Source organism: Coenobita brevimanus, chromosome 30, assembly GCF_032717465.1.
Source record: "Coenobita brevimanus isolate Jiangsu-jjx chromosome 30, ASM3271746v2, whole genome shotgun sequence".
NCBI lineage: Eukaryota > Metazoa > Arthropoda > Malacostraca > Decapoda > Coenobitidae > Coenobita > Coenobita brevimanus.
Window position 1 is genome coordinate 2,132,276 of NC_136983.1, and position 141,259 is coordinate 2,273,534.

The window sequence follows — 141,259 nt, forward strand, 5'->3', positions numbered from 1 at the left end:
TCCAATATAAACCCTTACATTTTCAATCTGGATAGAGAATCTTAATCTATGAAACCATCAGGCATCATTTGGTTATATGTTTACCACCCAACACAGTACAGTAAATACTGTATTTTCATGGCTTACAGGAAACCATTGGGCTTTTCACTCAGCATAAAGTCACCCAAAGACAACACTTCATTGAGTGAGTGGATGGGGGTACTCCTAAAATTACAGGTGCCAGAAAGTAAAGTCTGGTAAATTTTTACTTTTGTACAACCATTGATTTTCTAATAACCAATTCATTTTTCCAATGTTCCACGTATTCTGAACAACTGTCTTCATTGCCAACAGAAATAATAAATCTTTGCATTATCACCACTCCCAGGAATCTCATATCCTCCCACTGAACTGTTGATGAAAAAAATTTAAAATGCTCTGAAGAAAATAATATAATCTTAACCCAACCTATTGGGTATCTTACCCTAATCCAGTCCTACTATGGCATTCTTCTATTGTAAGCCATCTTGGAACTACAGGATACCTGTAATTCAAATTTACCCTTAAGTCCTGTGTCCTGTGATTGGCTGACACCCAACCAATGTCAGCTTGGATGGGTAGAAATGCTGGTAAATTTGCAGCTTGAGACAGTCACACCCCTCAGATTTTTTATTGTTTATCTTATATTGTCTAATAGAGTCAGAGGGACCTTTTCTAGGACTACCGGTACTATCACAAATGCTTTATTCTGTATATATACAGTAAACAATGGGAGAAAGAGGATTCTCTAGTTCCAAGTGCCTTCCGCTATCACATCCATGTTAAATGCTAAAATGAGCTAACCTGGCCATTCCTTATATCACTTAACCTAACTTTGATGTTCATGCAATAACTGACACAGCTATAAGCTAAAGAATCCTCCTCCCCATTGTCTGCTAAGTACAATGTGAAGCAATTGCAACAGAAAACCCATAAGATAGACCCCTCTATTTTGGTTTAAAAAAATAATAATAAAATAAATGGGGTGTGACTGTCCAAAACTGAAAGTACAATTACTGTAAATGACAGCCACTATGCAAAGCTGCAAGCTGTTCTCTTCCATTGTCACATTGTTAAGGTAAACAATTTGATTACTAAATACAGCACAGATAGTTAATATATACTTGATCTTTGGGGGGGGGGGGAACAATACTGTATACAGTATTCCTATTTTGGGATATTAAATAAAGCTGCATGAATGCCTGTAACAGTATCTTTATGACCCATTCTGCTTGCTGGATGCATCAGTGCTACTCAAATGTATTTACTGTATTTAAAAAAAAAAAAAAAAAATACTGGTAAACTAACTGGGGGAACAAAGCTCCCCCCTCCCCCATGACTATAACCGATCTCACAGACTAAAATGTGCAGTAGGTAAACTTTGTGTCAAAACAGAATCATACGTTACAAGTGTTTAGAAATAATGGGAGGTTCAGTGGTAACCAAGCAATGGTGAAGGTAACTGTGACTATATCGCAACTATTCATGTATTCCAGACAGGAGAAATCCATACAAGAAAAACAGATTTGTCAAATAACGCGGTTATTACGGTAAAAACACTGACCATTCCATACAATAAAGGTACTACACATTACACAATATCAGGGGCAATAATGTATATAACCCCCAATTTAAAAAAAAAAAAGAAAAAAGAAAAAAAAAAGTGTACTGGTACCGTATATACCTGCAAAAAATGATAAACATTTCTCTATACTATGAAACATGCAAGTACCGTGCTGTTCACAAATCTGAATATGAGGAAGTGCATATAATACAAGAAGAGATTCTCAGAATGAATAAATCAATATATGGAGGTGTATAAGCTATAAGGTAAGTTTCTCAAAATAAAAGACTTGGCTAAATTTCCTCAGCATTAATAAATCTCTCAGCTGCACATTCTTACTTCAAAATTCCATGGCTATACAAAATATCTACAGTTTTAAAAGCCTGGGCAGTTATCAGCTTCAACTGCAGGAAAAAAATAAAAATAAAAATGATTATCTGGGAGACGTGCGGAGGAACTCGAAAAATCAAAATCATTGCAATACCAGTTATAAATGTTACAATTTGTGTATTAGCGAAGTGGTTAAATGGTTGCTTATATCACCTTATCTGGCCACTGGGAGTTGCTGGTGATGGCCCTGGTGAACACAGAAGCCAGGCACTGATTCTTCCCAACACCATTTCTCTCTGACTTGGTTCTCGTAGATGCCATGTTATTACGTCTCTTTGGGTCTCACGTCATCAGCACATCACCTTCTCGCCTCCCTGTCTTGCCCGCGGCTCCTCTCTTGTCGTCCTTTATCTCTGCGTTTGGAGCTAGGGAAACGCAATTAGAAAATTTCCACTTGACACGACCTACACCACTCAGGCCAACATGTCCCCCATGAAGTTCTAACCTGTTATTGGTACTTCATTAGTAACGGCAACTTCTTACGATTCTGCAGAGTATTTTCTTTCTTCAATAAGTATTCAACTCTAAAATTAACCAGCTATTTTAATTTGCCATATTCGTCTATGTTTATTTGGTATTTTCATTAACTCTAAGACTATCTCAATCATGAGATCGTCCAATGTCAACTGCTAGCGATTGCTGGATTCCAACCTAGAAGTTCCAAGTTTGACAGAATATAGGCCGGTATCAGTCACCACTTACCAACAACGCTTGTTTTTCGACGTTTCTGTGGATAGTGTCTGAAAAGAAACAAATTCAACATTAATTTATAGATGAATAATTTAAAATACGGAGCACTCTGAGGTTGCAACACTCACGCTTACAACCGGTCTTAAGTTGAATATTTGGCTGTCCTGTGCCTTTCTCATGGGTAACACAGCGTAATTTATGCAGCCGCCGCCAGAGCAGCGCTGGTGTAGCGGCAGCCATGTTACACCACACCTGATGCCCGCGTTTTTGTACTGAGCTGCTCTGTGGGTTTTTGAAAACAGGCGATTATTCCGGAAATTATAGTGCCATGGTCCACTGCGCAGTATACGGATACAAAAATAGGCACAGGAATTCATCGAAGACAGATGGCGTTACATTTCTCAAGTAAGAAATATATCTTGTTGCTAATTCTATAATATTACTGCCCACTGGGGTGGGGCAAGAAGATTCTTCCCCAGTATCCCTGTTTTATACTTTTTGGCTAAATGTACCCGATATAATTCGTTGAATTAGGCAGAAAAATAAACATAATCCATATGTTTTTGTATTATAAGCGACGAGTGTATCTTTATTAATAACCACTGCTTAGTGGAAACAAAGTATTTGAATTTGAATTAGAGTGCTGGTGTTCCAATATGGTGGCCAAAATCATACGCTCGCGGCGCCTCTCCATACTATACTGTAGAGCTCAGTGCCTGTGACTCTTTGACTTTCGAACAATTTTTCTCAACCTTTCCGTAAGTCTGATCCAAACTGGATCGAAACTATTTGAGCTGACCTTTTTGATCCTGACGTTTGACCTATTATCCTCAAAACAGAACCTCTTCATCCTTGGTAATCGACTCTAAAGCCTTCCGCCAAGCTTGGTCCAAACTGAATAAAGGTGAGTTGTAGGGTCCAACATTTGACCTTGCCCTGTGACCTTGACCTTTGACGGATTGTTCTCAAAATCGAATGCCTTCATCCGGTCGGTCTAAATCAGATAATATTTGTAAGTCGATCTTGCCATGTGACCCTGACTTGTGATATATTATTATTGAAAAAGAGGAAAAAAAGTCAACCTTCGTATCAAATCAGATCAACACATTTTTTGTACTTTTGCTCACACACACACACACACACACACACACACACACACACACACACACACTGGTGGACGGGAGTTCGCGCCTCGCTCAGGTTGCGAAAAGTTTCACTGACGAAGTGAAATGGTTACTGTCCCAAAACAATTCAGCAAATTTAAGGATGTGTGCGATAAATATGGTCTTAGACACGGGACTATATGAGCTCTCAGCTCCCTTCCGGGAGGGTAAAGATCACAATCAAGTAATCCTGAACAATTAGGTGAACACACACGCACGCACAGAGAGAGAGAGAGAAATGCCAGGTTAAGGTAATTGGCTAATAGGAACCGGTTTTATTTTCCATTTTATTCTTTTAATGTGTCTAACTCTGGGCATAAGTTTCACAGCCTGTTCCCAAGGCCCAGTAGTCCTCCCACGTGCGATACACCTCCACATGTCACCACTTCGGCGCTAACACCCACTCTCCATATCGATTACATGCTAAGGCTGTCTCACACAGGACTGGTGTATTGGCATGAGTATTGGTATTTGATTCAGACAAACTACTGAACTTTCATCATCATCATCATTATCACCTTCACCATCATCATAACCACCACCGCCATCACAACCACCACCACCACCACCATCACCACCATCGTTTTCATCATGATCATCATCACAACATCACCACGACGACCACCACCATCATCATCATCAGCTGCAGCAGTATCACCACCACCACCCCACGACCACCACCATCGTCGTCATGATCATCATCGTCATCATCATCATCATCACCATCATCATCACCACCACCACAACCATTACCACCATCATCATTATCACCACCACCACCACCACCACTACCACCATCATCATCATTATCATCATCACCATCACCACCACCACCACCACCACCATCAAGTGTAGTCAGATTAGTGAGTCATTTGGAGTAGTAACCAAGGAGACTTATCCCTATACCTCCTAACTAAAGCTTATTCAATATCACTGCAAGCATTATATTCAGTGCAGTCGGCCACGCAATCCTTCACGAGTAAAGAGAGAGAGAGAGAGAGAACATAACTTTAAAGAAAGAGAAAAAATCTGTCTAGATAATTTCTTTTCTTTTATGGGTTTCACACACACACACACACACACACACACACACACACACACACACACACACACACTGACCAAAACGTTACTCTCTGTCTGTCTGTCTGTCTGTCTGTCTGTCTGTCTGTCTCTCTCTCTCTCTCTCACTCTCTTAAAAAAGGATGCAGCCCTTCAATGTGCATCTATACGTAAGCCAGCCTACTTCATCCACGCATTTTCTTCCCTCTTGAATGCCACTCCTCGCTTTCTGTACTCACTTCCTGCATCCATCCTTCCTCTTGCCGTGTCACACCTCCTTCCGCCTTCAAATTCACTCTTATACCCTCTTCTAACTCACATCTACCTTTTCCTAGCTCAGATACTCTTTTTCTAACGTTACAAACTATCATCATCATCATTATCATCAGTTGAGGAATACGTCGTCTGCATAAACCTGATTTAACATACTCCACTCTTCATTATCCAGTACGTCCTTGACTCTCTCTCTCCATCTCTAGCTTTGACTTGAGAGAGAGAGAGAGAGAGAGAGAGAGATTCATTGTCTCTACAAATACACGCTTCCACGATACACTCTCGCCCACACCCACACTGTCTGTTAATAATTATAGTTCTGAACAATTGTGGCATTGCTTGTCCTCTGCGGGTGGTTGCGTGTGTGTGTGTGTGTGTGTGTGTGTGTGTGTGTGTGTGTGTGTGTGTGTGTGTGTGTGTGTGTGTGATGAAAGCACATACACCGACACACATACACACATAGAAACAGACAGGCATGCACGCACACATAAATAACCAGATGATGACAGCCTTGAACACACACACACACACACACACACACACACACACACACACACACACACACACACACAGGGGTAAAGCCACCAAGATTAGGATGACAATCTTTTTTCTTCGTTGTTTTACTTTATTGATGACGCAATAATTATCTGATGGTATATGTGAAGTGTATCAGTAATGTAGTAGTAGTAGCAGTAGTAGTATTAGTACGTACTGCTGCTGTTGTTGTTACTGTAGTAGTAGTAGTAGCAGTAGTAGTAGTAGCAGCAACAGCAGCAGCAGTAGTAGCAGCAGTAGTAGTAGTAGTAGTAACAGTATCACTAAACAAAGCGCTCGATTGCATCACACTACATCACAACTACGCATCACACATCATCTGCTGCAACACCAACACACACACTGTATCTACTGTACACCACACCACTCTCATCCCTGCACCATAACGCCTAAACACCCACTATGATATCACTAAACAAGGCTTCATTGCACCACAGCACACCACAGCCACATATTACACATCATCTGCTGCAACACACACACACACACACACACACACACACACACACACACACACACACACACACACACACACACACACACACACACACACACACACACACACACACACACACACACTGCTGCTACACCACACACCACACCATTCTCATCCCTATACCGTAACTCCTGAAGGCCCAGTATTACTAAACAAGGCTCTACAGTATGGCACCGCACCCACTGACCACCTATTTTATTCTTAAATCAAAAAGCTTTGTTTCAAAACTTTAAATACACAGCAGTATCTATTCAGTTAATTATTAGTAAAAGACTGACTATTTAGATGTTAAATTATATGCAAAAATAAATCAGTTAAATATTAGTAAAAGACTGACTATTTAGATGTTAAATTATATGCAAAAATAAATAAAAACGAGCAAATTACTTCATAACATCGTCATATTATATGCAGAAACAGAAGTAAAACAAGCAAATTTGTCCATTTATAACAAATTTAAATTTAAAAGGCAAATAGTAATACAGTAGTTATAATAACATTTGATTTAATTTCTCTTTAAAACTACTACAAAAAGATGCCATAATAATATATAATTAGCACTGTACTACAGTGTATAAGCTTTAAAACACCATGGGCATGCCGCAGTATTGTTGACAGTGCTCCAGTAGGCAGCATAGCCTAAGTGTATCAGGTGCTCGCTTAGTGCAGCAAACTTGTCACCGTGTACGTATTGTAGGCTGGGACCTCTCTGTAGGAATGTGTTACGGAATCACAGCCCACCAGAAGCGGTACTTAGCCGTTTCCAACATGGCAGGCGACAGAATGGTGACATGGAAGTTAATGAGACAGTCACTGACAATATTCATGATCATAATGACAGCCGTGGTAATGAAAGACCCCATGGTGAAGTGAGGGATAGGGATATCGTCAAGATGCGACAGATATGGAAGTATGGGGTGGGTTAAATCACCACGGGGAAGTGAATAGTAATGATGTTGAGGATGAAGAATATCATGAAGGTTATGGCAGAAATGATGCTCAGGATGAAGACCACCATAGAGGAGTGCATGAAAGAAGGAATCATCCTGGTATTATACGTCCCCAGAACAGCCATGACACAACAACGAGGAAGCAGGACAGCCTCACAGGCCTGGGCTGGAAGGTCATCCCACATACTGGATGGACAAATCCAGAGAAAATGCAGTAACCTGGGTAAGCACAACAAATAATGAAAATGTTGGATGGTCGTCAAGTAACGTTTTCGAACCTCCCAAATGCAATGGTATGATCAAGGAAATCACCCGCCTAATAACAAATTACAATAATAACTCACCCATTGCCTAATTCTCTCTTGAGGCTCTTGCACTGGTACCACATCTCTTCCTTAACAAGACTCGCCCAAGAGCAAACAGTGCTGAAACATAGAAAAGAGGTGAAACTTATAACCTACTTGAGGAAACAAGGGCCCTGCAGATGAGATTAAACAACCGAGGTAGAAGAAACCAGAACACCAAAGATGTGGCAAGGATTTTTGGCAGCAAGAAGAGACAGGGGAAGGTCTCGATGGCAACAAGATCTCTGTCAGCTGAATCACCAAACGGAGTACTTGTCCTGACAGAAGAAATAATGCAACAATTAAAGAAAAGACACCCGACTGCACGACAAGCAAGTGCCCTGTCAAAGCTTGGCGGGAACTACACTCCATTCAAACCTATCATATATGACAGGATAACTGGAGATATGGTGTGAAGGAAGGCATTGTATACAAGAGAAGGGGCAGGACCGTCAGACCTGGATGCAAATTCTTGACGAGCAATCCTCAGTAACAATAAGTTCGGGGAGACAGCAACAGACCTTTGTAACACCATTGCCTCACTGGCGAGGGAGCTGGCTTCAAGTCTGTGCAACAACATTAAAGCACTGACAGCTTGCAGACTAATCCCCCTTGATAAGAATCCTGGATGTAGACCCATCGGGGTGGTCTTCAGACGGATTATAGGAAAATGCATTATGGAGGTGGGGAAAGATTATATTAAGCAGGCAGTTAGCAATCTCCAAGTGTGTGCAGGCCAGCAGGCAGGAGGTAAGGCAGCAGTTCAATCCATGAAGAAAATATATGAGGAAGAGGACTGTCAGGCAGTATTATTAGCTGATGCCACAAACGCATTTAATTCTATCAACCGGGAGGCAATGCTGCGCAACATCAAAGTTAAATGCCCAGCATTTGCCCAATGTGAAAAACACCTACGAAGAACCAGCAGACTACGTTGTGGGTAAAACAGCTGCTCACGATGCCGGTGTAATCCAGTCCACAGAAGGAACTATCCAGGGGGACCCCGTTGCCATGGCTATGTGCGCCCTGGCTATGACAGAGTTACAACAACAGATCAAATACGAGGCCACCAATGTAAAACAGGTGCCCTATGCAGATGATCTCACAGGGGTTGGCAAGGTGGAAGATGTGAGGAAATGATGGGAGCTTGTAACATCTCATGGTCCTAAAAGGTTACCACCTATTAAGCCCATCTTGATCGTGAAACCAGCTCACTATCAAGATGCACAGGAGGCCTTTACTGTAGAGACACAAACGTGATTTGACTAAGAAAGTCAGAGGTATCTAGGTGCTGTGACTGGAACTAAAGGAATTCAAAGACCAATATGTGAGTGATAAAGCAATGACATGGGTAGAAGAAGTACATATACTATCCAGCCACGCAAAAACAGAACCCCATGCAGCATACACCGCATTTACGTATGGTATAAAGCACAAATGGACCTTCGTGATGCAGATCATTCGCGACATCGAGTTGCTGCTACAACCACTGGAGGATGCTATCAGGTGATCACTCCTGCCATCACTGACCAATGACCACATCCCCACACCAGAAGACAGGGATCTTCTAGCACTACCACCCAGGATAGGAGGCCTTGGCATTATAAATCCGGGAGCCGTGGCAAGCTACGAACATAGAAATTTACGGAGGCTCACCGAATCCCTGTCACAGATTTGCGCCCGGGTTGGGAGGAGTGAAAGTGACCAACAACGGCAGAAAGATATAAAGACACAGATAAGCAAAGAGCGAGGAGCAGGACAAAAGGATCATGCAGCTCCAGCACACAACCGAACATCTCACATCAGTGCAGAAGAGTTGAAATGATACAGGAAACTGGGGCATCGAATTGGCTGACAACCCTGCCTGTCAAGGCAAATGACTTCCATTTTAACAAGAATTTATTGACTCCATGGCCTTGAGATATGGGTGGCCTAAAGAGAACCTACATCAACACCGTGCCTGTGGCAGTCTTTGATGCAAACCATACTGCCCTCGTCACTTGATACTTGAGTGGTGGTCGAAACGGTCTTTCCCACGGTCTGTCCGGCTGTTAACCCTCACCCTGCGTCACTGTCAAACCACTTCACCTCACCTTTGATCAACGTGGCTGTTTATTTCCTCTTAGACAGGGTGTGATGGGGTCTTGCACGGGGTCGGCGGATGTTCTTTTCTGGCACCCTCACTGACGACAGTGATGGGGATGCAGGAGAGAAGAACACCCGTTGGCTATGAGGTACCGTATATAAACACCTCGAAACTCTGTAGGAGGGGAAATCAAAGAAAGAATGAGCACGAACCATTCTCTCAGTAGCAACGGTAGAACTCTCCGCTCTTCCAGATACATTTCAGGCGATTTGACTCTCCTTTGGCCAGCTCCTGATCCTCCTCACAGGCATCAGACCTCGTCAAGGATGCAATGATTGCGGTATACCTACCGCCTGACTGAAGTTAGGCAGTGAGTCTTGTCGCGTACATGTGCAATCCCCTCGCTTGAGCTTCGTTTGAATTTTGCTGACGAGGCCATTGATGTCAAAGCCAGATAAAGTGGTCACTCAGATAATTTTTTTCCCGATATACCCTGGTAACTTATACACTTGAGACAGGAGCTATATATTTTTTTTTTTTTTTTTTTTTTAATGAGGTGAAGATGCACTTGACGGGTTGGTGATGATTGGCTAAATGCAGCATGTCCAAATATGATTTACTAACCCAAATTTCCCCCTCAGATATTTGTTGTCAATTATTAATGTTAAAGAGTAGAGATTATGAAGTAGCCTAATGTTGCATTTAGCAGCCACCACCAACCTGTCAAGTGCATCTTCGCCTCGGGGAAAAAATATATATATAGTTATGTCCAGCAGGTAAAAACTGGGTTTGACTAGGCACAGCTGAAATAGGACCTAGTTATGTTCACCAGGTGCAGGTAATAACTGATTTGTCTAAGCACTCCTTAGATAGGATCTCATACTCGTTTCAACTTAATTTGACCCAGATTTTCTTCCTTACCGCATGACTCACATAGCTGGATGGTAAAAAAGGACGATGCTACTGCTCTACATCCTTTACTTAACACTTCGTACCTAACATTATATACTTGCGTTAATCTTTTGGGTAAAGCTGCTACATGGGCGCGGCAAATTCATCTGTCTTCTCACATTCTCAGGTTTGGAAAGTACCTTTAGTACAGCATGCATCACAGATAACTGCTTGTTGATTTTAGACTACAAAACATATATGGAACTTTTTTTTTTTTTTTTTTTCGGTAAGAGGTGAGGCGTTGCCCCTGGGTAGAGGACTTACGGCCGTATTCTTAAAATTTTCCTTCCCTTTTAGACGCATGGGAAGACATCTTTCTCAGTTTGGAGCGTGTAGCACATTAAGACCGGATGCCCTTCCTAATGTCTACCAGTAACCCTTGGGTGGATTTTAATCTCCAACCCTTCGGCCAGAGCGAAGAGTCCTAAGTCACTGCCTGGACGCTCGCGGTAACTTGTTTACTGACAATAACCCAATGACGGTGAATCCCTCGAAATAGGACCAATATGGACCATATTGCTCTCCAGGGCACAGTGTTTTGAGTCTCAACACTGTGCTCCAGGGTCAGGAGAGACCACCATAAAACTCAGGGCCTCTGCTCCACAGATTCCCTATGATTTTAACCACCTAGGATTGAAACTAAACCTAACGTCAGACCAAAACTTCTCACCTGTCCTATTGGGTCTATCCTAGAACCCAATAGCCTATCCTACTCAGCCTATGAAAGAACGAACTTGTTCCTAGAATCTTAGAAGCAAGATTTTTATCACCGATTTATCATTAAATCAATAAAAATAAATAAAAATATACTAGGACATGCTCTTGCCTGCAGGGATGGTTTCTTCGAGCAAAAATTCCAGTGATCATTTCGTAGTTTATTTGCACAGCATCATAATATTTTGGGGGTATTACGTACAGGGTCATTTTTACTGTACGAGATCCACATCGGAGGTTTTCATCCTTCTTAACATGTTATTTTTATCCTATGTGACGTGATCTGATGCTGCAGGTTTTCGGAAACATGTTTTTAACCATAGTTTTAACTAACCTGATCTCCCTGTATATGAGGACGGTGAAGGCTGGGCGCCGTTCGTTGCGCATGGCGACCTACTGAATGAGCTATTATCCCGTTTGGTTTGATTAGATGAGGTTAGTTCAATATCTTAAAACATGTTTCCGACAACCTTCAACACCAGACTAACACACACAGGTCAAAAACAAGCTGGAAGCTAATTATGTGGAAGAAAAACGTGGCTAGAGAAAACCGCCGAAATAAAGCTCTTAAACATTGACCGGTTAAGAGTTAATTTTCACAAAGCATGCTTACAACATCATCATAATTCATGAAGAGGCTTTATCTTCGGAAAAAAAAAAATACAACCGGTAACTTTATATGTTAGCACGGGGATCAGTGGGTACAAAAGATAAGTGGGGGATATGTACATTTCGTAACGGTATTGATATAAAAACTTTAAATGCGTCAAGATATAATTCCAACCCATTTTATGGACATACGGCACTATATTACCGCCCTCATTATTTTACAGTAAACGCATTATGTGAATTAGTAGCCGAATCTAGTATATCAAAACAGTAAACATTACACCGGACAAAAACATCAACTGCCAACCTCGGCGTCACTGGCAACCCGACCATGAGTATATAGTGGGGCAGAGGCACACGCTCGCCCCTGTCTTGCTTCACTTTCTGCGGTACCAGCGTGAGACTCAAGCCCGGCACCATGAGCTCTAAGCCGCCCTATAAAGTCGGTAAGTGACGTGGTATATGAGGAGGTTAGGAGTACTAGTGGTGGCGGGACGAGTGTCAAGGCGGGTGTGAGTGCGTCAGTGTCATATGTCAAGAGTGTCATGCGGCTCATGCCTTTGTGTCAGCCCCGCACATGGACGCCACATTGCATAATAACCCCCGGCCTGTTTGGTATGCGGTCCCATGCACCGGGACCCTAGGGGATCAGTTGTGTCAAAATTAAATACTGTATTATGCGACTCATGCTCCAGCAGCACATCTCGAGACCCAATATGTATGGTAAATTGACTGAATCATTATGACAAATGTTCCCTTGGATTTATGAATCATTGAATTTAAAAATCGCCTGGAAATGTGTTCTTATTTGTATAGCAGTTGTCTTATATTTCAGACTTTGACACGAAGCAAATTGAATTAAAACTTTGTTAGGCAGTTATGTAGGTTCTGGACATAATGATAAACAAAGGCATAATTTTAAACAAGTGGAATAGTCAGCCCGAACATGTAGTGAGCAGCCCAAGTGTTAATGCATGCGAGAATAGGTATGGCCACTACATGAAAAAATCCCTGAGAAGAGGCAGTTCTTGTGCATCTAGCTCCGTATCCCCTTGACCATCACTAAGGGAAGCAGTGGTATTAGCATGATGAAAGTACCAGTAGTTACCTTGCTGTGTCCTTAACTGTATGAATATTTTGATTTTTTTATCTTTATTTACAAGAGGATTAGTAGTTTCTATTTCCAATACACCTAGGATGCTGGCCAGTACATAGAAAAGGTCCACCATTGGGATCTTCTCGTGTTGGGGTTGGTTTTGCTCACCCAGTACTTTTACTAAACTTGGGAGGTAATTATCAGATTGAAGCTGTTTGATAAATACTATCATACAGTCTTCACTCCTACCTATAGTAAGAAGTCTGAGTGCGATAATCTGGTAGGAGTACTGCATAAGTAAATGAAATACTGGATGTCCTTTTGTTTAATCTATCTGTCTATTGCCAGACGCCATAATCCCTTTATTTGTATTACGGGGAGAGGCACTAACCCTCCACCAACCCACTTGCTGACACGTAGGGAGCACTTATGATTTGGTTATATGGTTACCACCCAGCGTTGTAAATGGTTTCTTGGCTTACAGGAAACCATATGGCTTGTCACTCAATGTAAAGCCACCTGTAAAGGAAGGAAAAGCAATAAGAAATGACAGGAATGATGGGAGAAATAGGAAGAGAGGAGGACAGGCACAGAAAAAGAATGATAAAGGCTAAGGAAGAAGTAGGCAGCACTACATCAAGTGAGTGGATGATGGTCGCCACCACCTACCACCAAAAACTTAGAAAAAATGCTGCTTATATAAGTTACAGTACCACATACAGTATAAAGTTGAAACTAGTTCATTGTAGAGTTGTATGGAAAAGATTAAACCTACACTAGCTACCAGTACTTGATGTGATGAGTACAGCTTATGTGCTTAGCCTGTTGACCCTGATAGCAGCCATTATCTTAAGTACATCCACTTCAGGTCGACTTAAGTAGTCTTAAGTTACTGAAGGGCCTTGAGAAGATGATATGCCCTCTTCAGCTCTTCAAAATGGTCTATTCTTGCTTAATTTTTCTGTTCTGCATCCTCCTTCACCTTTATCATTATTTTTCTGTGTTTGCCCTCCTGTCTTCCTATGTCTCCCATCTTTCCAGGATGATCTTTCCATCCATTGCCTGATCTTTTCTTTCCCAATTAAGAACATTGGTGTGTGGGGCTAGGTTACTTGTCGTTGTATTTAAACCTCTTATACGACAGTCACTTGCAACACTTTAACCTGTTGGGAGTACCAGGTGTCTGTTTTCTCGTTTATAGTACAGTATCCTGATCGTTTACTTTTATTATTATTATTATTATTATTATTTTTCTAACCTGACACACCATACGCTTCAACTGCATCAAAGACTCAGTTTTTGCATCTATCAACCCGACAGAATCTTCCACAGGTATACCCACTTATGTTTAATAATACTCAACTTAATCCTGCATCATCGTTGAACATGCTTGGGGTTTCATTTGCTCGGGTCTTGTCTTGGAAAGATCATATTACATCTCTTGTAAAATCTGCTTCCAAGCGATTGGGTATGCTAAGCCGGCTCCATTCCTTCTTTACCCCTGCACGATTGTTGACTCTATACAGAGGTTTTATCCGCCCCTGTGTGGAGTACAACTCTCATGTATGGGGAGGCTCCCCACATACAGCTCTTCTCAATAGGGTGGAGTCAAAGGCTTTTCGTCTCATTAACTCTCCCCCTCTTACTGACTCCCTTCAACCTCTATCTCTTCGCCGCAGTGTTGCATCTTTATCTCTTTTCTATCGCTACTTCAACGGTCACTGTTCCTTTGAACAGTCTGCATGCATTCCTCCAATTCTGTGACGGGTGCGTAGCACCCGTCTAGCAGCAAACTCTCACCCCTTTTCTGCCCAACTCTCTAATGCAAGAGTCAACCGTTACTCCCAGTCCTTCATTTATGCAACAGGTCAACTCTGGAACTGTCTCCCTCTGTCTGTATTTTCTGCTTTCTATGATCTCCAGTCTTTCAAACGCAGTGTGTCCAGGCATCTCGAAATGAATGGATCTTGAATTTGGCTCTCTCTTGTATTTGTTTTTCTCTTGGAGGGAACAGTGTTGTGGGCTTATTGCCTTTGGTTCCTTCTTCCTCACATTAAAAAAAAAAAAAAAAAAAAAAAAAAAAAAATGATGGTCAGGAATAGTCAGATTGGGGGTTGATTTGACTAGCAGCCAGATACGTTCCTACATAATAAGTAAGGTTAGTCAAATTTCATGCAATAGTGACTGGGAATGTCCTAGTTCCGATGGATGGGAAAAATCCAGTATATAACAACCAGTATTTATCATTTTCAGCTGACATCAACCTTGCTGACTTCGGTCGGAAGGAGATAGTTTTGGCGGAGAAGGAGATGCCGGGGCTGATGAGTCTGCGCAGGAAGTACGGGGCCGAGAAGCCACTGAAGGGTGCGCGTATTGCCGGCTGCCTCCACATGACCATCCAGACAGCAGTGCTGATTGAGACGCTGGTTAGTTAACTTGTTACCTGTGCTGTAAGGCGAGGGAGATGAGCAACAGGAGGTCATCTTGTCACTGGGGATAACTCATGAGGTTATCTTGTTAGAAAAAAAATTATTATCCTCTCTGCACACTAAACATTAATCTTAAAATGCCCATTTTCACAGATATGCTCTTGTGCCCTACCCCACACCCCATCACAAATCCACCTGATCTCACCATTTCCTTGTTGCTCCACCCATTTCTTTGTCTCCCTGACACTTCCTTTCCTGGAGGATATTTGAATTGAGCATTGACTGCACTCTGTCAATACAACATCCTTTTTTTCAGTGAAAGGAAGTGAATTTAACAAGGACTAATGTATGTTTTCTTCTAAGGCTATGTAGATATGCAATGAATAGGACTTACGATAAAAATTAGTGTCTGAAAATGTGATGTATTGAGAACTAATTCATATTTTCCCATCAGACTGAGCTTGGTGCCGAGGTACAGTGGTCATCATGTAACATCTTCAGCACACAGGACCACGCCGCCGCAGCCATTGCCAAGACAGGGGTGCCGGTGTACGCGTGGAAGGGCGAGACTGACGAGGAGTATATCTGGTGCATTGAGCAGACCATTTACTTCCCCGATGGTCAGGTGAGGCACACGACCTTAGATCTTAGCTATTTTATTCTTGCTACCTCCAGATGGCTTTATTCAGCAAAGGAATATACGCTTGCGGACAAACCCAGTGACTACGGTACACTTGGTTTGACTATGCCCACTTGAAATGGCATCTTTCTTTCAGACAGGTTACAGTTTGGGAGGGAGTAGAGGGTGATGGTATGGGGGAGGCAGTGTTGGACGTTGGGGGTAAGGAAAGGGGAAATGAGGGAGGTAGGGATATAGGAAGGGGAGAGATGGGGGAGTGGGCTTAATGTGCCACATTGACTTACTCGTGTGGATTATTTAGGACAGGCTCATGAAATCTGGCCTTAGAATGCCTTACAGCTCATTGTCTAACTGCAGTTGTGAAAGATAATGACAGTTTGGTCTAGTTTATTATCTGGATGGTCATATGGGAAACATCTGTGAAGTAGATCTGACTGTGCCGCATCAGCAAGTATTTCAGTAACATCCTAAATATGTTGGGTAAGTAAAGCAACACCATTGGCAAATAATGTAATTATTATTATTATTATTATTATTTTTTTTTTTTAGATCCAACCTCACCCCATATTTCAGTGTAAAGAGGAATGACTGTGATGGTGATGCAGCAAATAGTGTTTGAGTAATGTTTCCTCAGATAAGGGTAAGATGATGTGATAAACATTTTTGTTGTTGTCCCATGCTCATTTGGATGTGAATCTGTTTGACTACAAGAAACTGGACGTTCATCCAGTTGCTCAAAGAGGTCATTTTTTGAGGTTTTGTTGAAGGATTGTCTGTTGTGAAAGTGAGCTGCATGAGACGTGTTATGGGATGGGGTTACATTAGGGTGAGATATTGTGGACTGATTGAGTTGTATTTTGTGTTGTATGAGGTGAGTTAGTGGTAGGTGGAGGTGCTCACCATCCACTCACTTGATGTACTGCTGCTCTCGGGCATCTGCCCTTTCCTCTCCTCCATCCTTCTTTCCTTCCACCTCTCCTGTATTTCTTTCCTTGTGCTTGTGCCTACGGGTGACTTTACACTTCCTCTTCTGTTTTTTTTCCCTTCATTCTTTCCTGTTCCTTCTGCCTGTGGGTGACTGTACACCAAATGGTTTCCTATACACCAGGAAACCATTTACTATGCTTGGTGGTAACCATATAACCAAATTTTGGCACTTGGTGGTTTAGTGAGTAATTACGGTGCTCCAATCGGATTGAGTTGGTGAAGGTTTATATCCAAGGGGTGGTTGGGGTATATTGCTCACAAAATGTCACTCAGGGATGAGTGAGGCTGGTCACTCTCATCTTAAATGTCAGGACCAACTTGCCTAACCCCGGGCTCATACGCTCCTCATGGGTTGGTGTAGGATTGGATGATAATAATGATGATGTGTGTTGTGAAGGGATACATTAAAGCAAGAGTGTAGGGGATTGTGAGTTATATTTTGTGTTGTAATTACTAGCAGTGAGTTCTGTTGTGGTCAGGAATGCATCATGGAAAGAGTGTAGTGGATTGTTCTGGAGTTATTTTGTATTGAACATTGCAGCCGCTGAACATGATCCTTGACGATGGTGGTGACCTGACGAACCTGGTGCATGAGAAGTACTCCCAGCTGCTGCCAGGCATCAAGGGGCTGTCTGAGGAGACCACCACTGGGGTACACAACCTGGTTAAGATGCTGCGTGAGGGCAAACTTAAGGTGCCAGCCTTCAATGTCAATGATTCTGTCACAAAGGTACGAATTCAGCCTTACCTCAGTGTTGATTGTTGTAGGATGTGCAATTTTGTTTACATGTACAGACAGTCTTTGATATGTCAGAGATGTGTTCTTGAATATAATTTTTTGTGTAATTCAGAGTTTGTCAGGTTTGGGTGTCTGGCTATAAGTGGATGGATTTCAAGCCTTTCGTCTGTACAAAACGATTCTGTGATCATACATTTCAGATCTTTAATTTATGTAAACCTTTCTATGATCAGAGTAAGTTTGACAACTTGTATGGATGCCGGGAGTCCCTGACAGACGGTATCAAGCGTGCCACCCACATCATGTTGGCGGGCAAGACCTGTGTGGTGGCTGGCTATGGTGACGTTGGCAAAGGATCTGCTCAGTCACTACGGGCATTTGGTTCTCGTGTTATTATCACAGAAATTGACCCTATTAATGCACTCCAGGCTGCTTGTGAAGGCTACCAGGTAAGGCCATGTGGAACAGGTTGCTGCCAAAATAATTCTTGTACAGCTGTAAGTGTAGTTCATTCATCATACCCTGGAGATTTTTGTCCTTTTGTACGGTAACTGATTTCTTAAGTACTGGGTTACTTCATCCTTCCTGTTCACCTCTTTCTGACTGTTGCAGTTTTGGTGTTAGGGTTTTAGTTCAGTATTCAAGTTGGAGGTATGGCAGTTTTAAGCAAAGTGATAGTGGACAGGGTATAGTGCATTGCTTGACTTTTTAATGTACAGTATAGAGATTTTCAGAGCATACATTAGTCTTTTAATATATCAACTCAGTGCATTTACTTCGTTTCGTTTAGTTTTTAAAGGCTCCAACATGCTTGCATGTGTCGGCCTTGGTCACCTAATGGCGGCTCTCCACGCTGCACGATCCATTGCAGCCTCCCTGTTCAGTCCCTTAACCCTAAGGTCACACTTAATGACCTCGTCCCATGTCTTTCTCGGTCTACCCCTCATAACCCCACCCCCAATATTAACACTTCTCACCCAGTTATCATCCCCCATCCTCTCCACATGTCCAAACCACCTCAATCTACCTCTCCTCATCACAACACCAATACACTCCAGTCCCATCCTACCTCTCAACTCTTCCATAGTAAACCCAGCCCCTCCAGGCCTTGGACGCAGGGACGCATTGCACATCCACCTAATCATTGTCATTTCTGTACGTCTGAGCTGGCGAATGTCTTCCTCCTTCACTGCCCAGGTCTCACTGCCATACAGCATTACACTCCTAACACATGCTGCATACAAAGACCCCTTAGCACATAGGGAGAGCCCTCTCAATGTCAGGAGAGGCAAGAGCTCCCTGAACTTCTTCCAACCACTTCTCACCCTAGCCACAGAGCTAGCTCCAGCCCCACCTCCAGCACACAACATGTCTCCCTAATAACAAAACTCTTCCACACACTCAAGAGATTCACCAGCAAGTTCAATCCTTTCACGTCTGACGATCTCCACCTGCTCACCCCGGCACGCTGTACACATAAAATCAGCATTATCTCGCAGTCTACCTCTGATACCACTACATCTCTTATGCACCCATTTATCACACACACCGCACAAGATGGAATTACTTCCCACGCCCTTGTGGCAAACTGCACATGGCCACTCTCCCTCGTCTTTGACAGTACCGCCACCAACCCTAGATATCATCACTTTTGTTTTATCTGCATTTACCCTTAAACCCTTTTGCCCCATACCATCTCTCCACTTCCTAAACCTTTCCTCTGCCTCCCTTTCATTCTCTGCAATCAACACCAAATCATCAGCATACAACAACTCCCACGGGAGTCCGTTTCTAAAGTCACGTGAAAGGGCTTCAAGTACCATGATAAACAACATGGGACTCAAGACTGACCCCTGATGCACACCAACATTCACGGAAAACTCATCACTCAAATCTCCATTCACTCTCACCTGGGTGTGAGCACCCACATACATGGCCATAACTACCCTAACCAGCCACTCCTCCAAGCCAAGCTTTCTCATTGCCCACTTAACCACCTCTCTAGGGACTCTGTCAAAGGCCTTTTCCAAATCAACAAAAACAAATTTTTCATTTCAGTAGAGTAAGTGCTCAGTTATCTGTTGTAATTCAGCCAAGCCCTACGCTGGTTAGAGCAGAACGCCGGATATTGCATAGTGTTTTTTCATTGGCTCAACATTCAGCGTCGAGCAGGATATCATGTGAATCCTAGCTCTATCGGATACACCTAAAACATTCACCACGTTGTGTAGCATCACATAAACATATCCGATACAAGTCAGTGGCAGTTGTTTTCCATGAGTAAAAGATGAAAATTAAACAAAATACAATACAGTATTGATACAGTAGATTAATACAGTATATACATAGTGTACTATGTACTCACCTATTGTTGGTATCAGTGGAGGGTATTGTATACCATGCAGTACAGTTCAGTGCATTTAATCCTGTGTGGTCTTGTGGAAATAATTATGTGTACAGTACAGTAATTCCAGAATCACAATAGAGCACTAGGACGTGAAGCACTGAGAGGCCACAAGTTTTGCAACAACAACAAGCAAGGCATGGGGGGCCACAGAGTAAGTCACAGCACCAGGGTTCGCATGGTCACAAGAACAGAGTGCATAGATACATCCGTTGAATGAGATCCATGAGAGGCAGAGTAGGCTTGGCATGCCGGGGGCTGCTTGCGCAACGAATTCTGAATTGCTGGTGCATTGTGGGGTTTTCTTGGGCCCTGGTTGGTTTACCGCGTTTGAGCAGTTGACATGCCTCGCATCCTGATATTGCATAGGATGGTTGGTTCTCATTTCGGCGCTGGATGTTGCATAATTTTGCTGGATACTGCTATAATATTGCTGAGCCAACAGCACCGGATTTTGTGTTGGCCCGGATATTGACAGATAACGGAGAGCTTACAGTGCCTGAGAATTCTTAACTGGAGGGATTAGATATAACTCATTCACTTCACTGACATAGGTCATTCCCAGACAGATTAAGTCTGGTGATTGCTTGAATAAAACAGAAAGTATGATATTGGATATAAGTGATGAAACTGTTTAGTATATTTTCCATCCATCCATCATCCAATCCTACATTGCCCCATGAGGAGCGTAGGAGCCCGGGGCTAGGCAGTTGGTCCCGACATTTAAGATGAGAGTGAATACTGTACATAATACTATATAGTCTTCTTGCTCCATTATGTTGATTTTGTTAACTTTCAAAAAAATATTTTGCAGAGATGGAGTTTGATATCCATTAACCCTTCAGACCTGATTTCTTTCCCTTAGTTGAATAAAATTGTAAATCCTTAATCAAACTGAAGTGGTCAATGCTGTATGTGATGTTTGATCCAAGTTCCCTGTTCTGATCCACAAGATTTAGTATGTGGTTTTTTCCATGAATTTTTTGCCAGAAAGCTAAAAGGAAAATCTGGAGGATGCAGATCCTGGCCAAACCAACTCCTTTAGCTTGCACTTGCTGGGAATACAGGGTTGTATGGTTACCACCCAGCATAGTAAATGGTTCCCTGGTTTATAGGAATTTGGCTAGTCACTCAATGTAGTCATCTGTAGGGAGGACTACACTGAGTGTGTGAATAGTGGGTGCCCCATCTATCACAAGATCATGCTTTTTCAGGTGACAACTATGGATGAGGCCATCAAGCAAGGTGCATCCATCTTTGTAACTACCACTGGCTGCCGGGACATCATCTCTGGTGACCACTTCATGGCCATGCGTGACGACTCCATTGTTTGTAACATTGGCCACTTTGACATTGAGATTGATGTCAAATGGTTGGAGGACAACTGTGTGGAGAAGGTGAACATTAAGCCACAGGTGGATCGCTACCTTCTCAAAAATGGTAACCACATCATCCTTCTGGCAGAGGGTCGTCTGGTCAACCTGGGCTGTGCCATGGGACACCCATCCTTCGTAATGTCAAACTCCTTCAGTAACCAGGTTCTGGCACAGATTGAACTGTGGACTAAGCCTGGCCAGTACCCAGTTGGTGTTCACTTCCTACCAAAGAAACTTGATGAAGAGGTTGCTGCCCTCCACCTGGAGCACCTTGGTGTAAAGTTGACCAAGCTGACACAAGTTCAGTCAGAGTACCTTGGCCTTCCTGTTGTTGGGCCGTACAAACCTGACCATTACCGGTATTAAGTACAACACCCTTAATAATTCCACATTACTGTACTGCTATTGCACAATGCCCACCAGTAGTACCCACATTGTAACTATCAGCACTGTGCATGTGATAATTACTGGCATGCATAATATTTTGCTGGTTAATAACTGGGCATTACTGGTGCTTGATTCCAGTTGAGGCTAATTTTGGTACTGGTCTCACACTTGGTCTCTAGTCGTTAGTTACAGTTCAGTCCAGCTGTTTTTGTTCATGAATGCAATTCGTGTTTCTTAGTGTGGAATTGGTCAGTAGTGTATGAAAGAGAAGTCTGGTGACTATAGTTGCATTTCTTTAATAAAGAAGTTTGTAAAATCTTGTTTTGCTATCCATCATTAAATCTAGTACTGTATTGCCTTGTCAGGAAAGTAGGGTCCTGGGGCCAGACTACTCAGTCCAGGCATTTAAAGAAAGAATGACCATCTACTCACCCCTTTGCAGAATTACATTAAAAACACAACCACCTATCTGTCTTAGAAACTGCTAGGCCACATCCATTTTGAGTGCCAACTCACTGCACAATCAGGCACTTTAAAAACTGAAGGCAACACGTGTACGTCAGCAAGTACTGAATTTACCACTAATTAAATAAATTTCAAACAGCCCAAAGCTCATTTACAAAAGGTACTCAAACACCATGCCAGTCTTCAAAATGTATTAATTATGTAAAATCACAGACTCAAAGTGCTAATACCCTAACCTCCCAGTCTCTGCTAATGAATATATAAATAGGAAATTTTACACGAAGCAAAACTCATCCTCATCAAAAGATATCATAATAGTCACTCTGCGTGACTGGTACAAAGTACAGTATAGATATTTGTAAATAGGTCTAAAATTTGGTGTAATCACCTATCATGAGATGCAGCACTCTCGTTTCTAAAAGCCATGAATATTCACACACTATATACAAGCTTATGAAAGTACAAATAAAGACTTTTGATATAAGAAATGAGTTTGAATATATATACATAATCATGTACTGGCTGCTTTAGGAAAATGAATTTTCTTTTAGTGTCAAAGATTACATGACTCCATAGAAGAAAAACGGACCATCACAATTTTCTTTGAAACTGGCCTAAAGGACGGTAGTATTGTGATGGCAATGTGCCTTGATGGCTTGCTACAACAGCAAGGCCTCCAATGCACTTTTATTATATTGTACCGAACAAATACCGGCATTCAAGTGCTACCAGGTCATTGAAACTGTGTACTTTCATGTTTTCTGCAAAATCCCACTATGAATAATCTGACAATAAATAAATTTCTCAATCTTCCTGACATACTATAGGTGGATTTCTTAATATAAATAGTGTAACTATATACTATCCTTGGTAGCCATACTGACTGGGAACTCACTCTTTCTCACTGAGGAAACCAGAACTCACAAGATGTCTGGTGTAAATTGTGGGCTGATACAGAGACAACCTGGAATCTCACTCCAGCCCACAAGGAAATTACTGCCTGACCCTGCTGTGTCACACTATACTTCGTCCACTTTAACTTGGTACAGATTGCTGTCATTGTACAACTTACTGGACATACTTCAGTGGTATAATACAGTACAACCTCCCAAATTCAAACATCCAATTTCCAAAAACCTCCACTTTCCTTTTTTTTTTTTTTATAAATGCAATGAGGTGTTGATACCATCTGTCTGCAATCAATATACATTCAAGGACAAAATTTATCCACGGACAAGTAGCCCATAACAGTAAATGCTAAATTACTAATACAAGATACTTCACTGCATTTACTGCTCATGGTACTGCAGGCTATTTTTTTACTTGATTATCTCATAGTTACAATTACAATTCTACTTTCCAAAGTACTGCACATTCCACAATGCCTTTGGACCCAGGCATTTCATATTTGAGAGTCTGCACTATGCTATGGCAGTACATCCTTTCCATACCACTGCATGACTAGCACCACATTCTAGTGTAAATCTCTTGTTACAGCTTAGTGTTCACAGTGGATAGATGGCAATTTTAGCCAAGTTAAAGCAGACAGTACAATACAGTACAGCAGATGGTAAGGAAGCATTGGTCTGGTGGCAGTTTACCAGTCTCACACCATACTATACAATGCTATAAAATTTCTTGATTATAAATTCTATATTGTACACACATTGGCTCCTAACCCACAAGATGGCCACTGCAATTCAATCACATACACCCATTAACCCCTTCAATCTGATGATGTAATTTTAATTTCTTCCTGCCTCCTGTTGAATTTGTGGTGTGGCAAAGCTGCCTGCAGTGAGGAAAATATATAAGGGTATGCCTAACTTATACCTAACTTCTGCAGGTTGAACTAATACCTAATCTGAATAATTTATAATCAACAAGAATCAAGTGCAGCAATACATCATTAGACTGAAGGGGTTAACCACACAGCAACCTTATGTACAGGATAGGCTGCTGAAAATCCTTCTCTGTACAGCAAAGCAAAATGAAGTTGGATGAACTTTATAATGTGGCAGTCCATGTACAATTATACAATGCTATAAAACACATTCATGACATACAAAAACACTCAGTAACAAATAAATATTTCACCATTTACAAACAGTAACAAAAATATACAACTGAACTGTGCATGACTTACAATATTTACATACACACACACAATGACAAACAACAGAAATTCTCACATTCACACAGACTTGTTTCCAATGCCCTTCACACTGTAAGATCTCAGATAATAAAATGCAGTCTATACTTCATCCATCTTAACTTGGAGGAGATTTTCATGCATTTGCAGTTATATTCTGTGGTTCAATAGCTGAATAAAACAATACTATGGTTCTGAATCCCTTCCACATCACTTCTTCATGACCAGTACCATATTCAACTGTTAATCTCTTGTTACAGCTCAGTATTCAAGATGGAAAGATGTCAATATGTAGCCAAATTAAAGACAATACCATAATAACTTTTGGCAACTCACTGCAGGGAATCAATTTCCCGACAGATCACACCTAGCACATGAGGAAGAGAAATGATGGGAAAACTGCACCACATAAATGACCATCAACTGTTATTTTGATTGGAAATTTGGCTTACTATTGCATCCAGGTGAAGTGTGGTGCAGGAGGGGGATGTCTGTCTGCAGTGGCAGTCATATAGCTCCACTGTCTGCTCATACAAATGTCCCTCACCTCCCTCCCTATCCCCCAAGAGGAGAAGGATGGATTGCAGGATGGGAGTAACTTCTGCCTGCAGTCCACTCGGTTCAACAGATGAGCATAGGCCCACAACAACAGATTCAGTGTAGATATACTGGTATTGCTCATTCAAAGTATTGTATGTGCATGCATTTGGCTATGGATAGATGGATGGAATATGTGCTTTGCACAATAGTTAAACTTTAGGGGTCATCATCAAAATTCCTGGTAAAAAATGGGGTGGATACAATCCACAAACAAGGAAAATATGGATTACATTCCTATCGAACTGATTCATTACAATATCTGCAATGGTGATGGTGACTTTCCTTGTCTCTAGTTCTTACTGCAAAAACAAATCATAACTCATCATCGCCATTATCACAGTCATCATCATCAATATCACCACTGTCAATATCATCATAATCATCCGTACCTCTTCTCCCAACCTTGGATGATTTAAGGTAGGGTTCAGCAAGCCAGAAAAAAATAAATAAATAAATAAATAAATAAATAAACAGCTATCACTGGAAAATTAATGTACGCTATTTTTTGATCTTACAATTTCCTATTGTAATTCACCACTTCACTGCAATGGTATCTGTATCACCATTACCACCACAATATCATTCGGCTTTTGATAGATTTTCCAAACGAAAGTGGATAGAGCAACTTTTATTATTATTATTATTATTTTTTTAAGGCTTGCAGTCTTTGCTGATTTTGTTCTTGCATTAAAAAAAAATAATAATACCTTCACCCTTTATTTTTTTTTTTTATCATTAATTTTTAAATTCTTGTTTCCAAACAATTCTATTCCCCTCAGATCAACAACTAGTAACGAAGGGGTTAATGAAGGTTGTATTTAATCTTTCCAGTCTGAAAGGTCACATGTAAGAGAATAGTTGCCTGAAATCAGCAAGAATAAGATTTAAAATACATCATCAGATTGAAGGTCTTATGTATGAAACATCTTTTCCAAGTGAATAACATCATCTATCTATCTATTTGTGGCAGAACACTCTCACCATGGAGGGTGAGGCTGCAAGTTAATCACCTCCAGGTTGCCCTGTCCTCCATCAGACAGATTACCCTCCCTCTAATTCCACACCCATCACTCAATATACCTCTCCACCCAATCCCTTCACCTCTTCGTCAATGTCCCCTTCCCCCTCTCTCCTTCTGCCTCACTCACATATTTTACACTTTCCTAGTAATCTCTCATTCTCCATTCACTGTTGGCCTCTGCTGTTCTTGTTGATCAACCCCAGTCTGTCTGATAAAGCAGAAACATCAACCACAGGCAAGTAATCACTCCTGCATCAGACCAGTGTTTCGTTGTGACTGACAGCACCTCGTCACAGTGAGGCGCAAGGAAAAGTGTAAAGGTTTGGTTCCTGGGAGGATGCTGCATTTGTGTCTTCTCCCATTAACAGGGGCACCAAAGTAGGTTCCACATTACCCCATGATCTGGTTATCTGGTCACCGCCCAGCATTGTACAGTAAATGGCATCCTGGGTTACAGAAAACCATTACACTTTTCACTCAGTGTGGAGCCACCCCTGAAGTGGAAAGAGGAGTAATAAATTGAGAAAGGAAGGATAAGGAGAGGTAGGAAGAGAGGAGGTCAGACACAAAAACTGAATAATAAAGGTGATGGAAGAAGTAGGCAGTACTACATCAAGTGAGTGGACGATGGTCACCACCACCTACCACCTGGACTCCCTGTTATCACTGTAAACTATGTAATGTACGATGCATGCTAATTAAACCTATTAACCACAAAACATTCCATAATTATCTTTCAAAATTTCTCTTTCACATGTTTCAACACCTTCAATCCCATGGCAAACATATTTCTATTTTATTCTTGCTCATTATAGTCCTTTTAACTTAACCTGGCCAAGATTTTTGTCCTGCTGCAACTTACTTCACGCAACAGTGGTAGAATAAGACAATACTATGACTCTGCATCCTTTCCATTGCACTCCCTTTGTGATTAGCATTATGTTATTAGTGTTAATCTCAACAACTCAGCATTTAAGATGGAGAGATGACAATTTTAGGCCAAGCTGGAGTAAAAATGTGTAGCTAGTTTCAAATGCTCAATGGCAAATAAGACAATGATGACACTACATCCTTTCCACAGCACTTCTTTGTGACCAGCATCATAGCAGTGTTAATCAATTAGTCTGTTGTTACAACTCGGCATTCAAGATGAAGAGATGGCAGTTTTAAGCCAAGTTGGAGTAAAATGGATACAGGATTATTTTATTCAACTCTGGAAGTATCTCTATTGTGTAAGGGGTTGATGAAGGCTGTGTCTAACTCCTCCAGTTTGAAAAGAACCTCCTTGGCAGAAGAAAATCATCTGAAGGAAGCAAGAACACAGTGAAAATATGCCACATATATTGCTGTTGTTGCTTAACCCCAATCTGTCTGGCCAAGCAGACGCGCTCACAGGTACAGTACGGTACATACATTGTGTAGGGGTCCAGAACCCCCTTGTGGGAGAATGCATCTCACCAGGGTCAGACCAGGGGTCTCTCTATGCAGATGGAAGGCAATATAAAAAGGTTTGGCTCCTGGGTGGACACCACAGCTGCTCCACCCAGGGTGCACAATGCAATCACATCTAGGCTCATTAGCTTCTGTCACTGGAGTGAAGTAGTTAAGCATTTTTTCTCTCTCTTTCTCTCTCAAGTACTTATACTCTGTCTGCCTGTCTGTCTCTGTCTCTCTCTCCCTCAAGTATTAATCATAGTTTCTACCTCTCTCAATTATTTATAGTTTTTTTTTCTCTCTCTCTCTCAGGTATTTATCCTTCTCTCTCTCTCTCTCTCAAGTGTTTATCATTCTTTCTCTCTCTCTCAAGTGTTTATCATTCTTTCTCTCTCTCAAACAGTAAGCTATTTCCTGAACCTGATCCACCAGCATACTCCTGATAATCGATGTGAAGGGCTGTCAGGGTTTTGCTTCAGGCAGGGATGTTTTGCTTCACTGCTGAAGCAGCTCATCAATCTGGAACACCAAAGGATAATAATATATCAGTTATATACTACTACACTGATGGTGCTGAAAAGAGGCACCTTCATAAGGTAGCACTGACAGAGCTGGTGGCTCTGCTGCCTGGTTATACAGTACAAATGTCCCTCAACTCCCTATTTCCTATTAGAGGCAATGCAGGAAAGGGCAACTTCAACCTGCGGCGGTCCACTAGATAAACATTCCTGATATGCAACATACTACACTGAAACAATACACACTGCTTCATTACATTACAGAGCACACGTACTCTGTCGCCCCCACGTCGTCATATTTCAATACATCCAAAGAAGACAGCAGAGGGGTTCTTTTATAGTGCTAAGGTCTTTCATATTAGGTAGTAAATGTTACTTCGTTTCGTTTCGTTTTTCGTTTCGTTTTTAAAGGCTCCAACATGCTTGCATGTGTCAGCCTTGGTCACCTAATAGTTACTGAGGATAAAATATGCTGCACACACTTTTTTCAGCCAATTCCAATATACGTGGGAGGTCACGTGATTGCTGGCGTACTGGATAGCAGCACTACATGCTGCCATGATTAGTCTTGGTTGTGAATCATGGGAGAATGTTTTGTTGCTCCCTCCACACTGAATTATGGCTAAATCACACACTGGCGGTATTCTGGAGGAATCTCGCAATTTCTTGAGTGATGAGAATCAGCTGTCAGTGCAAGACTCACATACTGATGACTCGTCCAGTGAAGAACTAAAGTGATGAATCTGACAATATTCAAAAGAAAGAAGTCAACAGCAACTGACGTCTGGTAAGTGACATATTTGGTGACACATCCCAACCATGTGCCTGAATTTACGAGTGATTTTTTCGGGCTGAACCCAGCAAGTAGTACAGTAAATCTGAAATTGTGTCACCTTTGGACTCTTTCGAACTAATTTTTGATGCTGATGTGGTGAAGAAAATAGGTCAGTGGCACAGACAAGATATGCCACAGCCTGGGAACAGCAGGGGTCAAAAAGCCAAGAAAACGTAGGCCTAGATGTGAGTTCAGAGGCAACGTTCCTAGTAAGTACGTACAGCACACTGAACTAATTTGTATTTATATAATCTTTCACCGCACTGTATTATTTAAGATAAACCTACTAAAAAAAATATTTTGAATTATATTATTTTTATTATAAACACAAGCAGTGGCTGATTCAGTCTTCCACATATAGGCCTATAGTACATACACACATATATACAAACATACGAAACACCAAAGCTATTTTCGCAAGACAGTAACTTTTCCCTGGAAAAGCAGTGTTGGGGAACGTGGACGGAAAGCCTTGTACGGGGTACTGCATGAGATTAGTCACCCTCGCGGCGAAGGGGTTAAACCCCTTCACCACACTTGCCAATGACTAATTCCAAACAATTTTTTTAGCTCATACTACCACTGGATATTATTCAACTGGTGCCACCAAAAAGTATATGACGAATCCTGGGGAGGTTTGTTCTTTCTAGCATCTCATATGGGTCCCCTGGTATAGTATGCATTATTTACTCTACTACCTGTGACAACGGCAAGACATTAATCTTGATTTACTGTGCAATATATTTCTTTTCTCTAGTAAACTGTATTTCTCTTTCCATAGACATATCACAACTTCTGTTATACAGAAATGTTAGTGCATTTCCTCTTCTACTAGACTGGTACTGAAAGCTATCATTCTGATGACACAATGGCCAGCTACAGTAAAAGTCCTCTAATCTGACCACCAAAAATCCAAATGTCCTAATATGCTGAAATATTCAAGGTGAAATTTTTCTTCTTTTTCTGGTCTTTTTCAACATTTTCTGGGCTTTATCTAAAGATTTATCTGGCTTGGACTTGCACTTGGACTTGGATGTACCTACCTGCAACTATGCAGCTACACTTCTATGCATTTCCAGTATCTAAAACAATAATCCTATCATTTTATGTGTTAGTTTAATGATCATGTACCTCCTTCTGAAGTTTTCAAAGGTCCCTCCCAATAGTAAAAAAAAAAAAAAAAAAAAAAAAAAAAAAAAAAAAAAACTGTAATCTGGAAGACCTTTGATCCCCTGCCATTCAGATTACAGGACATTTACTGTATTTGCATAACTTGGGGGGGGGAAAAAACAGCATGGAAAATTCACACCAAAGCACATTCACTGCCATAAACAGTCAGCTCAATTTTATTTTACCTCCATCCATCCATCACCCAATCCTACATTGCCCCGTGAGGAACGTAGGAGCCCGGGGCTAGGCAGTTGGTCCCGACATTTAAGATGAAAGTGACCAGCCACACTCATCCCTGAGTGGCATTACATGAGCAATAAACCCCAACTACCCCTTGGATATAAACCTTCACCAGGTGCCAAAATTTGGTTATATGGCTACCACCCAGCATAGTAAATGGTTTCCTGGTGTACAGGAAACTATTTGGCTTGTCACTCAGTGTAGAGTCACGCACAGGCAGAAGGAAGAGGAAAGAATGAAGGAAAGACTCCTATTCTATATATTTTCAGCAGATCTTAACATGTACTGTATAAACAGCCAAAAAAAAGGTTTTCCAAAAACATGTACTGTATGGCATATGTCTCCCATACACATCAACCAGGCATCTTACCAATAACTTCAACAGCCTATACTAATCCATGCAGGTGTGCCAGACCCCAACCAAAGACGTCAAAACTGATCTACTGAAAAACTGATGACAATGAGCCATGGTGGAAAACGTACATGACAGAGTGTGCACCAATGATGGGGTTAACAGGGCAGTAATCTTGTGCTGACTGAATCCTTCAGTATGATCTGAATATCCATCAAAATACTATACAGTAATTGACACTGGTCATATACTACCCATCACTGTAATCTGAATAAGCTATCCATTACCATAGTACTCTAGTTAAGGCCTGTACAGTATAGTATACATATCTAACTAAGTATTTATCTATCTTATTTTGTGTGTGCATGCATACATGCATGTGTGTATATGTGAGTGTGTGCATATGTGCACATTACCTGAGCCTTGTACATCTCTTTCACATCTGCCAGATCCAGTCGCAGTTCCTCAACCTCCTCAACTTTCTCTCCGTGCATCTGAAGAACACAAATGGAATCAGTTTCTTCGTGAAGCCAACCTACCTCTTCCTCCTTACCTCCCTCTGTTATTTCAGTTCATTTCACAACAATGATGTTAAGGAAAAGGTGCTAGGAGTCTCCAGGGTTAACCAAGAGAAAAAGCGCTACTGTACAGCCTAAGAGCTGGAAAAATTCATCATACCTGTAGCAGAGCATTATATCGCTGCTCCATCTCAGCATACTGCTCTTGTAGGTCACCCAGCTGGCCTGCTAATGCCCGCTGCTCCTCCAGCTGTGTTGTCACGGCAACCAGCTCCTGTGACAGTGACTCACGCTGCGCCTCGTACCGGGAGATTTCAGAGTGTAGGTGTTGGATCTCCCCTGAACTCAGAAAAGGTCAAAATAAAGTGAGATGCATACACTACCAGTGTTTGTAGTTTTGTATTCTGTAATTCAAGAAGCCATTTATATGAACTATGTTAAGTGGTAACCAGTAAATATATATATATATATATATATATATATATATATATATATATATCTATATATATATATATATATATACTGTATAAGTAAAGCTCTATTGTTATCTATAAATATGTATGTGTACTCAGACAGAATGAAAAAAAAAAATAATGAAAATGACACAAGGGAGTATAGTTTGAAGGGGAAGGAGGTGACAGGCAAAAGAAAAAGGTGGCTGCATATGATAAATGAATGCTTAAGAGTGTGAGGTGTGGAAACAAAAGAACTGATGAACAGAAATGAATGAACAACATACTTATGTATGGCGATTACCACTGCATCCCAACCCTAATTTTCACCTAAGAAATAGGATTATGCAGGATCCAAAAGCACAGAAAGGGAAAGCACTTCTGTACGGATATTATACACCACACACAGTGAAATGAGCCTCACAATCATTCCATATGTCATCCAAGTCATCAAACTCTTGCCAACATCTCAAAACAAACTCTGTTCACGCATATTACTGTGTTTTAATTTCTTAAATTTTAGATATAATTCATATACACCAATGACAGTCATTCCATCAACTACCAAATTTAAAAAATCAATATCATCATCATTATCATCACCATTCGGACTTCCTTTCCCACCCAAGGGCAGGATGAGGAGTAGCAATGTCCAGACAGCCCAAATTTGCCCAATTCAACGGGCCACGCTTCCATTCACTCATCATTCAAGCCCCCGGAATCCTGGCTCCATCGGATACGCCAAAAACATACACCATGCTCTGCAGCTTCACACAAAAGTATCCGATTGAGTCAATCCGGACGCTGCCACGTTAAAAAGGGGTGCCAAAATCCCTGATCATGCACTTCTCACAACATTCATCCAGCTTGCTCAATCTCTTGTCAGTTCCCATGCCTCACCAACTTCCAAACCTCTCTTCCTCACACACTCATCCACCATATCTCTCCACCTTCTCCTTGGCCTACCTTGCCTCCTCCCTCCTTCAAATTCGCTCAGGTATACCTTTACCACCATTCTATTGTTATCCATTCTCTCCATATGACCATACCATCTCAGTACACTCTCTTCGACTCTGGTGTCCACTGACTTCCTCACTTCACACCTTTCACGAATCACATTATTTCATATCCTATCCATCCTCTGCAGTCCCATCTCCACTGCTCTTACTCTTGACTTTTCATTTTCATGCCACACCATAGTCTCACATCCATATGTTAAAGCTGGCACTAACACTCCCTCATGTAAGCCTCGTGCAGCTGCAACACTCAAGCCTCTGTTTCTTATCAAGGCCTTCATTGCACCACCTACTTTTCTTCCTTATGACACTCTACTTTCAACTTCTGCACATTTTCCTCTCTTTTCTATCACTGTACCCAGGTATTTGAACTCTCTCACCAGTTCCAGTCTCTCTCCATTCACTGTAACATCACACTGGGAGTCACCTTCTCTCTCAGTAACTATCACTTTACTCTTTTCCACATTTACTCTCAAGGCATGATGCTCACAGACATCAGCAAAACTCTGCACTATCCTACCAAGTTCTTGTCCGGTAGTTGCAAGCAGTACTGCATCATCAGCATACAACAAATTTGAGATATTCCATCCATCACCATTCATTACCAATGCCATCCCTATCTCCATTACTCGTGTTTTTACTTCTCTCAGCACCCCATCCATATATATATTGAACAATCATGGGGACATCACAAAACCTTGTCACACGCCCAAAGCAATCATGAACCATTCATTTAGCTTTCCATTAACCCTTACACATGCTTCGCTACCATCATAAAAATTCTTGACAGCAAGTAGCAGCTTACCGTCTACACTGTACAAGTGCAAAACTTTCCACAATCCCTCTCTTTTGTCAAATGCTTTTTCCATAAACACCTTATGGTCCTTCTCACAAGCCTTCTTTGCTATCTGTCTCACTGCAAATATTTGATCCATACATCCTCTGCCACTCCTAAAGCCATCCTGTTCATCACTCACTAGGACTTCTGACATCTCTCTTACTTTCTCTATAATAATTCTTCCATATACCTTCCCTACCGTACCACACTCAATAAACTTATGCCACAATAATTCTTGCACTCACTTCGCTCACTTTTACTTTTGTAGAGGAGTACAATCACAGCCTTATTCCACTCTGTAGGCACAGTTTCACTCATCCATGCCTTCTTACATATCTTCAACAAGCACCTCATTGCACTCTCTCCACTGCACTTAAGCATCTCTGCATACACCTCATCAACCCCAGCTGCTTTCCCATTTTTCAGCCGCTTCACAGCACACTCCACCTGTGAGAGTGTCATATCCCCAGGCACTGCATTCCTTCTCTGCACACCCCCAAAACCAATTGTGTTTACAGCCGCTCTGCTCTCTATTCCCATTCATCAGGCTTTCAAAATATTCTTTCCCTCTGGTCCTTACTTCATCTCCATGGGTTAACTCCTATAACAGAAAGAATATCAGGTACCCCATACTGACCTTCCCTCTGACGTAGTGTTGACGTGAGTGCCTCAACAGTTGCGGTGGAGCCGGCACGCACAGAATCATACAGGGACGTCCCTCGTGCCCAACCAGACTCAAACACTTCATCCTGTGGGCCCGAACACACCTGCATTACCGTCAACAAAGTATCTTATTCTGCAATGCTTGGAAAGCGTTATGATGCATATCTCCTAAACCAATAATACTGTAGTAGTAAAGTAATAACTGCAGCCTCAGGTTCATATGCAATGTGCACCCAGTGGACTGTGGGTTTAAGCTGTCCTCCTCCTACAGTCCACCATCTTCTTCTGAGGGGATAGGGAGGAAACTGATTTACATTGTACTACCAGGCAGTGAAGGAACCCAGCTATATTGGTGCCACCATATGACGGCATCCCTCTCCTGCACCAAGCTGATATGAATATGGCACAATCACACTCCCCAGCATCTTTATACAATTAAGTTGTTGTGGTGCTGAAGAGGGATGCCTTCATGTGGTGGCACTGATATAACTGGGTAATGGAGATACCTGGTTAAGCAAACATCACTCAACCCTCTCCCTATCTCCCAAAAGGAGGATAGTGGGCTGCTGGAGAAGGGCAGTTACAGCCGACAGTATACGAAGTTCATGCTTCAGATGAACCTGCTGCTGCTACTACCACCACCACCACCACCACCACCACCACCACCACCGATGCTACTACTACTATTACTACTACTAAGTTCTTGCTATACAAGGGGCTCTAAAGGATAACATCAAACGTGGAAAAATTTAAATCAAGAAAATGGAGGACTGAACAATGAATTTTGGACATATGGTGACACTGAAGTTCTTCCATGAAGTGCCTCACATTATTATTTCTAGAACGATTCTCTGTGGGGGTAACTCTGAAGGCCATCTATCTATTCTCTATAGCCACATACCTTAATCCCACAGGGGTTAGCCACAAACAATTTGCCTCCATGTCACATTACCTTCTGCCATTTGGCTGCCCTCTCCCAGCTAACACCGCCCCCCTTGTAAATCTCTTCACTCCATCCCTCCAACATATCCCTGGCCTCCCCTTCCCCTTATCTCCTTTTGTGCCACCATGAATAAAATATATTCCACTATTTAACCTCCATTTTCTTTGTTTATCAATTATGGAATGTTTGGCATTACTTCAAGGACATTTCTCATATGCCTGACATTGTAAACTGGATGAAATATACAAAAGAACTTTATAGGTAGTAATACAGCTTGACAAGGAAATTCTGTTCTGTACTTAACCCCTTAAAGCACTATTCCCCAGACAATTTTATTCAGCTTTGAGGAGACTTTCTGAACAAGAGGGTTACATATACCCATCATAAGACCCTTAACTGTGAAAGGCTCTTCTTAACTTGAATACTGTAAATAAGTCAGTAGTGGCCTGAGTACAGTGCAAAAACATCAATTTAGTACAAGGGTTGGAAACAAAAAAGAATGTCAAACGAACAAAAAGTAAAAAACAAAAAGAATGATATAGAATGCCAAAAATAAAAAACAGGTAAAAAAAATGGGGAAAGAAAAAATAACAAAAAATAAGTTAAAAAAAAGGGGGGGGGGGGGAAAGGAAGGGGGGGAGGGACATACAACAAGGTTTTTCTGTAATACTCACCCCCCACTGTGATCCGCAGAAGGACTCAGAGAGGGAGCCAGAGATGGATATCCTTGACAGTGACGGCGTTGGTGATGACCGCGGAGTGCTGGTGTGACTGCTCTCCGCCACCACTAGTCCTCCTGCAGGCCCCTGGCTCCCTGAGGTTCCTGATGGTCCCTGTGGTCCTCCCCCGGCCAGCAGGTGGGCCAGTTTGCGGTCTCGGTCCCTCACTTGGTCCTGGAGTGCAGCGGTGCGCTTCTTCTCGGCAGCTAATGCGGTGCGTTCCATGTCCAGCTGTTGTCGTAAGCTGTCCCTCTCTCGACGCGCCTCACTGGCTTCCTCTGCTAGGGATGCTCGTAGGGAGGCTGTCTGGCTGTTCTCCCTGTTGTATACATCATCAATCATCAACATCAACAAACATCAACATCATCACCATCATAATCAATATCATCATATTAAGCCTGCTTCATCACCACCATCAAAACTATTTTATTATCATAATCCTCATCATCTTTCATTATTTCACTACCCTCCTAATCTGTCTTCATCATCATCATCATCATCATCATCATCATCATCATCATCACCACCACCACCACCACCACCACCACCACAATTGTTGCTGCCACTCTTCCCATGAGAAGACGACACAAGGTAACATCCCAAATCATGGAAAGAGAGAGTTCGAATGTGGGAGATCTATCAACAACATTCCCAATGCAATGGGTCACACAATCATCAAGACATCGTTCAAGCCCCGGAACCCTGTGTCCACCTTCCTGGCCTAACCATTTGCACATATATGATCATTTTTCACAGTTTTCTTTATAGATGAGTTTCACATGACACCTGGCAGAAAGTAATATTCAAACCCTTCCATCCAGTGACATTCATTACACTGTACTCGAAATTTTTCTTGTTAATTCAAGTATGATTTTCTTTAGCTTTGGGAAGATGACTACAAGTGATGGGGTTGGGATACAAATTTAAGTTATCTCCCTTAAACTGAATATAATCATCTGGAGGTAGTTTGCCCATTGAATTGGGCAATCTTAGGCTGTCTGGACATTGCTACTCCTCACCCTGCCCTAGGGTGGGAAAGGAGGTCCGGGTAATGATGGTATATGTATATATGTGGCATGATTAACAATGTCATTAGCCCACTCAAACATTCTGAACATGTACCATCAAATCTTCAAGCTATACAGTACTGAATTTATGACAAGGCTTACAATGCTTTCAGGTCCTTTTTTTTTCCCTGTATCAAATCAAACTTAACAGCCCTTTCCCTGAGGCTCAACAGTCCTCCTAAGTAAGACATGCCTTCACATGTAACCACTATGGCACTACTAATCACCATCCATACTGAATAAATGATGGAGCTGCCTCATTTAGGACTTGTATGATGGTATTAGTGAACTTGTTTTATACAATGGTGGGTCTTGTGGAAAATCAATAGTTTTTCTTAACAAGATTCACATCATCAGACTGTTCCCTGAGCCTACATTCTTCGTGGGGTAAAAATGGATTAAATAGATAGATAAATACAAAGATAAATAGCAGATGGATAGACAAATTCATATACACAAACAGGTTATATGAACATGTGCAGTCATACTTAGTGCGAGATTCCTTGAGTGCCTCCAGGTCGGTGGTGATGAGGTCCAGTTGGGTGGTGAGGTTCGAATTCTCTGCACGCAATTTAGTAACCTGGAGAAAGATAGATATATACTGTACTGAGTGTTTATCAATGTACAGTATATGAATATTAGGAAAAGAAATATTACCACACATTACGATAATATTTAGCTGTCATTGTTATCCTCATCCAGCCTCTTTTCCCACTTATGGCTAAGTTATATTTCAATTTTCTTCTAATACTGTTATTTCCATTTTGATCCTTCTGTGCCTTGCCTCCTCCCCTCCATCCCACCTTCCCTGCATTGTCTGACCTCTCTCCCCTTCCCCTCTCCCTCTATGTCACACCTTCCTTCCCCCCTCCCCTCTCCCTCTCTGCCTCATCTTCCCTCCCCTTCTCCCCCTCTGCATCACTTTCCCTCCCCCCCTCCCTCATCTTCCCTCCCCTTCTCCCTCTTTGCCTCACCTACCCTCCCTCTCTACCTCACCATCCCTCCTCCTCCCCCCTGCCTGACACTCCCTGCCATTGCAGACATAGTGTATTTTATAGCATATACTGTACAGTATATATATCATCCCAATTTTGAGAGGCATATACAGTTCTTAAAAAAAAAAAAAAATGTTGTACTTACTACAGGAAGTTGATTGTGACCTAGGTAAATGATAAGCTTAACAGACAGATAGGTATAGACAAACGAGAGAGAGAGAGAGAGAGAGAGAGAGAGAGAGAGAGAGAGAGAGAGAGAGAGAGAGAAAATTTTACTGACCACTTAAAACATGTACATATACACGATATAAATTAGTTTTGTGTGTCCATTTTAGGAGCTTTAATACTCTGGAATGGGGAAGTTCAGCAACCAGTGAAGCATAATAGTAATTTATCTTGGCCAAATATTTACCTTATGACAGAGAGACAACACAAGACGCTATCTTCCCCTAAATAAACAAACCCTCAATTGGTGGTGGTAGCTAAGAGAGGGGTAACTGTCATGCTGTGCGTAAATTGAATTGATAAATACGTTGATGATTTTCTTTATTAATCTATCATAATGACTTTCCTGTTTTTATTTAAATATCAATGGATAGTTTTATTTTTCTACAGCTCTATTACTACAATAAACTCTGTCCCTGTCATTTGCTAAGTTACACAACTACCAATCTCCCAAACAAACAGGAATATAGGCAGCTACAGCCTTTGTTTGTCTATCGATCTATCGCTAGACACCTTAATCCCATAAAGGGGGGCTACAAACAAATCGACTCCATGTTGCCCTGTCCCCCACCATTTCACTGCCCTGCTCCCAGGTCACACCCCTCTCCCATACACCTCTCCACTCCATCCCTCCATCTCATCCTTGGCCTCCCCCTCCCCCCCTTCACCTTACTCACATACACTCTCCTCGTCAGCCTCCCACTCTCCATTCTCCCCACATGGCCAAACCACCTCAGTGAGTTTCTCCTAATGCTTCTTATCACATCCACATCCACACCACAATGATCTTTCACTTCCTCATTTGTCAGTCTTTCTCTCCATGTGACTCCACATGTTCCTCTCAAATAATTCATTTCCACTGCTCTCACTCTTGACTTGTGTCCCTCCAACTAGGTCCAAGCTTCACTTCTATATGTTAGAATTGGTATCACAATACTGTCATGTAGTAACTTTTCACTTCTGTGCTCACTTCCCTGTTTCTTATCAATGCTTTCAAGGAGCCAGCCTTTGTTTGTGTTTATTATAAATGAGCTGCTGTTGTTGTTGCTTAGCCCCAGTCTGTCTGGCTGAGCAGACCTGTCAGCCACAGGTATGTAAATGCATCTGTGGGGCCATCCTACAAGTACAACAGAGTACATACATTATGCAGGGAACCAGTGTCCCCTTGTGATAGACAGTGCCTTGTCAGGGTCAGACCAAGGTCCTTCGCTATGGCGAGGTGCAGGGAAATAATGAAGTTTGACTCCTGGGTGGACACCACAGCTGATTAGCTCCACTCACAGCACACAGCATCACCACGTGAAGGCTCCTCATCAGTGCCAGTTAAGTAAGTAAAATTTATAAGTTATCAGTTAAAAATCATTTCAGAGGAATCAGGCCAATAGTTTTACATGGACGGTGTTCAGTTCATCACTGATGTGAATAAAAAGGAAGCAGCAAGAGACCCAAGAAACATCCAGCCACACCGACATCACATTTTTTTTTTTTTTTTTTTTTTTTTTTTTTAAACAGAATGGAGGAAGGAAAAACAAATGGAGAAAAAAAATAATCCATACACCAGATTACTGGTGTCCTCCGTTCATAAAATATCTGTAACAGTTAGACTTGAACAGTTGTAGGTTGAAATTTGGAGGAAAACAACTCTGGGGATGCGAGTTCCAGGGAGATGCAGTTTGGGGAATGAAAGAATTCTGATAGGCAGAAGTTCTGCAATATGGTTGAGTGACATTCCAGTCATGAGCGCTACCAGATGCCCGTGTAGCACGAGGGAAGGCATGGAGAGGTGGCACCATGGACGCAACTTCGTCTGAGCATTTGCCAAAAAAATATCTGTAAAATAATGCAAGGGAGGCAACATTCCTTCTTACTTGCAGGGGAGGTAGTTTATATGTAATGGCAGGGTTGTTAATGATTCTAACAGCTTTATTCTGAATTTTGTCTAGTTGTCTTAATGCAACCTCCCCACAACCATTCCACAAGGGTGAGCAATATTCAAGCTGAGAGCGCACATGACTCTTATAAATTATAGCTAACTGCTCATCGGCGAAGAAGTTACGGACTCTGTACAATAATCCAAGTTTCTTTGAGGCGGTTTTAGCAAGTGATCTGACATGAGAGGTCCAGCTGAGGGCACTGTTAAGTGAGACACCAAGAATTTCAATACTTTTGGAGATGGGAATATTAGTAGCATTGAAGGTAATGTACGAATCTGGCAATATCTGTCTATTAGTAAACTGTATATATTTAGTTTTACTAGCATTAAAAGAGACAAGGTTGTTTTGTCCCCATTCACTGATTGCTTTAAACCTCTTTAATGGCACTGTCTTATGTCTGCTTTACCTCCATACAGCAGGCTATGCCCTTGGGAAGCATATCTCTAGTCAAGTTAGGGTCATACAGGGTTTTTAGGAAGCAAGTTATTACCTGTCATGGCAAGATTTTCCCCAAATATCTATAGCCTCAAGCCTCAATAATGCCATTCTTATGTTTGCTTTATACTATGCCCTTAGGAAACACATCTGTAGTCTAGCTAGAGTCATAGAAGATTTTTAGTATGGAGCTTAGGGTGTCCAGGGGGTTGGTTAAGATCATCACCATCATCAGTCCCATTTTGCTCCAAATAAACAGGAATGTGGTTAACACATTAACTGTATTAAATGGTCTGGTGCTGGAGAGAGGTGCCTCCCTGTGGTGGCAGCCTTAGGTTAAACCGTACGTTAACACTTTATCCGTGCATACGGGGAGTCACTCTATCTGCCTGACTTTCAGTGATTCTCCTCCCCCATCCCTGAGCCTTGTCCTAACCTGTGCCTGTAATGCAGCAGAGTTGGCAGCAACCTCAGCATACTGCTCCCTCATACTGCGCTCCTTCTCCATGCTGCTGGCTGCTGCTGACTGTGCCTCACCTGTCAACAACATATCCATCATCATCATCATCACCTCTATTTCCTACCAAAAGATGGGGTGAAGTACTTGGTAGGGTCAAAAAAAAAAAAAAAAAAAAAAAAAAAGAGAAAACACCCAATACAGGGAGAACTACTCAACAACATGTTTATCGAAGTGGGCAGGGCGGACACCGCTTGTTGTATGGTGGGTGGATGCAAGGTGGCATTGCATGCACCCTTTGTTTGTTAGTGTGCCAAGTGGCATTGTGCAGGGTGAATGCATTCGCTACTTGTGTGTATTTGTTTTTTGTTGTGTTTGGGTTAGTTTGTGAATTCTGTGATCTCAAAAATGGAGGATGTGGAAGACCAACATGTGTGCATCAAGTGTTGTGTGAAACTCAGAATGTGGCAGAAACTCATAAAATGCTAAAAAAAAAGCATTTAGTGACAATGCTTTGGGGGTTACACAAACCTACAACTGCCTCCCCCTTTCCTTGGGGGAAGCAGCCTAGGTATATAGATAGATAGATAGAAAAATGGGAATGTCAACAGATGACAATGCATGTTCTGGTCGCCCTTCCACCAGTTCAGCTCCTGATAACATGGCCAAAGTTCATGCAACCAACCTCGAGTACCACAGGACATTCCACGATGTTTGTGACATTGTTAGCCTATCGTAAGGAACTTGCCAATACATTTTTTGTGGTGACCTTGACATGAGACGAACCATGCCGACCCAAGGCTCCTGACTGATAAACAAAAGCAGCATCACGTGGAAGTCTGCAGAGCTCAAGGAAATGGCCAGAAATGACCCTAACTTCTCTCACATGTCATTACTGGTGCTGAAAGCTGGGTTTACTGGTACAACCCAGAAACCAAACAACAATCATTGCAGTGGAAGAGCCCAGGTTTGCCCCGACCGAAGAAGGCACATCAGATCAAATGCAACATGAAGTCAGTGCTCATGATTTTCTTCAACATGAAGGGCACTGTTCACAAGGAATTCATTCCTCAAGGACAAACCATCAATGTAAAGTTCTTTTGTGACATTTAGAGGTGCCTCCAGGAGGACATGAGGGGAAAATGTCCAGACAAGTGGTGCAAAAACAAATGGGTGCTTCACCATGACACTGCACACACAGCCTTTGTTGTTCAGCAGTTTTTGGCATAAAAAAAATATGCCAGTTGTTTCCCACCCTGTCTTCACCAAGTTTGGCCCCTCTTGATTTCTTCCTCTTTCCAAACATGAAAATCCAGCTGAAAGGTCTAATATTTGACACCACTGAGGAGATCCAGGAGGAACTGCAGAAGGTACTGAACAAGCTGATGCTTAAGGACTTCCAGAATGTGTTCTGAATCTGGGAGAAATGCTGGGATCGATGTCTGAACGTACAAGGAGACTACTTTGAAGGGGGACAATGGTGATTAGGACCTGATGTAAGGTTTTTCCTTCTTTAGTCAAATTTTGTGAACTTTTGGGAGGCACATCGTAAATAAAAAGACTGACAAACAAAATATACTAACTAAGCTTTGTGGTCAGTTCAGCCTCCAGTGCTTCCCATGATGCCGACTGTGCAGCATGTGCGGCTCGCTGACTCTCCATTTGTTGCAGCAATGGCCGTGTGGCAGCGCTCACAGCACCAGCAACTTCCTCAGCCCTTCCCTCACCCTCCTCCACGCGACGCTGCAGCTCCAGCATCTCCTGGCGTAACTGACTCTCCCTCCTGTTGGAAAATGAATGAAGCTGAGTGAAAACAGATGGAAAGCAACACAAAGACAAGTAATAACAGGATGTATATACGGAAGGAAGAGCAACAAGGTCTGTCTACACCACACTATGCTACTGTAATTGGTTCTCACTCCTAATGCAAAATGAAGGGTGTTGAGCAATAACAGCAGAAAAGTAACAAAAAGATATGTAATAACATGATAAAACATGATGATGGAAGAAAAGTGTCCCCCTCTGCCCTGTCCTCACTCAACTCCATATGATGCTGCAATGCTAACCTGCAATTGGCTCTCCCTCTAGATGGAAAATGAAGAGTGATGAGACAGCAAATGAAAGAGCAACAGGATTAACAACTGGAAAAAAAAAAAAAAATGACTGATGGTAATGAGATGGGAATTGATCACAACAAGCTCTCTCTCTTCTACTGGAAAATGAAGGATGATAGTGAGTTATAACAGAGAAACGGTAATATGATAAATGATAACAAGATGCGGAATCACAGAAGTGGTCTGCTGTCTGAATGGCTATCAGTTCAATCCCAGGCAGGGACAGGGAACAGTTCGATGGCTTAAATCTCGCTAAAACAAACTTTGCTGATCTTCCGTAAGATTCACAAACATGTCAAAAAACACCCCTTTTAATATCATCACACCAATCCTAAATGAGACAGCCCTAGCATACAATCAATGAGGACAGAGGGCATTAGTGCTCATATGGTAACATATGAGTGCTCATATGGTGTGTGGTGTGCAGGTGACAGTTGGACCTCATGGAATGGAATATCAATTCAATGCCCACAGTGAGACACTCGCTGAAAAAACTATGAGAAGGAAAATGAGATAATAACTGAGAAATCATGACAACTGATCATCATTTATTTATCATTCATCCATTATCTAATCCTGTGTTGCCCTATGAGGAGCGTAGGTGCCCGGGGCTAGGCTAGTTGATCCTGACATTTAAAATGAGAGTCACCAGCCTCACTCATCCCTGAGTGGCATTATGTGAGCAATAAACCCCAAACACCCCTTGGATATAAACCTGCACCAGCTCAATCCGACTGAAGTGCAATAATTACTCACTAAACCACCAGGTGCCATAATATGGTTATATGGTTACCACCCAGCATAGTAAATGGATCCTGGTGCCCAGGAAACCATTTGGCTCGTCACTGAGTGTAGAGTCACCCGTAGACAGAAGGAAGAGGCAAGAAGGAAGGAAAGAAAGACAGAAAAGGAAGGAAGGATAGAAGAAGGAAGGACGAGAGGAAAGGGTAGGCACCCAAGAGCAGAACTACATCGAGTGAGTGGATGATGAGCGTCCCTACCTACCACAAAGACAACTGATAATGAAAGAAAAGAAATGTGAGAACTGATAACTACATGACAATTGTGAAAACACCAAGGATACTGCTAACACTGAAAACTGGTCACAACATGACAAATGATCACAACACAAATACTGAATACTGTATGAAAGCTGATAACAGCAAGAAAACTTATCACAGCATTATACATGATTACAGCAAAAAAATGACATCGAATGAGGGGAAAAAATCAGATGATGATAAAGTGACAACAAAATTACAAATGACAGCAGGATGACAACGACAATGATGATGATGTAATAAAACAATGATGAAGCAATAAAAACCTGTGTAAGAGTACTAACGCATCAGCCTGAGCATGTGTCTGTGCGATGGCGTGCTGCAACTCTGCCACCTGCGCTGCTAAAGCTTGTTGTTGTCGGCTGGCCTGTTCCTCCGCCTCCGTCAATGCCGCCTCCAGTTGTTTACGTGCCCCTACCTCAGCACTCAGTGCCTGTTCCTGTGCCTCAGCATCCCGGGCTGCTGCTGTACGCTGCAGGTCAGCCACCTCCCTGAGGATATACACAAACACAGAGACAATAACATGATATATAGACATGTCTCTTCCTTACTCTCAACACACACACAAACAATACACTGATACATTAATGAGTCTCCCTATGTATCTATCTATTTATTGCCACATGCCTTAATTATGTAAAAAATGGCCACCAAAATAATTACTCTGCTATTTGGTTGCTCTCCCTCCAACTCACTCCCCTCCCCCCCCACCTCTCATATATGTCTCCATCTCATCCTTGGTCTCCCCCTCCCCCTCTCCCCCACCACCTCATTCAAATGTACTCTCCAAGTCAAACACTCACTCTGAATCCTCTCAACATGGCCAAACCATCTCAGAGTATTTCTCTGAACACTTTCAGCCACATTTCCCTCCAAACTATTATAAAATAACAACAAATAACACACAAGAGAATGTCATGCAGTAATATGTACAATATAATGCTTAAAAGAGGTGGCATATAGCTCCCCAAGCCACTGATAATAATTTTACGTATAATGAGGAATTCTGGTGTTCAGATAGAATACTGATCCCCCTGGAAAAGTACCTAAATTTACCTAACCTAACCTAACTTCAGGTTTTAAATATTTACAGGAGATGTCAGTTTTCCATTGAGTTAGTTAGTTTTCCATACTAGAAGAGTGACTCGCTGGGTGATTTCCATGGAGTGATACCTATAATACACTGATAAACTCACCTGTATGCAGCATCGAGAGCATCCTTGAGTGCCTCCATCTTGCCAGTGAGTTCTGCATTGTCCTGTGTCACTCTCTTCACCTCGGCCTCTAGTCTCTGCCGTGATGCGTCAAGCTGACCCACTGCCTCCACCTGTCGACGCTCCACCTCCTCCTTGGCACCCAGCTGACGACGCAACCGCTCAAGTTCTCGTGACTGTTCCTCAAGCTTCTCTCTGGGGTACATTATAATAATGCAGTTTGGGTAAGCTTAGGCTCTTCTTCTTCATCATCATCATCCAATCCTGTGCTGCCCCATGAGGAGCACTGAAGCCTGGGGCTAGGCAAGTTGGTCCCGACATATAAGATAAGACTGACCACCTTCACTCATCCCTAAGTGGAATTTCATGGGCAATAAACCCCAACCACCCCTTGGATGTAAACCTGCACTGGCTCAATCTGACTGGAGCACCTTAATTGCCCACTAAACCACCAGGTGCCACCCAGCGTAGTAAATGGTTTCCTGGTGTACAGGAAACCATTTGGCTTGTCACTCAATGCAGAATCACCGGGAGATAAAAGGGAAGAGGAAAGAATGAAGGAATGAAAGACAGTAGAGAAAAGATGGAATGATGGAAGGAAGAGAGGAAAGGCCAGGCACCCAACAGCAGCACTACACTGAGTGAGTGGTTGGTGAGCACCCCCAACAACCATGAATTATTATTATCAATACTATATTTTTAATGCTATATGATCAAAATTTATGAGACATGTCATTATGAGTCATTTTACAAGAGTACGTGGGGTTACATGGAGAGACAAACAAACGAGGAGGTGAAGGAGTTGGTTTGGTCATGTGGAGAGGATGGAGAATAAGAGACTAACTAGAAGAGTGAATGAGAGTGAGGTGGAGGGGAGACTCATGAAGAGATGGAGGGATGGAGTGGAGAGATTTATGCAAGAGAGGATGTAAGTCTGAGAGAGGGTTGCCAAATGGCAGAGGACACAGAGACATGGAGGTGATTTGTTTATAGCTACCTCTTACAAGATTAAGGCATCTGGCTATGAAGATAAATAGGTTACTTATTACTAAGTTCTCCCACTATTAGGTTATTGCTTGCTTCCTGGACATTACCTCAACATATCCTTGGAAAAAAAAAAAAGTTAGGATGATGATGCTAAGCAGAGGGCCAAATCTATATAAATTATTGTTAGCCAGATGAACTATTTATAAACTGTTTTCAATTATTTCTTCAGTGGTCAAATCGTAATGTCCATGACTGTTCTTCAAGGCACTGAGCCAAGCGGCCTTGACACTGATGCTGCTTATGTGCTGGGCAAATTCCAAGCATATTTCTTCTGTAAGGGAAACAATTTTGGGCGGTCTTTCAGAGAGAAGTAACTGGTTAAGGAGGAGGATGAAATGGGAGTGTGCTTTCACCTGACAGAATTGGGCTACTCTCACAACATGAATGATGAGTTGCGATTGCATGAAATTTGATGAGCCTTACATGTGAGACAGCAATGAGTCTCCTTGGCTACTATGGTTTGTTTTTCACCTGGTGGAACTAGGCCACTCCCACAACGCGAATACAGTACTATATCATGACTGTATGAAGTGTAATGAACATTAATCACGAAGTACAAATAAGTCCCCTTGGTTACTACTCAAATTGGCCCTTCAATTTAAGCTGAGAGGAATTAGTTTTTTAGTCAGGTTACAAAAATCACATTACAAGATGCTTAACCTTGTGCTGCAATGGTGGCCTCCCCAGCCTTCTCTTTAATGTGCAAGGAGTATATCAGCTGCTGAATGATGATGAATATGGGAATGTGGATGAATGATGATGAATACAGATGAATGTGGATTATGATGATTATAGATGAAATGTAAAGGAAGATGAATGTGAATTAATGTAGATAAATATAGATGATGATAAATGAATGACTGAAAATGAATATGGGTGATTTGGATGAATATGCATGAATGTGGATGATGATGAATATGTTGAATGTGAATGTGGATGATAATGATGATGAAAACAGCTGAATGTGAATGAATATGGATGAAAGTAGATTATGTTTGTAAGACCCCCAACCCCACACTACCACACTGAGATCCTTACTTCTGAGCAGCAATGGTAGCCTCCCCGTCCTTCTCCTTGACACGCAGTTTCTTCAGCATGGTGGAGTAGGTCAGTTGTTGCCGGCTCAGCTTCTCTCCCTCCTCCCGCAGCTCCCGAATCACAGTCTCCCGCTCCTCTCGCTCCCGCGCTGCCTCCACCAAGCTCAATCTGGTTGCTGCTTCTGCTCTCACCTCCTGATGTGAACATGGAAACATGATAAGTTCAGTTGTGGTTATCTTGGGAAGGGCAATCTCTTCACTATGATGATGTCTCTTACACTATGTCCTTGTTGTTGTTGGTGGTGGTGGTGGTGGTGGTGATGATGCACCAGGTTCATTTTAGCTGTGAACCTGGTGAACTGCAGACTGAAGTTGCCCTTGTCCTGCAGGCCACCATCCTCTTTTCAAAGGATAGAGAGGTGAGAGATATTTATATTACTGGGCTGTGGAGCTGTCCTGTCACATCAGTGCCACTGCAAGAAGACATCCCTCTCCATCACCACACAACATTCCTGATTTCTCCACACATCCATCCAACCATCATCCAATCCTATGTTGCCCCATGAGAAGCATAGGAGCCTGGGGCTAGGCAAGTTGGTCCTGACATTTAAGATAAAAGTGACCAGCCTCACTCATCCCTGAATGGCATTATGTAAGCAATAAACCCCAACCACCCCTTGGATAAAAACCTTTACCGGCTCAATCCGATTGGAGGGCCATAATTACCCACTAAACAAGCAGGCACCAAAGTTTGGTTATACGGTTATCACCCAACGTAGTAAATGGTTTCCTGGTGTACTGGAAACCATTTGGCTTGTCACTCAGTGTAGTCACCTACAGGCAAAAGGAAGAGGAAAGAATGAAGGAAAGAAAGACAGAAGAGGGAGTGTAAAGTCACCTGTAAGCAGAAGGATGAGGAAAAAATGAAGGAAAGAAAGACAGAAGAGGATGGAAAGAAAGAAGGATGTAGAAGAGGAAAGGGAAGACACCCAAGAGCAGCACTACACCAAGTGAGTGGATGGCGAACCCCCCCACCTACCACACAATTTTATTTATTTATTTATTTATTTCTTAAAAGTGGGGTGACCATCATACACCCACTCAATGTAGTGGTGCCTTGAGGTGACTTTATCGAGTGACAACTCTAATGGTCTACTGTAACCCTGGAAACTATTTACTATGCTGGGAGGTAAACATATAACCACATGATGCCTGGTGACCTCATGGGTTATGGCACCCCAACCACAAGAGCCTCTTCCACCAGAAACATGGTCTGGAACAGCTTTAATGAGGGTCCATGTGATGTCACCCTTAGCTTAAGCTGAGATTTTTTTTTTTTTTTTTTTAAAGCCGTGTCACATTTTTTCGATAAGGGCTAAGGTGTTGCCCCAGGGTAGAGGACTTTAGTTTCAGAGCGTGTAGCACTTTATGATTGGATGCCCTTCCTGATGCCTACCAATGACCCATAGGTGGACTTGAACCTCCAACCCTTCAGTCAGAGCACTCCAACCCACTGAGCCAAGGAGGCTACAACCAGCTAGGTGACAGGAGAGAACTACCTCTCCCGGCACGGCAGCTTACCCAGGTGCGGCGCGAACTCAAGACTCTTCAGTCTCAAGTCAGGCACTCTATCACTGAGCCACCATGCCCCAAGAGCCAAGGTGAACTAAGGTGGAGCGGCCTGAGATTCTGAGAATGCGTAACATAAAAAAAAAGACAGAAAGAAAGATGAAAAACTGAGACAACTATTGCTATTACCTCAAGTAGTTTCTTAGTTGCCTCCTTTTCTCTCAAAGCCTGCTGGAACTTTCTCTCCATGGTGAGAAGACGCTGTGTGAACTCCTCTCTCAGGCTCTCCTCACCCGCCCCACCTCTCCCTCCCTCATACTCTTCAACTTGACTGCAATGGAGGAAAAATAAAGGATGAGAGGAGACAAAAATAAAGAGGTGAGGTGATGAAGGGAGAGGAGAGGAGAATAGATGACAGGAGAAGAGAGGAGAAAAGATGAAAAATGTGACAAGGAAAGATCCTCATCCTCATCATCATCACCATCGTAATCAACTGAGACACAAAGAAAACAGGGTGAAAGCAAAACTAACGAAGTTAAGTACTGATGCCTCTGGATTTTATTACTCATACTGTACTGAAAAAAAAAAAAAAAAAAAAAAAAAAAAAAAACTCCCTTTGTGCTTTGTATTTTGACCCTCAAAACAAAGAGCTTACGAAGAATAATGTCCAGTATCAATAACTGTCCAAAATACTGTATTCTATTACTGGTACTGCATATTACTCAATGAAGAAAACTATCTATCCATCCATCTATAGCCAGATGCCTTAATCCCATACGGGGTGGCTGCAAACAAATTGCTTCCATGTCACCCCGTCCTCTGCCATTTCATTGTACTCCCCTCAGCTCGCACACCCCTTTCTCATATACCTCTCCCCTCCATCCCTCCATCTCATCCTCAGTCTCTCCTTCCCTCTGCCCCCCTCCACCTCACTCACATACTCTCTTTCTCACTCTCCATCAATAACTGTAATTTATTTGGCAAGAGCCAAGAATTTTATTTCTATACTCAATTACCAGACAGCCAAGAATTTTATTTCTATACTCAATTACCAGACAGCCAAGAATTTTATTTCTATACTCAATTACCAGACATATCAACAGACACTGAAAAATATAATTCAGGTTCAAGTTCATTAAACATACAGGTTTGAAAGATTATTTAGTTGATTGTACATTACATACGGGTAAGACAAGAAAACAGAATACAGAAAATGTACGTGTGTGTATGCACGTGTGTGTCTGTGTGTGAGCCATTATTCAATGGTTAAGGGAGCTCCCCTTGCACCTCTCTTGCCATTTTGTTTCTGAAATCTGGAACATTTTACATCCTTGTAGGTCATTTATGCACTTTATGTCAACAGGATACAAGACAACAAAGGCTATAGTATGAAAGAATGGGATGTAGATCGAACAGAAGGCTGCCTGATGGAGGAGGACAGCAATTCATCTGTGGCCACTCCTTATGCAACTAAGGATTTAAGATGCATGGATATATAAATAGATAGGTGATGGATGGATGGATGGATGGATGGATGGACGGATACTGATAGTGAAATTGATACAATACGAAAAATAAATTGGTAAGGAAAGGGTTGTAGAAAGCTTATTAAGGCGACAAAAATATAGTTCTGTATGAGATGCCTAACCTCTTAAGACGTAGGTTGGTGTCCTGTAGCGCTGCATTGACCTGACTCAGCTCCAGTACCTTGGCCTCACGCGCCTCTAACACCTCCGACAGTTGTGCCACACGCTGGTACACACACAAGAATTGAACATACACCATTAACACATTTGCTGTTTTTATTTCATCAAAACAAGACCATACAATGTTAGCCTGAAAAATTAGACTTGCATCTCCAATTATTATAAATACTGTATCTGCCACCCATAATAACAACTTGTTAGTTTAATATGACAATCTGCTATTTCAAAGGAAGAGTTGTAACACAGAGATGACAATATAAATCGGAAACAATACCTGCTATTTCAAAGGAAGAGTTGTAACACAGAGATGACAATATAAATCGGAAACAATACCTGCTATTTCAAAGGAAGAGTTGTAACACAGAGATGACAATATAAATCGGAAACAATACCTGCTATTTCAAAGGAAGAGTTGTAACACAGAGATGACAATACCTGAATAAACAGCATTCTTTGTGACATTCCACACAGTGAAATACTGAAGAGTACCACTATATAACTGCACAATTATCACCAAAACATGAATACTGTACTACAAGAACTCATCTGGTCAATGTTACAGATGCCTTCAAACTGATAAGAGTCAGTTCTAACTGTTCACAAATGCAACAGTTTCTTTTAAATTTCCTGTTAAAGATGCACTGCCCTTCCTTGCAGATGACTGGTTGATTAAATTATGGAAAATGTATTAATATAGCTACTGCTTATTATAAACGGTCCTCTGCTGGACCCAACCTCCCCGGAGGAAGTAATAGCCAGAATTAACCCTTTCCCATAGTGGTGAAGTTTAAACAAGGAGGATGTGTCTGTGTGAAGTGATGCATATGAAAGGCAGTGTGCTGTAATGGGTATTTATATGCGTGCCTCAGAGTCTATGTCACTAGCAGAACCAACATGATGCAAATATATACAAGCATATAAAAGAGCACACTATCAATACCTACTTTACATGTGTCCCATTGCTTGGGTTTTGAATCCAAGACAGAATTTAATTTCAATGACATAAAACACTCTAGTGTTAGCTGGAACAGAATATTGCAGCAGAGTTGTGCCACCTATAACAGCGTTAACGATACCAGTATTAACACTCAGGCTCCTGTGATTCACTCTTTTCTCCCAACCACGAGACAGCTAATGCCATCAACATTAACACTCTCACACTCCTACGATTCCTCTCAGCTGAATAAACTTATCTTGTGTTAACTAGAGGGTTCATGGTACCAGTATTAACATCCTGAGGTTCATCTGACTTACTCTCAGTTGAATAAAATCATCTGACAACATCAAGAATACAACAGTAGAGTTGTTCTAGCCATGACAGAGTTAACTGTACCAGTATTAACACTCTCTCATGACTCACTCACAGCAGAATAATATAATCAGGTAAGATGGAATAAATTTACCGTATACAGTACAGTATTTGTCTTACCCATGACAGGGTTAACTAACTCTATGACTAAATCATCTCCTACTACTCATATGTAAAATGATCTGGGGTTAACTGAAACTTTTTTTTTTTCCATGACAGGGCTAATTAAAGCCATCTAGCATTAGCTGAAATATAATACAAAAGGGAACTAACCCCTTTCTCCCACTGATGTCACTGCTATTTTACTCTTGTTGCTTTCAGATGGTTTAACTGAACTGAGGTAAGACCTCTAATACTGACGGGGGATATACCATCCCCCTGCAGTTCCTTCCTAAGCTGAGTGAAATCGTCAGGTGATAAGAAAAACAAAGAACAAAATATATCATTACATGAAGGGGCTGTTGTTGTTGATCTTGTGGCTCCTGGCTAATCTGAAACAAAAACCCCATGAACTACTGGCTTAAGGTCCCCTTCCCCTGCAGTTCATCATCCTCCATTCATGGGATAAGAAAGTAGTTGTGAGATGCTTGTATTACCAAACAGCTGAGCAGGCCAGTTATATCAGTGCCACCTTATGAAGGCAATCCAAAGATATATGAGAAATCCATGTGCAATTACCTTAACAAGCTTCTCCACTTCATTGGAGCTGTGTGCCTCGCAGGAACTCTCACTGGTCTCGGACATATTGGACTGGTTCCTGCGATGACCTGGGGAGCAGCAGAGGCAATATGGAATAATTAACCCCTTGCTCTTACCATATACTTTCATTGCACACAAAAAGGTATCTTGTTCTGAAGGTGTCTGTTAATGCTAAATCTATCCCATCCAGATTGAAAAGTTTATCCTTGGCCAAATAAAAAAATCCGGAGATGAGAAGAATAAATGGAAATATGACAGTGATTGGTTGATTAACACAAAAAGATCATGGCAGCATACCAATGTACGTCACTGCTGCCGTAAAGTCAGTACATGCAGCACAAGGATAAAACATATACACCTGTGCATATAACAGTGCATCAACACTTATGTCTTTAGGCCCAAGGCTTAATCCCTTGAAGATGAATGACATCTTTTTAGTTTATTCTGGCTGCTACTAGATGATTTTGTTCAATTTAGGAAAGGTCTTTCATAGGGTATAGGAAGTGTTAGGAGGAATACACTGAGGTGGTTTGGCCTTGTGGAGAGGCTGGAGGGTGAAAGACTGACGAAGAGAGTGTATGTGAGTGAGGTGGAGGGGGGAAGAGGGAGGGGGAGGCTGAGAATGAGATGGAGGGATGGGGTGGAAAGGTATATGAGAGAAAGGGGTGTGAGTTGTGAGCGGGGCAGTGAAATGGCGGGGGACAGGGCGACGTGGAGGCGATTTGTTTGTGGCCACCCCGAACGGGATTGAGGCGCCTGGCAATAGATAGACAGACTTTCAAAGTGTGGGGCTAATGAAGGCTATATCTAACCCCACAAGTTTCTGAAGCAGCAAGAACAAACAAAAACAAATGTCACTTAAAAAAAAAAAGGTCATGCACATTAAAGTGGTTAACCCTTTGACTGGGTGAGTTTCTGTGACCTGGATAAACTCATCTGTCATTTGAATACGAGTACAACTTGAAGTTCTTTATTCTTTACCAAAATGATAATCATGGTAGTTTCTGAATATTTGGTGTCCTAGTCTTCTCCACCAAGGTATACAGAATTCATCCATCATTAAAAGTAGTAATATGCAAAGAAGATATTTCTTACCCAGAGAGTAAAACACATGGAAAGTGAGGAGAAATTCACATTAATAATAATAACAATAATAATAATAATAATAATAATAATAACCAATGCAAGTGGATAATGCAAATTATCTTGTCCACTCCAGGTAAATCTGACCCCAACCAATAATTTTAGATCAAAAGCATCAAAACGACTGAATCAATGACACTGTAGGGTCACGTGGGGGAAGTTATATAATGACTAATGAAATGCCACGCATATCTTCTGCTTCACTGAAATTGGTATTAGGACTGTATGGTGGTTTTGTATGATGTAAGATGCCTTGTAGTCAAAAGGATTAAGGTGCTCCAACCAGAAGTGGCCTACATGGGGTTTAAATCTAAGGTGTGTTTGAGGTTTATATCCTCCTCTGTCTGTCTTTACTTCATTCTTTCCTCATCCTTCTGTCTAGAGATGACTTTACACTCCCTCTTTTGTCTTTCTTTCCTTCATTCTTTCCTTTTCCTTCTGCCTATGGGTGACATACACTGAGTAACAAGCCAAATGGTTTCCTGTACACCACGAAACCATTCACTACGCTGGGTGATAACCATTTAACCAAATTATGGCGCTTGGAGGTTTAGTGGGCAATAAAAGTGCTCCAATCAGATTGGGCCTGTGTAAGTTTATATCCAAGGGGTGGTTGGGGTTTATTGCTCACGTATTGCTACTCAGGGATGAGTGAGGCCAGTCACTCTCATCTTTAATGTCAGAACCAGCTTGCCTAGCCCCAGGCTCCTATGCTCCTCATGGGGCAAGGGTAGGATTGGATGATGGATGGATGGATAGAAAAACAAAATGAAAGCGCTACACATACACACATAACAACCTCAGTCTTGCAAAAGATTAAAAAAATATCTTTTTAATGTGGATTTTTTCAGTGTGTTCCTACCTTCCCACTACCTATATACTACACTCCCCTCGAACCCATTAGCAGTACTAAAGCTCCCTCCTACAGTGGCAATATATGAACAATGAATGTCAATCACCCCCTGGACTTAGGAATTATTGTAGAGCTGTAACATTCTCATAGGCCTTTATGATATACAAATGCATCACCAATACTATCACCACCACCACCACCACCACAAATACATACAAGCAGCAATATTATGACTCACCAGCAATAACATACATCACCATGACCACCAATATATATCATGCCTACCACCAATACCACACCACAATTACCACCATCACCACCACCACACCATCATTACTATCACCAGCACCACACCATCATTATCACCACCACCACCACACCAGCAATACCACCATCACCATCACACCACAAACTAGCACCAGATATGACTGCTTCATCAGCTACCTCTAAACATGTCAGTCAGTAGTCCTTGAGCGATGTGGTTGGGGTCAAGGGTGGCCAGACTGCCGGGCCGGAGGAAGTGTGGCTCACCCTCTGATTCACTGATGCTCGTGAAGCTGGCGGTCATGGATGATGGCAATGCGGGTTCACCTTTGGAGTCAGTACCGACAAAGGCTTAATTGTAACATAAACAAGGTGGGCAAAATGAGGAAATATAGGTGAGACACGGGGAAAAAAAAAAAAGAAGGTAGGAGTAAAGCTGGTAGTACTGGTATAAACTGGTACTGACAAGAAGCATACTGGTATGTATGGTGGCACTGTCACCGTGAGTGGAGCAGTTTTGGCATCCACCTAGAAGCCAAACCACCTCATATTTCCCTGCACCATGCCATGGGGAAGGACCCTGGTTTGCCCTTGTTGAAGTGCTGTCTACCACAAGGGGGCAGTGGATCTCTACACAGTGTATGTACAAGTACTATACTAAACCTGTAGGACAACCCCACAGAAGCGGTTGTTTTCCTGTGGTTGACAGGTCTGCTCAGCAAGACAAACTGGGGTAAAGCAACAACAACAACCACCAGTATAAACTTATATTAAAAACATAAACATGGTAGCAGTGAAGTTAGCAATCACAAACAAGGGAACACTCACTCACCATTGGAGTCAGTTTCGGTAGAGGCTTATTAACTAACATATACACAATACAGAGTAGAAAGTATACGATGTGGGAGTTGGTGGGCGATGAAAAGAGAACAGGTTTGTGTAAAGCTAACTATCATGGACAATGGATGAAACTGTTGCCTTGGAATGGACTCTAAACTGTTACCTTGGAATGGACTCTAAACTGTAACCTTGGAATGGACTCTAAACTGTTACCCTGGAATGGACTATACACTGTTACCTTGGAATGGACTATACACTGTTACCCAGGAACGGACTCTAAACTGTTAACCTAAAATGGACTATACACTGTTACCTTGGAATGGACTATACACTGTTACCCTGAAATGGACTATAAATGGACTATACACTGTTACCCTGAAATGGCTAGTTGTAGCCATGGTTGACCAAAAAAGACCTGGGATGAGATCACTGAGTGTGACCTCAGGGATAAGGGACTGAATAGGGAAGTTTCCAGAGATCAAGCAGCAAGAAAAGCCACCATTAGGTGACAAAGGCTGACGCATGCATGAATGTTGGAGCCTTCAAAATGTGAAACAAAACGAAACGAACCTTGAAGTAGACTATAAATTGCTATCCTGGACTGAACTATGAACTGCTACCTTAAAATGAAGTATAAACTGCTACCTTGAAGTGGACTAAACCCAATTACCTTTCTCATTAGTGGGCCTCCTGCCATTGTTAGCTGAAGAGTCTGATGCGGGTGACTCAGAGCGGTCGTTGAGGAATGACCTGAGTCCACGCTGTGCCGAGGCCCACACCCTGGAGGCAGCGGTGGCAGTGGTGGTGGTAGTGCTTCGTATGCCACCACCCGCTACACTCCCATCAAGGCTCGGGCTGCAACATCAACACAAACTAATCTCTTCACTTCAGGTATGTATTTTTTAGTAACAGGTCATCCCCACTATAATGATGAGATGCGTTTGGGAAAACCCATCACTGAGCCGGGGTAATGTTAAATGGGGACGTTATAACATAGAGAGTACATGGATGTGTTTGTAAGCCTTGGGATTACCCCCCAACCAAGTCCAAAACCCACCCAAATGAGTCCAAAAACAAGTTTCTAGCTAACCTGAACCCCCAACAAGTTTAAAACTAGCTAACCAAGCCTAAAAGCAGTTTATAACTCACCTAAACCCAAAAATAAAATTTGAAAATCATCAAAAATGTCTGGAAAAAATCAAACATAGTAAACTGTACCTAAAAATGACAGTGTTCACCCAACCTGACTAAGACACTTAAATCTAAGTCTAGAAACAGTTTATAAATCAACCCAAACACAAAATTTAAGTCTAAAATATCATCAAAATTGGTTAAAAAACAAAACAAAATCCATCAGATAACCAGGGACTGGCCATCGACAGGAGGGGCAGGGCGTTAATTTTTTCACATCACTAAGGCAGGGTATCATACAGCAGGGAATGACTGTTCCGTGTTTCACTTTGCCTAGTACAGCTGACTGCTTTCTTGTATGCTGGTGACAGTGTTGCTCCTTATTTTAGATCACATACCAAAACAAAACTGTCAGCATCCCTACACAAATGCATGATTATCTCCACGCAGCTACAGGACATTGACATGCTTCTGTACAAGCTGCTATGATTATTAACGCACATACAAAACAGACGGTCTCATATGCTGCATATTATAAGGCTTGTTGTATGACTCCAGGGATCCCTTTAAAAAGACTTAATTGAAAAAAATATATATGGACAGGATGTCTGGGATTATTGACCCAAGGAACAGTTTTGCCAAGATTGAAGCAAGTTGGTGAAGAAATAAAGGAACAGAAGCAAGCTGAAACAGTATTTGAAAGAATGAAGAACTAGAGAAAACACAGACGATCTAAGTACTTTGGTGTGGAGACCTAATTATAAATTATAATGAAGACTCACTGTAGAGCTCTTCCATTACTGATAATTTACTGACTCAAGATAGGTATGTGTGTAGGAATTACTGACTAAAACTGTACGAGATGCAGTCAAGTTTCATAAAGTTCAAGTTCTGACCTCTTTCTCCCACCTACGGACAAGGAACCCCTGAATGGCTATGGGTTCAGAAATTTGCATGCACCCCTGGCTGGCCCCAGAACAATTTTTTAAAAGTTCTAAAATCAATTTATTTTTCTTAAAGATGTGAAAAGAATCATCTGGCATGCCTAGCAGTGCGTTTTATAACTTCCTAAACCCATCCTGTAATTAGGTGTGATCCATGAAATTACAGTGCATGTACCATATGGGCGAAAACATCTGAGATTCAGTGACCGCCGGACTGCTTGGGATGGTAACAAAGAGTCGTGTAAACATATCAGTGACCTTCATTCCTTTCCCATGATTGTTCACAGTCTTCTATGGCTCGCGCAACCTCGACATCATCGACACCAGTACTGTATTGTTTAACGCTGGAGGTTATTAAGGGGTTGATGGAATACTTTACTGTTTGCATCAATACTCTCTCTTTCGCATATACACACAAAAATGAACAAAAGAATGGGCGCTAAATGTATGTTTACCTTTTGGCAGAAAGACCTTACCATTTCAATTCATATTTGTCCAGCTTATTTTCTGTATTTCTTGTACTACCTTTTTTTTTTTTTTTTTTTTTAAGAAATTGCTAATTAGTGAAGTTGTTAATTATGAGTTTGGCAATTGTGGGGTTCTACTGTATACAGTAGTCTCTCCAAAAACATTTGTAATAAGTAGTGATGAAGTGTTCACCAACACACAGAAGATGCTGAGTGGGTAGGTAATATTCCGAATCATCTTGGCAGGGGGTAGGGGGGTTTTCAAGAATACTCCCCCAGTATCCCTGCTTGTCGTAAAAGGCGACTAAAAGGGTTGGCGGAGGGTTAGTGCCCCTCCCCGGAAAACAACTAACTAAAAAAACAAACAAGAAGCCTCGGACAAGGACTGACCAAACGTTGACGACCCAGGACCGGACAAAGGACTTGGTAATGTGTACATGGAATGTAAGAGGAGCGAATGATGAGGTGAAAGAGAGAGAGATTGTCCAGGTGCTTGAGGATGCGAAAGTGGATGTATGTGGAATAACTGAAACAAAATGGAGAGGAGAAAGTGTGAGAGAATGGGAGTATGGATGGGGTATATGTGCAGGAGTAGATGAGAATGAGAGGGCAAAGGAAGGAGTGTGTATAGTTGTGAGTAAAAGATGGAAGAAGAGCATAAGACAGTATGGATCAGTTGGGTCAAGGATTGTGTGGGTAAAGTTGAAAGTTGGAATACAAATGCAGGCGATTGTGTGTGTGTATGCGCCAACGCAAGATCGTGCTAGAAGAGTGAGAGAAGAGTTCTGGACAACTGTGGAAGTGTGCCTGGAAAAGTTTGGAAGGAATGAGAGAGTGTTTTTGATCGGTGATATGAATGGGAAAGTTGGGAATGTGAAGGGGGATGGAATAGTTGGTGAGTGGGGTGTGCCTGCTGAGATAGATGAGAATGGGTGTGGGTTAGTGTACATCTGTGCTGGGAGGGGGTTGGTAATAGCCAATACCCTCTTCAGGCATAAAATGATCCACAGGTATACATGGCGAGTGATGAGAAGGGTGGGTGGTGAACTGAATGAAAGGAAGGCAATGATTGATTATGTGTGTGTGGATGAAAGGATGCGAAGATGTATATTGGATGCAAGAGTTTATAGAGGTTGGGGAGTGGCCTTTCTGACCACTACTTGGTGGTGGCCAGAATTAGGATGCAAGTAAGATGGAGGAATAGAAGAAGGGAAAGACGAGAGGAAGGAGTAGTTGCAAGGAGAGTGGAAAGGTTACAAGAGGATGAGAAAAAGGCAGAGTATAAGAGAGAAGTGGAGGAACGATTGGGCAAATATGAATTGGAGCAGATGGGAGACGTGGAAGGGTGTGTGTAAGATATTTACAGAAGAAATATGTGCAGCATGTGATGTGGTGTGTGGAAGGAAGAGAAGACGGAGGGGTGCAAGGAACAGCGTGGTGGACTGAAGAGGTGAAACAGGCTGTGGCACAAAAGAAGAAAGCATACAATGAATGGATGAGAAATAGGGGCGTGGAAGAAGTTGAGAGGCAGAAGAGAGAGTTATATGTGGAAAGGAAGAGAGAGGTGAAAAGATTAGTAAGAGAGAGTAAGAAGAGAGTGGATGAGGAATTTGGAAGGAATTTGAGTGTAAAGTGGAGGGACTGTAAGAAAATGTTCTGGAGAGAAGTGAAAAGAGTAAGACAGGGTGGAAGTGAAGTTAGCAGGGGAGTGAAAGATAAACATGGTAGATTACTAGTGGAGAAGGGAGAAAAAGTGAGCAGATGGAGAGAACACTTTAAGGAATTGTTGAACGTAGAGGATGGAAGTAATGCGAGTATAAGTGGCTGGGGAATGGCTGGGAGAAGGAGGGAGGTGAGAAGACAGGTAGAAATCAGTAGGATAGAGGTTGTGGAAGCAATGAAGAAAGTTAAATCGGGAAAGCCCCAGGAATTGATGGAGTGTGGTGAGATGCTGAAGCATGGGGGAGAGATAGTAGTAGAATGGATGTGGAAGATGTGCAGATTGGCCTGGGAGGAAGGTAGAGTCCCGGAGGATTGGAAGTCAGGTATAATTATTCCCTTGTACAAAGGAAAAGGGGAAAAAGAAGTGTGTGGTAATCATAGGGGCATTTGTCTTCTTAGTATAATAGGAAAAGTGTATGGTAGGATACTTATAGACAGAGTTAGAGAAAGAACAGAGAAATTAGTTGGAGAAGAACAGGGAGGCTTTAGGAAGGGAAGAGGTTGTGTAGATCAGATATTCATTCTTAGATCTTTAGTGGAAAAGTTTCTAGAGAAGGGAAAGAAGTTGTATGCGGCTTTCATGGATTTGGAGAAAGCATATGACAGGGTGGATAGACAAGGATTGTGGAAAGTGTTAAGAATATATGGAGTAGATGGGAAGTTGTTGAATGCTGTGAAGAGTATGTATGATGGTGCTAAGGCTGCAGTGCGTGTGGATGGTGAACTAAGTGAATTTTTCTCTTTGAAAGTTGGTTTGAAACAGGGATGTGTCATGTCTCCATGGTTGTTCAATCTGTACATGGATGGGGTAATAAAAGAGGTACAAGGTAGGGTAGTGGATGTTGGAGTGGCCCTGGTGAGAGAGGATAGTGTTTGGAAACTCCCTGTACTGTTGTTTGCAGATGATACTGTGTTGTTGAGTGAAGATGAAGGGGAGCTGCAAGGCTTGGTGGATGAGTTTGAGAGAGTGTGTAAGAAACGGAACCTAAAGGTGAATGTAGGGAAGAGTAAAGTGATGGTCTTTGAGAGAGGTGAAGTCAGTGAATGTATAGCGAGGTTGGATGGTGAGGAATTGGAAAATGTGAGTACGTTTAAGTATTTGGGTAGTGTGATGAGTAAGGATGGAGGTTTGGAGGGTGAAGTGCTTGAAAGGGTACAGCAGGGAAGAAAGGTTGCTGGTTCCTTGAAAGCAGTGATAAGAAACAGGGAAGTGAGCATGGAAGTAAAAAAGTTACTACATGACAGTATTGTGATACCAACTCTAACGTACGGAAGTGAAGCTTGGACGTTGTTGGAAGGACACAAGTCAAGAGTGAGAGCAGTGGAAATGAGTTATTTAAGAGGAGCTAGTGGAGTCACGTGGAGAGACAGGCTGACGAATGAGGATATAAAGGAGCGTTGTGGTGTTGATGTGGATGTGATAGGAAGCGTTGTGAGGAACACATTGAGGTGGTTTGGCCATGTGGAGAGAACGGAGGGTGAAAGACTGACGAAGAGAGTGTATGTGAGTGAGGTGGAGGGTGGAAGAGGGAGGGGGAGACCGAGGATGAGATAGAGGGATGGGGTGGAGAGGTATATGAGAGAGGGGGGTGTGAGTTGGGAGCAGGGTAGTGAAATGGCGGGGGACAGGGCGACTTGGAGGCGATTTGTTTGTGGCCACCCCAAACGGGATTGAGGCGTCTGGCAATAGATAGATAGATAGATAGATCTTGGCAGTCCAGGAAGTGTTATCTGTGACTTGTAGGCCTACTGCATCATTGCACTTGTATATGTTCACTAATTTCTACATTTTTCAGAGTCAGGTATGGTACAGTACTATAATGACTACAGTATAGTACATTATCATACAGTATACAGTACTTTCTCCAAACACATTTGTAACAATATAAGTAGTGGTGATAGTGTTCATTGATACATATAATGTACGGCACTAAGTGGGTAGGTTTTTCAGTTATTCGGCAAATCTGGTTACTCGGCATTGGCCCGGTCCCGTAGATGCCGTATAATTGGACTTTTACTGTAAACTGTATGACCACGGTGCTCTTCTCTTTCCTTGCTTTCTGGGCCCTACCTCACCCCATTGTTAAGTGGGAAAATGAGGTCAGGATTATGAAATGTATAACACCTGCCCAATTCCTTGTCAACCCACCTGGAGATGACCTCAATGTCTGATGAAGTGGTGGTCTCAACCTCATCTCCTGAGCTGTGACCTGAGGTATGACCTGATCCAACCTTTAGTGCCTCTGACCTGGAATGACAACATAAATAATTATTGATGACACACACACACACACACGCACATATGCATGCATGCATGCACACACACATACATACATGCATGCACACACACACACACACACACACACACACACACACATACATGCATGCACACACACACACACACACACACACACACACACACACACACACACACACACACACACACACACACACATACACAGACAGACACACACACACAGACACACACACACAGACACAGACACACACAGACACACAGACACAGACACACACACACACACACACACTCTCTCTCTCTCATACATACACATCAACACAATCCTATATACACATTCACTTTCCCTACTAACCATTCTGAAGATTACGGTAAGCTCTCTCTCCCTCTCTTACTAAGCATTCAAAAGATGGTAGCTTTCTCCCTCCACTTCCCCCTAATCACTAACCGTTCAGATGATGACGGTGAGCGTTCTCTCTCTGGAGGTGAAGAAGATCCGCCACTACTACCGCCAGGCACCACCCTCTCCTCCTCCTCTTCCTCCTCCTCCTCCTCATCCATGGCCTCCTCCAACAGACACTGCACCACTGCCCCACTCTGCTCCTCCACCACACCAACACCTCCACCACCTGGCTCCATCTCCGGTCCTCGGCTCCCAGTCCTGACAGATACCACCACCATCATTAGTTTTATTACAGCATCTCACCCACACAGGAAAGCTCATTAACCCCTTCACTACATCTTTTTCCCTGAATTCTTGTCATCTCCTGACAAGTTTAGTTAGCTTAGACTACATTTTTCAGATGGAGGGATTAGCTACAGCCTTCATAAACCTTCAAATACTAGAGATCCTACCAAACTGAAGAAAATCATCTGCAGTTAAGAAAAATGATGTGAGAAAATACATGATCACACTCAAGGGGTTAACACATCATGATCCACATCCCCTACAGCAATCCCTTCCTGCCTCCCCTACATAGAACACTAGTAAACTGTTCTACCTTGCAATCTCCAAATTTTTACCCCTTATTGTACCACTGAAGGCTGTCAATGGGCTGGAAGTTTAGCCAAGTACTATACCTTATTTACTCTAACCTGGCCTAAAATTATCATCACTCTATCACGACTACCAAGCTGTAGCAGGTGTCACGTGGAGCATGTGGGATGATTCCCTGGTATGAATTGGCTACAACTGGTGACCCTTTCTATCTGAGGATTATGGAGCGACCTTTATGGATTCTTGATGGCAGCCCTGAGTCGATAATGAGGGGTATGCGTGGTGACACCCTCATGCTGCCCTCGGAACTACATCTTCTAATGAGGACGCTGATCTCATAACTGGACAACCTAGATGTGCATAAACCACCCAGGCTTATGAGTCACCAGGAGGAGTGTGTGACTGAATCACAGAGGGAGGAGCTGTCAAACTCTGCCCCTTCAGAGTGAATCTACAAACCATTGGTTTCTATGTCTACCTGGATTGGTTTCTATGAGGAGTCAATGACATAGAGACTGGCTGCCTTGGTGAAGCGACATTGGCTGCGCCCTAGTTTGAATATTGTTGGCAGAGCCAAGCCCTTTAAAACCTGTAGGAAGGGAGGAAGAGCTCTCTCTCTCTCTCTCTCTCCTCTGGCTGGACCACTCATCATGTAAAGCGATCAAAGACGTTTGCTAAGCTTAAGGCCACTTGGTATGTAAGTACCTACCTACACCCCCTTTATGCATGTTGTCCCCCCTCTTGTACTTAGGATAGTATCTTATGCTTGTGTATGTAAATATTCAGAACCTGCAGAAGTATGAGTCAGATGTATTGCAAAGTAAGAGTTTGACTATCGTGTGTTTCACCCACCTAACTTGCAGTAAAAGGGAATTACTTTTCACTACAGTTGGCTAGACCGAGATGGTAGTCGTAACACCATAACACAGGAGAGTAACAATACAATATGATGCTAGTCATACAAAAGTGCTATGGGAAGGATGCAGAGCCAAAGTGTTGTCTTATTCTGCCATTGAGTTATAAGAAATAAGCTCCAAAGGAAAGAAAATCTGGACCAAGTTAGACAAAAATCAATATACCACCAGCTATTACACCCCACCTGTCACTAACGGTTCATTACTCAGACATGAATTTGTGATCATTAATTCATTTATAATTTATTCAAAACCCTGAAATGTATAGATGGTACCAGGAGGGCAGAACAACTGACTGTGAGTGTTCAGTTTGGTATATCAGTGTCATTAGTGATACAAGCTACTAAATCACAGTAATAATCTATCAAAATATACCTTAGAGAACATACACTTGTTTTGGGAAACTCATATTAAATTCAACTACATAATCCTTAACAGATATCAATCATAGCGATGAAATCTTCTGTACACCAGATAAAATCCAGATCAGCATCATCAAGTCTGAGAGAGTCCATGGCAGGTCAAAAGCTTTCCTACTCTTCTCCACGCTAACCTAATATTTCATGTTATTTGTCTTTATAAAAAAGTTACTTGTATAGTTCTTTGAACAGACCATGACAGAAATTAACCATTTCAGTTTTATGGGATTTTGTGTTCAAATTTCATGCATGTTACCCCTAGATGATTTTATTCCGTTATGGATATCACTAATGTAGCTACAACAGTATATACTGTAGTTTTCTACAGCTACAAATTTTCTTATAAATTCATCTGGTTTAGAAATGAACTGTTAAAGGGTTGAGAGAGAAAATGCAAAACTCACCAAGTGAGTTGTGATGAATCAAGTGATGCTGTTATGGTGTCAGAACTGCCACCACTCTCCACTGACACATCCAATGCCACACCACTGCTTTCCACCACCACACCACTTCCTTCCATTGTTCCGCTACTTCCCTCCATGCTATCAAAACTTGTCTCCAATCCTTTGGCACTTCCCTCTGAGCTGGGTAAGGTTTCCTCCACACTTACTGCACTCCCCTCCATCCTTCCCTGGCTCATCTCCTCACTAATACATTTGTCTGTCCTCCCGCTTTCATCCTTAACACTACCAGACCCCATTCCCTTCCCCTTCTCCACTTCTGTCTGATCCTCCACTCCTCTCCCCTCTTCCACTTCTCTCTCCTTGTCCACTTTCCATTCCTTCACACTGTCTGTGGATGCTTTCAATCCTCTTGGGCTTTCTATATCAACCCGGGAGTGGCTGGATGGGTGACTTGTGATTGGGGGCTGACTGGTGACAGGCATATGACTGCTGCTGTGATCTGATTCCTTGATGCCTTGGGATGTGCTGGATGAAGCTGTGTCCCCTAACCTGTCTCTACTCCCGCTAAAAGTACCCGATCCATCCGTCTGACAATACTCGGTGTCGTCCAGTCTGTGTGTGGTTGGCTGTGTTATCACCGTACTGTCAGTGTTTGAGCCATCATGATCCTCTCCGCTTGGTTGCTGTGATGAGGGCTGGGTGCGCACAACAGTCATAGGGATGGTAGAGGCTGCTGTGGTGTGTGGGGATGGTTGCTGGATGTAGTCTGAGGTCTGAGTGGGTTGGGGAGTGGGCTGAGAGGGCTGAGTGGGTTTTGGAGTGGGCTGGGAGGGCTGAGTGGGCTGGGGAGTGGGCTGAGTGGGCTGGGGAGAGGGTTGAGAGAGCTGAGTGGGCTGGGGAGAGGGTTGAGAGGGCTGTGGGAGTTGAGAGGGTTGTACAGGTTGCAATGGGCTGAGGTCCTGGGTGAGTGTCTGGCTGCAGGAGTCTTGATGTGTGGGGGATGAGTCACTGGAGGACAGAACACCAGTGAGAACCTGAAACACAATTTTTTTATTTATATTGGCATGCTCTCTCTCTCTCTCTCTCTCTCTCTCTCTCTCTCTCTCTCTCACACACACACACACACACACACACACACACACACACACACACACACACTCCACATCCCTGCCTACTGCCATGTGAAGTGAATGCAACAATCATCTGTTGACAGTCTATCTGTCTACCTATTACCAAATGCCTCAATCCTGTAAAGGGTGGCCACCAACAAACTGACTCCATGCCACCCTCTCCTCTGCCATTTGGCCATCTTCCCCCCAACTCACACCGCTTCTCTCATCTCTCCACTCAGTCCTTTCATCTCATATTTGGTTTTCCCCTCTCTCTCTTCATGTCCACCTCATAAACATACACTCTTCTACTTAGTCTTTCATTTATCATTTTATTCTCTTGTAACACCCACTTCAACACAACAACACTCCTTCAGTGCCTCATTGGTCTGTCTTTCAGTCTCTCCATGTAACTAACTCCACATGCACCACTCAAGTAACTCATGTGCCATGCAGGCATTCATTTCGCTATTTCAAACCAACAGCAACTAGAAATCGCCTACACTGTATGAGTAATTACAAAAGGATACTTGACATAATGCTTCTGGTCTAAAATCCTGTTTACATTACTGAAGTACCTAAACTTCCATGACAAATACCAGTGTTTAGGCATTTTTAAAACCTTTGAGAGTGGCTATTGGTTAGGGGAGTCTTACAAATCATTCATCGTCATCGTCACTATCATCATCCGGACCTCCTATCCCACCTGAAGGCGGAGTGAGGAGTAGTAACATCCAGACAGCCTAAGTCTGCCCAATTCAATGGGCCACACTTCCATTCACTCATCATTCAAGCCCATGGAATCCTGGCTCCATCAGATATGACAAAAAAATTTCACCACGTTCTGTAGCTTCACGTACACCTATCTGACTGAGCCAATCCGAACACTGTTAAGTTCAAAAAGAGGTCTCAAATCCTTACTAACTTTGCCCCTTTCTAAGCAACAACAAAGCACCATCTCTTGACTGACAAATATACTAAGCCCACGAACTTTAGTCCTAGATTGTACCTAGCCATGCAATCATCACACTCAAGTAGGAAAATCAGTCACAAGTAAATAGAATCAAAGTTCAAGCTGAGACTTTCATTTTGATAAACATCATTTTACACACCTCAGTTTTCTTTCCTCCCAACAGTTTCCAGTAACTGCTGGAAAGATATTTACTGGTTAAGGCTCTTGGTTTAGCTTCTAGTCCATGACAAACAACATGTCTTGCCAATATCAGTATGGAGAGTCCTTAAATAGGTATGATGCCATTTGATTTGATATGATTTAACTAACCTCTATGGAAGACGGTGAAGTTACAACACTGGATGAGCCAAGGACCTCGATAGAGTCTGGTGAGCTGATTGGACTGGCGGCTCGGAGCCCAGATCCAGCCCCACCCAAGTCCATCCTTAGCCTCTTCCTGGCCTCCCCGGCAGCCTCACCCTGGTGGTGGTCAAGTGGCTTGTGAAGTGATAGAACTGATCTGTTGTCTGATAAGACACAAGTTCAATCCTAGGAAGGGAAGACTAGGATTTAAACTTCATAACAGACTTTACTGTTATTCCACATGATTCACTGTCATGTCATAACTTCCCCCCCCTCCCCATCAGCACCATAATCATCATCATCTAGACCTCTTTCCTTACTTCACTAAAAAACCTCTTGCATGTATTCAATGTGTTCAGTGGGTATTAGCCCTCCATTAGTGATGTGATGATACATGGTATGTAGGAGAACTACACTCGGCCTCAGGGAACTGATCATCAAGTCTATACCCATAGTCTGATACATTAACCCTTAAGTCTGATGATATAATCTGTATTTCAACTATCTCCAGGTGATTATATTCAGGTCAAGAAATTTTTCAAGCTGGAGGAGCTGAATACTGTATAGGCTTCATTAAACCCTTCACACAAAAAAATATCCCTTAAGCAGAATAATGTCATCTGGTTGTGGCTGGAGTAAAATTATTTCACTGAACTGAAGGATGTTAAGAAAAATTCATTAACACCATTCTTACCTGTTTTTCCAACCTAATAAGACAGGGTGATGTAAAGTCTAGAAAGCAAGGAAAGAGAAAAACACAACAGAGGGAGAACTAATCAACAGCATGGCCAGTGAAATGGGCCACACACTCATTCACTCAACACTGAAGTTCCTTGTATCCTGACTCCACATCACAAGCATGGCTGTTCATACATTTTCTTTTTAACCGATGAAAAAAATACACATATACTGTAAATAAATAAATGCTGTAAGCAATTAAATAAAGAACATAAGTGTGAATGTTTATGCCACTGGGTTAGAGTAAGGATTCTAGGGGGGCATGTATGGTAAGTCAATGTGTGTATGAGGCCCATTTAACTGGCAGACATTTAGTTAAATCCTCCTTTTAACATGTCTTTTCTGCTCTCTGGACCCTACTTCACACCTTCTTTTGGTGGGAAGCGGGAGATCTGGATGATGATGATGAGGAGGAGGATGAAAAAATAAATACCAAATCATTACCGGCTTCACCCAGACCTTGTTTCCCACCTAAAGATGAAGCAAGGCAGGATCCAGACAGCAGGAAAAAACATGACAGAAGGAAAACTAACCAAATGTTTGCGTAATGAAATAGGCCACACTCTTATTCACTTACCATTCAAGCTGTAAATAATAACTAATTAATTAAAACAACTAAGTAAAACTGACCTCTGCATCCCGCTCTGGTGAACTGCCATCCGAGTGAAGGACAATTATGCTGTCTGGGGTGTGAGCTTCCGAGTCTCTCTGGGAGGCTGGGTCCTGTGTCTCAAGCTGACCCCTACCCACAGTACCCTCCTCTCTCACCACTGACCCTCTGGCATCTTGAAAGTGAGACTGTGGCATGCTTCCTTTATCTTCCCCATGTGTGCTGGGGTGAGGGGGTGCGGCAACACTAACTTCAATGTCTTTACTGTCTAATTTACCATCACAGCTTCTTCTATGGCTGCTATCACTTTTTCTACTGGTACTGTCTTCACTCGCACCACTGTCACCTCTGGTGGTGTGGTTGTCTGTGCTACTGTGTCTGATTCTGCTATGATCTGGGCTGTGGTCTTCAGTGTTCTGATATTCATCTCTAACACCACTGACATCACTAGTGGTGTTGTCGTCTGTGCTGTGGAGTGTTTCTCTGGAGGTGTGTTTGTCCCTGTTACTGCTGCCGTGTTCCTCATAAAAAACATCTTCAAATATTGTTGCAGGTGTGAGACTCTCTTGCCGTGATAACCCTCCTCCTTCACTGTCCACACTGCCCACCACCAGACGACTGCTGGCAAACCCCTCTTCATCAATGGTGTCATCGCACAGGCTGGCCTCTCGACACTCTTCACCATCACCTAAAGAATATATAGCCTACAGTAAGACCTTTGTACAGGCTGCTTTACTGAAATCTGATTTACCAGTTTTCCCAAATTTACAGAAATGGTTAAAGAAAGAAAAAAGAAAAAAAGTGATATTTCGGAAAGTATATCTGATATATAATGTGGGCTGAACTCTTACTTGGTGGTAGGTGGGGGGCACTCATCATCCATTCACTCAATGTAGTGCTGCTCTTGGGTGACTGCCTTTTCCTCTCTTCCTTCCTCTTCTGTCTTTCTTTCCTTCATTCTTTCCTCTTCCTTCTGTCTACAGGTGACTCTACACTGAGTGACAAGCCAAATGGTTTCCTGTACACCAGGAAACCATTTACTGCACTGGGTGGTAACCACATAACCAAATTATGGTGCCTGGTGGTTTAGTGGGTAATTAAGGTGTTCCAATTGGATTGAACCTGTGCAACTTCATATCCAAGGGGTGGTTGGGGTTTATTGCTCTCATAATGCCACTCAGGGATGAGTGAGGCTGGTCACTCTCATCTTAAATGTCAGGACCAACTTGCCTTGCCCCAGGTTCCTACGCTCCTCACGGGGCAACACAGGATTAGATGATGATGATGATGATATGATGATGATGATGATGACGATGAACTCTTACTCCGAGGATGTCTTGCTTACTTAATTTTCCAACTTTTATAGGTCTTTATTTACCTTAGATTCTTAGAAGAAACTTAACTGAAGAGGTCTGATACAGCTTTAACTGACTTATTCATTAACAAGTGGCTCTCATATAAAGAATTTGTCTGGGAGAAAAAAAAAATGCCCAGAAGGAGTTAAAACATGACTCAACTAATATTCAACAAGATCCACTAACATATCAGAAAAACACTTCCACTACAACCATCACATCAATCCAGAATGAGACAGCCCCACATGTAAAGCAGACCCATGTTATTCGATGAACTGGTGTGTGATGAATCACTTACATGATGAAAAAGTTGGACCTTTCTTCACTATACTAGGCCTATACAACAGAATCTTCACTCATACAATGATTCTGATTCCACACGAAGACTAACTGGTTGATATACGTTCGCTATTTTCACTTAAACGATTGGTTCTCCCTCAGGTCTAGTCATTTGTTTGTTCGATGGTGGCATTTGCCCTCGTCACTATCAGGTGTGTTAGTGCCAGTGAGGCAACAACAGTGTGGTGTTGGAGTTCAAGCAGTAAATGAAGTGCAGTGAAGTGAAATAACAACCATTTTAGGCGAGTTAGAAACTTGTTTTTTAGATTCTGCTGGCTGGGTTACCTCTGGCCAAAAATGCAATAATTATTATAACTCAATATATGGTAACTGTTAAGCAATGGAATTCTTCAAATGCATTCTCACTGTAAAATGAGGGTATGCTATGCTGTACTGAATAGGGATGATGAGTATTTGAATCAAAGCGGACATATGCCAAGGCGTGTCATATGTGTGAGGGCTGCTGGGTCTCAAAGAATGGACTATCATCTCTATAACCAGAGATGCAGGGGGGGGGGGAATCTTGCATATGCCCTCATCAACTCTGTTTTCAAAATATGATGGTGGGTAGACATACCTTGCAGGTTGTGAGTATCTGTTGACATAACCATGATACTGCTCTCCCATCCCCATCCCCACTCACGTCCTCCACCATCGCTGCCACCACTTCCATCAACATCCATCTGAAGAGAGACAGTCATCACTAATCATTATCATCTTCATCTGCACCATCATTAACATCACCATCATCATCAGCACCACCATCATCAACATCAACTTCAACATCACAATCATTAACACCTTTATCATCATCATCATTATTCAATACCTATTCACACTGATGTCTAGGATGAGAATAAAGATCATTATCATCAGTAGTAGCACTATCATCAGTCATCATCATCTCTGTCACCAAGTTCATTATCATTCTAACTGTATTTCAAACAACTTAAAAGGATGGATGTAATCATCATGATCACCCTACTTCATACTAATAAATGGGGTGGAAGTCATTATCATCATCATCATAATCCTATTTCACAGAAAATGGGAGAAGTAATTCCTTTACACATTTGGGAATCTGGTCATGAAGAATGCCCAGGGAATACAGTGCTGGAGTGGGATGCCTTCCTGTGGTGGCAATGATGTGCCTGGATACGAAATATTACAGAAGTGTTATAAACCAGTAGGTTGAGCTGGCTTGGAAACACTGAGCAGAAGGGGAAAGTGACTGATTGAGGAGAATCACAGATATGAATGTGGAGAGAAGAATGCCCAGAGACAGACCACAGAAGACAAGGAGTGAGGTCCTATGTCAAGACTGACAAGTGGCTGGTTCACGATAAGGACACAAGGAGAGCTGCCACCAAGTGAAAAGGCCTACACATGCTAAATTGGTCAATGATTTCTAAATATTGGAGTTGTTTTTGTTGCTGCTGCTTAATCCCAGTCTGTCTAGCTGATTAGGACCATCTACCACAGATATGCAACTGCTTCTGTTGGTTTGTATCACACGTACATTACAGTACCTACACCATGTAAGGATTTGGCACCCCTCTTGTGGTAGATGGCACCTCACCAGGGTCACACCAGTGTCCTCCCACAGCAAGATGCAGGGAAACAGGAAAAGGTTTGGCTCCTGGGTGGAGACGGCTGCTGCCTCACCCAGGTTTCACAGCAGCAACGTATATTGGCTCCTTGTCCACACAAGTCTCTATATGTAAACAAGCATAATGCAAAGTAGCCATACTTCAACGGACCTGAGTGAGTGTGTTTGAGGGGAGTGATGGGAGGGTGGTGTGTTCATCAAGGCTGGTGGTGCGTGGCTGTTTTGACACTGGAGTCAAGGCTGATGGGGTGGGGGTGAGAGGTGTGGGGTCCAGCTGGAACGAGGGCATGCTGGTGCTGGGACGAGGACCAGGTTGCACTGCTACAATGCTACCCCCGCCTACACCCTCATCATGGCCATCTCCAGACACACCATCATCATCACCTACAACACAAGGGGAATAATAATTCATTATCACCCATCACCTACTGTATAGCATGGATGAAATAAAGCATACAGTTTCACCCATCATCTACAGCAGAGGAAAAAAATAATGCAATAACACCTGTCACCTACAGCAGATAGGAAAAAATAATGCAGTAACACCTGTTACCTACAGCAGATAGGAAAAAATAATGCAGTAACACCTGTCACCTACAGACTGAGGAAAAAATACTGCAATATAACCAGTCACCTATAGCACAGAGGAAAAAATACTGCAATATAACCCGTCACCTATAGCACAGAGGAAAAATAATGCAATAACACCCATCACTTATAGCACAGGGGAAAAAATAATGCAATATCACCTGTATAGGCAACAAGAATATGTAACTAGTAAAAAAAGACATCCATACACTGTACTATCCTTTCTTACTCATCTGGAATGTAGGAACCTTGTGCTAAGCTACTCAGTCCTGACATTTAAGGGGAGGGCAACTAGCTTCACTTGCCCCTGAGCAGCATTATATCTGCTATAAAATCCAACATTCCCTCAGATATAAACCCTTACATACATACTCCAGTTGCAGTACCTAAACCCACTAAACCACCAGGCATATTTGACTACTGTATATAGTTACCACCCCATGAAATAAAAGGTTTCCTGGTTAGAGGAAACCATATGGCATGTCATGCAGCATAGTCACCTGGAGGCAGCACTACACTGAGTGAGTGGATGGTGTGAACCCTCATCTACCACATCATTGTAGTGATGGAAAAACTGGAGGCTACAGTAATTCCTGTTCTAACCTCATGATCATCTGAATTCTTTCAGTTCAGCTGATAGTCAGACTGGAGGGCTAATATGCTTAGTATCCTTGGAGATGTATTCCTGCTTCATCATTAAAGGCTTATCAAATTCCATACAACCATGACTCAGCATTCCAGTACTTTGAGTGGCATAATTCAGTCCTGTGAAAACAAACCAATTATTACACATTCGTTTAGCATAAGCAAAACTATAGCAAGACTTACCTGTGTCATCCTTTGACTTGTTGGTGGTGGTGTTATCAAAGAAGGAGCCAGTGAATGACCCCCATAAACTGCCTACCATCAACGACCCTCCACTCTTACTGGTGCCTGTATCTGCAACAGCCATCATCATTGTTACTTCTATAATTATTAGTGTTATGGAACGATTACTATCATTATCATCATTTTTGTTGCAATCATTCTTGCTGCTGGTGTTATTCTATTAATCACTTTTATCACCATAATTATTAATATCAGCATCAGCATCACCTTCACCATCAATCCTACTCAACACTATAATTTTCAGTGGACAAGTGTTCAATACAATATAATCACATTCATTATGAACATCTGAGTCCCAGCACACATGTAGGGTAAGCTTCAGAGAACAGAAAGCAGACACCACACCAGCAAATATTTATATACCTTGTACAATCCCTCTCCACTCACTCTGGGATATCCTTTTCTAGATTCACATATGCCATAAATAAATTCCAATTCTTTTCATATGCATTCTCCACTATCAATCTTACTACAAATATTTATTCTTCATACCCCTTATCAAACCTAAAACCACCCTGTTTATCACTCACTGGACATTCCATTTGCCTTTTAATGCTGGCCAATATTTTCTACAATATTTTTATCACTCCCTTCAACCACCTCAATTACTGTAAAAAAGTAAAATAACATCCTTTACCCACTCCATTGGTACAGCTCCACTCGAACCAAGTTTTCTTGCATAATTCCATCAAACATCAATTCCATTCTCTCAATAACATTTAATCACCTCTGCATACACAGTACCTCATCACCACTTGCTAGTTGCTACCTTTGTATTATTCAACCTCTCCACAGCACACTTCACTTGTGGCAATGGAACTTTCTTGGGCACTGAACTCTTATTCTGTACAATGCCAAACCTAATTTCTCTACTCTCGTCATGCTCATACTTTTCAAAATCTTCCCATCTGCTCCTTATTCTTTTCTATTTTATGCCTTACATGTTTACAGTTTTTCATCATTAATTCCTACGCTCTTCTGCTTTTCTCTAAAAGGGCTTCCTACTATCAAAGAAGTTAACATTTTTTCCTGCTAAATTCACCATAAACCTTCTTTATCTTTCTGTTCATGAACCTCTGAACACACTTGTTACTCCCAACACATTACCTCTATCTTTCAACTGAGCTCATTTCTTACATCTGCCCCATCCACCTCTTCCTTTCCCTCTTCCTTCAAAACTGTCACCTTCATTGTTCAGCATTCAAAGCCTTAATGATAGATCACTTCATGAACGGCTGTAATATAAAGCCACAAACACAGTAGTACACACAGTAACTGCAGTAATATATAATAACTGGACCACCTATTACTGTTTTACCTTAACTTGACCCAGATTTTTATCCTTCTGCAGCTTCATTTCATGTAGCTCAGAGGAAGAAGATAATGCTACGGCTCTATATCCTTTCCACAGCACTTCCTCATGACTAGCAACATATTTTAATCTCCTGTCAGAACTCAGTATTTAAGATGGTGGCAATTTTAGGCCAAGTTATGAGTTAATTGGGTAAGGCACAGGCACTAAAATTACAAACAGTCAATCATCACCAATTAAAAAGCAAAACATCATCATCAACATCATAACGATACTGTATTTTCCAACAAATAATTGGGTTCCTGTTACTAAAACAAACAAAAAAATTCACATACGAAATACCAGTACACAAATATTGCCTATTCTACCAACCTTTAGTGCCAACGGATGGGGAAGATGATTCGACAGGAGAGTTGGCAGGGGTAAGTGGAGACTTCTTCTTCTCAAGACCAAAAGATGCAAAGAAATTTTCAGACTCATCTTTCAATTTTTCTTGAATTCCTGAAACAACAAACGAAAAAAATGATGATCGATTCTTCATCATCATCATTATCACATCAACCTTAATTCCCACCTACAAAATGGGGTGAGAGAGGAGCCAGAAACAAAGAAGGAGAAAGTGTGGTAAAAGTTACAGAGCTATTAACTTACTCAAGTGGCCATATATAACGGTGCAGATGGGAGGCTGACGAAAGGAAGACTGTGACTGACGTGAAGATGCGATGGAGGATTATATGAGGGAGGACAGCTTGCAGTGGTCAGGAGGAGGAGCGATGAGTCGTGATCATGAGGCATGTACTGTAGATATTTCCTTAATACTGTATTAACCCTGGGTGCTCTGGGATTAGACATGGGAAATAAATATACAGATAACCTAGATACTTTACATTTTCATTGAATCATAGTTTCCAGAAGTCTTTGCGTTGTATGCACATTTAGGCCTTTGTTTTCACCTACCAATGGCAACTTTCCATATACATTAATACATATGGAATAAAACTTTAATCCTTCTTAAGCCTCTTCAGGTATACTGTATGCATGTAATTAAGAAAACACTTGTAACTGCATTATACAGTATACAGGATGGTGAGTGAGGCACCAAGTGGAACGAGTAGAGGCGAGTGAGTTGGCAAGGTAGGTATGTATGTATGTGTAGGTACCTAGTTTACCTAACTGTATTTACCTACCGTAGTTCTCTACGAAGGCACGGGATTTGGGCTATGCCTGTGTTGTCCTGCCTCCACATCTACTTTTATCACCCTCATTCTTATGCCACCTCATCTTCCTGTATCTACTCTTCTATTTGGGAAACTACAGTAGTTTTTCTTTTTTTTACATCACATACATATTTACTGCATCAGGAAGTAGACAAGTACTGGTACATGAGGAAGTCTGGGTGTGTTGTGTTGCTGATGTGGGTGTGCTGGAAAGCATCAGGAACATTGCTCTTAGACAGTCTGCCCCAGCTGAACAAACTAAACGAGACTCTGACTAGAAGAGTGTATGTGGGTAAGGTGGAAGAGGAAAGCAGAAAAGGGAGACAGAGAATGAGATGGAATAACAGGGTAGAGAGATATATAAATGAGCATGATACAGGATGGAGTGAGGAGGAGAGAGAGAGAGACCAAGGAAGACGTAAAGAAATTCAGTGGAGAGGCTTATGAATGTGAGCGGTGTGAAGTGGCAGGAGGGCTGCCTGACTGTAAAGAACAAGAAGCTGTGGAAGCACTTTGTGGCCACATACTCCATGGTTAAATTATTGACTATGGACTGATATATATATATATACTGTAGCACTAGCTGTGTGTGTGTGTGTATTTTGGGTAGCCAAAACTACACATTCAAATCGCACCAAAATTGGCACAAAAATCACAAAAAATTTGCTGATGTCAAAAACCTTGGTCCCATCATGATTGAAAAACTTTTACAATATTTAATGAGCAATCACATTTTGACCAAAAAAACGCCGCTCCCGGCAGCCGGCATAGGATCTCTGTAGAATTTTTTGCCCATAGCTACAACTAAAATATACTATAGCAGTAGCTGTGTGTCTGTGTGTGTATTTTGGACTTGCATTCAGACAGTTTGGGTTCCATTCCCAAAGCTGCAAATAACACGATTAATTGATTAACTGCAAAAATCCAAGTGACAATGCTAGACTAGAACAGCACATAAACGTGACTCAGATTACCTGAAATGATCGCAACGTGCGTGCAAAGCGCGAGGAAACGAGTGCGAAGCACAAGAAAGCGAGCACACAGCACGAGAGCCCTCCACAGGAGCAAGTGTGAGGGGCCCTTATATATATGTATACTGTATATATATATATATATATATATATATATATATATATATATATAATATCTATCTATCTATCTATATCTATTTATCTATCTATATATATTGTGGTAGGTGGTGGCGACCATCATCCACTCACTTGATGTAGTGCTGCCTACTTCTTCCTTAGCCTTTATCATTCTTTTTCTGTGCCTGCCCTCCTCTCTTCCTATTTCTCCCATCTTTCCTGTCACTTCTTATTGCTTTTCTTTCTTTTACAGGTGGCTTTACATTGAATGACAAGCCAAATGGTTTCCTGTAAGCCAAGAAACCATTTACAACATTGGGTGGTAACCATATAACCAAACCATTCGTGCTCCCTTTGTGTCAACAAGTGGGTTAGTGAAGGGTTATTGCCCCTCCCTGTAAAACAAATAACTCAATGTCAAATGGCCACCCCTTACAGGATTATGGCATCTGGCAATAGACAGCTAGATAGACAGATGTACAGTATGTACGTATTGTACATATATATATATATATATATATATATATTGAAAACTGTCAGCATGGGGATGATGAAATGTAAATGAAAATACTCCCCAACTCTCCTTTACTAAGTGTCTGAAGGTATGGGTCCAGGAAATGGGTATTATATTCTTGGGGCTTTACTCAATGCAAGATATCCCTGGGCAAAAAATAAATAATTAAAATATAAGATAATAAAGAAAATAAAGAAGAACCTTCCTTCTAATCATTCACTCTTAACTCTGAGTGTATGACGGTAGAGGTGTATTGGGCGCAGGTAGGATATTATTGGAGCTTTACTAAATGAAAAAGATATTCACATAAAAAATAGAAAAAGAAAGAAAAAAAAAAGGTGCCTACACCCTCTCTCATTACTCACCTTTACTCTGAGTGTTCGAAGGTGCTGGAGTGTCGGGAGTGGGTAGGATATTCTCAGAATTTTCGTCTATGTCAAGGGCCTTGTCGATGGTACGCTGTGCCTCCTTCAGCGCTGACTTGGCCAGGGAGGTCAGCCCCGCCGCATCAAACCAGCTCATGGTTGTGCACCCACCCTGTAGGTTACCAGCCATTTATCATTACAGTATTATCACCATCATCATCACTACTACTAACAGTAATGTTATCATCATTGTGTTACTGCCATTATTGTTGCTACAGCCTTAGGCACATTTGCATGTGAACCTGGTGGACTGCAGAGTGAAACCAGCCTTCTCTTGCAGTCCATCATTCTTCTTTCAGGGGACAGGGAGGGAGCTGAGGCATGTTGATACAGCCAGGCAGTGAAGCCACCTAGTTTACATCAGATTTTTTTTCCAACATAACTGGTAGCTAGTGTAAACTGTGGGAAACTGGAAATTCAGCTTCATTTAGCTCCATAAAAGAAAATTTACACATACCGGTATTTTTTTTTTACGTGGTCTGGTCACTCTGGTGGGTTAAAGTGCTTCAATCAAATGGATGCTATAAGGGTTTCCATCTGAGGGGTTGTTGGGGTTTATTGCTCACATAATACCACTCGGGGGTTAGCGTGGCTAGTCAACCTTCCCTTAAGGGTTGGGACTGAATAGCCTAACCCTGCGCCCCTGTGATTCTGATGAAAGAAAGAAGAATTGGATGATGGATGGATGGATAGAAATACAGTAATCCCTCTACTATCTGACATAATAGAGCCAAAGGCATGTCTGGAAAGTGGTCCCGTCCGGACAGTAGGCTCCAGCCTCCTGGACTTGTACTTAAGGACCCTAACCCAGCCTAACTTTGAAAGCCACCTAAATAACTCCCTACTGGACATATGTAGCACCTATCTAAACCTATTTAAGATCCTATTAACACCAATAATGGACATAAGGCATGAAATAAATGAAAAGGAACCAAAGAATGAGGAATTAGAAGTGGCTGTACCTCAACCAGGGTACTTACAGCATGTCTGTGGCCGTCTTCTCTAAGGCTTTGGCAGTGGTGAAAATGCTCTTGATGCACTTACAGTAATCCAGTGTTGTGCTGCACTTACAGTAATTCTTTGCACGGTGAGTTATAACTGTTTAACACTTCACATTGTTAATTGCACCACGCCAGTTTCAACTGCCAGTTTCAACCGCCAGTTTGCACTCGAAATTCTGTTTTCTTAACACTGCACAACACTGTAAATTCCCGAGTGGTCTAGCTACGTGGTATTGCAGTTTGTTCACTGTTTATTCACAAAAATGAGCACGTGCGGCATCCACTGCGATAAGCATCTACTCGTGATCGCAGTTAGGCAATAACTGGTGGTGAAGGGGAAGCAGGGTTGCCAGATCACAACTCAGCCACATTACCAAACTCCTCAATTTTCAGTACCAAATTTAACTTTTCATTACCAAATTCGTAAAGCTAGCATTTATTCTTCACTAATTATATATACAAGTGGAAATACATGTAATCACTCTCCTTATAATTAACAGCATGTTGATTATTTTCATGCTATGTAGGCTAGCAGATTAATCAGAGAGAGCAGACAATCCACCATCTCCATCCTGTGTATCCTCATACATGTGAAAAATCCGTTTGGTAATGCAATATTCTGATTCATTACCAACGAATTTTTCATAACCAAATTGGCCCACATTTGATTATGAAAAATACCAAATGGCAACCCTGACAGGGAAGGGGGGAGGAAGGAAGGGGTGAAGGGGCCATGGTGTAAACAGCTGTTAGGCGCCGTGCAGCAATTAGGATTTTGTTTTTTGTTTTTTTTTGGGGGGGGGGTTCCAAAGGTCCAGGCCCACAATGTTCGGTAAGTGGGGTGTCGGAAAGTGGGCGTCCGCATAGTACGGGGATTACTGTACATGAAACCATTAAAAACCTCACCTTTTTCACTATTAAAATCAATACAAGAGATATTACCCAAATTGTAAAAAATCAACTGGATGCAGCAAAAATTCAATAAAAATGGTGTCCTTGGTCTGAAGTGGATATATTTTTTCACTTTTATGCATGCACTTTAAAATTAAAATGAGTCTAGCATCAGATGCTGGAGATTTTGTTTCTCTTGGGGTGTGACTACACTTGCCTGAAACATGTGATCGACAAGACGTAAAAAAGCACTGGGTTAGAGCCATTGCAATATTCAAGTCTGAACATTGGATAAACCCAAGCCCTGTTTCCTCTTGTCGATCACATGTTCGGAGAAGTGTGGCCGCACCCTAAGAGAAACTGCATCAGTCAATGGGTAAAAACTATCTTGATAATGCCACTGGTAGTTGGTGGTGGTGACCATCATCCACTCACTTGATGTATAGCTGCCTACTTCTTCCTTCACCTTTATCATTCTTTTTCTGTGTCTGCCCTTCTCTCTTCCCACTTCTCCCATCTTTCCTGTCACATTTTATTACTTTTTTCCTTTTCAGGTGGCTATACAATGAGTGGCAAGCCTAATGGTTTGAGGGTAGTATCCATATAACCAACCCATACATGTTCCCTATGTGTCAACAAATGGGTTGGTGGAGGGTTATTGCCTCTCCCTGTACAACTAACTCAAAAGACAGTCACCCTTTACAGGATTGTGGTGTCTGGCTATAGATATATAAAGCCACTGAACCTTGGGACTTCTTTTTCATTTCCTATTTTCTATAACAGTGATTCTCAAACTATGGGTCGCGACCTACTGCTGGGTCGCAAGAGGAATTTTGATGGGTCGCAGGGACATAGAATAGGCCTAATGCTTTCAATGTATTTTATTTAATTAACTGAAATTGTCTATCTATCTATCTATTGCCAGACGCCTCAATCCCGTTCAGGGCGGCCACAAACAAATCGCCTCCACGTCGCCCTGTCCCCTGCCATTTCACTGCCCTCCCCCCAACTCAAACCCCCCTCTCTCATATACCTCTCCACCCCATCCTTCCATCTCATCCTCAGCCTCCCCCTCCCTCTTCCCCCCTCCACCTCACTCACATACACTCTCTTCATCAGTAGTTATCCTTATCACACTATTAGCATTTTCATAACAACTACGATAGGCTATATACCGGTTACACTCTCTCTCCCTCTCTCATTTTTTTACCATGTGGGTCGCGAAGTCATGGAATATGCCAAATAGGGTCACCCACTAAAAAGTTGGAACTGCCAGTCTATAACCTGATGATTCTATTGACACAGACCTTCAGAACTGAAGACATTAGTTATGGCCTTATTAAAGTCCTAAGAATAAAAGAGTCTCTTTCCCAGGTTGAACACAATAAACGTCAACTAAATTCAAGTGGTTAAGACTGATATTACGATGGATGCGCACAAGTAAACTTTTTCCTTATTTACCACGATAGACATGTTCCTAAAATCTACCAAACTCTTAAGTGAAAATAGGGCAATTGCATTCCTTTTCGATATGGTCTAAGATAATATATGGAATACATTTTCTGAGTCTATACACTTAAAAGCAAAACAAAAACATGACACTTTCCACCATAATATTATGTACCAATATTATCCATGCAATGTGGGCAGTGACATTAGGTAGCAGGGCAGCTAAGTACAGATGTCTGCATTACATCACCTATTCAGTGTTTGTGACCCTGAGCCATTTTTTTTTTTCCAGTGTCAGGCCTGTCATCGTATTTGTGGTTATGATTCACAGTTTGTTGAACTCAAAAGAAAAATGGACTTCAAACGCAAGTCATATCATAAGAGTTTCCAAAACCTGTCCAAACCTTCTTGCCATAACCGTGGAACGCTTATGTGAGGTAATGATCTCCTCACGCTATGGGCGATCATGTGCTCCCCACATGAGTAATGGGGGCTGTGCCGTGACTCGCCCTATAGATTCAGTTCTCTCTGTGCTTTGGTGGAGGAAGGTAGTATTGTATGGTTCGCTCGCTGGGTGTTTGGTGTAGAGGGCATTTGGAGAAATTTCCACCCATCGTCAGTAAGGATGTATAATTTTTGTCCAGGTAGAAACCTCAGTGTTCGTGATGGTTTATGGTGTTTTCTAATGTGTTTTCCTTTTCTTAGATATTGACTAATACATTTCAGAGTAACTAAATACTGTAGTTAGAAAGGTGAAATACAGCATAGAAACACTATATAGAGGAATAACTAGACTGAACACAACCGCTGCCATTCGTGATGGAAAATCCCCACACTATGGGTGATCACATAGTACTTATCTGAAAATTATGATTTTCAAGAATAAAAAGAGAGTATTCATTTTACTATCCATGAATGAGTATTCACAAGACCCTGTTCCAAGATCTGATCATGACTTATCCCCCTTGGAAAACATGCTACCACCACTTTCAAATAAGTTATATCAAATTTTATACATCATTAAATTTTTGCCAAAAGGGAGACTGACACAAACAAACCAAGTGCTTGACTAAAACTACGGTACAGTACATATCGAACATTTCAGGAGGCAAGAATTAACTCAGCTTTGTGGGAATTTCATTACAAACAACGAAAAGAAATATATAACTGCTAGATTTTCAAAATTAGGGCTTCGTTTTCGGGGAAATAAAACAACGAGAGCAATGTATTCTCCCGTCATATTTTTGTTACGAAGCTTTTTCAGTACTTCAGTGATGTATGGTTGTATTTTGCCACCCAGGGTCTCACATCAACAGAGAAAAATCACGGTAATTTAACACGTACTCGGGGCGGACTAGCTGTTAAAGGTGGTGGCCTCTAGCTTTAGGCAGCATCACAAGTCCCCCATTGGAGAGTGCAGTGATGGGCCACCAAGCTTGTACCGGTACTGGCAGATCTGAGCAATGAAGACACACACTGTCCTGAGGCTAACAGTGCTTGAAGAAAAGAAGAAAGAGAGGAGACATGACAGAAACTTTCAAAATCTTAATGGATTATGAGAATGTCGATGCCACTCATATCTTCCAGAAGGATGGGATTTCCACCAGCAGAGGCCACATCTTAAAAATGAAGAAACTATGACACAGAACGAAAGGGAGACACAAATTCTTTGACTCAAGAGTAATTAACAAGTGGAACAGTCTATCACAAACTGTAATTAATTGTGCCTGTGTTAATGCATTCAAGAACAGGTATGATAATTAAACTAAGACTAAGCCTAACAATTTGAGAAGAGGTGCTTATAAGAGCCATGCTCCCTAGCCTCTTCACTATCTCTCTACTGCCAGACGTCTTAATCCCGTAAGGAGTGGCCACAAACAAATCACCTCCACGTTGCCCTGTCACCCACCATTTCACTGCCCTCCCCCCAGCTCACACTCCCCTCTCTCATATACCGGTACCGGGTACCTCTCCACTCCATCCTTCCATCTCATTCTCGGCCTCCCCCTCCCTCTCCCCACCCACCTCACTTGCATACATTCTCCTCATTACTCTTGCTCTCCATCCCCTCCACATTACCAAACCACCTCAATGTATTTCTCCTAATGCTTTCTATCACACCCAGATCCACACCACAACACTCCTTCACTTCCTCATTTGTCAATTTGTCTCTCCATGTAACTCCACATGCTCTTTACCATCTCTAAAGGTAATTCTAGTGTACCGTACGCCATGTAAATATATTTGCTAAGAAAAATCCAGACAGTTATTGGGTTACAGTTCAGTGCATCTTTACATAACTGACTTGCACAATGACAAATTATGAGTTACATAAGTTACTGCAGTGTAGGACATCATCATCATTATTATCCAAGCTCTACTTCATAACCACTGGGGAGGCATTGGAGAGGGACACCTAATTTAACAAAGCACCTTCTCTGCCTGCCTGGTTATACAAACAACCCTCAACTCTCTCCCTACTCCTGAAAGAAAGTTGGTGTATTGATGGAGGAATGCTACTCAGCCTGCAGTCCACTGGGTTCATGTTCCAAATGAACCTAGGGCTACGACAACTACCAGGCTACTATCAATGGTGTGAGTACAGCCAGGAAAACAGAAACACAACAGAAATAAGAATGATCATCAGCGTGGCAAAAATGGGCCACAATTACATTTACTTATTACCCAAGCCTTCAAAATTCTCTGCTGATAATGACAATTAAAAATGAAAAAAAAAGTCAATCAGTACGTAAAATATATAATTTTCTGCTACAACAGCCACTCACACAATATTCGTCCTTGCATCGACAGCATCAAACTCTAATTTGTAAGTACCATTACTACGGTAAATGTAAAGTCTGGTTTAAGTTCTGAAATGTTAGTCCACAATCTCATTCAAGGTTGGTCGTGTAGGCTATCTTCCCTTGCAATTTTCTGTGAACTGACTGAGCAGAGATGAAGGACTTATGTAATAAGCAGTATTTACCTCCTACAGCACCGCATGAGCCCTCATTATTGGTTCTCCCCGCTCAGAATAACTCGGGAGAATAAGGATAAACAGGAGGTCTTCTTATGTTGACACGCAGGCAGCCACGGTCGCTTAAACTCCGAATCCTGACACCTGACACTACCTTAGTCAGTCTCAACCACGATCATTGCTATATTTTTAAAAAATTCCAGCGCCTCATGTGATTCTCCTTTAAAAATGTATGTGTAACAATATGCTCATAATGTATAAAAGTAATAAAAGTAGGACATCAAACAAGGCACGCATCTTCAGTATGTGACGAAAAGACATGATTGTACTTTTTAGTTAATATATTCACAGATGACGATACGATAGCTTGTTATGTTGTGCTAGTTAAGGATAATAAACACTTGTGATTATGCCGGGTAGGTGAGAGTGATGGCAGTCTGATAACACAGGACAGGGTGATAGAGAAAAAAGGGGGGATTTGTCTGAGGCCATCCCTTACATGAGAGATACAGGTAGATTCTGTATTATTTCTAGACGTTTGTGTTTAGTATGATGATCAGTGGGTGATTCAGGTTTGTGTGGCAAAACCCACAACCTTCTTTTGTTGTACATGCACACGAATGGTACAGTGATAGATTCCCCCCCCCCAAAAAAAAAAAAAAAAAAAAACGAGGAGGGGGAGGCAAAATAGTGGCCAACATATATACTGTATATCTATGGTGGCCAAGCCCTACTCTGGGGGATCCCTGCTGGTCAGTGTGCACACAGTAGATAATTATATATCTCGTAACTACGCCACTGCATGTATGCATTATATACTATGTTTGCGTTTACAACCGTAAACATTTCAATCAGCCGTTTGTATTCGTTCTCTTCGGTGATCAGTGGATGCTTCAAGACTCTTGTCAGCTTGGCATGAGGGCATGAGGATGAGGAAGTTGCTCAGTTCTTTCACGTTAATACAAAACACTGGACGGGTGGACGACCCGCATTCTTGTCTATTTAAAGATTAGCACTTTAATGTTCCCTTGTATTGATATATGCAATATGATAATATTAAGAGAACATTAATAACAATCCAGAGAATATCCAAGCAAACCTAGTCTATGCTAGATTCCACGTGTGACTTTGGCCGCCATGTTGAAACACCCACACCGTCGCTTATACTCGTAGTACAAGGACATATATGGATTATGATTTTTTTTTCCCCCTGCCTAGTTCAATGAATTATAAAGGGTACATTTAGCCAAGAATATAGAACAATGCCATAGGTTCCTGTAGGGCAGAACTTACATTAAGGCAACGACAGGTAATGGCAGAAAGGGAAAAGATATTGTGATAAAAACGCTGGAGCGATAGTGATGTTGAAGCTGTTTTGCATCGAAGTAGTGGTGTTGAATTGGTGTGGGAAGTCTTTAGACTAGCCATGCCATGAAACTGAATGTCCATGAATAAAGGTCGAAAGATACATGATGGAAATAACGTCAAGTGTGAACAGAAGAGGACATGGAGAGAAAGAAGAGACAGATGGGCCCCTTTCAGTCGCCTCATATATCCAGGGTTACTGGGGAAGAGTCTTTCCGTCCCTCCCCAGGGGGCAGAATCTTATAGAAAGGGATTTTATAGATATATTTCATACTTGTGAAATGTAATGTCATCTCTCTACGAAGAATTTCTGTGCCCATTTTTGCATCTGTAAGCTGCAAAGTGGACCATGGCACTATATTTTCCGGAATCATCGCCTGTTTTCAAAAATCCACTGAGCAGCTCTAGTAATGTCCGGTCCGGGCCAACCATTCTGCCTACTTATACAACAGATTCCGCACCCCAAGCTTATAACACCCACACATTTTAGATGGAAATCCTTCGCCTATGAAGATCTAATATAATTTCAAAGTTATTTGCACTCTGTACCTTTTACAACAATAAATATTTCAATTCAATTCAAAAAATAAAACCGAAATAAGTTGACGTTCCGAACTGGAGATGGAAGACGACGTGCTAGGCGGGGCTGTGTCGGCTGCTGCTTTTATCGTGGCATTTTTCGCTGCTGCAGGTAAGTTTGTCCCGTGCGTGCCGCCTAGCAAAATTAGCATTCGCTGTAGCATTTGTGGGGCAGGGGATGTGATTCTAAGAAGGGAAGTTAATGGGATTTAAGGGTGAAATGGCTTTTGGCTTTTCCCGCCTTCAAAATCTGACAGTTCAAACTAACGGCTCCATATGTCAGTTTCTGCTCCAGTAGTGAGACACGTAGTGGTGGTGAATAATAGTGGTTTTGAATACATGTTTTCTATGTGGGAAATGTTATGAAATTATGGTTGGAATCTTAAACTTGATATAATAACGGCCACTTTCAGATATTAACGGTAAGCTTCATACGATAAACTTTACCATTTTAGCAGGAGGACTTCACATTTAGTTTTTAAAGCCTGGTTTTATTCAGGTTAAGATAAATTTTTCGAACAGGAGAGGATGGACACAGCCTTCATTAACTCTTTCACTTCTAAGAGGCTCTCGTAAACAGAAGTCTCTCAACAGGAAGAATTAACTGCATAAAAGACCTTATCGTAGTGAAGTTGCGAGTGGTCGATGTTTTTATATAATGCTTGGGACGTGAAAGTTATAACGAATCTTGAGTGCAATTGTCCATTTTTTTTTTTTTTTTCGTAATTCTGGGAGCAGCGAGTTTAAGGAAAGTAACGTTAGCCAATATGCAACACACAACTGTTGATTTTATAGTACGAAATATATAACAAACAAATTTCACCTATTTTAGGTTATTTATGGAAGCTGCTGCTTGCACCCTAACCTATCTTATCAACCTATGAAAGATCAGTTTGAATGGGATATTTGGAAGACAGCCCCCGTGTGGGTAAGAACCAGAATACAATCTTAAATTGGTCCAGCTGCCCTTTAACGTCTTCACTATATCGTACAGTTTACTTGGCTTAAGGTTGCTCAGTTGTAGCAATAAATTAGCATTAGAATACGATGTTAGTCACGAAAAAATGCTGTTGAAAGGATGCGCTGTAGAGCCGTAGCATTATTTTATTTTGTCACTGTACTGCGTAATATATACCACAAAAGGAAGGGAGTCGGTGAAGCTGAGGTGGAAGAACTAAAATATAAAAATGTTAGCTTTAAGGCAGGTAGTACTCTTGTTATCTCCAGACGAAGTTTATTAGGATGTTTTTGACCTTTCTCAAGTTGAATAAAATCGTGTGACATTAGCTTGAACAAAATAAAGTCTTCAGGGAGTTGAGTATGGTATCCCTAGTTATAAACGAACTGATAGAACACGTAACCTCTTCAGTATAATCCCTCCAGTTTATAGTTCGTCCATTTCTGCCTTTGATGTCGCTCTTTCCTTCCTCTATCTTGTTGCCAAATGGTCTTGTAGCTCGTCTTAGGATGTTCAGTCAATCGATCTTTAATATGACGCCTTATTCTATTGTTGCCGTTGTCCCTCCAGGTGATTTCTTATTTGTAGGAATGACCTCTTGAAGGGTTAATCCTCACTAACCCTCTTGGTGGTGCTGATGAGGAGCCTACACGGTGACACTGTGCAAACCAGGGACGGTGTTCTCGTGCGGTTAGGAAGCTCCTTAACACCTCTTCCTTACCAGTTTCTTTCTGCTTCTTCCCCGGCAATATATTCTTGTGTGTTATTCATGCAATCTTTGTCGACATTAAAACGATATAAGAAGCAAAGAAGGAGGCTATTAATCGATACTGCTGAAAATAAATCGTTAGGGAAGAGGAGTTAGAGCATCTTACCCTACGAGAATTATGAACCTTGTTTGCAGCTGCATCATTATTTGGGAGTCAAATCTGATATATCGCTGCACTTACCATAGGAAGGACTGTGGTCCGACTCTGATGAGGCTTTGTCTGTCATAAAGGGGTGTCAGCTCCTTACACGGTGTATGCACTGTACTGTACCTGAAAGATGGCTCTGCAACAGCAGTTGCTGACATTTGATCGACAGGTCTTTGGCCAGACAGACCAACTCCCTCAGGCAAGGTATTGTCTTCTTCTTTTTCCAGTATTTTTAACTAGCTCTTCTCCTCCAGCAGAACCATGAGTGAAGTCACAAAGAGGGAAAAGCAGGGAAGGAAGCGTCGGATTGGCAGGACCCGACGGGACTCGGGATGTGTGGAACCCAAGGAAGATGAAGCGGGAGGCGATGCAGCAGAGAGGCACCGGGGCAACAGGAATGTCTTGTACCGCACCAGGGTCAAGGTGGGGGCCAGGGCTTAGCTTCTTCATTGCCAGTTGCTGATGTAGGACAATAAGCTTTTGAATGCTTGGTGGTCTAGTGGGTTTGAGTGTTCTAGCTGGATATGGCCTATGATAATAAGTTTCTCTGATGCTTGGTAGTCGAGTGGTTATGGTGCTTCAGTTGGATGTGGTCTGGTATATTAAATTTCTTGGATCCCTGGTGGTCTAATGGGTTGTGGTGCTTAGAGTGGATGAGGCCTAGTATATTAAATTTCGTGGGTGCCTGGTAGTCTAGTGGGTTTTGGTGTTCCGCCTGGATGTGGCGTAGTATATTGAATTTCTTTGGTACCTGGTGGTCTAGTGGGTTAAGATGCTTGAGTCAGCTGTGGCCCATAAGAGTTTACATCCACGGGGTGGCTGGGGTTTCTTGCTTACATAATGCCACTCAAGGAAGAGCAGTTGGTCACTCTTGCCATGCCTAGGCCTGGGCCCCTGCATTCCTGATATGGCAATAAATGATAGACAGATAGAGAGTACAGTAGGTTTTCATTATGAGCCACCGAGTCAGCATTAAATCAGAAAAAATGCTCATTGAAGTTCCATTGCTACCTATAAAGCAGATTTGGCAGTTTCTTTCAGTTTACAGTACAGTAGCTCTTGTATGGAAGAAGTTGTGTTATGTACTGTACTGGAACAAATTCCTAACTTAAAATGAGAACTGTCAGTAATATTATTATTTTTTTTTTTAAGCTACCACCAGATGAGTTGCCTGCACACACACACACACACACACACACACACACACACACACACACACACACACACATACACCAAGGGCGTGATGTGGCTAAAGCACAAGTAGTAACAGTAGTTGTAGCCCCAGGTTCAACTGTGACATGAACCTAGTGGACTGCAGGCTGAATTTGCCCTTCCTTGGCATTCCACAGTCTTCCTTTTGGGGGACAGGGTTGGAGTGAGGGATGTTTATACAGTATATATATTGAAGCTGGAGTTAAGGATGTTTATATAATCGAGCAGTGAATTAGCCCGATTATGTTGTTGCCACCACCAGCATCACAATGGGGGTGAAGTGATTAAAGTAAAGTCTAATTATCTCCCACCAGCACTCCATGGCCCTGCTGGAGTCTGCCCTGCCTCCCTCTGCTGCCACTAGGTCCAGCCCTCGAGTCCTCTGTGATGCCTACCACCTCATTCTCCGCCTCCATCACCGCCTCTCGGACCTTCTTGCACAAAGCCGTTTGTTTCCTGACCAGAATATTTATTTTTTATTCTTAGTGAGAGGGAAGGTACAGCCATGAGCAAAAGTTCAACATTTATCTACCAGCTGGGGCAATGAAAGGTGTTACATGAAATAATTTTGTGTAATAGCTGTGTGACGTACAACACAAAAATGTCTCAGAATGAAGGATACTGTCTCATTTGGGGAGGAATGACAACTTTGGAAGGCAGGAATATGCTGGCAAAGGACTGTCGGAGAACTTTTGCTCATGGCTTTACGTTAGCCCATTAGGCCCAGAGGTGTCTGTTTAATTTTATACCTGTCATTTCCTCATTATTTATTCGCCTTAGGATGGACTTTTTGAACTGGAGGAGTTATTTTATTTGCTACCACTTTTTGAAGTTGATGGGTCATTTCATTTACATACAGCTTTATTAAACCTCTTTCCTTGGTTGATGAAAATTGTGTGGTAACAGCAAGTATAAACTAAAAAGTAATGCCGACTGGCTTCAAGAGGTTAAGGACTGTATTGTCTACTTACTAGGCTCTCCAGACCTTTCCCCTAACACATTATTTTTTTTATAATGTTTATTACAGGCGGTACAATATTCTCTTCTATGTTACTGCCTCCTGTTTATTTTGACATCAGTCCATATTCTCATCAGTTAGGAAACTCCCTAACACCTCTTCCTTAGTAATTTATTTTTGGATATGGCTGGTTAATATCAATTTCTATGTTATTCCGGCTGAGTTTGGTGGTATCTGAATGATTTAAATAACAGAAGAGGGTGGCACATGGTGTAATAAACGAAATAAATCATTTAGGAAATGGTGCTAGGGAGCTTCCTTAACCCATGAAAATGCTGGCCCAATTAACAGCATATAAGAAGTAGGTGGGGACGCTCACCACCAGCTCACTCGATGTAGTGCTACTCTGGGGTGACTGACCTTTCCTATCTTCCTTCCTTTTCTGTCTCTCTTTCCCTCTTTCTTTCCTTCCTTCCTCTTCCTTCTGTCTGTAGGTGACTCTACACTGAGCGACAAGTCAAATGGTTTCCTGTACACCAAGAAACCATTTACTACACTGGGTGGTAACCGTATAGCCAAACTATGGCGCCTGGTGGTTTAGTGGGAAATTAAGGCGCTCCAGCCAGAATGAACCAGTGTAGGTTTTCATCCAAAGGGTGGCTCCTCATGGGGCAGCAAAGGATTATATGATACTGATGACGAGGCTACTTGGTGTTCCATATGACGATATAAACTGGTATGAGAGGTAGTAGGGAGCTCCATAGACCGACAGGAATGTGACCCTAAGTGTGATGAAATGGAGAATGAGTTAGGTAGGTGAAAGATTGGGAGTAAAGTGGTAGAAAATAGAGGTAAATGTGTCAAAGAGGTGGAGAGTAGAGTGGGTGGTGCCATGAGGGCCTTGATATGTAACACAGGACCGGATGTGGAGGCAGCAAGAGGACTGTATGAGGTTGTTATTGTCCCTGGTTATGTATGGGTGCAGGAGCTAAAAGCCAAGCGTGAAAACAGTGGAGATGGAGCAGTATAAGTAGTTATTAAGAAAAGTATTGAGAACAGTGGTGAAAAAAATGTACCGGCACCATATGTTTTTCTGGGCTAGAGAGATAAGAGATGAAATAAGTAGACTGAATGAGCCCTGTAATAGAGACTGAGATAAGGAGATACAGTGCTTAAGCCCGTATTCGTGTCAATTGTAGAAGCTCCCTAACACCTTTTCCAAAGTGATTTATTTTGTTCATTACACCCTACTGTCCTCGTCTGTTACATAAATCCTTCCAACATTGCCATACTCTGCATAAATGACACACAAAAGGATATTAACCAGTCGTATCCAAAACTAAATCGCTAAGGAAGAGGTGGCAGAGAGCCTTCTTACCTGACGAGAATACAGTCCCTAGATAACTCCATTCTTTGCAGGCACCAGACACGGGGATGCCATCTACAACTCGGCCACCTTCACCCTCAGCTATGCTCGCTCAGCCTTCGTCAGGTTCCTTGCAGAGGCACAGGAACGCACCAGGTCAGGAGTACTCATATTCCAAACCTCTTCACTGATGTGGTTTGCCTAAGACAGTGGTTCCCAGTCTTTTCCAATATATTCCTCCCTTGAACTATTATAATCCTCTCGGGACCCAAAATAAATAGTAAAACAGTCTTGCCAAGTCAGAGTTAATAATATCAATATCATCATCATCCTCATCATTTCATCATCATCATCATACTGGTGTTTATATCACAAGTCTCTTTATTTTCATCCAAGTCAAAATAAACACTAAACTAACATCTATGCCAAATTCCCCTCATTTTCTTGAACATATTACAGCTTATGATATCCCGCTGAGGCTCCCCTACAATCATATCACGGTCCCCTGAGTTGAGAACCACAGGCCGAAGAATATTAAAGTTGCCTGATGGTAGTGAGAACAATATTTAGAGATGTCTTCCTGCTTGAGGGGTAAAAGGAGACTGTTTGTAATTCCCTTATTAAGAGCTGCTAAGCTTAATGCATTATGATAGCGTTGTGTGTGTGTGTGTGTGTGTGTGTGTGTGTGTGTGTGTGTGTGTGTAAAGTTTTCTAAAGGAATTCAAGGATATTGTTTCTGACACCTACTTAGTGATTTCACAATGTAGGTGGTATCCAGTTGATGATGTGGGGCATGTGGTAGGATTGCTTTGTGCATGAGAGAGTGGAAGAAACACAGACATACACACACACACACACACACACACTGTATAAAACGTGTACTATAGCACTCTTTTCAGCACCGTAGCTTCTAGGTCGCCATCCATTTAAAACCAAGTGCATTAATCTTTTGTCCACTAACAGGAGCCAAAAGGAGATGGAGAAATACCTGTTGGATAATGTGACGAGTGCCGGTGCTAAGTTCTTCACCAGCCTGCTCCAGTCCTGCACCCAGCCTCACCGTCTGGCTCTCACCCGGGGCCTAGATCCTCTTACCCATGAGGCTCCCGAATCTCTCACCCACAGAACAACAGGTCTACACTCTTATCCTGTCACTGATGTCCAAACTATGTCCTCATGTGTGCTCTGATAGTATTAGTGGTAGTTGTTGTAGTAATGGTATAATATTTGTAGTAGTAGATGTAGTAGTGGTGGTACAGTAGTAGACGTAGTAGTAGCAGTAGTTGTAACCCCAGTCTCATGTGTATGTAAATCCTTTGGACAGCAAAACTGAAGTTGCTCTTTCCTGCAGTCCACCATGCTCCTTCTGGGGACAGGGAGTTGAGGGACATTTGTGTAAATGAGCAGTGGTGGTCCCTGGCTATATTGGTGCCATCTGATTAACTGATAATGAGGACTTACTGTAAAGACAAGGTTAACTGTAGTGCATTTGCTTTAACTTAACAATATCCCTAATCCCTTTCAGCCCAATTGATGGCCACGTATAGTCAGACAGAGGGGTCAGTTTGACATGTAACCAAGGAGATTCATTCCTACCTCATAACAAGTCATAAAATTTCATGCATCTATGACATAGTATTGAAGTTGCAAATTTGGCCCAGTTCCATCAGGTGAAAATGAAATGACATTACCTACAGGTCTTTTCCCAGGCACTGAGGTGAAGGACACATGGCCAGCCCCTGCCAGCCCTACGCCTAAAGCAAGCACCTCTCAGTTCAACACCCCTAGGCAGGTGGGTAGGGTGAGGATGGAGAGGAAAGAAAGGTACGGCTGTGAGCAAAAGCTGGCAGACAATCCTTTGCCACCGTTGTGTCCTGCCTTGGGTTTTTTCATTCCTCCCTAAATGACAGAAAATCCTTCCTCTTCATACTCATGACCTGTGTGCTTCATATTGCTATCAGATTAAAAATAGTTCATGTAACACCTTGCATTGCCACACCTAGCAGTGAGATGTTGGGGAACTTTTGCTCTTGGTTCAGCAAAATTAGAGAAACGGGGAAAGGAGTAGCAGGGAAGGGGGAGTGAGGGTCTTTTGGGAAGGGAAAGAGAGGGAGTCTTTCAGGGAAGGGGAGGACAGAGAATTGTACCAAGGCAGGGATTATTATTATTATTATTATTATTATTTTGTGGTGGGGGTGCCCATCATCCACTCACACAGTGTGGCACTGCCTGATTGCCTCTACACTGGGTGACAAGCTAAATGGTTTCTTGCAACCCAGGAAACCATTTACTGTACTGCGTTGGGTGGTAACCATATGACCAAATTAAGGCGCTTGGTGGTTCAATGGGTAATTAAGGCGCTCCAGTCGGATTGAGCCTGTGTAGGTTTGTATCCAAGGGGTGGTAGGGGTTTATTGCTCACGTAATGCCACTCAGGGATGAGTGAGGCTGGTCACCCTCATCTTAATTGTCAGGACCAACTTGCCTAGCCCCGGGCTCTTACGCTCCTCATGGGGCAACACGACGATGAATTATTATTCTTATTATAATTACAATTATTATTAATACCTATCTTTTTATTAATAATGGAGGCCAGCACTTGTGTAGGGTTAGAAGGCACTTTTCATCATCTGGTCCAAGTCTTTTTGCTTTGTATCTTATACCTTGGTATTTTCTTTTACTTACATGCAGTATCTTTTCTAGTATGGACATGATATACATAAATAACACAATATTAACCTCCATGAGTCCTTGACACTTCTAGGGAAGAGTGTAGCAAAGGATAGAATTCCTGCGGATTTTGAAGACTGCCTGCACCACTTGTCATGAGATTTCTCTCTCATCTAGAAAATGTGACTGATTGCAAAAGCCAGTCTTAGGATGATGATGATGATAATCCTATAGGCAACATCTGAAGTAATAATAATCTCTCATCCACTATACAGAAAGACTGGAGGTGTGGCAAAGTGACAACACCAGTGGGTGGACAGAAGCGTAAGAAGCCCCGAGGTAGAGCTTCCCCCACCACCACACCAGGATCTTCATACAGCCCTGCCACAGCTACCACAGCCACAGCAAGGTTACCTACTCAGCATGCAGTAGTACTCTCTTACCACCTAAGGATTTGGAGATACATCAGAACGAGAAAGATTTCCTATAGACACAATATTTTGTTGACAGCTTTGCATGAAATCAAGGCAATAGCTGAGTGAAGGCAAATTTCAGTTCAAATCCCCAAGTTATGGTTTTGTTTCGTTCATTTCGTTTTTAAAAGCTCCAGCATGCTCGCATGGGGCGGCCTTGGTCACCTAATGGCGGCTGTCCATGCCGCTCAGTCTCTGGCAGCTTCCCTTTTCAGTCCCTTATTCCTGAGGTCACACTCAATGATCTCGTTCCAGGTCTTTTTCGGTTTATCTCTCGCAACCCTACCCTTGACGTTCTGAACCCAATTATCATCCCCCATCCTCTCCACATGCCCAAACCATCTCAATCTACCCCTCCTTATCACAACACCAATACACTCCAGTCTCATCCTACCTCTCAACTCTTCTATCGTAAACCCAGCCCCCTCAGGCCTTGCACGCAGGGACGCACTGCACATCCACCTAATCATTGTCATTTTTGTACGTTTGAGCCTGCGAATATCCTTTTCCTTTACTGCCCAGCTGTCGCTACCACACAGCATCACACTCCTAACACATGCTGCATACAAAGACCACTTAGCACAGAGGAAGAGCCCTCTCAGTGTCAGGAGAGGCAACAGCTCCTTGATCTTCTTTCAACCACTCCTCACTCTAGCTGGGGTTAGCTCTTGCCCTACCTCCAGCACATAGCATGTCTCCCAAGTAACAAACTCTATCTTACATTCGAGGGACTCACCAGCAATATCAGTCCTTTCATGCATGACAGTCTCCACATAATCCCCCCGACACACCGCACACACGAAATCAGCATTTTCTTGCAGTCTGCCTCTAATACCACTACAGAACAACACTTTGAAACATTAAACAGTACATCCATCACAAACATCAACACCGCTCAGCACACTATCGATACAATTATACAAAACGCAGACAAAAGACATCCCTAGAGGCAACAGAAAGAGACACAACCCCAATTTCACACCAGAAATTCAAGGCCTCATCAGACAACGGGGCACACTGCAACATTCCCCAACACCCCATACACAAGACACCGTACAACAAATACAAGAACTCAACACTCAAATAAACAATAAAATATTAGAACAGCAAACACGAAATTGGAATAATTATCTCCAAACACTTGACCACAAAACAAACACCAGCGAACTCTACAAAACACTAAACAGCATTACACTCTCCAACAGCAGCACTAAACAATCACACGCTGCCATCACAACAACAGACACCATACCTTCAAACAAACAACAAGCAAACACTCTCATCAATCACTTTTCACATGTCAGCCATCTAAACCCCCATTGCGACGACCGATGTATCATCTGACGTAAGAGACAGTTCCCCACAGACCCAGACTTGGTATCTTTCACTTACAACCAGACGAAGCACATCATTAGCAACCTTAAGCACTCATATGCCTGTGGACCAGACAACATACATCTTAAACACCTAGGACCACAAGGCATTCAAGCACTCACCAACATATCAAACTACAGCTACTCACACAACATAATACCCAACATCTGGAAGCATGGCATTAACATCACTGTCCCCAAACCCAACAAAGACTCCACGTTACCTTCCTCACACCGTCCCATCATACTCCTCTGCACCCCATCCAAAATCACTGAATGACTGATACTACAACCAGTTACACCTCACACCCCCCTAGCCCCATCACAATATGGTTTTAGGCCACTACACTCCACAAGCACTCTTCTTACAGACCTTACACAGAGAGTTTTTAATGGCATGAATTCAGCTTGGCCACCATACAGAACACTCCTAATTACACTAAACACTAGCAAAGCTTTTGATGCCATCCCCCGCCACAACCTCACAAACAAAATATTCAACACAAACATGCATAACACAAAAAGATGGCTGGCAAACTACTTAGCAGGCAGCTATGCACCTGTAACATTTGCCGGTCAGTCTTCGAACATCAGAAACTTTACAAATGGTGTCCCCCAGGGATCTGTTCTGTCCCCTACACTCTTTAACCTATACATGCACGACATACCCACACCCCACACACCACAGACACACATAGCTTCCTATGCAGACGATATAACACTTACATGTACACACCAAAACGCAAACACAACCGCACACATCCTCCAACCTTACCCCAACACACCACACGAATGGTTCACCACAAACAGGATCAAAATAGCCCCAGCCAAATCTACAGCGACCCTTCTCACAATCTGGACAGCAGAACACAGTCACATTCCACACCTCACCATAAACAACACTCCCCTAACACACACACACACAAACACACACAAAATCCTTGGTGTAACATATAATACATCAATGTCATTTAAGCAACACATCACAAACATTAAAAATAAAATAACACCAAGACTCAGTGCCTTGAGGTCACTTGCCCATACAACATTTGGACACAAAAATGAAACCACCCCCACAGTATACACACAATACATACGTTCAGTGATGAATTATGCAAGCCCTGCTTGGGCTGCTAACCTCACAAAATCACACTACAACACTGTACAAACCATACAGAACAAGGCCCTAAAAATAATCACAGGCTGCACAGCTACCACACCCACAGACCACCTACATCAAGAAACCATTGTCCTCAAAGTCAGGGATCATCTAGACACGAGTGGCACCCAAATTCTCGCTGCAGCCTCCACAAACCAACAACATCCACTACACTACATAGCAGCACATCCACACACACCAAGGAACATCAAAACAACAGCCAGCACACGATATCATAGACAAATGCTGTCATCTCTCCCCCCTCAGACCAGCTTCCAGAAGCATATCCATACTCAAATCACTCGTCGCTCCATTCAAAGACAACACACAGCTGCATGCACGGCCTCCTGGTATCCACCCTTCTGAATCCTATCTCCCTCGTGAGGACAGGGTCCACCTGACCAAGCTGAGATGACTCTGTCGCTGATGCCTGCCTAGGATGTACCACAGCATCCCATACTGTTAAGCACATTATGGAAGACTGCATTGCACACAATCACCTACGCCAACAGCACAACATACACTCCCTGAGAGCTCTGTGGGAAAGCCCGGTCTCGGCTGTGGCCTTCCTTAGGGACTCTGGGCTGTTCGGTCAGACTGCCTAGGGAACAACTACTACTACTACTATTACATCTCTTATGCACCTACATATCACAAACACTGCACAAGATGAAGTTTATTTTACCATTTAATGCTACTAGGGGTATATGTTGGTCACTTACTTTTAAATGTTGTGAATTACAGAACAGTAAACCAGCCTTAGGTCCTACACCTTACAAGGGGTAATTGGGAATTATGTATATGTACCGTACATATAGTGTGTGTGTGCACATGTATGCTCAAACACATGTTTGCATGTGATTTTCATTATTATAGAAGTTAAATTGATCTTTTATTATTATCCAGGAAGTTGCGTTCTCCACCAGGCAAGAAGCGTTTGAATTTTGCCAACCTGCCTAAGCATACCATGTGGGACAGGGAGGAGGACCAATCTGACTCTTCCAACAAGGAGAACCAGCCCAACAGGAAGAAGCCCCGAAGCACAGTATTAATCTCACCCCCTTCAGTATCCAGGAGAGAGAACCACCCACTACGAGCTCCCAGAACCTTGGAGTGGCTTCAGGAGTTGCCATCAGCCTGCCAGTCTCAGTTTCTGCCCTCCACATCAGCTGCCGCGTCCAGTGTGCCTGATTCACCACAACACACACACTACAGGAAGGACTTCCCTCAGGGTAATCATTGTTGTAAAATTCTCAGCCCAGGGAGACAGGAGAGCACATACATGGTCAGTGAATTTAACGATTTTGAGGTTTCAGTACGCCCCATACCTACTGAGGCTAAGAATGACTGTCGGGGAATACTTACTGATCACAACAGAAAGCAGAATCTTTTTTATGATTGTGAGGAAGATAAATCTGCATGCTGTGGAGGTGAACCTTCACTGGCCATGTTCAACAAGAGACCCAAACTTCAGAACTGTGAGGTAGGCCACTCCACAATCTTTTCCCAGAAGCTGTTGACACTGGAACCACTGAGCAAGAAAATCAGAAACCTGAGCATTGAGCAACAAGGATCGTTCAACTACGTGAGTGAGAATGGTGTGAGGAAAGTTGGACCTATTGGATGTATGGGCACCCCTGCCAGCACTTCACAGCTACGCAGTGCCATGGATGACATCGACAATGGATTACCGGCCACTCAGTGCTCTGCCAGCTCCAAACTCAGTTCGCCTAAATCACAGAATTCTTCTCTCCCTTTCAGTAGTCCATCTTCCTTTCTAACGATAGGCTGTTCCCAGAGTAGCCCATCCTCTGAAGATTATGCATTAGGGAATTCAGATATTTTTACCCCATTAGAGGTGAATATTGAAAACAGTCCAAATACAGAAAGAAATCTGAAGCTGTTGAGTGAACTGCAAAGTTGTCTAGAAAGCGAGAATGCTTTGCAGCTGGCCTCTCCTGCAAGGTATGTTAACCAAATGCCAAAACAATCTGCAAACAATCTGGCAGTGTCAATGCGGGCCAGCCCACCTCACCAACCAAGCAGACAGAGGGAATCAGGAGTGTGCTTTGATGTCCAGTTTGAACCATTTGCAATGAAGTCAGTCAGTCCTATACATGCACTGGGTGGACAGGCCGAAGCCAGTGATCAAGAACAACTATTACACAGCAAACAGCCTGTATCAGGAACTACTCCTCGAAGTATAAGAATGCACTCCAAAGTATCACCTGTAGGACATGGCCTTAATCTCTGGGGCATACAGTCATCCCAAACAGCAACTTCCCCAGGTGCAATGTGGAGAGAGAACTCAAGCTCCTCCAGACCCCTCAGTGTTCAGTCCTTCATTACCCCTGAGGGCAGACAATACGTGTACCCACTAGGTGCACCCAGGAAACCCTACAAGCCTGTGCCCAAGCATAACCCACCTCTGTGTAAACGAAGCTTAGTCAGGTCAGTTGCTTGACCCGTTGAACCTTGGTGACGTCCCTTTTAGTTTATTCTTTCTAATACCAGCTGATTGTATTAACTCTGGAAAGACCTCTAATAATGAAGGGCCCTGGAATGACATCTTGCACTCATAAAAACTGTTCTTTATCTAATACCTGCATTTCAAAAACTCTATCTAGGTGAACAAAACCATTTTTAGATTAAGTAATAAGTGAGGAGTTGATAGGGTAAGAATTAATATGAGTCATGAAAAAATCAGCTATGTTTATGTGAAGCTACAGAGCGAGGTGAATGTTTTTGGAGTATCCGATAGAGCCAGGATTCCAGAGGCTTGAATGACGAGTGAATGGATTGGACAAATTTGGGCTGTCTGCTCACTGCTACGCCTCACCCTGCCCTAGGGTGGGAAAGGTCTGGATGATGATGATGATGATGAAAAATGTGGAGGGAAGCCTGTTGATAATAGGGCAAAAGAGAATTCTTCAAGATGATATAGACAGAGGGGGGAAAATGGATGTAGACAAGGTAGTAGTTGTAATAGTAGATCAGCCTCAGTGTGTATAATGCAGTAAAGGGAGTACAGTTTATGTACAATGGATGTAGATAGGGTGGTTATCGTAAATTTACGTATAAGTACAGTATGTTAAAAGGTTGAAGGTGGGAGGCTAAGAAAGTAGTCAAAGATGGTATTCAAATGTGTACGAAAGTGAGGCATGGAAGTTGATGAAGTTGGGAACTGACAAAGGACTGAGTTGGTTGGACAAATCTGCATGAAGGAGTACATGACAAGGGTTTGGCACCCCGTGTTACCTTGAGCTGATGGACTGATTGTCTGGTAGGTAGCATGAAGCATATTAATAAATACCAAAAATATAAATGTACAAACAGTTATGCCTGTGCAGTGCAGCCAGGCTACCAGGTGTGTGAATGAATATCTGGCCCATTTCACTCGGCTTCTTGTTGATAGTTCTCCTTTTGTGCTCTCTCATTTAGAATTTGGTATTCTGTTTTGCCCTTATCCTTAGATGGGATAAAAAGGTCAGGATGACGATAAAGAAATAATAATGATGTGACAAATTTAACTTTCAGAGAATTTACCACACGAGCTGCAGACATAGCGCCACTGCTGGACACCCCACCTTGCTCTCCTGTTGGGTACGTCTAATACTCTCAGTTGTTTTCTGCTTAAGAGGAACCTCTTGTACTGAAGGGGATTATATAATGAACAGTTAGTTCAAACAGTAAGGTTCTTTCATTATTAATATGCTGATGATGTAAAACCTGTTTTTCAGTTGAAGTTGCCCCTAATAAAAAGTCAAGTTGCTTTGAAGTCAGAAATAAATGTTATTTGTGCATGCCACTAACTCAAGTCAAGAAGTGTCTTACTTGAAACTAGCATTTTGCCTACATGCATCCTACACTTCAAGGTAGAACTGAACTGACCGACTGACTGGCTGCACAGGTACTCTGTATTTAAGATGTATAAACTCCAAATGTTACTGTATGTGAAGTAGTTTTATAAAGCAAAAATACTTCCATTCATTCTCATCAAAACCTTCAAAATGCATTAGTTAGGATGACTAGTTTGTGATGTTAACCCAAACATGGATAACTTGTGCTCAGCCATTTTTCTTTCAGGGGTCCAAGTTTCTCATTGGTGGAGATGGAGAGTGATGATGAGGTTTAATGACCAACTCCACTACTACCTGTACCTGATAGGACGAAGAGTACACAGCTCCAATCGATTTACTTCTCCATGAATGTCTTTAATCTTCTTGCTGCCTCCAGGTGGTTTTAATCAACTTACGACACTTTGAACTGAGGGGCTAGATAAAGCTTTCATTACTTCCTTCACAATTATGGTATTGCCTGCTAAGACATTCATCTGGCAGTAGCAAGAATAAATTTAAGACACTGGAGTGAAGGGATTATTTATATATTCATTTTTATGACTTCCATGTACTGCATGTTAAAGAGCTGACTGCTGAAGTCCAGTTGACCATCAGCTTAATTTCTTTTTCAATTGCTTTTGGTAAAATTGTTTCTGGATTACATTACTTAAGTCAGTTCATGGACAATCCTTAGGATCAAGTAATCTTAATTAGTTACTATTTTAAAATTATGACTATGGGCTGTATCTTGATTGTTATGATCCTTAGTTCATGAGCACGCATTGTTCACTGAAAAGGACATAACTGTACAATATGACTTAAAATCATCAATGTTGTATAAGCTAGGAGCTTTTCAGTTGAACAAGAATTTAATTTATTCGATTTTGTAAGGATGAGCCGGAAAGAGAATACTAGTTATTTTTGTTCTTTTTCTTTTTAATGCTTTGTTTAAGGTCACTATCTTCAGCATTACCCCTATTTATTTTTCAAAGCAAGACAAGAATTCTTAGTTCAGTACTGTCTTTTTAAAAAGTTGCTTTTAAAAATTATGTATTTTCAAAATAAAATAGGAAAATTGTTTAAATTTATTATACAATTGTATCTTACTATATACATCTGTTACATGAAGAAGCATGTACAAAGACAGCCTATGATAAAAATAAGTTAAATTTTATCATTCTTAAACCAAACTAAAACAGAGTACGACAGTTGCAAAAACTGTCACATTCAAACAAGTCATGCCACTACACTGTACAGTTGCAATGAGCAAAAATTTTGAATTCTGCCAGCAGCAGTTTCATACAATGAAAACATACTACACAACTTGTCATAAGATTGTACTAAAATTTTCCAACATTAAATGATTATCTTTTAAATTTAGGTACAATACTATAATGGGTGATATTTCCATTGTACGAATATGTCAGAAGTCCGGAGAAAACCTGGAATGCTGAAGCATACTTTTTAGGCCTGCTTTCCTTCAAGCTTCAACCGGAGTGACTCTGGCATGGTGGGTGGTGGTGGGCGGGGCAGACCCAGGGTGACCTTCACTGCATCATAGATGAACCACTGGAGTGCAGTCAGGGTACCAATCATGATGATACGTGCGAACAGACCCTTCCACAATCCTATAAACACAATTTAAATTGCATCAAAAACACATCCTCCCTGCATGACATGAGTGGCATGTACAGGCTGTGAGTGGGGGGGATGGAAATAAAAAATCATAAACTTCAGCAATTCAGCAGCCACACACTTGCATTGCAAACAACCTCGTACCGCCCACAGTTTAGGTTAATTTACCACTTCCCTTCTCCATTTTGTGTCCCCAGTGAGACTTAGAACTACTGTCTGGTTCTTTCAACCCACAGACTACAGGGAAACCGAGTTTGAATAAGATCTTGTGCATCGCCAAACTAAGTAACTTCCCATTTTCACAGGTGGTCAGAAGAATGAAATAAAAGCTTACTTGTCTCATCAAGAACATAAAGCATATGAGGAAGGAATTGTATCATATAATTTAAAAAGGCTCCAACATGCTTGCACGTGTTGTCCTTGGTCACCTAGTGGCAGCTCTTCAAGCTGTTCAAACTCTGTCAGTCTCCCTATTCATTCCCTTATACCTGAGGTCACACTCTATGACCTTGTTCCAAGTCTTTTTTGGTCTGCCTCTTGCAACCCTACCCCCAACATTCACACCTCTCACCTTCTGCACCCAATTGTCATCTTCCATCCTCTCAAACCTATCCAAACCAACTCAATCTGCCCCTACTCATCACAACAATAAATTACAATCCAATCCTTCCTTTCAACTCCTCAGTCATAATTCTAGCTTCTGCTTCCCCCCAGGCCTCAGGTAATATCACTCCCTCCTGCACAATCTATACAGACTCTGTATGCAAATTCTTTATGTGACACGGCAGAATCAGAATACCAATGTGGTTTGGACATGAGAAATTTAGGTGCAGTGAACTACAATTGCAAATATGGAAGGTAAAGTTTTAATGAAAGTTCTTCTTCATCATCATCATCCAGACCACCTATCCCACTCTAGGGCAAGGTGAGGAGTAGCAACATCCAGACAGCCCAAATTTGCCCAATCCAATGGGCCATGCTTCCATACTCACATTCAAGCCCCCAGAATCCTGGCTCTATCTGAGATGCCAAAAACATTCACACCTGTTATTTATCTATGGCATATACAGTTGTTTCTAGGAAAGAAATATTTTATTTCCAAATGGGTTTATCACATGTCTAGCAGATGTGAATCATCTGGGGAATTTAATGGGGGTAATGCACCATCAGCTGCCCTTAGGAACTGATAGCAGTTGAGATTGGTGGCTCCATTTTTGTTTGTGGTGCTGCTCTTGGGTGGCTGCCCCTTCCTCTCTTCCTTCCTTCCTTCTTTCTCTTATGTCCTTTCCTTCTTTCTTTCCTCTTCCTTCTGTCTACAAGTGACTCTACACTGAGTTACGAGCCAAATGGTTTCCTGTACACCAGGAAACCATTTACCACACTTGGTGGTAACCACACAGTTACGGACAGCCACAACGGACGGACGTGTCTCTCAACAGCTCCCAGGCCCAGGCTGCATACCTTAGTAGTTTCCAGGAATTATGTTTATCCTGTCTCCTATGGTTTTGTTTTAAGTTTAAAATATTGTAAGTTAATATAGACTACCAAAAATATAAAGATTTATTGGGAAGAATATACATGAATGTTTTGTAGTATTTTCGGTAACAGCTGTTTTTGCTACAGTAACCAACATCCAACATGGCCGAAAATGTAAACACCGAGGGACTCGAATTTCCTGGATTTGATAGAAATACTAATATCATGGATCTGGTTAAAACACTGATAATGAGGATTAATGAACTTGAAAAGAAAGTGGAGAATTTAGTGTTAAAGGACGTGTCTGAGAATACGGAAATTACTATACAGAGTCTGATCCCAGTCCAATGAGACGGCGAATGAAGAAATCAGAAATTTGAAGCGTGAAAATGTTGAATTGAGGAGGAAACTAGAAGAGAGTACTAATAAAACAGAGAAGGTGAGTAGTGTATTAGAAGAACACAAGGCAAAGTGGGCACACGTAGAAGAAGAACAGAAAGAAGTGGTCAGCTTAAGAGAAATCATCCAGGAAGAAAGGGAAATGAACAAGAAAAAGATGGAAGAAAATGTAATGAAAATACTGAAGAAAAAAGAGAAAATAGTGAGAGAAACTGTAGAAAGGAACACATGTGTGGTAACATTTGGAAACAGAGAGGAGGAAGAAAAGGTTAGATTCGTGAGACTCGAGAGACACGAACCTGGTGAGAGGTATATTAGGCAAAATTGACCCCGAAGGAGACAAGTGGGTAAAAGAAATTGAGGAAGTAAGGAGGATAGGGCCTTATAGGAAAGGGGAAACAAGACCAATGAGAGTCAAGTTGACATCAGAAAGTTTAGTAAATGATATACTCAAAATGACCTGGATATTAAGCAAAAAGGCTGGAATGGAAAATATAATAAGAAAAGATTTAAATGAAGAAGAAAGAGAAGTTTTAAAATCATTGAAGGATCAAGTAAAGGAAAAAAAATGATAAGAGGACAGAGGAAGAATGTAATACTTTTTTTTGGAGAGTATTGGATATGAAAGTAAGGAAGTGGTATTTAAGGAAACTAAGGGGGATAGCTGTGAAAGATTAGAAATTGAGAAAGTGGTAATGACGGAGAGAAGGATAGAAGAGGGTATAAAAAACATGAAAAATATTTTAAAGGTGATATACACTAATACTGATGGTTTAATATCGGCCAGGATTGAAATTAATATTTTCTTGAGAGAATATGAACCTGATGTCATGTGCTTTGTAGAGACCAAATTAAGAGAGGATGTTGGTGTTCATTTGGGAGATGGTAAATACAATCTGTGGAGACGAGACCGAAAATAAAAAACGGGAGGAGGAGTGATGATAGCAGTGAAGAACAACATAAATGTAGATACCGTGGAAATGGGAGAAGGCAGGGCTGAAGTGATATACACGAAATTAGAAACTGGAGAGAAAGTCAAGAGAGATATGGCGGTAGTGTATGGTCCCCCTAAGACGAGAGCATGGAATGATGACGAATACCAAGAGATGTTGTCAGATACGGCTAGCTATTTACAAAAACTAATTGAGAAAAGCAATAATATAATTTTGGTGGGTGACTTTAACTGTAAAGAGGTGAACTGGGAGGAATGGGACTCAGGAGGCAGCGAGGATTCGTGGGGCACCATATTATTAAACATAATAATGAATAATGTGATGACGCAATGGGTCAGAGAAGAGACACAGTTCCGAGGTGAGGACACACCAGCAAGGTTAGATTTACTATTTACCAAAGAACCCGATGTAATAGAATCATTGAAATATTTCTGTCCTATAGGAAAAAGTGATCATGCGGTCATTGAGTTCCAGATGATAATAGGGAACGTCGAGCCAAGAGACGAGCTTCATAGACAGGGATGATACAACTCTGGGAAAGCTAATTTCACAGGACTGAGAAACTTTTTTGAAAATGCGGATTGGAGAAAATTCAGAGAAACGAGAGAGATACAGAGGAAGTGGGATATCTTTCTAGACCTCTACAATTTGGGAGTGGAAAAATTTGTACCAAGAGTAAGAGGGAAAGAAAACAGGAAAAAGGAGTGGTTTAATAGAAGGTGTATGATAGCCAAAAGAGAAAGAGATAAGGTGTGGAACAACTGGAGAAAGAAGGGCAACACCAGAACAAAGGAAGAATATAAAAGAACTAGAAATGATTACACAAGAATACGTAGAGAAGAAGAAATGAATTTTGAAAAAGGTATAACAGACAAATGCAAGGATGAACCCAAACTGTTTTATAGATTTGTTAATGGCAAATTGAAACAAAGGGAAGGAATCACTAAATTGAAAGTAAAAGGAGAGGTCTATAAAGATGCAGCAATGCAAGCTGAAATAATGAACAAAATTTCCAATCAGTTTTCACTAATGAAAAAGAGTTTGTGGAAGGGGAGGGAGTGACTAGAAATGTACCGGTGATAAAAGATATAAAAGTGGAGGTACAGGAAGTGTACAAATTATTGGAAACTCAAGATGTAAGGAAAGCCCCAGGACCTGATGGAATTTCTAATTGGGTACTGAAGGAATGCAGAGAACAACTGGCAGATAAAATTCACAGTTTAATCATGTGTTCTCTAGAAGAGGGGAAAGTGCCACAAGAATGGAAGAGGGCAAATGTGGTACCAATTTATAAGGGAGGAAACAGGGAAGAACCCCTGAATTATAGACCAGTGTCTCTAACCAGCATGGTCGCAAAATTGTGCAAGAGAATCCTGAAAGACAGATGGATAAAACATCTAGAAGAAATGAATATTTTGGCCGAATGTCAGTTTGGATTCAGAAGTGGAAGGTCATGTGTTTCTAACTTGTTGAGCTTTTACTCAAGAGCGATTGATGTGGTACAGGAGAGAGATGGTTGGGTGGATTGTGTGTACTTAGACTTAGAGAAGGCCTTTGACAAGGTACCTCATAAGAGACTAATGTGGAAACTAGAATATATAGGCGGACTGAAGGGGAAACTCCTGGAATGGATGAGAGACTTTTTGAGAGACAGACAAATGAGGACAGTAATAAAGGATAGGATGTCTGGATGGAGGGATGTAACAAGTGGAGTCCCCCAAGGCTCGGTGTTGGTGCCAGTAATGTTCCTGATTTACGTAAATGATATGGTAGATAGAGTGAACAGTTATGCAAGTCTGTTTGCTGATGATGTACAGATTTTGAGGAAGGTAGAGGTTGAGGAGGATTGTAAAATGCTGCAGGAGGATCTGGATAGGATACATGATTGGAGCTGGAAGTGGGAAATGAAATTTAATGTAAAGAAATGTAAAATATTGGAAATGGGTAAAAGTACCAGGAGGCCATCGATGAATTATTTGTTGGGTAATGAATTAATCACTAAAATGAGAGAAGAGAAAGACCTAGGAGTGCTGGTCCAAGATAGTTTGTCACCTGAAAAGCACATTAATAAGATAGTTAGAGAGACTTATAAACTCCTGACTAACATAACAGAAGCATTTCATTATATGGATGAGGAGATGATGAAAAAATTGATAGTGGCCATGATCTGCCCCAGGTTAGAATATGCAGCAGTAGTGTGGTCCCCACACAAAAAGAAAGATATAAACAAGATTGAGAGAATACAAAGAACAGCAACCAAAATGGTCCCCAGTCTGGCAGATCTGTCATACAGAGAGAGGCTGGAAAGGCTGGATTTGCATTCCTTAGAGGAAAGGAGAAAGAGGGGAGACATGATTGCAGTGTTAAGGACCATGGTGGGAGTAGATAAAATTGACTGAGAAGATCTGTTTTTATGGAATAAGAGAGCAACAAGAGGACACGGAATGAAATTGAAGTCAAGCTGCTTGAAGGATATCAAGAAATATAGCTTTCCTTACAGAAGTATAGATTTATGGAACAGCCTGGACAAAGAGATCATCCAGTCTAAAAACTTAAACGAGTTTAAAGCCAAATTTGACTTACTGAGAAACAGCGATGGGAACCCACAAGCATAGCATATTTCGTGTGTATCTCAATTATGTATACTGGGTAAATACTTAAGTATTTGGAACGACTTAGACAAAAAGGTGGTGCAGGAGAAAAACATTCATGTGTGTAAAAGTAAACTAGATAAATGTGGATATGGAGACAGGACAACACGAGCATCGCTCAATTCCTGTATACTACAAAGAGGTAAATACATAACCAAATTATGGTCCCTGGTGGTTTAGTGGGTAATTAAGGCGCTCCAACCAGATTTACCCTATGTCAGTTTACATCCAAAGGGTGGTTCGGGTTTTACTGCTCACGTAATGCCACTCAGGGATGAATGGGGCTGGTCACTCTCATCTTAAATATAAGGACCACCGTGCCTAGCCCCGGGCTCTTACGTTCCTCAAGGAGCAACCCAGGATTGGATGAATGAATGAATAAATAACATGGAACTCTAAAAAGTTTTCAGATAGAGTAAACTGGCATGCTTGGGTGGATGTCAACCTATGCACATACTGTTGTTAAGATTTCTAGTGGTTCTGTTCATGCAAATATTTCCAAAGTTGATAGTTTTCATTTTCTGAGTGGAAAGTAAACTATGCACAATAGGCAAATGTAGACAAATTCCATCCATCCATCATCCAATCCTATGTCGCCCCATGAGGAGTGTTGGCAAATTGTGTGCTAAATTTCTGATATCCAGTCATTGTGTGTGCAAAATTTCTGATATTCACTCATGCTCTACCTTATTCACCTACAAAGCCTTTATTATGAAAGGATTAAGAGGTTGCATAACAGGTTTAATTATCATCATTCTAAACTTTCTTCCCATCTAGTGATGGGGTTACTAAACATATACAAGTCATGCTGCAGATTCTTACCAGCCATGCCCAGCTTCTTGGCAACCTGGACTGCAGTGGATCCCTTATCCTGGTTCAGCTTGGAAACAATGGTGTCAGCCGGATGAGAGACAATGGCACAGAACACACCAGCAATGTAGCCGGCGGCAAAGGTTACCACCAACTGTTCGGACTTGCTGCACTGGTCACGTGGCTTGGGAACAACATATTGGTACAGTGCCTCCACTGTCCTCTCAAAGCAGGCGAACTTCATCATGGTGTATGGGATCTGTCGGCCCCACAATGGAACCACACCCTTATAGAAGCCCCACAGCCCCTCCTGACCATAGATAATTGGGGCACCAGCTCGGAGTGTGGACACAAAGCCTGGCTGGGTCTGTATTCGGACCTGTTAAGACAAATGGATTACTTTAAAGACACAGTAAAACCTGTGTACATCATTAGAAACCCCCTATGAAGACTTGGCTCTGCAAATGGGAAATGCATATTACCTTGATTTTATTTTTTCCCCCTCTACATAAGGATGGGTAAGGCAGGATTTAAAAAAAAAAAAAAAAAAAAAAAAAAAAAAAAGTATGACAGGAAAACTATCAACAGCATGCCCTGTGAAATGGGCCAGACATATATTCACACACCATACAAAGTCATATTAAAATACACTGTACATACAAAGGAATGCTTCATACTCATTATGCTCCCCCCTTCCCATACATACAATGGAATGCTTCATACTCATTATGCTCCCCCCCTCTCCCCATACATACAAAGAATTTTTTCATACTAATTATGCCCCCTTCCCACAATTCAGTCATTTATTTCTTCATGCACTTCTTACCCAGGATCTAACACAACTTTAGTTTTGAAGTGAGATATGTTGGGTGCTTACCCAAGACTGGGTTGAGATTCTCACACATATTTACGACTGATTCCCTGTCTTAACTTGGATTTCTTTTTGCAAGATGAGCTCCTGACACGGTATATATTGCACTCTGCTCTCCTTGATCTTCCTGCAGAAAACAGTTATAGCTCATGGTAACTTTTCTCATATTACTATGATTTGTTTTTCATGAGGAGACAAGGGAAGGATAACCACTCTCCTTTCCTTGTCCTTCCTGCAGAAATGAATTGTGGTTATGACAGGGAATTGACTGTAAGTATGTTTGCATATTCCACACTTGGTCTGTTACAAACTTGTCCTTTGCCATGCTACTGAAAGCCACATCACCACTACCCTAACCATACTTTATGTCTCCAATGCAGGTCCACTTAACCTGAGCAGATAATAATATAATCTAAAGTCACCATCATCATCCTAAAACTTTTTTTCCACTGAGGACGTGATGAGGTTGAATCCAAAAAATAAGATGCATGAAAAATTGAGATCTATAAACACCATGCCTGATAAAATAGGCCAGACACTCATTCGCACATATTCAAGCATCCAAACCCTGGGTGAACTACAAAAAAATACTGGTACCTTGATTGCCTCCATTGGTGAGAGTGCAATGTCTGCGAAGAATTCTGCTGTGGCTGAGGCTGCCAGGTAGAGTGAGGTACGGTACAAATATGAATTCTCCTCTCCGATCATATTGCCGTACAGAATTTTGAATACTTCATAGAAGCCAAACTTGCAGATGCCTTGCATTGAATACCCAATGCATGTGGGAGCCCAACCCTTCGCAAGTCCACGCATGCCCTCCTCTCTAACTGACACCTGAAATACAAAAGTCATTATAGCCATACTCCTACCAACAAATTAGGTGAGTAGGATCCAAAAAAAGGTAACATAAAATACTTATAAAAATCTTAGTGCCCACTAAACTGGTCATGACAATACTGTACTTTAACACTAATAACATAGGTATACAATGAAAAAATACTGTTCTATTATCATCATCCGGACCTCCTTCCCACACTAGGACAGAGTGAGGAGTACCAATGTCCAGACAGCCCAAATTTGTAACTCCAATGAGCCACGCTTCCATTCAATCATCATTCAAGCCCCCGGAAACATGGCCCTACCAGATACGCCAAAAACATTCACCACGTTCTGTAGCTTCACATAAACGTATCCAACAGAGTCAATGCGGACACTGCCACGTTAAAAAGGGGTGCCAAATCCCTGATCATGCACTTCTCCTCACAAAATTCATCCAGCCAACCCAATCTTTTGTCAGTTCCCTAGCCTCACCGACTTCCAAACCCCTCTTCCTCACACACTCATCCACCATATCTCTCCACCTTCTCCTTGGCCTACCTTGCCTCCTCCCTCCTTCAAATTAACCCACATATACCTTTTTTGCCACTCTGTTGTTATCCACTCTCTCCACATGACCATACCATCTCAGTACATTCTCTTCCATTCTGGTGTCCACCGACTTCCTGACTCCATATCTTTCACGAATCATGTTATTTCGTATCCTATCCACCTTCTGTACTCCACATACATTCCTCACCAGTCCCATCTCCACTGCTCTTACTCTTGACTTTTCATTTTCATGCCACACCATGGTCTCATCCATATGTTAACCCATACAATCCCGTCGTCGGCATGGTGCCGACAGTATTAAAAAAAAAAAAAAAAAAGTCTCACTTAATCCCACCGATCTGATGTGCCGACAGCAAAATTTGAGCCCAGTAACATCTCAAATTGCTTCAGTCTAGCTACTTTTTTGCTAAGGAGTACCTTAACGTATTGGGAACACTGTGCCCAAGCACTTGTAGCACTGAGTTTGGTTCTGGGTGGGTGGGTAACATCAGTTGGCCACTGTCTGTCATAGCGTCAGGGTGTCACAAAAAAAGTGTCTGGGATTAGGTGGGTATAAAATTGCAAAAATGCCTGGGATGGTATGGGTTAAAGCTGGCACTAACACTCCATGTAAGCCACGTGCAGCTGCAACACTCAAGCCTCTGTTTCTTATCAAGGCCTTCATTACACCAGCTACTTTTCTTCCTCACGTCACTCTACTTTCCACTTCTTTTGCACATTTTCCTCTCTTTTCTATCACTGTACCCAGGTACTGTATTTGAACTCTCTCACCAATTCCAGTCTCTCCCCATTCATTGTAACATCACACTGGGAGTCACCTCCTCTCTCAATAACCATCACTTTACTCATTTCTACATTTACTCTCATGGCACGACACTCACAGACATCAGCAAAACTCTGCACTAGCCTACAATGTTCTTGTCCGGTACTTGCAAGTATTACTGCATCATCAGCATACAAAAATCTGAGATATTCCATCCATCACCATTCATTACCAACAACATCCCCCTCTCCATTACTCGTGTTTTTACTTCTCTCATCACTCCATCCATATATATATACAGTACATTGAACAATCACAGGGACAACACACAACCTTGTCGCACGTCCACACCAATCGTGAACCATTCACTCAGATGCCCATTAACCCTTACACACATCTCACCACCATCATCAAAACTCTTAAAAGCACCTAGCAGCTTACCATCTACACCATACATGCATAAAACCTTCCACAATCCTTCTCTGTCTACTTTGTTCTATGCTTTTTCCAGATCCATGAATGCCATAAACACCTTATAGTCCTTCTCACAAGCCTTCTTTGCTATCTGTCTTACTGAAAATATTTGATCCACACATCCTCTGCCACTCCCAAAGCCACCCTGTTCATCACTCACTAGGACTTCTGAAATCTCTCTTACTTTCTCTACGGTAATTCTTCCATATACCTTCACTACCACACCCAATAAACATATGCCATGATAATGCCTCCACTCACTTTGCTCACCTTTATTTTTATACAGGGGTACAATCACAGCCCTTTTCCACTCTGCTGGCACTGTCTGACTCATCCATGTCTTCTTACTTATCTCCAACATGCACTTCATTCCACTCTCTCCACTACAGTTTATCAATTACAAAAAACATGGGTGCAACCATGTCATGTGTTCCTCTGTACACATATACTTCATCCTTACAGATCCCTTGTCACTTCTGAAGCATCTTCAATTTCCATAACTTTCTTTCTCACACACTCATCTTCTTGGCCTACCACACTATTGCCCACATTCAAACTCACATATACTCTTGTCACCAGTTTATCCATTGTCTCCTTTCCTTTTCCTATCCAATCTACACAGCAATTAATGGGCCCAATTCCATATGTGTCTGTCTCTCTACTGATATCTCATACATACAACCAGCAAAATGCCTTTGTTGGAGAGGTACGAGCAAGGCCTTTTAAATCCGAAGGCACTGAAATGTTCCCTTACACCCCGAGGATGTCTAGAGTATATTGATGGCTATCTACAAACCAAGTTTCGTGCCTTTATGACAAACTGATTGGCCTGTGGCCCTCTTTTGAATATTTTTTGACATACCACACTTGGCGCGCATCACGTGCCACATGCACCACTAGGGGGAGGTGATACCTGTCAAAAAGAAATTTTTAAAAATGGGGCTATCATATGGTGCAAACCATGCAGTTATCAGCCCTGCGGTTGCTGAGACATAAGCTTTTCAAAAGCATTCTGGTCGGGCTGGGCCGCTAATATGTGAGAAATGCCACTATTTGATGAGAGACACGAGGGCTTTGGCCTCGCTCGTAACCACTTCATTCTGATAACATTTTATATTACTGGTAATACCAGACTATTCTATTCAGCTCTGGAGTCTTTTCACAATGAAGGAGTTAAGAAACAGCCTTCAATAACCCCTTCACTATCAAATGTCTGTCCACCAAACAGAGGCTGAATTTTCTGAGAGTACCAATAATACAATTATCAGATTGTAGGAGTTAACACTTCCACAACAAATGGCAAATGGCCTAACAATATTTCTACCTCTTATACTATCAATTCTCAGGTTACCCTAAAGCTGAAGTTGCACTTTGTACTATGATCTGGTCTGTTTCTGCATTATACTAACAGATGCACAAATTAAGAAAGGTTATACTGACAACAGATCTTAATACAGGCATAACAATGAATAAGAAATTATGATCATCATCCTGACCCTCTTTTCTACATGAGTGGGGTGAAACAGAGTTAAGAAAACAAAGAAAAACACAAGAGTGGACGAACTATCAACTGCATGACCAGTAATGTGGTATACACAATCGTTCACGCAATATATACTCGAACTCTTGCAATCTTTGCTTTTTTTTATGTGTATACTTTATTTCATATACCAGTATTGTATATATCAAGCTTTAATATGAGATTAAGTAGTAATTACCTTGAATCCATTGAAGATTCCTTTGTACTTGGCTGGGTCAACTTGAATTCTGCACTTGACCAAGTCAAGTGGAACGATGGCAGTGTGAGTTATACCGCAACTGAGCAGTCCACCAAACCCACACAGTGCGTAGTACTTCAACGACCCATACTCACAGCTGTTCTCCTCTGTGGGGGCAAAGTTTTAATCATTTCAAATGATGCCATACATCTTATGTATCCCTAAAATGAGAATGGCCATGCTTCAGCTATGCATTCTATGGACTGAGATATTACCTAAGGGCCAAAACCAATTATTACTTCATCCAGTTGTGGGAAGCTGATAAAAAAATAAATACCTTAAATACACAAAATGATATTTGTACCAACGTAAGTTTCAATTAATTCTATTTACTTGCGGCTGAGTTTCCAGTCTTTGAGTAATGACTGTGAGGTTAGTTTTAACACCAAACAACAATCCATTCAATCACGGTAGTCCTTTCTGTTATTCTTCATGCAACCAGCCTTTTTTTTCCCCAATTCACAAAGAGCTTCTCATATTTATGGGGGTTTATGAAGGTTACAGCTAACTGCTTTGAGAAATTTATCCCTGTGAAAATAAAATCAAGGTAGCAAGAATAAAAAAATGAAAAAATCTACTTTCCCTTTTACAGGACAGTTCTCTCATGAACACAGGGAGATCAAGGGTGGGTCTTTGTGGCATGTAGTAATGTAGTGCATTAGTCCCATTTACTTTATGCAATTTTTAACATCTGGTGGTCTAGTGAATTAAGGTTCTCTAACTGGATGGGGCCCATAAAGGCCTCATTCCATGGGGTGGTTGAGGTTTATTGCTCAAGAAATGCCAATATAAGGTGTGCAACTGGTCATTCTTATCTCAATTCAGAACAAAGTAGCCTACCCACAGGTCCCTATAGTCTTATGAGACAACAATGGTCTAGACAATGGATGGACTTCACTGTACCATTTTATGCCATGACACAGAGTGCAATGCTGTAATAAAACCTGACTTGCAGTGTCACTAACCAGTGCTAGCAGCAGAGATGGAGCGCCGTGCCACCAAGTCCTTGTTGGGGGCGTCACAGTGCACCTCTTGGGGCACGCAAAAAGGGGACTTTTTTGCCACCTCCCACAGACTACTGAACATTTTGGATCCTGCAAAAAATACACAATCACTGGTACACTGTACTGTTATTCTAGCTCTGGCCCCAGGTTCACCAGGGTGTGAACCTAGTGGACTGCAATTTGAAGCTACCCTTGTTCTGCAGTCCACCATGCCACTTTTGAGGGACAGTAAGGACGTAGAAGGACAAACCAGGTACTGTAAGATGGGGCTATTTGACTCACCTGGGGCAATTTGGCATATTAAGGGGTAATGAGACTTAAGGTGGTCCAGACAGTGTAAACTGGGGTATAACTGACTTTTTCATCATCATCATCTAGACCTCCTTTCCCACCCTAGGGCAGGGTGAGGAGTAGCAACATCCAGACAGCTCAAATTTGCCCAATCCAATGGGCCATACTTTCATTCCCTCATCATTCAAGCCCCCAGAATCCTGGCTTTATCTGATATGCCAAAAACATTCAGCACATTCTATAGTTTCATATACATGTATCCAACAGAGTCAATCCGGATGCTGTCACGTTAAAAAGGGGTGCCAAATACCTGATCATGCGCTTCTCCTCACGACATTTATCCAGCCAGCTCGATCTCGTCAGTTTCCTACCCTCACCGACTTCCATACCTCTCTTCCTCACACACTCATCCACCATATCCCCCCACCTTCCCCTTGGCCTACCTCGCCTCCTCCCTCCTTGAAATTCGCTCAGATATACCTTTTTCACCACTCTATTGTTATCCATTCTCTCCACATGACCATACCATCTCAGTACACTCACTTCGATTCTAGTGTCCACAGACTTCCTCACTCCACATCTTTCACAAATCACACTATTTCATATCCGATCCACTCTCCGTATTCCACATACATTCCTCAGCAGTCCCATCTCCACTGCTCTTACTCATGACTTTTCATTCCTATGCCACACCATTGTCTCACATCCATATGTTGAAGTTGGCACTAACACTCCTTCACATAAGCCTCGTGCAACAGCAACACTCAAGCCTCTGTTTCTTATCAAGGCCTCCATTGCACCAGCTATTTTCCTTCCTTGTGTCACTCTACTTTCCACTTCTTTTGTACATTTTCCTCACTTTTCTATTACTGTACTTTTTCATAGGGTACTATATTCTAGATTCACTAATTTATATAGTAAATGAAATTTAGGGATAGCCTGCTGAAGGCACCGGTAGGTGAACTGTGATCAGTTTTTCATTCCTGCTATTTTCAGTTTTTCTTGAGCTGTGATTTACAACAATAAAGACAAGATTAATTGTAATTTCCCCTGCTGTCCCTTGGATAGAGGCTACAATAACAAGCTAAGGGTCAATCGGTAGAGAGGTGGCCTGCTTTTCTACCGGACCCATGTTCAAATCCCCACTGGGGGAGGGAACAGTTTAAGGATTTGAATTTCATGTAAAGCAGACTTTACCGATCTATCAGAAGACCTGCTGACATGTCATAAAAATACCCCCGCTAATACCAATACACCAGTCCTGTATCAGACAGCCCTAGCATGTATTCAGTATGGACAGTGGGTGTTAATGCCGAAGTGGTGACATGTAGAGGTGTATGATATGTAGGAGGACTACTGGGCCATGGGAGCAGGCTGTGAAGCCTATGCCCAGTAAAAAAAAAAAAAAAAAAAAAAAAGTACGTTAACTGCTTTTGTTTATAAAATATTATGATTTTAGACTAATGGGGTAATTTGACTCGACACTTTGGGGCAATTTATATGCTGCAACTTCATCAAGTATTCTCTGGACAGTTGTAGACACTACATAGTGGATTTCAATGGTAATCTCCCAGGTACAGACTAAGTACATGGCATCCTGAAGAGACATAAAGACCTGCTGTCCTCCAGGATATGACAAAATATTTCAAGAAAGCAAGATGTTGTCTCAGAAGAAGTCATAGTGCCTACTTCAAAAAGCCAGAAGAAAGTCGTACGGGAGTCCCTCCTGCAAATATCATTACCGGCAACTATAATGAAACCAACATCGTGAATGACCCTAAAGGAAGGCTCCAGATACGGTATTCTGGACTGGTATAACACAAGCGGAGCACATCATGAATACGATGAAGGGTTCAACATCCACCATGCTCTCCATCACACAGTGGAAAGCACCCCTGTCCATATGTTGTTTACACGGCTGAACACTTATAGCAGTCATGGACTGAAGGAGGACCAATCAATGTATATAACCAACCTTCTTCTGGCTGGTTCAGTTTGACTTGAAGCAGGGGGAATGGAGAGGTGGGTCTCCTGAAGGCACACAACCAAAGGACGATACCAGGCAAGAAGGCATGGAAGGTCGGAGCGATTCAAATGAAAACTTCAAATGTTCCACTAAAAGAAAGCCCATCGAGTCCAATTACCTCCCATCAGGTGCTGATAAACATTATTTTTATTTTTCAAATGTCTTTTCTGTGTTTTTCTATGTTAAAATCCACTTTCACATGAAGTTGGATCATTTAAGTTTCATTAACCATACAGTAAGCTTTTTAAAGGAAAGCCCATCGAGTCCAATTACCTCCCATCAGGTGCTGATAAACATTATTTTCATTTTTCAAATGTCTTTTCTGTGTTTTTCTATGTTAAAATCCACTTTCACATGAAGTTGGATCATTTAAGTTTCATTAACCATACAGTAAGCTTTTTAAGTGTCCTAATGATGCATTACAAACCTTAGAACAAAAAATAGCCAAAAGTGAGTCGAATAACCCCATCTTATGATATATATTATTGGGCAGTTCTACCTGTGCCACTACATGAAGGCCTCCCTCTCCAGCAGCAGTACACTCTATTAACCACATGAGAACAAACTACAGTACAACTACTGACACAATACAATATTTTTGCTCGCTGAATGATGATACAAGGCACACAGTAAAAATGTACACTAAGAAAGACAAATTAATGTACAATTCATACTGGCATAACATTCATAACTGAGCCAAGATGAATTTAACTTTCTTCAACCCAACCTCTCACCTTTTCACCCACTCTGTGACCCCTACTTGATCATCATTCTTGCCAAAAGATTAAACATAAATTTAGCATTCAGTGCTTTTTACGACTAAACAAGGAACTGAAAGCTACATTTACGTATGTAATGACTGTAAAGCACATTATAATTTCCTTAATAGCAATATTCTAACCCTTTGTTTCAGGGGTCAGCAGTGCCATGGCTATGTTCTTACCTAATTGTATCTTTACAGGAATGTGTCAAACTCGTACTGTCCCGCGTAGTAAACCATTATTATGCATATCCTTAAATTTGTGAATAGTTTGGCTCTATGTGCAGTACATGTACAGTACTGAACATATTTATAATTCCCTTTATGCTTTACACACACACACACACACACACACATATATATAAAATAGCAGCACTGTTCTTTGCAGATGACGGGCTGCTACTAGCTCATACAATAGAAGAGGCAGAAAAAATAGTAGACAGTTTGACTACAGTAGGAGAAGAGTGCGGGCTAAATATAAATAAAACAAAAAGTAAAATCCTGATCTTTAACATGAAAAACAAACCTGAAAAAATAAGAGAGATAGAGGTAACAAATGAAACCAAATATTTAGGAATTACAATAAACGACCAGAGAAGATGCTTTAGAGTGCACAAGAGACGGATAATTGAAAAAGCTAAAAAGATGGCAAACATCACATACACAATTATAGCCCAAAGTGTCAATAAGGTACTAATAGGCAAAACTTACTGGAAAAGTGTGGTACTCCCAACTATACTATACGGGGCAAATATACTAGAATTTACAAAAAACGAAATAGAAGAACTACAAAGAATTGAAAACAGCGTTTACAGATACATCTTAGGGGCACCAAGATATGCTCAGATACCAACACTAAGAGGAGAAATAGGGGCATCATGTATGCAGAGCAGAATAATGGAAGGTTATATCAAGTACTTAAAATATGGACTAGAAGAAGGTAAAAATGACTTAATTAAAAGAATAATGCAAGAAAAGATGGAAAGTAGAAAAGACCAGTGGATATGTACAGTAAAAACATACATGAGAGAAATAGGATTAGAAAATAAATCAGTAAAAAATATTAGTATTAAAGACATCAAAGAAAAAGTAAAGAACTGGGACTCATCTCAATGGAAGAAAGGAATAAATGAAAAAAAGAGTCTGGAAATTTATAAAAATTATAAATCAAATATAAAAGAAGAAAAAATATATGATAATACCATAGCATCCATAATATTATATAAAAGTAGAACAAATAATTTACCACTAAATGATAGGAAGAGATTTTCAGGGGGCAATATTAAATGTGATTTGTGCGGGGCAGCAGAAGAGAACATAAAACACTTTTTATTATGGTGCCCATTGTATCAGGAAGACAGGAATAAGGAAGAACACCTACAACAGCCTTATATAGAAAATGAAAACAATTTAATAGGACAATTACTGTTTAGTGAAGAAAATATAGGAAAAACAAAAGACTATTTATATAATATATGGAGGAAAAGAGAGAAATTATGGAAAGAAAGAGGAATACGTTAACAAATAGCAAAGAATAGAAAAAAAAAATACAAAACAAAATAAAACAAAAGACACACGAGCAAAACACGAACTAAATACAAGAAAAATAATAAACTAGAAAAATTAATTGACAAGAGGAGTGCCGATGAAAAGGCAATACTCCTCACCTATCAACTGAACTGAACTGAACTGATATATATATATATATATATATATATAACTGCCTAGCCCCGGGCTCCTATGCTCCTCATGGGGCAATGTAGGATTGGATGATGAATGAATGTATATACTGTGTGTATATATATATATATATATATCTATCTATCTATATACCTAGGCTGCTTCCCCCAAGGAAGAAGGAAGCCCCCTCAATCAGCACTGAAGGGTACGTGTTAAGTATTGTACTGTACCAAAGTACAGTTTTCAATATCTTACAATCATGTTTCTCCATGCTATGGAATCTTTGTAGGCGGCATGTTAGGAGTGTAACGCAGTATAGAAGTGAAACCTGGACAGTAAAGGAAGAGGATATCTGCATGCTCAAATGAGTAGATGGATGTACAGTGCGTCCTAGAATGTGAAGCCTGGGAGGGTTAGGTTTATGATGGTAGAGTTAAGAGAAAGGATGGGTCTGGAGTGTATTAGTGTTGTGATGAGGAGGTAGACTGAGACGGTCTGGGCATGTGGAGAGGATGAGGGATGACAAATGGGTGGAGGAAAAGTGTAAACGTTGGGGCTAGAGCTGCAATGTATTCAAACTCATACGCCTTCACGCTACACCGCCGTGGAGGCTTTAATAATGGTATAGTAGTTACCTTTGACATACATCATTAAATCACAACTACGGTACCCATTTTAACAAATTTAGCTTTTACACTGAAACCAAAAGTAAACTATGGTAAACTTAACTTCACTAATATCCACTCAAAGTTGCTGGTGGAACATATACAAAACATTATAATTCAAGGCATGTGTATGAGAACACGGTGTAATTGGATACGACATAACCTTCACCCGTTGCTAACCAAGACACCGGCTTCTCTAAACTAGGCCAGGGGACGTGACGCATCAGCACCATTTCCAATCATATTACAGAATGCAGAGCTGATCTTGGAACTGAAGCACTTCCTCAAGGCCTTTTATTCATAATCCAAGGCGTAAAAATCAGTGAAAATAAGCACAGAGACCACTACTTACGATCAATATGGCAGTCCGACGAGAGGAAGGCAAATGCAGCCGAGCAGCTGAAGGTACCTTGGAGACCTGCCAAGATCTATGCTGTTCTACAGACTGAATATAAGATAAAATATAAATACGAAGGTTGCATTAAAAATCCAGAAAGACAGTCTTAAATTTTTCTTAATAAAAGAGAATGGATAAAGATTAACAATTTCATATACCTGTGAGTAATACTACAGCTTGTGAATTGACAAGCACCCAATCATTACGCAAGAACTCCTCATGAGTGTGGGGGTTGACTGGAATCAGCTGACTTCTGGCACTTTTGGGGCCATATGTTTGATAATCCTATCAGTCAGATTAAAAGTATTAGTACTTTCGCTTATCTTATCACACAACGCATGGATGATCTTTTAAGCCTGGCTAGTAATAATAGGGGAAAAAAAAAAAATCAAATTTCTGGAGTCGGAAAACATTTTGCAATGGGTATTACTCGGTAAAACATTCCTGGGAAACTCTAATTTCAGTAACCGGCTAGTTTGGTGTATATTTTAATCTAGCTAACTTCAGACGATTAATTCAGCTCAGAGAAATCCATTTCAGCAAAAATTATGAACAATAAAGACGCATCTCCGGAGAATTAACCATTTGCTATTTTGTTCCAGCAAATATCTGACGATATTATTCACCCGAGATTAATTGATGAAAGTTGCAATGTATCTGAAGTACCCACACCCACGGGAAACCCCCGGTAGGGTTGTCGCAACACCCACCCCGTGGAAGATCCATGGCCCAACACCTACCCCAGGGGGAGACCACGGGGAGGCGCATAGGGCGCGCGTAAGGCCCAGGCGAGACAGGCCAATGTCCCCACGACCTTGCGCCCCTCTTTCCCTCAACACAGCCACGAGCAGGAACGCCGCCCCGGCAGACTACTCTGCAGCCGGGCCAGCCCTCGCCAGGATCGGGGTGGGACTTGTCCTAGTACAGTCCCAGACAGCACCGCGGTGACGGCCACTGTCCCCACCGGGAAGGAAGAGACGGCCACTGTATGCCCTTCTGCTGCTACCCCCTGAAGGACCACAGTGACGGCCACTGTCTGCACCGGGAAGGAAGGGACGGCCACCGTATGCCCTTCATCTGCCACCTTCTCAGGGAGCAGGACTGCAGTGACAGCTACCATCCACACCGGGAAGGAAGGGAGGGCCCCCGTACGCCCTTCGCCTACAGTCCCAAGGGCCAGTGGAGCTGCGGCGACGGCCACCGTCCGCGTCGGGAAGGAGGGGATGGCCACCGTACACCCCTTGTCCACTGCCTTTGTGACTACCTCTATGGAGGAAGTCCCTTGCTCGCTTACCACTCACCCAGAGGCTGAGCGGGACACCCTTCTCTCTCTCCCCACAGGTGCAGTTCCCCAGAGGAGTTGCAGCTGGAGGAGCTCTGGCAAGAACCCATCATGAGTCTGGGAGTCAGTGCCCTGCAGCCAGCACCCGGGCGATGCTGCCCGCTGTCAGACTCCAGGGGGAAGGGACACTGCAGGCAGCTCCTGACAAAGACTCAACCCAGGTGAGATCGCAGCCCCCAGACACCCAGGAGCACCCCCAGGACTCCAGGACGTGACCTCCCCAGCCCCACCACCAGCCAGTCTTCCTCCAGGAGCAGGTGGGGGCCAGCATGCCTGCTTGCCCTGTTCAGCCGCAGTCCAGAGGTCCATCTTCCCCACTGAGGTCCCACTAGGGAAGGGCCTCCCTCCACGCTGACCAGCAGCCCACTCCGGATGACTCAGCCCTCGGCAGTAGTCCCGTGCCTCCTGCAGGAGGGCTTTCCAGTGTGTAGTCCTGGTAGCAACCTCCAGTATGATGGAAAGGAGAGCTTCCCTCCAGACCCTCAGATTAAGACCCCACACCCTAATCGACCATTTACCTCCCATTGTCTTATGCCATCAACTTCACCTATCAGAGTTGTATCAGTAGTTAAGAATAACAATAAATCTGCAGTATGGACATCCTGAGTTTGTGTCTACCTTGTACTGCTAGTGTATTAAAAGTGTGTTTTGTGTATTCCTTCCTGTTTAGAACCCAAGGGAACTAGGATTGTGCCAGCTTAACAAATAAACCTTTCCTTTTCCGTGTCACATTAATAATTCTAATATCGCCATACTCTGCACAGATAACGTACATAAGATTATTATCCAGCCACATCCAAAAATAAATCGCTAAGGAAGAGGTGGTAGGAAGTCTCCTTACCCTACAAGAATATGAACATATGAGTCTATTCCTGACTCAAAGGAACATCCCCTAAAGGAAGATGAATAGATGGAAACCATTAAAAGACCCATGCAGCTCAAGCATCTTGACCCGGTAGACCGACCACCAGGTATTCATTTAATTATACTGTTGCCACCCACTGTAGTGTAGCTGATGGGTTTCCTAGGTTAGAAAGCCAGAGAGAACGAACGAAGGCAGAAGCTAGGAAGCAAGGAGATGGGGTAGTCAGGAGGTTCACCATCACGCTGCGTTACTCTGTCCGTCACATCTTGTATAACCGTGTTACAATAAACTCCGTATCCCAAGAGTGTCTGTAACTCACCTCACCAAGAATACAAGATAGACAGTGAGACAGAGCAGCACCTACCCCAAAACGTGCTATCCAGTACCTCACGACTTTATCGACACTGGTTTTCACCTATCAACCTGGCTACCTAAATACCTCCCTATCTATCCTATTAACAGTAGCAGTAGTAGTAGCAGTACAGGTAGTGTAGTAGTAGTAGTTGTAGTTGCTGATGTTGTTATAGCCCCAGGTTCAACTGTAATGTGAACCAAGTGGACTGCAGGATTAAGTTGCTCTTCTCTAACCAACCACCCTCTTCCTTTTGGGGGATGGGGAAGTGCTTAAGGGACATTTGTACTACCAAGCAGTTGAGCTGACCAGTCATATCAGTGCTAACAAATGAAGGCATCCCTCTCCAGCACCAGTCCTCATGGTGAAGCGGTTAAGTGTGAATGTGTCCACTGTATAAGCCCTACAATTTTTAGAAACAAAACAGTAAAATCTGGGACTTTTATTATATTAAACTGTTTTACAATATTCTCAACCTTACATGTCATACTTCTGAAAATCATGGAAGATAATGCAGTACAATATATGTAAAAGATTACTTCAAAAACAAACTCAATTAGCAAGAAAATGGAAACTAGTGACTATAAAACTATGGTTTCTATTCAGTACGCTTGTTGCCGAGACTAAAGGCCCCATGCTTAACCACTTTCAGTCCCAATATGTAGTTTTTCATATATCGTAAGCTTTATCATCATCACTGTCATTGTTCATTATCATCATCATCATTAACTGCATTATTATTATTATTTATTATCATCATCATTGTTCATCACTGCCATCATCTTCAACCTCTCCATTTTGAAAACTCTTCTGCAAACTGAATAAAATCATCTGGAGGTAACAAGAATAAAGTAAAATATACATCACTGAAGGTGTGATGCAAACTCCTAACTTTTGATGGTCCATGGGGAGTGATGGAACTTAGGTAATTATTAGGTATGATCAACCTATATTCCACACTGGTGTAGGGAAAATAAAATATCCAGTACATCTCATCTTCATCATGTACTTCAGAAATCGTCATCAGAAACTGATAGATTGGATTCCACTGCACAGTTTAAGGATTAACCCTTTTGGCATGTGATGTATATTTTATTATATGCTTGATACTGTACCTCCATGTGATTTCAAACACTGGAAAGACCATCCGTGGTGACAGTTAGAAACGGTCTTTGTTAACTTCCTCACAATTAGGTGTTTCTCCCTAAGATGAATAAAATTGTCTCAATTAGCAAAAAATAAAAAATGATATTAATAATAATAATAATAGTAGAAATAGTTCCTTCCTTCCTCTTCTGGCTTTCTTTCCTTAATCTTTTTTCTTCCTTCTGTCAATGGGTTATTCTACTGTACACTGACTGACAAGCCAAATGGTTTTCTGTACACCAGGAAACCATTTACTACACTGGGTGGTAACCATATCACTAAATTATGGTGTCTGATGGTTTGGTGGGTAATTAAGGAGCTCCATTCGAATTGAGCCAAAGCAGATTTATATCCAAGAGATGGTTGGGGTTTATTGCTCACGTAATGCCACTCAGGGATGAGTGAGGCAGTTCACTCTCACTTTAAATGTCAGGACCAACTTGACTAGCCCAGGGCTCATACGCTCCTCATGGGGCAACACAGGACTAGAAAATGAATGAATGAATGTTAATACTGATGCACTTAGATACTTTAACTTTATGGTTAAAATAAAAAAAAACTATTCAATACAGGTGATGGTTTTATCCCTTTAATTTTGCTATTCTGCCAATTTTGTACAGTTTAAGGTAGATTTTTGAATTGGAAATGGTCTGATATAGCCTTAATTATTCCCTTCACTACTTGATGTTCTTCTTAAGTTGAATAATAATCATGTAATGACACCAAGAATAAAAAAATATTACTATTGTTAATGAATTAATAATGAGAAAATTTTAACCAGTCCACGACAAGGTCATATATTTAATTGTATTTTTGCGATTGTTAGTTGACCATAATTTTTTAATGAGAGATATTTAATGCTGAAGTGTCTTTCTCATGCACTATTTGAAGTGTCTCTCTCAACATCATCTATTAGTGAAAAAGTTATTGAAGGCTATATCTAACCTCTTCAGTTTCTTTCTCCAAAGCTTAATTTGAAATCTCTCCCCTAAGCTGAACACAATCATCTTTCAGTAGTATGAACAAAATTAATTATACCCTCAGGCTGATGGGGTTAATATCTATGATGTGCATGCAAGAAAAATGATACTTTAACTGAAGCAACTCTATCATCATATAATACTCATCATCATCATCATCATTCTATTCCCACCTAAAGATGCAGTGAGGTAGCAGTATCATCATCATCATCATCATCATCATCATCATCATCCAATCCTACGTTGCCCCATGAACAGCTTAGGAGCCCAGGGTTTGTCAAGTTGGTCCTGACATTTAAGATGAGAGTGACCAGCCTCACTCATCCCCAAGTGGCATTACGTGAGCAATAAACCCAACCATCCCTTAGATATAAACCTTCACTGGCCCAATTTGATTGGAGCGCCGCAATTACCCACTAAACCACCAGGCGCCATTATATGGTTATATGGTTACCACTCAGTGTAGTAAATGGTTTCCTGGAGTACAGGAAACCATTCGGCTTGTCATTCAGTGTAGAGATATCCACAGGCAGAAGGAAGAGGAAAGAATGAAGGAAAGAAAGACAAAAGAGGGAGTGTAGAGTCACCCGTAGGAAGATGGATGAGGAAAGAATGAGGTAAAGAAAGACAGAAGAGGAAGGAAGGAAAGGAGAGAGGAGAGGAAAGGGCAGACACCCGAGAGCAGCACTACATCGAGTGGATGGTGAGCACCCCCACCTACCACAAGGTAGTAGTATATACTTCAAAAAAAAAAAAAAAAAAAAAAAAAAAAAAAAAAATCATCATCAAAATTACCATCATCATCATCCTGATATTTTCCAACCTAAGGATGAGGTGAAGTAGAATCTGAAAATGGGGAAAGAGCAAGTATGAAAGCTGGAGAACTATCACCAGCATGTCCCGTGAAATGGGTCAAACACTCACACATACATCACTGAAGCCCCTGGAATCCTGGCAATACACACACCTTTGTTTTCTAAATGAGAGGACATGGGCATCCGGAGGGGGGAAGGGGGGGAAGTTGTCCCCCCCTTGGAATTCAACAGCTTCAGTTCTTGTTCAAGGATGATTGAGTGATTTGAGTCGATTCATGCATTCTGACACTATGCATTTGATGTAAGTCATGTAACTCATGTAAGTATATGCCTATGCCTATTTAGAGTGTGTGTATTTTGATATAACCACACATATTTATATATAATTTCTTTTATTTCCCCCCCCCTTACAAAAAAATCCTGTGGATGCCCCTGCGAGAGGATATAACACATAAAAAAGACTCAGTTCCAACTTGAAAAGAACTTTACAGTGAATCATAGGAAACTTTAAAAGCTGTACGTGAAGGTGTGAACAAGCCCATCATTTCTTATGATAATCTCTGAAATATGTGTCTCAACTTCTTGTATTGCTATTGCCTACACTCCATAGTGTGGGAAGCAGGCTAATCACACTTAACAATTACATGGGTTTACTTTAATGAGGTGGAAAATTACAATCCCTCCTTCTTGAGCCTTAAGTTGTTACAAGAGATTAACACAAATATGGTGCTAGTCAAGATGAAGTGCTATGGAAAAGATGTTGAGCTACAGTACTGTCTTTTTCTGCCACTGTGCTACATGAAACAAGCTGAAAAAGGACAAAAATCACCACCTAGTTAAAAATGAATTAACTACGAGGTTACTTACAGCTTTGCACACTCAGTCTTGATAATTCAACCACAAATCAACACAGGCAGTCATTATAAATCAAAGGATGCATTCTAAAATATCAACTTTTTCCATATAACTTGCCCTGTATATTTTGGAGGAACTACACAATTTTCATATTAACTGGGGCTAATATTGCCATCTCTTTACCTAATGCTGGGGGCAGGGTGGCTCATTGGTAGAATGCTTGACTCGAGATTGCAAGGTTGAAAGTTCGTGCCCTGCCTAAGTAGATGCTCTGCTGGGAGAGATAGCACTCTCCCGTCACATATCAGGGCTACAGTATATGATCTGTCAAGGTCTGGCCCGGGGGAATTAATTCCCTTCATCTAATGCTGAGCTGTAACAAATAGATCAACACTAGAATATGATGCTAGTCATGAAGAAGAGCTATAGAAAGGATCTGGAACTGGAGTATTGCATTTTTCTGCCACGGAGCTTAGGGAAATTAGCTGCAAAAAGATGAAAATCTGGGCCAGCTTAATGAGAAAGAACTATACCAAATCAGGTTTATGGGTAAGAATGGATATTTAATGGGCAATCTCTAATTAACTGTGGAACATTTAATGGGCAATCTCTCTAATTAACTGTGGAACTTTAATGGGCAATCTCTAATTAACTGTGGAACATTAATGGGCAATCTCTCTAATTAACTGTGGAACTTTAATGGGCAATCTCTAATTAACTGTGGAACATTAATGGGCAATCTCTCTAATCAACTGTGGAACTTTAATGGACAAACTTTAATTAACTGTGGAACTTTAACAGGCAATCTCTCTAATTAACTGTGGAACTTTAAAGAGAAATCTCTCTCTATTTAACAGTGGAACTTTAATGGGCAACCTTTCTCTCTATTAACTGTGGAACTTTAATGGGCAATCTCTCTCTAATTAACAGTGGCCTCCAATGGTGTCTTTCTTAGTTTATTCTTTCAGCTTTCTGACATAATCATCATCATCTCTGACACTCCTGTTTAACTAATGAGACTTTTTGAAGAGCAAAAGGATTCAGATACAGTACCATAAATATCACAGAGGAGTACCGACTGTCTTTGTTCTTCAGGGTTATGTTTTTTTTTTTTTTGTTTTTTTTTTTTTTTTTTGAAATGTGTCCGACTCTGGGCAAAGGCTTCAGGGCCTATATCTCGGGGGCAGTAGCCTATCCCAAGGCCCAGTAGTCCTCCTACACCTCCACATGTCACCACTTCGGTGCTAACACCCACCGTCCATATTGAATACATGCTAGGGCTGTCTCATACAGGACTGGTGTATTGGTATTAGCGGGGGTACTTTTATGACATGTCGGCGGGTCATCTGGTAGATCAGGAAAGTGTGCTTTTATGAAATTCAAATCCTTAAACTGTTCCCTGCCCCAGCTGGGATTCGAACCTGGGTCCATCAGGACTGCAGGCCGCCTCTCTACCGATTCAGCCACCGCCTCCAGACTACCTCAAGTTTCTCCAGTTACAGTCCTTTTACCTTAACTTGGTCCAGACTTTCATCTTTTTGCAGCTTATTTCATGGAGTTCAGTGGCACAATCTGACAATACTGTGGCTGTACATCTTTTTCATAGCACTTTTCTTAACGAGAACCATATTCTTGTCTTGATCTATTGGTAATTTAGATTTCAAGATGGAGAGATGGGTATTTTAGGGCAAGTTAGAGTGAAAAGAGCACAGTACAGTACTGTAAATTGAGGGATGTGGGCAAATCAGCTTAGTGGAACTCTACCTTAGTACAGCAGCATGCATTTTAAACTCAGAAAAAAAATAAATAAATAAATAAAGACAGCAACATACAAATATATTCCAAAATCCACAGCCTATATATACACTGTATTATTTTCATCTCCTGCACTCCAATAATTTTATTTTATTCGTGCTACCTCCAGATGTTTAATCAGTTCAGGAGAGACTATTCAATCGGGAGGGGTTGGATAAAGCCTTCATTAACCCCTTCACTAATAGCACACTCTCCTACATTTAATGAAATCACCTGGAGAAAGCAACAATGTAATCAGCAATAGATCCTTGGACTGAAGGGGTTACTTGGTGATGGATAATAAACAGTTTCCAAAAAATGGGCAGAAAATCTAATTACACTTCACAGACAAAAGATTAAGAGGGAAGTGTCCTTAAACTCACTCTGGGCTTACCAGCACAAAAGAATATTAGAAATGGGGAACTTAAAATGGACTGAAGGGGTAACTGGTGATGGATAATAAATAGTTCCAAAATGGGCAGGAAATATTATTATAGCAAACAGACAAAACGATAAGAAGCAAAGTTAATGTAATTCATTGTAAATGTATTACCAGAAAAGGAAAAAAAAAAAAGGGGGGAGGGGGGGGCTTTATAACAGAGCCTTACTGTAATATGTATATCACTCAATACAGGTATATGTTTATACAAGTATACAGGGGGTTATACAACTCAATATACAATGACCTTAACCCTTTAATGTGGCAACAACATGCTTTTTTTTTTAGTTTATTCTTGCTATTACCAAATGATTTTGAATGTTTTGGGAGACTTTTCTGTTTTGGAGGGGTTAATGAAAGCTATATCTAATCCCTCCAATATGAATGGTCTTCCATAAGATGAATAAAATCATCTGGTGATAGGAAAACTAAACTAAAAATGAGTCACCAGAATGAAGAGGTAATTTAAACAATGTACAATGTGCAGTATATGACAGTACAGACACAAAACTTCTAAGATTTGTAAAAATACATGGAATATAAACTGACAGCAAATATACAAAGAAAAAACTGAAAATAAATCATCAGAATGAATGGGTAATATAAACAATCTACAATATACAAAACTTCTATGACTTGTGAAAATATGTGGATATAAACAGACAGCCAAGAATACAAGCTATGAAAATGTAAACACACCCAGGCACTGATCTGTACTGTATACAGTATTAACCTTTAACTATGAAATGTTCTTGATAGGCTGAGCAAAAGTGTCTGGTGGTAGTAAGAATAAAATACAACTGACATCACTGTACACAAATCATTAATGCTTTTTTTCATGTTATATCCCTTCAAAATGAGACAGTCTTCCTTAGATAAATAAAACTGTCTGATGGTAGTAGGAATAAAATAGAACCAGAATCACCCTACTGAAGGCATTATTGTTCTTTTTTTTTTGGGGGGGGGGGTTAATCCCCTCATAATGAGACATCCTTCCCAGACAGAATAAAACTGACTAGTGATTGCTAGAAGAGATAAATACTGAAAAAGTGTGAAAGAACTCACAGGATTAATGGCAACTTTTACTAACTTCTTCATTGTGAAAAACATCCTCTGTGGTTGATAGAAATAGTGTAATAAAGAGAATTGTAATTAAACTGTAGGTATTAATGGCAGCTTCTAACCCTTTTAATGCGAGAGGCCTCATCTATGCTGTTTAAAGGTGAATGGCAGTAGCAAGATTTAAATACTCATACAGTAACAATGGTGTCAACATACTGAAAGCATGTATGGATTTTAAAATCAATTTTACTATGTGGAATCTCCAGTATTGTATATAAAGTCATTGGAAGGCGGCCAAAATTATATACAGTAGAAGGTGTGAAATATTTACAGTCAGTGACTACACTACTTTCAAATTATAGGAATTTTCATGATGATAATATTGATGCTGATGATGATACAATGATAATGACAATGATAACTATATTGACGATGATAAGGATGACAATAATGATGAACATTGAGACACTGATAGTGATAATGTGAAGCACTTATACAATACTATACTGTAGCAGCTGGTTTATAGAAATCTGACATGGGTGAGCAGCTGCACTATATACATTCAAGCCATGGTTTACAGATATCAAGAGTCAATTGATCTGTTGGACTGAGGAACACCACTTTATGTCACTACAGAAGTGATCTTCTGCCACTCACAGATTCATGCAAGAATGTATGAGCAGATGTGGAAAGTTTTTGGGTGTTGGTTAAAAAGTTAATGTGGATATTATGGTGAAGTAGGGCTGCATGAGAAACAAAACAAAATTAAGCAACTATTATATGCACTTGGCGGAGTTTTTTATCCTTCTGCAGTCAATACTAAATAGTCCAGTGGCAGGAAAAGGCAATACTACGGCTCTACATCATTTTCATAGCAGCTCTTCGTGACCAGCACCATATTCTAGTGTTAATCTACTGTTACAGTTCAGCATTTAAGATGGAGAAATGGTTATCGTGTCAGGATTTTCTGAACAAAGCATCTACATGTACAGGACTTCCATGACATTTTTCTTTATATTCTTGCTGACACCACACATATTCAAGCAGCCTTGGGGAAACTTCCCGTATGAAACACTATTATGATACCTTTTTCTCCTTTTTAGTTGTTGTTACTCCAGACTGATTTATTCAACTCAGTAAAGACTTCTCTAAGTGATACTATTAACTTCTTCAGTACAGGGATTTATCAGTTTCTATTTCACTCATGATACCTTCAGATGATTTGTTTGGTTTAAAGCACTCATAGGCCTTTAACTATAAAAACTAAACGTCAGTAGTGACTTAAATGAGTGCCTGGCATTCACTTGGTTCATGCTATTGATATATTCGATGTTCCTGCCCGACAGTTGATCACCAGAACTCCCTCACTCTTTCTTTTTTTTTATAGTACAGGCCACAATGCAGCTGTTAATCTTTTCACTCTGAGGATATACTTATTTTCTGTTATTCTTAGTCACTTGACAATTCTATTCAGCTTGGGAGAGACTTTTTGAGTTTGAGTAGTTTGGTACACAGCAGCTTACATTAGCTTCTTCATTACTATGGGCATCTTATGGTGAGTAATAAACAAGGTGGTCTGTAAATAATGCACCATTGTCAACTCACCTGCTGGTATCTCATGTCTTGCAGGGATGGCTCAGTCCGCTGGTGTAGGTGTAGGTTATCTGTGCCTTTTGAAATGTAGCAGGGCAGGGTAGACAGTTATAATGCTAAATGAGCCATCCTCACAACACAGAAGTTGCCTGACACAGCAGAAAAAGAGTATTATATATGAGAAGCTCCATGAAGTAACTGATGTTCCCAACTTGATAAACCAAAATGGAATTTTAGACAATAAATTTTTACCATGCATTTTTTTTTATCCATGGGGCCTTTGGAGTTTATCCATGAAGCAGGGGTACAGGCTATTAATCGGAGGATATTTTGATTTTTCTTTTTAATTCATGCAAACCTCAGCCATTTTTTTCACCTTGGGAGAGACTTTATGATCTGGAGGGTTAGATATAGACTATAACCCTTTCAATGATAAGATCTTTCACTATGTTGAATAAAATCATGTGATGAATAAGATATCATAACTCATTGTAGTCAAGGCTGTACTACTTTCTATCTGACGATGAATTCTTAAATATTGCTTCCACCAGATTATATTCAGCTTTGAAGAGATTTTTTTCCAATTATGGAGGTTCAATGTAGCATTCTTTATTCCTATCCCTTCTTGAGAATGATGCCATGATTCCCTATAGGAATACCAATACTGGGGTTGGCCATGGAACAGCTGACGTTTTTATGGACTGAAAGCTAAACCAAAAGGCCAAACCAGCTAAGTAAAATGTCTGCTCTATAAATATATTGTACCCCTCCTCATCCCCTATATCCTCTTTACATAGCACTACCCACCCTCCCCCACACAAACCATTAGTGTGTTGCACTGCAAGGTGCAGGAAAACATAGCACTGATGTACTTCACATTTTAATTTTTTTAATGACATGTCAAACATGGTTCACATGCATGAAAACTCTCAATGGGAGAAATAGTTCATATGAAAAAAATTTATATGAAAACTCTGAGAGGATTAAATGGCCTGTACTAAGCTAGCCTTGACATGTATACTATAGAAGTGACTGTTGTTGTTAGTTTTTTTTATAGATAATTATGAAGTAAATAAATAAGGGGAAAAACAAGGTATGAAGGATAAACTAACATATTCAATTTGCTTGGACTATATAATAAGGTATGAAACAAATTATATACACTAAACATATAATATACCACATACATGAAACTAATATAAGCAATTTTACTCAGCGTATAATAGGAAGAACAATATTAAACTTACACCAAATAATCATCATCAATTCTCACTAAAAATGGGGTGGATATCAAATAAGCTAACACACTACAGATGAGTGAGTGATTATTTGACTGAGTGGGAGAATGTAGGGGTGAGTGAATGAGTTTGGGGGTGAGTGAATGGATGGATGGGTGGGTGAATGAGAGTGAATGAGGGGAGTATGGGTGAATGAGTGAGTGAATAAGGGGGGTATGGGTGAATGAGTGAGTGAATGGATGGGTGGATGAATGAGTGACTGAATGAGGGAGGTATGGGTGAATAAGTGAGTGAATGGGTGGGTGGGAAAGAATGAATGCATGGGTGGGTGTGAGTGAACGAGTGAATGGATGAGGAAGAGGGGGGTGAATGAGTGGGTGGGTGAAGGAATGCTATATTCTGGAACATTTGGGGCCTGCTATAATTTTTGAGAGATTCAGCCAAATACAAGTAAACACTGTACATGCCCTTTTTTACTTAATTTCTCTCAGCGTCAGATTATTTACTCAGCTTGATTCAGTATATTTAGGAATTTAGAACAACTCCATTAACACTTTCAATAAAGCATCTATTTATAGTCAGATGCCTTAATCCTGTAAGTGGTGGCCATAAACAAACTGCCTCCATGTCACCCTGCCCTCCACCATCAGGCTACTCTCCCTCCAACGCACCCCCCTGTTCTCATACATCAGACATATACATTTCTTGTTACTGCCAACTATATTTCGCATATGGGGATTTTATTGTGGTTCAGTGAGTCAAGGTATTGCAACTGGACGAGGCCCACAAGAGTCTAATTCTGAAGGGTGGTTGGGGTTTACTGCTCACATATTACAACTCAGGGATAGTAACTGGTCAATCTTGCCTTATATGCCTCCTGATGGGACAACACTGGACTGGATGGATGATGGGGAGATTTCTCAATTCAATAGGGTTAGTAATAATCTCCATTAGCCCTTGAATCCGATTCTTAAAAACTCTTTTCTTGCTACCACCACACTATCTCATTCACCTTACAGATGCTCTCTCAAAATCAAATGGCCACAAACACTTCTCATTAACCCTTTCATTATGCTTACAGCTATATTTACCTTATTACATCTATATTTGTCTCTCTACCAACAAGCAATTCTACTCAGCTACCTCCCATAGTAAGCAGGTCAAAAATATTCTTCACTGCCACCATCAATACAGTACTGTTTTGTTCTTCCTAACACTGGATCAATTTATTCAGCATAGGGGATCAGTTTATTCAGTGTTGGGAAATCTCTCATGGTTATGGGCTTAATGTAATGAAGACTTAGGGAAAACGAAGGAATTAGCAACCAGTTACATGGTCAAAATCATTGCCTTAAGTATCTATTTATTTCCTTTTCCCTTCTCTCACTCGCTCCATCTCTCTCTCTCTCTCTCTCCATACTTGCTTTATATATATGTAAAATTCCATCTCCTTTCATCTTTCCTTTCAAAAAATCATAAACTAACTCTCTTTCATAACTTCATAAACTCATTCTCTCCTGTCTCATATAAGCTCTCTCTCTCTCATACAATGACAGCCTACAATATACATGACTGCAACAGCTTTACCTGGCTACATGCTACAGTTAACACTTCTCAAATACAGTACTTATACAAGGGTGTGTCACCATTATATTACAACTCATAGACACCTACACTGTACATGTTGGTAATGCTACTTCTCCATAAAAATACAGAACTTCTAACCTACAATACAGTACTTTACAAATTCATACACTAAATTCTCAAAAAGTGCTCATGAATTATACAGTATATATATATATGTATGTATATAGGATGAACTAAGTAGCTCTTGTCTACATTACTGATTCATATTATTAACACAAGGCCATTTGAAAATGATGTACAGTACAAACTCTCAAATCCGAAATGCTCGGTTGCAAAGGCTTTACCAAAAATGGAATATTTCAGAAAGTAGAATAATAACTACCAGTATAAACAAATACTTAAAAAAACAGTCTATGGTACCATGAACAGTAAATACAATTGTGTACCTTTTAATAGTGTTATATCATCTGATGTTATATATGTTCATAAAGTACTGTTGTCTTCAAATATGCACTAATTATGCGAGGACAGATATCAACACATCTATATGAAATGAAAAAATATCTTGGAAAGTGGAGGCTTTTGGAAACCGTATGTTCGCATTAGGGAGGTTGTACTGTACTTCCAATGATACAGGGATCCAAAAAGTTGCTGTGCAGTAGAAGATATTACCATACCTCTGGCCAGGGCTGGATTATCAAGGGTCCATGAAAAATGAGCATACTGGCATCTACTGTAACTGTGGGGTACCTGAAAAAGTTTTACAGGGTTACTTGTTGGATGTGATCCATATGGGTTTACATCTGGGCTGTGGTTGGGGTTCTCCTGCTCTTATATGCTATTTACAGAGGAGCAACAGTTCATTTTTGCCTTAAATGTCAGGTCTAAGTAGCCTACTCTTGGGCCTCTATGCTCCTTGAGGGGCAATAAAGATCTTGATGAAAGATAGGCAGACAGCTGGATATATGACAGTCTTTGTAGCCCTTCAGTCTGTCATACAATTCATTAGTTGCCAAGTTTTTCATAGAAGGAAATATGTACAAATCTGATGAATTAGCTGCATATATCAGCTTTTTCAGCAAAATTTAGGTGCCTAAAATAGAAAAGTGCTCAAAGCCTATGTGGTTATTTATCTGGCCCACCTCTGATACACCTAACACAGATGAACCACATACTAACTCACACATAGCTACATTATCACACCCCAGACAGCTTCCCCCCCCTTGCACACACACACACACACACACACACAAAATCTCACACAGCCACACCTCACACATCAACCACATCACACAATGCCACACCTCCCATCTCCCACTGCACAGAGACTTTTCAAACACCCTGTATATTGTAAAAAAAAAAAAAAAAACGATAATAATAATACTAATAATAATAATCTTTCAATCACATAAGTTCTGCAAGCCAATGTCACAACAAAGATCAATAATTCCACGCAAACCTCTATGTGAATGTTTACCCTTGTGACTTTGTACATAAGAAAGCTTGCAACACATATCCCCAAGAGGCTTCAGTATCATTTATCATGGTCAGTCTCTCTTACATTCAAAGGGTGGTATGCTTGTTAGTTTATGAGACTCACAGGCAACTCTTCCTTACCAATTTCTGCATATAGGAAGTTGATATTCTCTCGTATGTTATGTATGTTACCTATGTCCATATTAAAAAGCTACAGTATATATAACACACAGGAGTATATTAAGGTGTAGTAGTAGTAGTAGTAGTAGTCTAACCAATATGGATATCTCAGTAAAGTAATAGTAATAGTAGTAGTAGTAGTACAGTCTGATCAATCTGGATATCTCAGTAAAGTAGTAGTAGTAGTATAGGCTATCCAATCTGGATATCTCAGTAAACCACACCCACTTTCCCTGGCACCTAAGTTATCATACGGGCAGCTGGGCTGTAGGTTATCACTTACTGTCTGACCACTGTGCTGCTTAGATCACATGATAACATTCATCACGCAACATAAGAATGTTTTAATACCTGTAGATCTGCGCAGTTATTTGTGCTATTAAATTTTCCCTTACATCACTATACTCGTGAATGTTTTGTCTATGTCCGCTTTTCATAAAATTTGAAGTGACCATGGTAATCAAGATCATTTTCTCTCTGATATTTCTTACTTTACGCTTGAACTGATTCAATAGTGGCTGTAAAAATCAGTGATAAGTAAAAAGTTATATAAACATTTTTCAACCATGCTTCTACTTATTCTTGCTCTAATTTTGTTACTATAGCCTCTCTTTACCTTTTGGAAATTAATTTCCATAGATAAAACATTCACGAGTATAGTGGTGTAAGGGAAAATTAAGTAGCACAAATAACTGCAGATCTACAGGTATTAAAACATTCTTATATTGCGTGATGAATGTTATCATGTGATCTAAGCAGCACAGTGGTCAGACAGGAAGTGATAACCTACAGCCCAGCCACCCATATGATAACTTAGGCGCTGGGGAAAGTGGGCATGGTTTACTGAGATATCCAGATTGGATAGCCTACAGTAGTTGTAGTAGTAGTAACCTCAGGTTCATAATTATGTGAACCCAATGAACTGCAGGCTGAAACTATTCTCCACCTGCAGTCCAACATCATCCTTTTGGGAAGGAAATGAGGGACATTTCTATAACCAGTCAGCGGTGCGATTCGGTTACATCAGTGCCACACATGAAGGCATCCCTCTCTAGGCACAGGAAAATAAATTGCTAAGGAAGAGGTGCTACAAAACCTCATATGCTAAGACAATACAGCCCCAAGTAGATAATATACAGAACCTTGCAATGAGTACACGAATACCACACAAGCAGAAGCTCGTTCTGCCAAAATGTCTCTGTTTTGTCCTACATGCACACTCCATAACAGCCCTGGGTTTGACTCATCAAAGAGTAATGTTCCTAACCTTCTGACGAAGCTCACTGGCAATAAAATGGAAGGCAGAGAATGGAACAGTTTTGCTCTTTGAGAACAGAGTAAGTTTATGGCTGAAGATGTGAAGGGCCTTAACTGAAGAGTGAGACAACTTTGACTGACGAGTGGAACAGTTCTGCAGCTGAAGAAATTTATGATCTTGGGCTTGCAGAGTACAGCATTCCTGACTGTAGCAAAGGAAAGACTTTGGTTGTAGTGCAGAACACTGAAGAGCATCAGGATCTTGGGGCTGCAGAGTAGAACGATCTTGACTGAAGCACAGAACAGCTTTGGTTGTAGAGGAGAATGATCTTGACTGAAGCACAGAACAGGCTTAGGACATAGAGCTGAACAATCCTGACTGACACGTAGAACAGTTTGACTAAGGGGTGGAACAGTCTTGAGGTTGATGAACAAAACAAGTCTTGGCAGCGAGGAGCAGAACGATGATCAAGCTTAAGCGCCTGAGGAAGTGTTCATAGAGTATGTTAACCAGTACCCCATTCAATTCATTGATGTTTTAATAATTCATTCTTGCTTCCTCCTGATGATTCCCCCCCTCTCCCCTTCCACACACTCTCTCTCTCTTTCTCTCTCCACAAACTCAACACGCAATCATGGTTGGAAGTTAGAAATGAAAAGATTTAACACCAGCATAAGGGAAAGGCTTCTCATGTACAAGATCTGCTCCACCTGCAACAGACTCCCCACAGATGCTTTTAATTGCAATACAGTAGTAAAAAAGATCTTACTCATACTAAAGTTATTGTGAATTAGATATGCATTCCCAAGCTAATATGAAGTATCCCCTCAGTATGGACTGCAAGGTCTTGAGATACTAACTTTTTCTTGTAATTCCGTATAATTCTCTCTCTCTCTAGCTTTGGGAAGGCCTTGCATCGTTACGGGGTAATATTAGTTGTAGAAGCACATGCAACCCAAGACTCATCTAAATGTGCAGTGGATTCCAGGCTGAAGTATCCCCTCTCCTGCTGCCCACCATTCTCCTTTCAGGGACTGGGAGGGAGCTGACGGACATTTGTATAACTAGACAGATCCACCGCCCAGTTATATCAGTGCCACCACATGGCATCCCTCTCCACCACCTGTGAAGGGGTAAATTAAGACTGTCTAACCTCTCCAAATCAGAAAGTCTCCCCAAGGCTGAATAAAAAGTTTCTGGAAATAGCAAGAATAAAGTGAAAATATATCACAGGACTGAAGGGGTTAACATCTCTACAGCTGCTTATTACCATCAGGACTAATAATAATAATAATATTAATAATAAATAATAATAATAATAATAATAATAATAAAACAACAACAATAATATGTAATAAGAATAAGAATACTAAAACCACCAGTTCTTCCAATAAGAAATTCAGTACCGCTTGACACATTTTCAACACGTGCACACATGCATACATGCATGCATGTACACACACACACACACACACACACACAAATCCAGTTATAAATTTGTTTTCCTTTATGCTTTAACTTTTACTCTACACCCTCATTTGGCAGTCTTATATTGCAAACATTTAAGGTTCAAGAATGTTCACTATAGTCTGGCAACTGTAAAAGAATTAAAATTATATACAGGTGATCTCATATACAACTTAGGCTAAGAATAGTTGCTACTTCGGCAGCTGCAAGAGACAGGATAAAGTGAGGAATACACGAACAATCTTAAGTGTAACTCAAGCTCAAGAAAGTTTGGTTGAGAAGTGTGTGGCTGATATATAAACAAAGATACATGTAATATCAAATAAACAGTCAAGCAATCATATATGCAGGGTAGTTCACTGATAACAGTTAATCCCACTGCCACATTCATGCCCACACCAGTCGACTGACCATCCACACAACATATAAGATACCACTGGAGGAAATTCTAGCGCAGTGCTATTTATGAACCACCCTGCATCTATACAAGAGTCTGGCAGCTTTATGTGGAAATAGAAGTTATTTATAAAAAAAAAAAAAAAAAAAAAAAAAAAATCAATTTTACACACACCTTACACTTAAGAAAGTTTTTTTGTAAACTGTTAACCAGTTGTACAGGTGGAGATAAAAATGTACAAAGATTTTATACAGAAATTATGCTTATGGAAGTAAAGCTGTGAAGTGTCTGGCACCTATACACATAAGTTATTTGGCAGTTGTATGGGTGTAGAAAATATTATATTGTATATGCAATCTTAGGCCCATATTCTTGTTGCTTAAGGCTTCCTAGCACCTCTTCCTTAGTGATTTAATTATGGATATGCCTGGCTAATATCCTTTTGTATACAGTGGTAGGTGGGGGCACTCACCATCCACTCACTCAATGTAGTGCTGCTCTCGGGTGTCTGCCCTGTCCTCTCCTCCATCCTTCCATCTTCTTCTATCTTTCTTTCCTTCATTTTTTCCTCATCCTTCTGCCTACAGGTGACCTCTCCCTCTTCTGTCTTTCATTCCTTCATTCTTTGCTCTTTCTTCTGCCTATGGGTGACTCTACACTGAGTGACAAGCCAAATGGTTTCCTGTACACGAGGGAGCTATTTGCTACGCTGGGTGGTGACCATATAACCAAATTTTGGCGCCTGGTGGTTTAGTGGGTAATTATTGTGCTCCAATCGGATTGAGCCGGTGAAGGTTTATATCCAAGGGGTGGTTGGGGTTTATTGCTCACGTAATGCCACTCAGGGATGAGTGAGGTTGGTCACTCTCATCTTAAATGTCAGGACCAACTGCCTAGCCCCGGGCTCCTACGCTCCTCATGGGGCAACGTAGGATTGGATGATGGATGGATGTTATTTATGCAAAGTATGGTCGGATTAGGATTTATGTAGCACAGAGGAGGACAGTATGGTCTAATTAG

At 41.5% G+C, this 141,259-nt stretch overlaps 4 protein-coding genes across 4 annotated transcripts in view; 1 reads left to right on the forward strand and 3 right to left on the reverse strand.

The window, feature by feature from the left end:
* The window catches only part of LOC145395165 (GEL complex subunit OPTI), an 18,569-nt gene extending 16,173 nt beyond the window's left edge, over positions 1 to 2,396 (reverse strand). The window contains exon 1 of the mRNA XM_080268860.1: positions 2,126 to 2,396. Within this exon, the coding sequence (XP_080124986.1) occupies positions 2,126 to 2,233 (108 nt within the window). The 5' untranslated portion in view covers positions 2,234 to 2,396. The remainder of the gene's footprint in view (positions 1 to 2,125) is intronic.
* Positions 2,397 to 12,242: 9,846 nt separating this feature from the next.
* Ahcy (adenosylhomocysteinase) lies at positions 12,243 to 22,236 on the forward strand. The gene is made up of 6 exons (XM_080268861.1): positions 12,243 to 12,308; positions 15,212 to 15,384; positions 15,842 to 16,012; positions 17,556 to 17,744; positions 17,987 to 18,202; positions 21,372 to 22,236. Exons 1-6 carry the CDS (start codon positions 12,281 to 12,283, stop codon positions 21,897 to 21,899), a joined length of 1,305 nt encoding a protein of 434 aa, XP_080124987.1. The 5' UTR covers positions 12,243 to 12,280; the 3' UTR covers positions 21,900 to 22,236.
* Positions 22,237 to 28,055: 5,819 nt separating this feature from the next.
* LOC145395206 (uncharacterized) lies at positions 28,056 to 84,619 on the reverse strand. The gene is made up of 27 exons (XM_080268895.1): positions 84,512 to 84,619; positions 78,125 to 78,296; positions 75,313 to 75,441; positions 73,569 to 73,679; positions 72,304 to 72,536; positions 71,121 to 71,226; positions 68,870 to 69,537; positions 67,469 to 67,618; positions 65,078 to 66,111; positions 62,792 to 63,004; positions 62,239 to 62,337; positions 56,496 to 56,680; positions 55,166 to 55,312; positions 52,705 to 52,793; positions 50,660 to 50,763; positions 49,201 to 49,342; positions 47,444 to 47,637; positions 45,341 to 45,553; positions 44,429 to 44,635; positions 42,553 to 42,752; positions 40,949 to 41,049; positions 37,412 to 37,503; positions 35,812 to 36,175; positions 34,169 to 34,280; positions 31,386 to 31,564; positions 31,124 to 31,201; positions 28,056 to 28,111 (listed from the first exon to the last, which is right to left on the reverse strand). The coding sequence occupies exons 2-27, from the start codon at positions 78,279 to 78,281 to the stop codon at positions 28,088 to 28,090; spliced, it is 5,331 nt and encodes a 1,776-aa protein (XP_080125021.1). The 5' UTR covers positions 78,282 to 78,296; positions 84,512 to 84,619; the 3' UTR covers positions 28,056 to 28,087.
* Positions 84,620 to 102,444: 17,825 nt separating this feature from the next.
* On the reverse strand, positions 102,445 to 121,406 carry LOC145395229 (solute carrier family 25 member 3-like). Its single transcript, XM_080268918.1, has 6 exons — positions 121,349 to 121,406; positions 115,536 to 115,664; positions 114,511 to 114,677; positions 110,764 to 111,000; positions 109,308 to 109,674; positions 102,445 to 102,999 (listed from the first exon to the last, which is right to left on the reverse strand). The coding sequence occupies exons 2-6, from the start codon at positions 115,654 to 115,656 to the stop codon at positions 102,836 to 102,838; spliced, it is 1,056 nt and encodes a 351-aa protein (XP_080125044.1). The 5' UTR covers positions 115,657 to 115,664; positions 121,349 to 121,406; the 3' UTR covers positions 102,445 to 102,835.
* Between the last annotated feature and the right edge of the window lie 19,853 nt (positions 121,407 to 141,259).

Bases quoted from the DNA above. Each gene is read 5' to 3' on its own strand.
- Ahcy (XM_080268861.1), top strand. From the start codon at position 12,281: ATGAGCTCTAAGCCGCCCTATAAAGTCG. The intron at 16,013-17,555 runs GTGAGGCACACG...TGAACATTGCAG, and splicing joins TTTACTTCCCCGATGGTCAG to CCGCTGAACATGATCCTTGA. The intron at 18,203-21,371 runs GTAAGGCCATGT...ATGCTTTTTCAG, and splicing joins CTGCTTGTGAAGGCTACCAG to GTGACAACTATGGATGAGGC.
- LOC145395206 (XM_080268895.1), bottom strand. From the start codon at position 78,281: ATGAGCTGGTTTGATGCGGCGGGGCTGACCTCCCTGGCCAAGTCAGCG. The intron at 72,537-73,568 runs GTAAGTCTTGCT...CTTGTGTTGTAG, and splicing joins CAAGTCAAAGGATGACACAG to GTGATGATGATGGTGTGTCT. The intron at 36,176-37,411 runs GTATGACTGCAC...TGTATACAACAG, and splicing joins CTCAAGGAATCTCGCACTAA to GGAGAACAGCCAGACAGCCT.
- LOC145395229 (XM_080268918.1), bottom strand. From the start codon at position 115,656: ATGTTCAGTAGTCTGTGGGAGGTGGCAAAAAAGTCCCCTTTTTGCGTG. The intron at 114,678-115,535 runs GTTAGTGACACT...TTGCCCCCACAG, and splicing joins CATCTCTGCTGCTAGCACTG to AGGAGAACAGCTGTGAGTAT. The intron at 111,001-114,510 runs GTAATTACTACT...TTTGTATTTCAG, and splicing joins GAATCTTCAATGGATTCAAG to GTGTCAGTTAGAGAGGAGGG.